The following is a 144,179-nucleotide window of genomic DNA, read 5'->3' on the forward strand; positions in this document are numbered from 1 at the left end:
CCCTTGTGTGCGACGCCCTTTCCCCGCCCTGTGCCGGGCGTTGCATTAGCGGGCGGGGTTCAGGACGAGCTGGTCTCGTCATGGGCACAGCGCAACCGCGGCCCATGACGAGTCCAGCTCGTCATGGGCACAGAAGGGGTTAAATATCATACACCCTACCTTATGGGCCGCAAGACATATGCAGGAGTGAAAATCTACTCGAGTGGCAGCAAATCTACTCGAATAGTCGCAAAGCCCAGAGACCACCCTAGTTAGACAATCACATTAGGGGATGCCAAATCACAATCACCAGCTTGCATAATATGGTGCTTCCCAGGAGAAACATTCCATCACAGAGCGATTGGTGGAATTTGGCCAGAACTCTGCAATAAAGAGTAACGTGGAGTGGCCAGAATTCTGCCAACTTCATGGGCAGAACGGAATATCCCACCTACCCCTACTTTAAAGATAAGTTACATTTTCTAATATGTAGCATAGACAACTTTGAGATGTTTTAAACCAGCAGCATCAGTCCCAAATAATGGGGGTGATCATGCAAAATCAAAAGGATATCTTTTTTTCTCTGCAAAAAACATGAAGGTCAAAGTAACGTTATAGTTAGGTGAATATGTTAGTGAAACATTAACGTTTTGAATAACCCTGGGTGGTAAAATCGGCTCCGCTTGCAGAAGTTGTGGATTTTTGTCAATTTTGCGTTCCGCGGAGAACGTGGAATTACTGAAAATACCGTGATCCGCGGCGCAGCGGAATTATTTCCTTGATCGCGCTTTAAAAATGGGTTTTTGCACGCGCAATAGCGACTTACTAGGATCCCTGCATTCGCTGATGAGTTTTCCTATACGTTCGCATGCGCCACGAGATTTTGGTAGTCAGCCACGCGATCCCGCGAGAGTGTGCGATCGCGAACACGTCATTCCCCGCGCCAACAGACACCGTTAGAGTGTGCAATCGCGAACATGTCATTCGGACGCGCCATCGGACATCCGGCAGCAGTTTGGTGAAGCTCGCGATGCCGAACACACAAAATTTGCAATCTGGAGACGAATAATATCTCGAGCAGCATAAACCCTCTCTAAAATGAGGATTTGGATGAAAAAAACTCCTCAGATTGAGATTTGGCTGTACTTTTTTGTGCAAGGAGTCCTTTTTTTGGGGGGAGGAAGGGAATGCCACAGATTCTCCAACTTCCTGTTCCTGCCCAACAGGCTCCTCCCAGTGCTTTGTCCCTCTCTTGTTCATTTACATTTGATTTGGAGCTGGAAGGATCACTCTTTGTGTCTGCTGCATCATATATCATTGGATTTGAGGACTTTTGGATTTGAGATTTTATAAGTACGTTGGTGTTGTTGTTTGTTTGATTGAGGCATTGCAGTTGCTGCAACTACAGTTTTGGTACTTTTCAATCAACATTTAAAAATATATATATTGTGGGTAGCAAGGAGCCCCAGAGCTAGTCATGGTGGGTGCATGATGAAACAACTGTTCCTTTGGTGTGTGTTGAATCTATTTTAAACATCATTTAGGGCATAGATGGCATTGGATTGAATTACAAAATGTATTTTTTGGGGGTATTTCACTCTTTTGGTGTGTGTTCAATAAATGCCTTTGTTGTGTGTGGTGTGTTGTGTTGTGTACCTTGCAGTCCTTGTTTAGCTCCGTGGAATTTCGTTTTTGCTTTTTTGCATTAAAGCTGTGTTGTTTAGCATACCTCCTTTGCCTGGCTATTACGGGCCTGTTTCAGTTTATTGTTTTCCAGGCCTCCTGCTTGTTGCTTGTGACTGTGACTGTGTGGCTGGTGGCCATTTTGTGGTGGTAGTTATTATAAGTGTGCTGCTTTTGCCATATAGGGCCTAGGCCTGCATGTGTTTCCTTTGTTCCTTTTTGCCCTAGGCTTTCTTGTTGTTGTGGGCCTGGCCATGTGGCTGGTGGGCATTTTGAGGCCAGGCAGTGTGCTTTTGCCATAGGCCTGCTTTGTCTGTCTTCGCTTTCTTGTTGTTGTTGTGGGCCTGTCCATGTGGCTGGTGGCCATTTTGAAGCCAGCCAGTGTGCTTTTTCCATAGGCCTGCAAGCTTGTGGCCTACTCTGCCAACAGGCCTTTCATCCAGTTGGCTCAGAAGTAGTCATGGGTGCATGAAACAACAGTTTTTGTGTGTTCTGTTTAATTTTTTACATCATTTAGGGCATGGCTGGCATTGGATTGAATTGCAAAATGTGTTTTTTTGGGGTATTTCACTTTTTTGGTGTGTGTTAAATAAATGCCTTTGTTTTGTGTGTGGTGTGGTGCACACCTTGTTTAGCCCTGTGGATTTTTGCATTTTATAGCATTAAAGTTGTCTTGTTTAGCTTGCCTCCTTTGCCTGGCTATTATATAGGCCAGTTTCAGTTCATTGTTTTCCAGGCTCCCTGCTTGTGACTGTGAGAGGTCCATGTGGATGGTGGCCATTTTGTGGTGGTACTTTAGTGGTGTGCTGCTTTTACCATGTATGCCTGCATGTCTTTCCTATGTTCCTCTTGGCTTACTGCTTCCATCCATCCCCTTTGCCAGCTGCAGCTCCCTCAATGATGCGATGAGCAAATAATTTAATGCCAAACAAACAGGGTCCACTTCCATTACATTTGTATTTTTGTTTTTGTTCTTCTTTTTTCCTAGTCTTCCTTGGTGTACACAGTATACCATGAACGCCCTTGTTGCCAAAGTCTCACAAATGGCTACACTGTTAAGTTTTTTTTAAACTTAAACAGAGTTAATAAAATTTAATAACATAACACTAACAAGTGTGACCACCACACAAGTTATATATTATATTTGTTTGTTTGTACCAGTAGTAATTGAACCACAATAACAAATGCAACATTTCACTGATGTTCTTCTCCTGGCTTCTTTCCTTTTAGGTGCACAAAAAGACAGAGGAGGAGTGTCATCATAACCAGTTGTATTGCCAGACAGAAGTCCTGCTGTGTGCAACGTCACGTGACGTGTGGCCACAGACATCTCTGCAACTTGTGCAACAGCGTCCTGCTGACATCTGAAGAAGATGGCCCCAAAGAAAGTTACCAGGTCCTCCAGTACCAAGAAAGTAGCCAGTGAGAAGAAGGGTGGCACTTACCAAGTAAGACTTGTGTGCCACCCATGATGATTTTTGGGAAACAAAAAATGACACCTGCAGCAGCGGTGTCTGGGGACCAAGCGTGGGAGTAGCACCTCCACATCAGCGGGCCCACCCCACCAACCTAGGCCTAAGCCCATGAGTGTCGCAGAGGTAGCCAGTCTACTAACGAGCAGTGATGTTGAAATGTCATTATCACAAAGTAGTACCCAATCAACGCAGGTGGAAACTCAGCAGATAAGTGGGCCACAACAGCTGCCACAACAGCCGCAACAGCCACAACAACTGCCGCAACAACAGCTGCAACAACAGCCCACAATAGTAGTTGTTCCTCTTGATGTAGGGGTAGTTCAGGAAATCGAGCTTCCTGCAGACGAAGAGGAGCAAGCCAGTCTTTCAGAAGATCCATTGTCTTCCAGATCCCCAGCAAGGAAAAGGAGGGTTAGTCCATCAACTTCTTCTTCAAGCCCCGCTTCTGATGATCTAGATACCACTTGGAATCCACCAGCTCAGTCTGAGAGTGATGCACGCCACAAGACAAGGCTAGTGAAAAGGAAGGTGCCAGAAAGCCTTAGAATTATGGAGGTAGATGTAGAAGAGGGGGATGATGATGATGACGAGCCACTCATCTTGAACATCACTCCCGGCCCAGAGGAGATGGAGACCAACATTATTACCCCATCCAAAATTGCTGCAAGGGATGTAGCACGGATACCACCAAGACAGGTAACATCGGCTCCAGCTTCCATATTTGCATTTGCTAAGGCCCGGCAGGGACCTACATCAAGCTCAACCACCACTTCAGTAGGTAGTGGTACTGTAAGTGCAGAGAGTCAAATTCCACGCCCACCCTCCAGTTCATCTGGCATTGAAAGTGGCACCTCCAGCAGCACCAGAATGTACACCTCCCCAGTTTGGGACTTCTTTTCGGTAAGCAGTATGGAGGAGAACATTGCTATATGCTCAATTTATCGACACGCTGTTAGGCGGGGTAAGCTTGGTACAAACTATGGTACCGGAGGCCAAACAAGTCATCTCAAAAAACATCACAGCATCAAGTGGGAGGCTCACCTACTTCGCTTATAAAAAAGTAAAACTGCACCCATTGCTGTTGGTGGGGATGAAGAAGTAGAAGAAGATATGATTGCGGTGGAAGGTGAACAAGAGGGAGACATTTCTAGCCCTGTCCCCTGCAGTGTAGTGGTACCACCTACATCCTCAGCAATATCTCAGTAGCACCATAGTAAGAGGCAGGCTGAGACACCAAGGCAACAGAGCACTGCAATTAAAAAAAGTGCGACGTCAAGCCTAACTGGGTTCAAGAAGACAGCTGCACCACAAAGGAAAATATTCCAGCCTACCATTGACAGCATTCTTAGGTCGAGGGGAAGTACAAACGCAACCACCCAACGGCACGTTTGTACAATGCGAAGCTGGCTAAAATATTGGCGCTGGACCTTCTCCCTTTTTCTTTTGTGGAAGGGGGGGATTTCCTTGAATTTGTGTCAGCCATCTGCCTTAAATGGAAGGTTCCCAGCCGGTCCTATTTTGCCAGAGTTGCTTTTCCAGCACTACATCACAATGTTTTGGAATTGCTTGGACAAGTTTTGCAGCAGAGTGCTGTTCACAATATCTACCTGACAACAGACATGTCGACCAGTTGCCAAGCCACTGATTACATGTGCATCACTGCTCACTGGATCTCTTTAGTGGGGGTTTGAGGAAAGATATCTGAAGCAGGTCTTGTTGACACTGCTGAGATTTTTAATGCTACTCGGAAACATGCAACTGTAGCCATGTTCGCCATGGAGAAATCTCATACTGCTGTAAACATTTTGGAAGAGTGTAACAGCAAGGTATTTGAATGGCTGCGCCCAAGAGGGCTTAACATTGGTTTTGTTACCACGGATAATGGCAGTAATATACTTGAGGCCATGGAGGATGGTGCCTATTTCAGGGTCCCCTGTTTGGCGCACTGCATTAACATTATTGTTCAAGACTTTCTGAAAACAGAAGCCAAAGTCCACAACTTACTGACCACCTGCTGAATAATATACACACATTTCAGCTATTCTTTTAAAGCCCAGAAGCAGCTGAGGATCATTCAACGTGAATATAGAATGCCAGTCAAAGCACTCATCCAGGAGGTGGCAACACATTGGAATTCAGCTTATTACATGCTTGACAATCTGTTGAGCAGTACAGACCAATCAATGAATATGTCATGCAAAGAGGGGATGGTTTCGTGAAAGGCATGACCCTTCAGATGGACCAATGGTGCCTAGTTAAATGCCTGACAGAGATGCATCTTCCTTTCGAGATTTTCACACGTGAAGTCAGCAAGGAGGACTGTACTATGGGCTAAGCTATCCCATTGTCTCACATGCTACAGCAATAGCTGAAGGAGGTGTCTGAAGCATATATAGGTGTGGAGGAAAAAAATGAAGCATATCAGTTGGTGGAGAGCTTATCCCGTCGCTTAGCTGGAAATACAAAGGTGCAAACTAAGATTGTGTCAGGACAACATTACATTTGTGCCACAATTCTGGATCCACTGTACAAATCGGCACTGAACAGTAAGACATTAATTACTTTTTCAGAAGTGGACGTTGCCCGGTACAAAAGTTGGATAGCTGAGCTAGCCAGACACTTTGAAAATGAACGGCTGGCAATTAAAGGCCTGCTACTCAAACCCACAACAAGTACTGCAGCAGGGCATCCGACGTCAAGTTCCACTTCAGAGCCTGGGGGCAGTGCGTTTGGCTTAGAGCGGTCACCAACACTATCGACAACAACAGCAAGAACCGGATCATCAGCCCCAGTAAAATTGGCACAGGATTGGTATTTACAGCAAGGGCTTGTTAGGTCCAGTGCTGGTGCAAAGACAAAAGAGGCCAAACAAACTGTAGCACCCCTGAACATTGAGCAGATGGTCCAGGCCTATCTGGATGACCCAACAGAGGTCTACATTGATTAAAACCCATTGCGGTATTGGTATGGGAAAAGGAACCTATGGCCAGTGCTCAGCTGTCTGGCAATAAACTATCTGGGTTGCCTTGTCACAAGTGTCCCTTCTGAATGTGTTTTCAGTGCTGCTGGTGCCATTGTAACAGTGAAAAGGACCAGCCTCTCACCCAAAAATATGGAACGATTAACCACGATCAAAATGAATCAGCACTTTATACCACCGAATTACACAATACATGAATCAACGCAGGAAGATGAGGACAGCAACTTAGGTGATGGAAGTAGTGTGTTAGATAATGATTAACTACTTCTGGTTGAACCCCCAGAGTTTGAGGACGAGCTATACTTCCCTGACAACTAGGCTTGAACTTCTTACTTTCTTCCTCCCTTATTTACTTTTATTTGTGTGTGTCTGTCTTTCTGGTTAGAAACTTCGAATCACAACAAATCCATCACCACCGTCTTCTAGTCTTTTTATTGTCATATTTCAGTTGCAGCTGTCTGCATTTCACTGAAGTCCACTTCTTCGAGACCTGCTCCTCCATCCTCCATCCTCCTGACTCGCCCTAAATCCATTTCCCTCACGCCAGATGATGATTGGATGTAGAATAAAGAAAAAAGAAAATGTTGCCTCGTTGAGTCCCTCCAAAAGAAGTGGAACATGATGACTACTATAGCTATCCTCCTTTCCGAGCTGAGAGAGACTGCTCCTTAACTTAAGATGAGAAGGAACAGGTAATGAATGATGGCATGATTTGGACGCTGACTGAGTGATTTGTGTTGTTTTTGTTTGCTGTGCATGAAGTGAATTCATTGTGTTCTATTATTTAATCTACACACTAAAAGTAACTCAAGTCAATGTTTACCTTCTTGTTTTTAATAACAAAATTGTACTTCTACTGCAGGCCGATCCTTTGCATTTTGAATATGGAATGTGGACTCACTCTGTACACTGCACACTGAGTTGGACGACACCATGATGACGACCACAGTGACATAATATCTTTGTAGTCACTCAGTAGGATCGGAGATGATTGATGGAATAAGTCAGGGCGTTTCATGAGTGGCATAAAAGGTAAACAAGTCAACAACAACCACAGCAGACCTACATGGCTGTGTAGTGGTGGAGTCGAGTGTAATGGTATGACTGACAGCGGTGCATTGATTTAGTCACTTAATTTGTCAAATGCTATGTTGATGTATATGTGCTTTGTCTGCCTCTCTCAAAAAATGTACTCTAAATGGAGGATGGGTCACGGTTGTCGTGGGCCTTCTCTGTCCTGTTACTAGGTTACTGCTGGAATCAGAGTGGACATGATGTATCCATATCCATGCCGCCACTGAAAGTGTTCTTGTTGCACTCCACTGTAATTTATGCATTTTTTTTTCTCCTTGATTTTTCGATATCCCTTTTGTTTTTCCATCTACAATTACAGGCCGGCCCTTACCCCGTGCCATACTGGGAAAAACAACCCACACTTACCTTACCAATCCACATCCACCAGGCAGGCAGTGGCGTCACCCAAGATTGATGGATGGAGCATCCTTAGTCTATGGAACGGAGGACCAAGAGGAATGCCGAGATGCAACTCCCCAATTTGACCAGGAGGATAACATACAGTAACAGTATCAACAGTCATCATCTTTTAAATAATTTGATTCATTTTTTATCTTCAGTCATTACGACTGTGTGTTGTTGTTATTATGTTTGCTCTCAGCTTCTAATTCATCCCTACAGCTATTTTTGAATTTAGTTTGCTATCATTAAAAGTAAGCCCGGTACAACAGAACAGAAACTGTATGTAATTCGGGTCTCTCTGAGGGCAGACAGGCAAGAAAAAATTGCATAAAATACTGCTGCCCTGTACTGTCTAATTGTCTAGTAGTAGTTAGTAAATAATACTTATCATTAACCATCAAGTTATCATTATCATGCATGCATTTCCTTTTTCTCCCTTACAGATTTATGGATATGGTCGTCTGCCAAGATTGTGTTTGTTGTTTGTCCATGTGTACTGTTTTTCTTTGTCAAACCTTTCCCCAAACCCCCCTTCCCAACCATTCATCAAACCCTAACCCTCTTCCCCTGGGCTGTGTGATTTATTGAGGTGTGACTAAAATAAATGTACACCAATAATTGATCACACGCTTGCTGGGGCAGATGTGGTGAAAGCAACACTAATTCAATTTCAAGGCAGTGCTAGAATCTTCTTATACTTGCCCACCCATGATCAGTATATTTGCGAGGTAATTTTTTTCCAAAGGAACCTAATCCATCATTAATTAATTGCCGGCATCGATTGGATTTGTCATCCTACTACATAGCACTAAAGGTTACGCTTGTGTCGAGTATAGGCCTAGTCGAGTGACTCAACACAACTACAGCCTGTAACTTGTTGTACTAGGTTATCCCCGCCACCATTATGTTTTATTTACTTTGTTCTACTACTCCTCCCAGAGCTTAAGGCAACTGACTGCCTAATTTTCTTTTTTTTGCAAATGCTACTGCCAGTGTCTTCTACTACCACCACAACCATGGCATCTCCATTCTCTTGGGAAACAACCATCATCGCCATGCAGCCATCGCTGTGCCTAACTTAAACATCAATCACAGGTAAGATAAGAAGTTTGGGGGAGGTATAATAATGGACTAGGAGGAGAGACTGACAGTACCAGTAGGACAAGTCACTCAGTGATGGGTCCCGCATTTATCTGTTTGTGTGTTAGAAGAAATTCGGCAGATTATTTAAATCAAACACTGGCTGCAGCCCTGCAGCAGCAGGGAAACTATGTGACATAAAACAGTAACCCTCCCCAACAAAACATTAACAACGTATGCTATGTTTAAGTATAAATATAATTTAATACCTTAACAAAAATAAACTATGTAAAAAAAATCCCACAACACCCGACCCACCCCTCTCCCTAACTCCAACCAATGTACAAAACGAGAAAGTCCAACCAATGTACAAAATGTCCATAAACCCCAAAGCCCAATTCCCACCCACCAAATAAAGGATTAAAAAAGGGCCAATCCAACAGGGTCTTAAACATTCTGATTTTGTCCCTCTCCAAGACCTTGATCCTCCTCTGTAGGTAATCTACCTGCTCCAGACATACATTCCGGAGGAGCATGCAGCGCGCATATGCCCTGCAGTTGCATCCACAGTGGGGCAGCAGTGCTGGATGTTGAGCGTTGGCGGGCGGCTGCCTGACCGCGGTGCCATACCACTGTAGGGGCCTAGCTGGGGCCTGGGGCATTGGAGGAGACTGCAGCTGCTGCCGCCTCCTCCTCCTCCTCCACCAGAACCACCAGCCGCCGGTACTCATTACAGATGGCGTCCAGCTTCCGGCGCCGGGCCATGGCTGCCAACTCCTTCCTTGTTGGTTTTGCTTTGGAAGGAGGAGCTATATCAAGAAAGAAAAAAAGACTATTGAAACCAATCCTCTTAGCAAAACAGTAACACAAAATGTATTCAACACATAGTGGCACAGTAGCACTAGCAAGCACAGGACATTACTTTGTGGTATGTATCTATCCTCCCACTTCCTCGGCCTCTAACAGTTTCAGGTATTATACTAGCACTATGTACTCAAGTACACACAGTACACCAGTCTTCTTTTCTCTCTTGTTTAGCAAAATTACGTAACGTTGTTGTAGCCGGCATGCCAGCTCAGTCAGCTTGCGCCCAAGAAGACAAACACACTCGAGTCATGATGCAGACTGACGTTAGTTTTATTTACTACTGTCTGCAGGTGGGGAAGCTGGTATTTTTCTATTGCGGGTGGTACTGGCCATACTCTGTTACATCAAGGGCAACTGCTCAATTTCTCTTTCCCCCTGCCCTGACTACTACAAAAAGGCAGATGATATCTGTTCCAATGCTCATTACTCATATATGGGACGACATGAGGTTTTTTGTTTTGAATGATTGTGTAACCAGGCGACAGGCCACCCATGGTAGGCTGGCTGACATAGTCAAAAATAAATTAACATAGGTAGGGAGTGGTCCTCAGAGTCGGAGGAAGGCGCTTGATAACTACATACATACAAAATCTATATATGCTGTGCTTGCAAACTACTGTGAATCAAGGGAGTATTCTCAAAATACAACTTATATTCTCGTCGGCTTTGCTACTCTGGCACGGTTTCTTTTACATTCTCTTCAAACTAAGACTCTTCATCCAGTGACAGTTTCCACCTATGCTATCTATGACGAATACCATCCAGGCATCCATCCATTCAAAGTAAACGTCTATCATTCTTCTTAATATCTCAACAAACCTTAGTTTGTTTCACCAACAACAAACATTTATTCTTTTTTTTTAAACCACCACCCATGTGTCCTTCCTTGCTTGCCTTGGCTTTGAGTTTGACCCAAACACCACTGACAATTCTTGCTATCCACCCATACAGTTTCACCCACCCAGGCAGGCATTTTTTTCTTTCACCTTCCACCCATCCTTCAATCACCCATGCATCTGATTCTTATCAGCCACCTATGCATGCTTCCCACGTATCCTTCTCTGCCAGTCATATTACATCTCGCCCGTCCTTCCTCCTTCCACCCTTCTTTCCCTTTTTGTTCAACACATCCCTCGAGGTCATCTGATCTGACTTCTAGTCTTCTCTATAAAACTTTCACAGCTGAGATGAAGTCAGATAGAAGAGGTCATTGGTTACTCAACAACACTCCCACCACTAACGCTATTGCTAATGCTCAGTAAAGGGTGTCTTCTTCAACCGTTGTTCACTACAACTTCATACTTACTAAGTCTCAACAGAACTGTGAGTGTACACCCTTGCAGCAAGTGTAATATCAATAAGTAAGGAAAATAACTTACCACCGCCCACCACTGCTGCTGGCTCACCCCCTGTAGCTTCTGCAGGTGCCGCATCTCCTGCTCCCTCTGAAATGGCCACCTCGCCATCGCCGCCGGGCCCGGTACTGGTGGTCGGTAGTACACCTAGAAAAATCATTACACATTTTTTAGTTGCCATATACAACTCCCCCTATTTATTCTTTTTCACTAGCAAGATTGAAAAAAAAGTTAATACATACATATACAACATACATCACTAGTACAAATTGGGTACTAGAGTAGAGTAGACACTAGTAGTGTTATATGGTCCCTAGAGTCATTCTAGTCTACTCTTTGCTAATTTAGCCTGAGCCACACAACCATTTTAGCTTAGTGTCTTTTGCGCACGTTACCTCGCTGCTTGTTGTGTAAGAAGCCTTTGAGCCTAAATGAGCTCATACTATTACTATCTGAGCGCTGCGTACAAGAGGTCCGAAAACAAGCCACTTTGTTATGGAGTTCTGGTCAGTCCGTATTGCTTAGCCATAACATGCTACACATTTTGGCATGACTGAGAAATGCTTGCATTATACTGTCTAACGCGCACCATTTTTCTCATGACAGGCGGAAGATTCCCTTCTACGAACCAGAGCTTTGCAGAGCTTATGATGTAACCAGTACTTCTAGGTTCTAAGGTGAGGGGTCCCCAGAATTCGCTCAGAGATCTTTTGTCTTCTATGGACTTGTAGTTGTAACAATGTTTATTGTTTAAATCGTATGCATTTTGCTGTTGGTGCTGGCTCGTATACTGCATTATAGAACAACGTACAGAGCTTGTTAGTTGAAAATAAACCTTTTGAACTTACATAGACTCCGTGGTATTTGGTGTGGACTTACACGATTGAGTGAGCGAAAGGGTGTGCATTGGTTCCGCGACTCTGAGAGGTCGGGAGTGTTATGTTCTGGGTTGTCTAATCATTGGGTATCATTGGGGGGGGGTTTGGAGAGCTAATGAGACATTAGTCTATAGCTAATCGGTCAGGGGATTGTGGGTTCTAACTGAGGTGTGAGGAAGGTCCATCCTCCCATCACCAACATCCTATTTTCTTGTGCATTGTTCTGTATCTGCAGAATCCCTACAACAGTAGTAGTATGTACTAGCCTATCAAAAATAGTAAAATATCTGGTTGGGCATTTTGTTGGTGGGAATTGTCGAAAAGCCTCAAGATTAAAAAGACTAGAAGAGGACAACACAAAAGACTGGACTCAGGGGCTAGAGCTATTGGTGAATCTGAGTTTTATTTAAAACCTTTTAAATAAAGCGTGGCCAACTGGGCAAGCTTAGCTACAGATAGACTAATAGTAGTAGTACAGAGAGTCATAGCAGAGGCAGTTAGAGGCAGGGATAACAAGAATTTAGAAATAGATAGTCTAGATCAAAGAAGATTTTGTTAAAAATAGAATCAGGAAACCAAAATAATAGTTTGGAAAAAGTAAGGTGCAGTAAAAGTTAGGAAAAAATAATTATTCATATTAACCACTGGAGGACTTATTGGGGCCAGCAGCAGAGTCCTCGGTAGAGGAGCGGTCCTGGCCCTGGGAGGCATCTTGATCTTGTCCCACCGACTCTGACCCCGTCTTCTTGCCCCTGGGTGCTGATCATGTAAGATATAATAAAGAAAGAGACAAACATTAATGATTTGTGTGAAACAAATAAAATAATTTGAAAAACGCTCAAAAAACATTTTAGGAAACAACAATTGCAATAAAATTGACCTATCTAATTTGATCGACTAGTAGTATTGCAGGATTTACGGACCGTCTAATTATTATTTATAAACACTAATCCAGTGTTCCATTCTGATATCAGAATACTAACTAAGCCTAAGTACCACCTGACCTAGCCCACCTATTCCAGACGGGCCAATTGTTCACTAAGTCTGCATTTCCATTTATTTTAGCCCTCAAAAATGCATAGATGGAAAGCAAATGCATACATTTTTATACATACACCAAATTGTTGGTTGGTTGCTGCTGATGTTCTGCTAGTGATAAGCCTATTACCACTCACTAAACAAACTTCAACAGATTCTACTAAGGACTGGGGTAAGCAGCACTCTGCAGCATATGACGTGACAGAGGATGCGTTACGCAGACCACTAAAAAATTACCAACTAATACTAATAAGTAACTAAACCTATCAATCCACCACTATCTCTTCTTAGTGGCAGGAGGACAAAGGAAGGACTAGAGTCTCTCTAGCATTACCTAACTTAAGTTCTCTAAAGTAAACTCTTACATAATCAGGCCAAGTGAGCACAAAGTTGCAAACAAGGAAGATTAGTAGCGCAGAGCACCTGTGTCATAACAATCACAGAAGAGTTTTAAACGTAATTTACCTGCAATGTAAGCAGCAGCATTCTTACTGTTCGAAAAAATATATATTCGCAATATATAACATAGGGCAGAAGAACAAAAAGTAGTAATATTAAATAGCTACTCACCAAGCCCCGGGACCTCCACTCCTAGCAGGTCCAGCAGGTCCTGCTCCCGGTCAGGGATATCGGACCACTCGTGCGTCAGCTGGTATTGGTGAGCCGGACACCAGGGCAGCGAAACACTGCCCGGCACACCTTTCCCCACCACTGGCGACGCTCCCGGAGCCCGTACCCGGACTCAGGCCTGCCACATGCTGCTAGGATTAGGGGGAGTTGGCGCTGCACAAAAAAACAAGTGCGGCCACCTCCGCCTCACCAAATAAGGCCCGTGCCTGCACCCCTTGTGGGCACCGCCTTCCGCAGGGCTGGCGGTCGCAGCTGCGGGCAGACTTGCCCTTTCCCTTGTTGCCCTTGCTCTCTCCCTTGGGCATGGTTCTGGGACTCGGGGTGGAAAAGAAAATGGAGGAATTAGAAAAGTAAGTAAAAGAAATGAAAAAAGCAAGTTATAGAAAGAGAGTGAATAAGTAGTAGAAAAAGTAACCAAAAAGTAAAAAAAACTCAAAATATAGATTCAGGAAAATGGAGAGATAATAAATAAAAAAGATTTTAAAAAAGTGTACAGAAACAAAGGATTGCAAATATAGAGGGAGGATAGAAAAGCAGGCCCAGAACCATAGCAATAGAGTGAAAAACAAGATGGCCACACCCATTGGCAAGTTCGTGTGATATTCCCCCCGAGCACACAAAAAGCGTCGCAAACATGTAATATGCGTTCCCGAACAGGAAATACTCATCACAAACGGGCGGGAGCACATAATACGCTACTCGGAACAGGAAATAAGCATTGTGAGCGGGCGGGACAAGTGAAAAACAAGATGGCCGTGCCCATTAGCGACCGCATGGGCAAGTTAGCGACACATTTCCCCGCGAGCACGCAAAAACACACAGTGAACCGGCGGGACAAGCAATTCCGCGTGTTGGCAAAATTTTCACGTGCTCCCGGGGATTTTTTACAATTTCGCGAGATTTTGCGTAACGCGACTACGCAAATTCCGCCCACCCTTATTTTGAACTAACAAAAACACAGATATTCACCAGTTAACAGTTAGCAGAGCTTACTATAACTTACGCCCCCGCTATACACTGCTTATGACCGCACATATTACATCACTCATAACATGTCCCATGACATAATTTATGGCATCACTGATGACATCTCAAATGTTATCATTGATGACATCTCAAATGAAATCATTGATGACATCCCTGATGACAACATTCAATGAGTGTGTTAGTTTGTTTTATAGTTTACATAGTGGCGGTTAACTACCACATTACTTTTCTACCTAATTTTGTTCAGCCTCTGTCCAGCTAATCGATGCAAGTGTTTACAAAATGCATGTGCTCCTAATGCATCATTGGTGTGTAGAGGTGTTGAACATGTTATAAATCTTTGTATTGAAAAATATTTCTGTGTGCAGGTAATGGTTGATGATTTGTGTGCAGCATTTTCCACACAAGTACTTTGGCTCTGCAGAAAATTGTTCCTACAGGACAAAAATTCTACTTACTACAAACTAAGTATTGTAAGCAGCCTTGAGTTATTAGACAGAGTTGTCTCAGCGTGACAATTTCTACATAGCATAGAAGACTGTGTGCACCAGGTACTAACTTATGTACATGTGCTTCTTTTGCTTCAAAGATGGGCTATCTGAAAAGGCTTCACTACAGTATAAAGGATGCAGGCAGTATAATCTGTAGCACCTTCAGATCTCGGTTCCTTATTTTAAGCGAATAGTGTTTCTTTTTACAAGTGCTGCATAGATTGTACACTGTTTTAGTAGATACTATTTAATACTCTGTGGTGTGTTTCTCATGAAAGTTTGACTGTCTGAAAACAGTGTGGCACAGAGTAAACTCTCTCCATAGAGTAAACAGTATTAACAGTAACCATGTTTCAACTTTTATCTACTTAATTTCTCAATGTAGGTTCAGTGACTGTTAGGCGTTTGATACAGGTAAAAAGCGTTCATAATAAGAAATTAGTTATGTAAGAAGGATTCAGCATCTGGAGGAACTAGGTTTTCCCTTAACAGTTGTATACAGATTGAACACTGTGTGCAGGATAGGTTACTCTTTCATCTGTGTTTCATAGTCAACATGAACTCGGCTAGCCATGAAGTGTATGGGATCGGGTCAATGTTGTATATAACACAAGCTTGCTTTACCTATGGGGGTTGTATGTATGATAGCTGTAATGATGTTATTTTGAGCTATTTTGCACCTACTTTCATAGCAATGTACCCGGTTATAGAGCAATGTGTACAAAAGACGCTTGGAAAATGTCATCAGTGATGTCTACTCTGATGACATCAATGATGTCATTTCAGATGTCATCAGTGATGTCTTAAATGATGTTATGGAGCATGTCATGAGTGATGTAATGTGTGAGGTCATAAGCAGTGATTGGCCGGGGCACAAGTTATAGTTAGCTCTGCTAACTATACCTGGTGAATTTCTGTGTTTTTTTAGTTCAAAAGGTTAATGTTGTTCAGTGAATTTCAAAAGTTTTTTTAAACAAAAACAGATCTTTTTATCACACCTAACTATAAGGTTACTTCAACCTTTGTTTTTTCAGTGAAAAAAAATAAAATATCTATATATATATAAATTCACTTAAAAAACCATAGGTTTCACACATGTTATAGTTAGGAATTAGCATTTAAAAAACCTTGCAAATTCACTTAAAAAACCATAGGTTTCACACATGTTATAGTTAGCTGGACATTTCACTCGTAAAAAACCATTGAAATTCCCCTGTTATAGTTAGTTCAGATAACTATAACTCGCGCGACCGCAATTCACTGCTGATGACGTCACATATTACATCACTCATGACATGGTCAGTGACATCACTCATGACATCACTGATGACATCATCCTTGTGATAGAGTGGCGGTCGCGCGAGTTATAGTTATCTGAACTAACTATAACAGGGGAATTTCAATGGTTTTTTACGAGTGAAATGTCCAGCTAACTATAACATGTGTGAAACCTATGGTTTTTTAAGTGAATTTGCAAGGTTTTTTAAATGCTAATTCCTAACTATAACGTGTGTGAAACCTATGGTTTTTAAGTGAATTTGTAAGGTTTTTTAAATGCTAATTTATGTACGTATTATTATATTTTTTATATATTTATTTTACAATAAACTACCTATGTATATAGTTATAGATTGACTGTATCCTGTAATATGGAATGGCTCAGCTCTTTTTTTTTGTATTTGGATAAAGTTGAACAGCATAGTTAACGCGTATTACATGTTCGCGATGCTTTTTGCGTGCTCGGGGGAAAATATCTCGTGAACTAGCCCATGCAGTCGCAATGGGCGCGGCCATCTTGTTTTTCACTCTATGCTATGGTTCTGGGGCCTGCTTTTCAATCCTCCCTATATCTTTCCAATCCTTTGTTTCTGAAAACTTTTTTTTGGATCTTTTTTATTTAATATCTCTCTCTCTATTTTCCTGACTCTCTATTTTTTGTTTTTGTTTACTTTTTTTGTGTTTTTTAACTACTTTTTCACTCTTTTTCTATTACCTGCTTTTTTCATTTCTTTTACTTACTTTTTTAATTTTTACCTTTTCTTTTCCGCCCCCGCCTACCCCAGAACCATGGGATAGGGCCACAGGGTGCATCGCAGCCTGAGCCGCGACTGCCTTTCTTGCGGAAGGCAGAGCCCACAAGGGGTGCAGGCACGGGCCTTATTTGGGGAGGTGGAGTTGGCTGCACTGGTATTTTTTGTGCAGCGCCACCTCCCCTTAACCCTGGCAGCAGGCGGCAGGCCTGGGTCCAGGTACGGGTCCGGGAGCGTCGGCAGTGGTGGGGGAAGGTGCGCCGGGCAGTGTTTCGCTGCTCGGGTGTCCAGCGCAGCCAGAACCAACTGACGCACCGACCAGAACAAGACAAGGTCTTCAGGGTGCACACCAACACACCAGGCACACACAACAAAGGCATTTCTTTAACACATCACCAAAAACAGAAATCCCCCCCAAAAAACACATTTTCCAACTCAATCCAATGCCATCCATGCCCTAAATGATGTTTAAATTCAACAGGACACACAGATAAACACTTGTTTAATGAACTTGTGGCTACCTGCTCTGAGCCTACTGGATGAAGGCAGGCCCGTGGGCAGACAAGGCCACACAAGCTTGCAGGCCTAGGCTTCAAAATGGCCACCAGCCACGTGACCAGGCCCACCAAACTACAAGAAACAGAAGACAGACAATGCAGGCCTGTTGCAAAAAACACACTGGCTGCCTTCAAAATGGCTGCCAGCCTCATGGCCAGGCCCACAACAAGAAGCCTAGGCCACAAAGGAATACAATGCAGGCCTATATATGGCAAAAGCAGCACACTAATAATAACTCCCACCAGTAAAGGCCCACAGCCACATGGATACTCGCAAATCACAAGCAACAAGCTGGAGGCCTGGAAAACAATGAACTGCCAAAAGGCCTATAAAGAAGCCAGGCAAAAGATGCATGCTAAACCGCACTGCTGTGCCTTTTTAATGCAATAACATGCAAAAAACGAAAATCCACAGGGCAAAACAAGGTCTGCAGGGTGCACACCAACACACCAGACACACACAACAAAGACATTTCTTTACCACACCCCCAAAAACAGAAATCACCCCCAAAAAACACATTTTCCAACTCAATCCAATGCCATCCATGCCCTAAATAATGTTTACATTCAACAGGACACACAGATAAACACTTGTTTAATACACTTGTGGCTACCTGATCTGAGCCTACTGGATGAAGGCAGGCCCGTGGGCAGACAAGGCCACACAAGCTTGCAGGCCTAGGCTTCAAAATGGCCGCCAGCCACATGGCCAGACCCACCCAACTACAAGAAACAGAAGACAGACAATGCAGGCCTGTTGCAAAAAACACACTGCCTGCCTTCAAAATGGCCGCCAGCCTCATGGCCAGGCCCACAACAAGAAGCCTAGGCCACAAAGGAATACCATGCAGGCCTATATATGGCAAAAGTAGCACACTAATAACTCCCACCAGAAAAGGCCCACAGCCACATGGACACTCACAAATCACAAGCAACAAGCTGAAGCTGGAGGCCTGGCAATCAATGACCTGCCAAAAGGCCTATAAAGAAGCCAGGCAAAAGATGCATGCTAAACCACACTGCTGTGCCTTTTTAATGCAATAAAATGCAAAAACGAAAATCCACAGGGCAAAACAAGGTCTGCAGGGTGCACTGCACACCAACACACCAGGCACACACAACAAAGGCATTTCTTTAACACACCCCCAAAAACAAAAATCCCCCCCAAAAAACACATTTTCCAACTCAATCCAATGCCATCCATGCCCTAAATGATGTTTGAAAAACATTCAACACACACCAAAGGAACAGTTGCTTCATCATACACGCACCCATGACTAGCTCTGGGCCTACTGGTGTCCCCCAACAATTTTAAAAAAAGAATGATAAGTACCAAAATTGTAGTTGCAGCAACTGCAATGCCCCAGATCAAACAGACACAATACCAACTTACTTGTAAAATATCAAATTCAAAAGTCCTCAAATCCAATGATAATGATGCAGCAGCAGACACAAAGAGTGATCCTTCCAGCGGAAATCCAAAGGCAGAATGAACAGGAGATGGACAAAGCACTGGGAGGAGCCTGATGGACAGGAACAGGAAGTTGGAGACTCTCTGGCACTTCCTCCCTCTCCCCCCGCAAAGGTTGTTTTTTAAAAAGGACTCCTTGCACAAAAAAGGACAGCCAAATGTCAATCAGAGGAGTTTTTTCCATCCAAATAATCATTTAGAGAAGGTTTTATGCAGCTAGAGTTAATATTCTGCTTCAAATCGAAAATTTGGCGTGTTCGTGATCGCGACCTTTATCACACTTCCTCCGGATGTCGATGGCGCGTCCAAAATGACGTGTTTGCGATCTCATGGTCTTTGTCGCGGTAGAGATTGACGTGTTTGCGACCTCACGCTCTCTCTCATGCTGGAAAATGATGTGTTCGTGATCGCAGACTCTCGCGGTGTCTGTTGGCAAGGAGAATGACGTGATCACAAACTCTCACGGGATGGCGCGACTGGCTATCAACATCTCGTGGCGCACACAAACGGATTGGAAAACTCGTCGGCGAACGCAGGGATCCCGGTAAAATGATCGCGCGTGCGAGAACGCATTTTCAAAGCGCGAACATGAAAAAATTCTTCGCAACATGGCAAATAGCCGGAATTTTCGCGCTCTCCGCGGAACGCGAAAATGTCAAAATATCGCAATTCCGCGAGCGAAACGGAATTTGACGCCCACCCTTAATCACGAGCGGTCATGAGCATAAGCGACCACTCGCAATGAGAAACCTGACCTCCCCGCGTTGAGAATCTCGCCGGGAGGTTTATTTTCCACGCTCGCGATCGGCAACTTGATGTTGCTGATCGCGAACGAGGAAAAAGTCTCGCCGGGATGTCATTTTGCTCGCTCGTGGTCGCCAACTTGACGTTGAGGACCACGAGCGAGCAAAAAATGCCAACTACGCTACGTGATTTTGCACTGTGCTACGTACAATTTGCATAGCGCGAAGTAGCACAAACTACTCAAACTCAAAAGCGAGCGTAGCGTTGTTGTCCGCCCAGGGTTAAAGCTTTCAATATGACACCAAACGCGTTTCGAGCACACACTCTGCTCTTGATCACTGGCTAATGAACGGAGGAAGCGGATTGATTCGGAACAGTTGGTTTATTCAATTACAGGTTCCACCCGGCAAAATGGCTTTATGGTTTTGGTAGTCCTTTAATATACTGCCATGAACCTTGTGGTTCCATGATATCGTCCCAAGTGGGTACTGCTGCCGGTGGCTTATGTGTTACAACCCCTTCATGTGTGGCATCTTCAAGGGGCAATCTTTTGTGTGTGATATATATATATATATATGTATATATATATATATATATATATATATATATATATATATATATATATATTCACTGAAAAAACCATAGGTTTCACACACGTTATAGTTAGGAATTAGCATTTAAAAAACCTTGCAAATTCACTGAAAAAAACATAGGTTTTACACATGTTATAGTTAGCTGGACATTTTACTGATAAAAAACCAATGAAATTCCCCCGTTATAGTTAGTGCAGGCAACTATAACTCACGCGACCGCAATCCTCTGCTGATGCTAATACTGTATTTAGTCAATTATTTGCCCATGTCTTCTTCCATTAAATTTTAGCTATACATATATTACAAATATTTTTTTTTCATAAAGACACATATGTCATCAGCAGAGGATTGCGGTCGCGTGGGTTATAGTTGCCTGCACTAACTATAACGGGGGAATTTCATTGGTTTTTTATCAGTAAAATGTCCAGCTAACTATAACATGTGTGAAACCTATGGTTTTTTCAGTGAATTTGCAAGGTTTTTTAAATGCTAATTCCTAACTATAACGTGTGTGAAACCTATGGTTTTTTCAGTGAATTTGTACGGTTTTTTAAATGCTAAGTTACTTTATGCCATTCGTGGCGTGCGCGCCCACTTAACGCAGTTCGTTCCGTGCGCGCACGGTGCGCTTCGCGCACCGTGCGCGTACAGTGAGCACGCGGTGCGCTTCGCGCACCGCGCGCCCACTTTACGCAGTTAGTGCCGTGCACGCTGGGTGGGCACGCGGTGCGCTACGCGCACCGCATGCCCACCTTACGCTGGATGGGCCATGTACGCATGGAGGACATATTATGCGCTTCGTTGTGAAAGGTATTGTTTGATTTTTTGTTGTGCTATGGGACAGTCATATGCCATGTACAAATGGTGCCCTTCGGGCACCTGTTGCACACGCGGTGTGGAGAATATGGATATTTTTTTTTTTTGCAGTATTTTTACCGTACGCGTACGGTAAGCGTAATCGGCGATTTATCGAAAAAAATTAAAATTGCATTTTTGCCCTTGGGGGTTCTTTGAGGACACCTCCATCAAGGCTAGGTGGTTGGGAGCAGTCTAAACAGCCCCTTTATATGTTTTTTGCCTTTGTTTTTCTTCCACCCCCTCAGAGTGCGAGATAGAAAATGGCGTCCGCCGCTTCCTGGTTTTGACCGATTCGAATGTTTACTAAGATCTGACAGCCAATCAGAATCCTCGCTCGCGCACGTCACCGTACGCGTACGGTAAGCGCACGGTAAGCGCACCGTAAGCTGGCTCAGATATATATATTGATTTAAAGGCTATTTTCTCAGAATCTACTGAACAGATTTACACCAAACCTACAAAAGGCACTTCCTTGACCTGTAGACTACCTCTCTGCCAAATTTCAAGGAACTCTGTTCAGCCGTTCGGGCTGTAGCTGTGTCTAAAGGTCCTATGGAAAAATGCATGGGAAAAACGCGTTTTGGGACCCCCCTTTTATCTCAGCCCCCGCTTGACGAATCCCCCCGAGACTTTCAGGGTAGGAGCGTAGCGTAGCGCCCCATTAGTTTTGAAAATTTCGCGAGGATTCGTCGACCGGCGCCAAAGTTATTCAAAATAGAATGTTGCGGTTTTCCTATGGAAACAGGGTCCTAACTATAACTACCTACTGGCGACCGCCAGTAGGTAATATATATATATACACATATACACACAAATACACACTCTCTCTTGCACTGTCTCTCTCTCTCTCTCTCTCTCTCTCTCTCTGTCTCTCTCTCTCTCACTTTGATGTTAGGAAACACTACCTGATACATGTAGTTTGTGGAATCTCCTCTCCAGTCTTTTCTCAAAGATGAACTAGGTAATAATTAACATTTGCTAGTTGCACCGAAGCACCAATTTTTACGTATGCTTTCTTATTGCGTTTCCTTTTTGTTGTATGATACTGCTTTAAAACGTTATGATTCCTATAATGTCATCATTACTTCTCTTCATGTTGAGTGCTTTGCCACTCTGCTCCTGCAGTTTTTTTCATACTATAGTCCCCCAATTTTAAATCATGAATAAATAGGCAATGAGGAAGACGTCCTGGCACTTAAATATAAATCCATGAAATCCATAAAGTGCATCATGTTGGACTCAGCGGGACCTTGAATTACTTTATTGTCTTTCAGAATCTCAACTGTGGCCTGCTTCTCTTTCTTCCCATCGCTTATTATTGGAGTTAATGTCCAATGTCACCTTATCCAGAAATGTCTAGTTGTGCCAGTGACTTGATCCTATAAATCAGCGCTTCTTCTAAGTCATTGCCGATGGAATTCTGAAAGGATTTCGTTACATGGATATTTTATTAGCGCCCCATTCTCACTTCATATTGATCAGAAAGCTTTTGCCTAGAGCGGACATTGACTCAAAGGGAGGAAAAACAAAAAGCAAAGAAGGGCTAACAAAATAAGGGCCTCAATCTGAGTGCCCCAGACATTCTGATGAGCCTGCTAAATAAGCCAGTGTTTCCTGATTGATACATAGACCTGTTCTCAGATCCTAAAGGCCACTGCCCACATTACTTATGCATGAAACTGTAGTCATATGTTATTGCAAAGGAGTATTCAATATGTGTTCTCCATGCAGGCCTAAAAGACGGAATACCTAGAAGTAATGAATTCATCGGTGTGTCTGTCTGCAGAGTCTATGGTAAAAAGGATATGGCAATCTGTGTCCATTTGACTTGGATACACCATCAAAGAGAAGTTAGTAACAAACATGCAAGTGTGTATTATCAGGGAAATCAACTTTTTTTCAATTACTGATTTGAATGCAAACATATCACAACTTTTGACTCAAAGGTCAAGCATTTATTCTGATCCAGCCCAGATATACGCCACTTTACCGAAGGTAAGCAGCATTTTTAAAAGAGACGAAAAAAGCAGCGTTGGCTTCCAGACCTCACACAAAGTGATTACACAAGCGTGACACATACATCAATCCTGTCTGCCACAGTCAGCCAAGCACAATTGTTTTGCTTAGTCGTTTTAGTTCAACCACTATTTAGCTTAGACTCCCTAGTGGTCGGGGAGATTATTTTTACGATATTTGTGAATGTGCACTAGATCTATAATGTGGAATCGAATGTTATTTTTTCTTGAAAAAATGCAGTTATCACAATCTCACAAAATCTAATTTTATTTCACAGCATGACGATGTGGTATTCCATTACGTTTCAGACTACAACGAATAAGTTTACAATCTGAAGTACGCTGTTTTGTTTTTGCAATACTTCCAAATATTCTAGGAAACAAGAAAATGTGAACTTTATTAATTGTAACACAATTTAGGAATGAATGTAACTGTTTTGCCCTGTAACACAATTTAGGAATAAATGTAACTGTTTTGCCCTTAAAATCTAGATACCGAAGAAAGGCTGCATTAAATTATGTGCAATCCATTGATTGAGAGTAAACAATAAATCACAATATTTGGAAACATGAGCGATAGGACCTAAGGGCCATATGTATGAAGGCATTTTTCTTTTTGTAACTGTGTGATTCTCAATTTCGGGCTGTTGGGAAATGCCCTTTTGGAATGTGCGAAAGGCATTTGTGGTGATGCAAAATGCATTTTTTACTTAGTAGAAATCGCATTTTGGAAATCGTAAAATAGGAACTCGCAAATAGGGATTACCAAATTGTGAAGCGCAAACCACATGTACAACAGATTAACTAATTGTGTCTACTCGCAAAATGGCAATTTAGGAAATACAATAACCATCGATTTGGATCAGGTAGTAAAAAAAGTGTAAAATATAAAAAGACACCCAAAATGCACCAGGCCCTTTCGCAATGGCAGCTTTGTACGTTTTTGCGAGTAGGATGAGGATTTTGGCAAAGAAGGAGACGACAGGAGAAGATATTTAGGGTAAGGGTCACCCTTTCTGAACAGACTGAGGAAGAGATATATGAGTAGTACAGGCTCAGTAGTCAGCTAATTCTTGATTTAGCTGCTGACTTACAACCTCAGCTATGGACCCTTACACTCAGAAGCAAAGGTGACCCACCACATGTGCAGGTATTGTGTTACCTACGCCTCCTAGCTTCTGGCAGTTATCAGGGGGTCATAACAGTGGCAGTGGGAGTGTCACAAAGTGCATTTTCCAGGTTCTTTCACAGGTTCATGAACTTCATGCTTAGTAAAGCCAACCAATGTATATCTTTCCCAAATACTCCCCAATTATTGCAACTAACCAAATTAATGTTCTACAGGGTAGTGCAGTTCCACAATGTCATTGGCTGTGTTGATGTCTCACATATTGCCAAATATCATCCCCAGCAAATGACAACATATACAAGAACAGGAAAAGCTCACACTCACTCAATGTGCATGTAGTGTGTGATACCTCTTGTATCATACCAGACCTTGTGGCCACATTCCCAGGCAGCACCCACAACTCAATCATGATCCACCACCGTGGAATACAAAACTGACTGATACAGGGTGAATTTAGCAATGGATTCCTACTAGGTAAGAGAATTGCAGACTCAATGACTACAGTTGCCAGGACACTGTGCGTAATGTGACCTAATGGTTTTCCTTCTCATGCTCTTAAGGTGACAGTGCATATGCCTTGTGTCCCTGGATACTCAGTCCAGACCTGACTCCAAAGACAAGAAGTGAAAGGCAGTACAAAAGGGCACACATGACAACACGTTTAATAATAGGAAATACATTTTGTATCCTGGAGTCCAGGTTTTGCAGCCTCTACAAGACCGGCGGGGCACTACTGTACAGACCGGAGTCGTGCTGCAAGATCATCGCCACATGTGCCATACTACACAATATCACAATGAAGAAGGGTCTGCACGACATCCCAATAAAGCCTGATTCTGGCTGATGGTGAATTACCACCACTAAAGGTGCAGCAGGACGGTACATGCACAGCAGAGAGATGAGCATGAAGCACAGAGATCACCAACAACTATGTCTGAGGTAAGAGTAATTAAAACATCTAATAATAAGACTTCACACATGATGGTAATGCTTGGTGCATTTCTGAAAGAACACCTTTTATTCAGGTAACGACAACATTGTTTCACTCAAGCATTAACTGTTTCTTGTAGATGTAACATTGTTAAAAATTAAACAATGAAGTATGTAATGGCAAACAAAACAAAAGCGACTCATTCCTCTGAATGTTCAGTGGTTCACTACTTTTGGCCTCTGGAGTTGGGTGCCTTGTCAGCAACACTGGCTGCAGGACTGTTGACATGTCAGTCCCAGAAGTGTGTCGGCGTAAACGCCTGGACCTGCATGCATCCTAAATGAAAGTGTCACTGAATCTAGAGCCATCTTCACTCTCAGATGGGGGCAGGATGTTAGGGGTACAGAGGTTGTGCATCTGTATATTCTCAAGGGCTGAGATCACTTGCACTAGGCCATGTGCAACATCCTGACAGCAGCATCCCATGTCAGTCTGTATGTTCACAGTATGCCTTGCTAGTGTTGTTGTAGCTACTGTCAATTGGTTGACAAGACGAGCGACCGAATCAAAACCTGCCAGGTACTGCCTGTTCCTCTGTCTCTGCACACGGTGGTCCTTCTCTATTGCAGCTAGCCACTGGTCTTGCCCTTTCTCCAATTTCTACATCGATCTAGACATTCGGAGCAGATGCCTACTGACAGTCTGTATTTGTTTTGTTTGCAGGTGCTGCAAGGAGATGATAGTCACCATACACAGGAAAACTCTCCGACATGTCATCTAACGTTATCATTACGGACTGTTGATGTTTGGCCTCTGCGCTGCCTGTGTCTAGCCCTTCGATGCTGTGGGGTCCTGCTATGCAATTGTCCCTCATCACTGCCCACAAAGTCTGGCAGTGGTGAGTTAGTTTCGCTCCTGGCAGTTGGAACTGGGTGATGGACAAAGTGGATGGTGATTTTGTGTCCTCAATCTTCACATGAGTGTCAGTAGCCCCTTCAGCTCCAATGGTTCCTCACATGGCTGGGCTGTGATCTGTGGAAATACATGTAAATAGTTATTGTAAATAAATGGTTAATATTTGTCTACAATATTGTAACTGTGCTTCATGTGTTTGTGACATGTTTATGTTGTACAGATATGTTTGGTGTAGTTATCAGCACAGTACAGTACACTAAGAAACTGATGTGTACTACAACTCTCAGGATGCATAGCCAGGGTAGGACAAGCATCTCAGTGGAGTTATTCCTGCTGTTATGTTTGTTAAATGGATTTGCTACTATGTTATGTTAGGTAAGGAAAGGCAGTGGCAGTGGCAGTGGCAGCTGCCTCCAGATGGGGGTGGTGGGGAATGGATAACAAATAAATAAAGAAACTTACCTTCCCTGCCACATGCCTCTCCTCCCTCCTCTTCAGATCTGTGGGAAGCATGGGATGCATCGGAAGCACCCAGGCTTCTGGACTCTCCCAGCCAATCATGACGCTGAATAAGCAGCGCCATGATTGGTTTGAGCGGCTTGTTTGGCAACTCAGGCAGTGCCTGGGAGGCTGGGCATGTTCTCCATGTGGCTGTGCAACACAGCCCTGTGGAGAACATGCCAAGAGTGGATGACGGTTTGGCCGGCCAAATCGTCATGCGCACTTAGAGGAGTGCATATCACCCCACTCTGCTATCACAGAGCCCAGCCCCACCCCGAGTGCCACATAGAAAAAGTTAACGTTAATAATGTTTTGTTATTATCATTTTATTTTTCTTTTATACACTGCGGGAATAGCAGTGGGGCGACGCTCCTCTTCCTTAGTGGACGAGCCTCCACTGTGTAAAGGGTAGATAACTTACCCTGGCTGGTGCCTGCTGGGTTGGAGGTGTTTATTTATTTATTTTATTTATTTATAGAGTTTTAAATAGAGCTAATGTGACCCAAGGGTATCAGAGCGCTTCACATTTACAATAGGTACAGTTTAAATCACACCGGTATATATATATATATATATATATATAGATGACTAAGGTACATGTCTTTCTTATCAGTTTCAACAAAACAATTTACAAACTGTTTAGAATACAAAGGTGTACGCAGTGGTATCATACAACATAGTTCTGATGTGTACCTTTTGAATGTTTTACATCAGTACTACAACGATCCATTAATTGTGGTACTGAGCAGTTTAAAGAGGATTTCACAGCTAACTAGAATTTTATCTTTACAATCGTAAGAGTCTTTGTGGTCATTTTGTGCTGGATGTATCTATACAAGACAGGGCTATTCGACTTCTGGTTTTTAACCACTGTGCAGAAGATGAACAGTCTTGTCTAGGGAAGGAACTTGCTCATTAGGAAGATCTTCGCTTCCCTCTTGAATGTTGCCAAGTTTGGAATTTTTCTAATGTTTGGAGGGAGTGAATTCCAGATTCTGGGTGCTGCTCCGCAGAATGCTCTGTCATACGTTTTCTTCTTCCGAAAGATGGGCGTTTTTAACAACAGCTCTCTGGCACTCCTGGCCGGCCTGCTTCCCCCTGATAGCTCAATTTTCTGGGTAAGTACATTGGTGTTTTGTAGTGGAGCGCTTTGTGGGTAATACAAGCCAGTTTAAGTTGAATTCTGGCTTCGTATGGAAGCCAGTTTAGTGCTTTCAGATGTGGGGAGATATGGTTGTATTTTCTAGAACCTGTAATGAGTCTTGCGGACGCATTGAGACAAGCTTTTAGTGGTGCTGTGGAGATTTTTGATAGACCTGTTAGTGTTGTACATTCATATTCAATCCTTGAGATAACCAGGGACTGAACTGCCAATATGAGGTCCTCCGCAGTAATGAATGGTTTCACTTTTCTAATATAGTTCAGGTTAAACCGGGCACTATTAGTCATTGATTTCTAGGTTCTTATCAAAAAACAGAACAGAAGCCAATGCTGCATTTAACTCACCTACGCTTTAAACGGTGAACTGAATAGAACAGTAACACTTACAACCACTTTTTCCGTTGGATTTAATCAAAAAAATGTTTCACATTTTACATTCAATGAATTTTCAATTATCAAAACATATTCATTACAGAGACAGAAAGAGTGAATGACATTATAACAACAATATCGACATTTTAACTGAATTTTACACAATTCGACACCACTACATACATGCTAAACCATATGAACTTCTCAGGCATACTACTCAAACATCCTAAACAAACAACATACAAGATAAAACGATGATATACAATTAATGGACAAAAACGGCCATCAGCAGACAAAACTTAGCATAGTTGTGAATCACTACACTGTATTATTTAGAAAAGATTGGCCAAAGGCGGAAAGGTCTACGCGTTTCAAATCCCTTTGTGTGCAGGGATTCTCATCAGGACCAACACTTTGCTGAAATAAAACAGAAAAGATGTTTTACTAAAGTGACCCCACTCTATTGTATTGTAGCCGCACACATTGTGCTGAGTTCTTACCTTGCTAATGTTTTCTGACCACTCGCACCAGTATGGAGGTCGGTTACCAGAGCAAAGAGACTTGAGCATTTACGCCTCTTTGACGGCCCCGCAATACACCAATTAACATGAAGGGACATACTGATCAGTTTGCTTCATTCATCTTTTAGATCGAGCACACGCCGAGATTTGTTTTCAACGGCATTTTGAGTTCCCACTGGTTGCCTACTGAGCGGTTGATACTGTAAAAAGTACAGCGAGGAAAAGAGATTTCCTGACCCCTCACGCTTACGCGTACACCACAGCCTTACAAGTAAGATGGGTTAGTTCTTGAGGGTGACAAATTGTTGGTTCTTTACTTATTTAGGCTACGGGTTGAAGTAGCAACAACTTTGAAACTTCGCCGCTTGCTTAGCAAGGTAAGAACTTGCTGATCGCGAATGAGGAAAAAGTCTCGCCGGGATGTCATTTTGCTTGCTCGCGGTCGCCAACTTGACGTTGAGGACCGCGAGGAAGCAAAAAATGACCGTTGCACTACGCTAAGCTACGCGTGTTTGCACTGTGCTACGTGCGTAGTGCGAAGTAGCGCAAACTACGCGAGCGTAGCGTAGTGCTTTGCCCAGGCTTAGTTATGGCATGGTGATCCGACCAATCGCACGGAACAATTGAGTGGATAGTAATATTCTTGACTCTCGAGATTACCCAGTCTAAGGTTGCCACTTTTGAGTGTGTTGGCAGTGTGCAGGCTTGAGACAGGTTTAGGTTTGTTAGAAAGTCTTTAAGTGAGTTGACCTGTTTTTTTAATATTGTTGTCCCAGTGTAAATTAAAGTCGCCTAGGAATATGTCATTAGTGTGACTGTTAGAGTTAGCCGTGATGATTTCCATTAGCTGGTCTATTAAAGGGGCATTATTGCCTGGTGGGTGATAGAGCGTATGCAAATTGCACCTTTGATTTTCTGCAGTTCTTATACCAAGACCGAGGTATTCACAGGATTCCAGAGGTTCGGAATGTATTTGGCTGACCTCGATATCAGATCGCTGTATGCAGGCTATTCCGCCTCCTGTCTTTTTTTGTCTGTCTAATCTCACAATATTGTCCTGAGGAGGCACCAGCAAATCCATGACCGGGGAGAAGGATTCCGTGAGCCATGTTTCAGTTAAGATTGTCATGTCAACTTCCTGACTAATGATGAGGGCCGCAATGTCTGAGGCATGTTTTGTTGCTGAATGACAGTTGAGCAGTAGGCATATCAACTATTTCCCTGAGCTACTAGAGTTCATCTCTTGAGTATCGGTGATTAGCTTGATTTGTTTTAGGTTGTTAAAGTTGGGTTTTCTGTTTTTAGGCACGGATGTTCTATTTGCATTGATCGGGAGTGATCTAATTTCCTCACCTCGGCTGATGTCTGCAGACTCATATGAGCTGAGTAGGGTTTGGGTTTCATCCTTGTAGTGGAGGCAGCGTTTTAGATACATACATTGCTATGTTAGCATAAACACCTTAGATGTTAGAAACGCCATCTTGCCACTTTTGCTGCTTTTGCACACGACACTGCAGATACATGTTATTATTTGAAAACTGCTTGCTTGCCTTTTCTTCACATGAGAACTGTCTGTTGTTCACATCCCTAGACGTGCACTGCGACCTTGGTCTGAACATTGTGTGCAGAAACAGTCTGAGCCACCAAACAATGTAGGTTTTTGAGTTCAGGTTGATCGGCCCACGCTCTAGCCATAACACGCACACAGCTGCAAATATCTGAAAGTCGAGAGCCTTTAATATTGCAGTTTGCATGCATTAGACACACATTCTGGAGAAGAACTTTTCCAGGCGCAGAGCAAAGCTGATCCTGTGATGTGATTCACCTAAGCTGATCTTTACGGTATGGGGTTCCCCATTCTAACCTAGAGACCTTCTATTAGTATAATAATACTAGCTTACTAGCGAAGGGAGGGTGGTTGTATTCCACTATCATTTGTAATATGATTTCTCCCTTCATTTTCTATGGTATTGTAACAATGCTGATGGTTTTAATTTTAATCATTTGTCTGCTTATGTTAGACGAAGTACTGCATCTTAGGACCGTAGTTTATAAAATAAACATTTTAAACTTTACCGTGTCTCTGATTACTCTTGTTGTGGACTGATATGAGAATAATACCAAACAGGTATTTCTGATTCCCACCATTCCTGAGAGTACTCTAAAGTCGCATGTTCTGGGTTGTCTAATCATTGGTAGCTTCTATATGGTATGAAGTGCGAATGAGACACTGATGCTGGTCGGATAGGGGTTCTGGGTACAGAGGTGAGTTTTTGGTACACAGCAATTCACTGAGGTCCTGGTTTATTGCGCATAGTTCTGTGCATGAGCAGAATCCCTGCAACATCCTCTGATAAATATTTAATATTTTTGTGTGGTCGATTACGTCGATTTGAAAATGGCATGGCTGTCCCTTTACTCTTTTCTTGAAGATCAAGCATTGATTTTTGAATGAGTTCAATTTTGGAGTGAGTGCTTACCGTGATATCTAGTATTTTTTCCAAAGCATGCAATGCCCTTAGAATGTCCTGTGACATATTGCCTACTTGTATTTGAAGAATTTCGATTTCTCTCTGCGTATGAGGTGATATACTAGAGGTGCGCATCTGTCTAATGCGAGTTTTGTTTGTGCTCCGGTGTCTTAGACCTGTGACTTTTTCATTGTTCCTTTTTTTGTCATTAGTAGGGGGATGTGAGTTTCATAAGGACGCAGGTGCTATTTGTACTGTTGTAGAAGGGGGATTGAAGGGGTGTTGGCTTCCCTATCCTTTATTGCTGGATTGGGGTTCCCATTAGATGGCCTATGTGTAGGCGTGATCGTATCCTGGTGTAAAGGGGTTGATTTTTCCCCACGTACAGGCATCGGGGCGACATTGGCATATAGTACAGATATTTCTTCTCTCTTTGTACAATTCCCGTTCAGTGAGTCTCTTGTCAAAGTTGAGTCTCCTGACAGAATTGTAGGTTGTGGTTGTAGAGGGTCTCTAGGTATTATGACGTCTATGGTTGTTGTGTTGGTGGTAGATAGGGGGACTGCTTGTGTGGTCAGGTGTTGTTGAGACCTTGTGTTCTCTACAAACTCTTTTAAGGTTGAAAACAAGTTTTCAAACTTTTCTAACTCGTCGGCTGCTTGTATAAGCACAATACCGTTCTTGTAGATAGTTATGCATAGTTCCGCTCTTAATCTTGGTGACAGGGTGATCAATAGTTTAGTACCATGTGGGATATTGCTTATACTTTTTATGTTGAGCATCTTCGTTGTGACAGTGCGCCATTAAGCAGTTTTTCTGGTGAAAAATATCAAGTCATTTACAATAATGCCTTTGTTTAGATTAAAGGAGGGGTCAGAGATCAGCGTGTCTGGGTTTTTTCTAATTAGGTTATGTTTGAATTTTTTGGCTGCATTCTTAGATAGGTTAGTTGGGTATTTTATGGTGTGAGAGTTATTGCCTGCTGATTTCAAATTGGTTCCGGCCATAGTTACTGATGTCGAAAAAATAATTCTCTAGGGTGGTTCTGCAGAGGTGATCTCTCTTTGATGTATCTTCTAGTCCCTTACCTAACTCAGGACGTGTACATGGTGTTGATGTCAGACACTCTTGCCACACTCTCTGGTTCCAGGGTCGCCTCGATGAGTGTCCCCATGGGAGTGGGAGGGGGTGTTTTGACAGTCCACCACTTGTTCCATGACCCTCCTCCAGCCTGCTGGCCTCCTTGATGCGAGACCCCAGGTTGTACGAGCGTTTGAGTATCTCGGAGTTTCGGGGTGACTCCTAGGGAGTTCACCTTCTCCAGGATGCTGGTCCAGATCTTTGTTTTTTCCCTGGTATGTGAAGGAGACCTTCCCAAACAGATGGTCTATCTGGGAGACACTGTCTTCTGTCAGGAGCTTCACCTACTTTCTGAGAATGTTACCTTCCTCTTCCTGAGTCCTTGCTCCCATCTTCTGTAGTCATGGTGTTCTCCAGGAATTGTGTGCAGGAGTACTCCTTACTTACAGCACCTTCCTAGGCTTCTGGGTTGTGGCCAAACCCTATATTTATAAAATTCCTGGTCTGACATCATCATTCTTCACCCAGAAAGTTCTGTTTCCTATTTTGCGATTTCCTATTAGGAAATCAAAATTTTGCAATCTCCTTATTGTGAATGCAATTCTGGAGGATTTGCTATTTGTGGGATTGGTTGTTACATACATATCGTTGTGCGATCCCAAATAGTGATTTCTATAGATTTGCAGTTTAAATTGCAAATACGATATTTCATTCATATGGCCGAAGTCACTTCATGCACTGCAAATGACGAGGAATAGTAAGCCATTTTGCATGGAGCCAGATTGCAATGCAGGAATTATGAATGACATGAAAATTAGCCACTGGTAAAAGTCATTTCAAAATATAGGTATTTTTAATAGAACTGGTGAAAATGTAAATGGATGACAATAGTGATGGAAAGCACTTAAATTAGAGGCAGAAACTTGAAATGCAAAATCAAAGTACTACATAATTTTAATCTAGAAAATAAATATTAATGTAAACAAAACAGTGCAAAGAATAGGATTTATATAAATTCTTACACCCATATGAATGACCCGTTAACTGCAGTTAGTTCTCTTTTTCAGTCATACTTAGTCTGCTCGAGTCAATAAATGTGGTATTTTGTCTCTACAAAATAAGTGCTCACTTCTTTAGATGCATGTTTTTAAATTCTGAAATTGTTGGAAGTTTAACAACAATTTGTTTAAAAATGAAGGAAAATATGCATTAAAACTGGAATGGGAAACCTAGTGCATGACTGTAATAGAAGGTTAGTAATTCATTTTCAGCTATTAGAAGAATCCAAAGGTGAGCAAAGCCTTTCTTTAGGATATTTTCTAGTGTGGGAAGTTTATAATTCATAGTAGAAGTTACTCTCTCTATTGGGTGCAGTTGATTATTTTCTTATCAGAACAGGCCTGTAATAAGAGAATAACATACCTATTCTCTTGTAATTTATTGCAACAAGTAGGGGCGTAGCAGCACAGTTGAGTCTTGTGTTGTTCCTGCGATTGCCTGCCTCCTTCCCCCTCTATAACCTCATCAATGGGCGAGCCTGATCAGCCCACCTAAAAATGGAAGTAGCATGCCAGTGAGGTCGTACATGGTACAGCCACAGCCCCTGGCCTTGCAGAAGCCATGCTAGGACTTGAGAGAGACTGCACATGTGTTATCAAAATTGGATTATTGTAATGGACTGTACATCAGTCTGCAATCCAATTTACTCAGAAGGTTGCAGGCAGTACAGAACCGAAAACAATCATCCTGGGACCGGTTTCAGGCTAACAGCCCTCATCATCCATGCTAGCTTGAATCCAGTGGCAAAGTGAGCAAGGGGCCCACATCTGGGCATACCCTGCTAACCTAGAGCAAACAAAGCAAAGACAAGGAGCTGATGGCTGATGGACGGAGCGTTGAAACCTTTCAGACACTCAACCCCAGTCACAGATCTGGGTTGAATCCATCCTCATTCTTTAGCTCACTTTGCCACCCCAGATCAGACAGCACTATATGCAAATCAGTGTTTACCCTGTGCCTCATGGGAAAAGTCCAGCCCGAACTGCCAAGCCATGTCTTCCCTGGACCGGAAACCAGCATCCTGGGACCGGTGTTGTTGTACCATGCCCTTTTAAAGACATTCAGACTTCTTCCTATTGTCACTTTGTGGGCATAGAACCCATTAGTGACATGTCATATCATTATAAATTATGATCTAATTATAAAGTATAAATATAACTTATAATGTACTATTAGGGGTACATTATGTGCTTTACAGCCAGGGTAGATGACACATTCTAATTAACATTAATCAAACAACAGCCATTTCCAAGCTAGAAAATTAACTGACATGAAAATATAAACCAGAGAATATTGCACAACGGCCAACACTTAAAAACATGAAGCATTTGACTAATTGGAGGTAGGGCAATATCGGCTCATACAGAAACAAGAATTGAAAAAGAATTGATTTGCAGCATTGGGAGCAAAGCAAAGCACTATGGTAGGGCTAAGGAGGGATGCTACTTTTAGCATCTTGAATATTTAAGCACATAGTGCCAGATGTACAAAACATTTTTCCAGTCGCAAATGGCCCAATTTTCAGAATCGGGCCTTTTTTGACCGCAAAAAATGCTTTTTAAAATGTATAAAATGCAAATTGTTACTGAATCACATTTTGCATTTGTGATTCGCTATTTGGAAGGGGCTTGTTTAGGGCGTCCTTTCCAAATATTGAATCGGTATGGCATGTATTACAGTTTTGCAACCGAAATCCGGTCCCAAAACAATAATTCTTCACCACCAGTTTAAAACTGCTGGTAACTTACTCGCAAAGGGTCCCTTGGGGACCCTTTACCCATTGAGAATGTTATTAAAGATATTCCCATGGACCACTGCCTACTCTATTTAAATGTATCCAATTTTCCTTTAAGGAAAACAGGCTGCAATTAAACACAAAAGACTGCTTTATTAAAAAGCAATCACATACATGGTGGTGAGCTGATCTCAGCAGGCCACCATCCATATGATGCCTGAGATTGCTAATGGGCCGCAAATTGCGACTTACCTCATTAATATGGATGAAGTAGGTCTATTTGTGACCCACTAGGAATCACTAATGAAACTCAAAAGAGTTTCATACATTAGGAATACCAATTTCCTAATTGCGATTCGGAGAGAATTTTAATTAGGAAATCAGTATTCCCAATGTTAGTATATCTAGCCCATGGTTAGGCAAAACAAACAATGCCACACATATCCTGAATTGCAGAACAAATTCAGTATTTCTGATTACCTAATAGATCCATACAAATTTGGGGCAGCATCAAAAAACAATGGGTGTTGTGGTGGAACAGCAATACCCATTACATGCCCCTTTCACGCAGATATCTACATGAAAGAGGATGATATTTACAAAGCAGCGTTAAGCCAAGCAAAATAGCGTAACGCCGCTTTGTAAATATGGAGCAGGGCATTGCGCCACTTGAATGTAGGAAAAAGTGAAGTTTCGGTGGTGCAAGGCCCTTGTAAATATGCCCCATTGTGTCAAGATATTGAGATGTCAAAAATATTGTGGGATAGAATATAGAAGGTAGGAATATCATCTTTTTAGATAGTTGTTATCTTTTTAAATATAATTGTATATAATATATTATTTAATATAATTTTATGAAATATAATTCATGAATTAGCTTGTTTTAGTATTATACATTATTAGCATTATAGTACTATTTGTTAAAATGGTTAATTAGTTAAATTATCAAGTTGTGTTAATTGTTTTAATTTTAATTGTTTTATTCAACAGTGTAATGATATAGTTCCATGCACATAATAGTATTATTTGTTTTAATTGTTTAAAATGTTTGTCTGTGTTTGTTTTTTAGACTAACAGGGAGAATTTTAATTTCAAATATCTTTTTAAAACATTACTTTTTTGTTTGTGATATATTTGTTGTTTACATTTCATTTTATGTGTTTTATATTTAATTGTTTGGTCTATAGCTAAATGTTATATTTAAAAACGTTTAGGAGTGCGAATAGTAAATCTGACTCTTCCAAAGTCCAACATTTCCCTACTGTTATTTAGACTTGAGGAGGAACAGTAAAGCTGAACCCTCCAAAGCCCCACATATTCCCTTCTTTTGCTTATGTTGGAGTGGGAATTGTAAATTTTACTCAATCAAAGTCCAAATCTTTCCCCACTTGTATTTACTCTTAAGAGTGAAAAGTAAATCTAACTCTTTCTCTACTTTTCCTTACGTTGGAGTGAGAATAGTAAATCTGACCACTCCAAAAGGTAACCCTTTTCCTACTTATGTTTACATTGGAGTCAGAATAGTAAGTCTGAACACATTCCCTACTGTTGCGCAGATTGAAGTAGGAACAGTGAATGTTACTGCTAATTTTTTTATTTGATATTTTTTAAGTTGTTATAACCTATATTTATTTTTGTTATTCGTTTATACTTTTAAAATGTATTAACATATAGTGCTTGACATTATAATAATTTTTTTATATTTTTATTATTTATATGCAAATATTTTTTACTACACTATATTTCATAGTTTACCTTTTTAAAGTGTATATTTTTATTTTATGTTTGTAAGATATAATTTTGTTAATATATATTTGTATTTTGATTATACTTTTTAAAGGTAGTGCTATTTTTAAAGTTACTGTATGTTTAGTCAATATTGTACACAATAGTTAAAATGCAATATGCTCACCCATTTTTGCCAATATTGTGTTCTTCCATATATTGGCTGTCTATATTTTTGACTTTACACACAAGGTATATAAAAAATATCTTTGTGTTATGGTTATTTTTTTTACCAATATTTTTGTAGCCAAAAGTTGAATTTGCCATTCTTCGTCAGGCAACCATCTGAAATCCTGCATTTAAAATAGAGAGCCTTCAAATGCTAGTGGACAGTTTGTGAATGGTCCACTAACTAAAGGTTTTAAACAGCAGAGCCAGATCAGGTTTCTTCTTTTGGGCGCTAGGCAGTTCCCTGTCTTTAAATGAGGCATGGAACAGAGATATTGGAAGCTGCGGCGTCTGCCAATTTTTGGAAGACATCTTAAATGCAGCAATCTTTAAATGAACCATTTAGTCTACAATAGTTTTATATTTTAATACAATATTGATGCAGATTGAGCACAGCTACTGAGGTTGGCCACTGGTTTTCCAGGATCACATGTGCTACTGTGCTTAAATTAGGCAACTAAGTTACGAATGTACTCAACTTTGATAATCAAGTTACACCCATGTGCATGTGCATTTGACTCTCTGAAGGTATGAGGATGAGCTTTCAATCTTACTCAAGGTAGTGGTAGAGAGTTTAGTACTTTCCAACCCTGTGACACAATTTATTACGCAATAAATTTTCCGAAAAGTGGTGCATTTCCCATCCACCATCCTCTGGGTTCACCCAGTGCATTAAGAGGTTGGAGAACCATGGATTTCGTGATGAGGGAGCTGCTGTAGGCTCGTCTGTTGTGCAAAATCCGAAGCAGACTGAACACTAGTGGGAATGTTTTTGTAAGGCTGCCTTATTTATGTCAATCCCTCAAGCCCCCATTCTCCTTGTGGTCCTTTCTATCTGGGAGCCTTTTGTCAACCATGGTAGTCTTAACTATGCATTTCCACAAAATGTTTCTAGATGCTTAGAGAGCATTTCACAACATGTGAATGCCTTTGGGTTTCTTTCTTTCTGAAGAGAGACCTCCACTCTCTGGGTCTGTCTTTAAGAACAAAGGCCAAATTGTCCATCATGTTACCATTTTACCATGGGAAGCATCTTTTGACAAGGAGGGGCTACTTCTCCAGGGAGAAAAAATTTAGCCAGACTGGAGGGAAAAATTGGATGCAGCTGACTCACCTGTCTGTGGTGGCAGGAGCCACTCTGCTGCTTCAGCTACACATAGCGTCTCTACCCACGTGACTATGAATGATGCGTTGAGTCCTTTATTTACACATAGAAAATCATCACAGCTAAAATTAGACACAGCACAAAACCCAGGACATTCTAGGCTCACGTTATTACCCTAAATAGAATCATAACTTATAAGCATGAAGGAACTAGTCATTAAAGAAAATTTAGTGTGACAGTACCCTCGATGCTATAATCTTTCTCTACATTGTACTAATTGCTCTGTGGCCCAAGATGCAAGATGAACAACTCAGCAGATTTGAGCCTAAGTATTTGACAATCTTTAAAAAATTGTCCAAAAGTCTATAGATGTATCAAACTTCTAAACACCGACAACTCATAAGTGAACATAGATTCACAGACAAAGAAAATTATGGTTTTAAGATGCCCAAAGCACTAGCCTAAATTGAAAGTTTCAATTGTAGGTTAAAGGACACATCCTACTCTTCTAATCATTTACAGGGACATCGTTTGCAAATTATTAAGTCATAGCTGTGGCCATGGATATCAATTCACTAAAAAGTATGGAGTAGCTGACATCACACACCATTTCATCCTTCATGATACCAAAAGATTGACCCCTTTTGTTTAAGAGTTAACTTCCTATTTTTTGCGAAGGGGCTACCTGAAACATAAGGAGTGAAAGCTATACAAAGTAATTAGGGCTCTGTGAGCCCTGATTGCTTTCTGTTTCTGCCATTGCCACTGCCTTAATCAAGGCAAGTGTGCCTGTATTAGAAATAGTCAGGTGTGGTAACTGCTAGCCCTAGCTTTTACTGATTGATGGTCATGCTCCTATTGATCACCACAATCTATTTCTATTTTTGATTGTAGATCCATACAACTCATCAATTTCAGCGACAGAAAAACATAACACTATTTGCTCCTTTGAAACCAGTTTAGCTTTTTTCAACACAGACTTTTGTTTGTTAGCAGCTGATTTGGTCCCGGTCAAACACTTTTCTTGTAAGAGGGAACAAACAGTATTTTTGGCCCTATCTTTGGAGTTGTTGGGCAAATTTTAGGTAATTAGTTGGTTAGATGCTGGATTCTGTGTAACCCCTCATTTCTGTTTGTGTGTTTAGTTTGACCACTTAAGAAAGATATGTTTGTTTTCTTGTATGTCCCTGAGTATTTAATTATTTTCTTTAGCACTTTAATGTTCAGTACTGAGAGACATCTCTATGCATATATTGTTGAGCAAAGCTTTTTATATTTTATGTGTTAGGGTTTGAATGATCACCTTGTCAGTCTTTTGTTATTTAGTTTATATTTTCCAAAGTTCTCAAGGGGTTACTGATTTGCCCTGGTTTACTGCTAGTTTGACATATGGCCTTCCATTTCCCTCTTCTTTTAGTACCATCCAAAAATATGCACATCTTACATCCAATGTAGGTATTTTATGGTAGTCTGAATCTGATTCAAATTTTCTACAATGATGTATGCAATGGTAACCGCTATCTACTTTTCTAGATGAAGATATCTATTCTTTCCCTTCACATAAAGAGCTGCTCCTGAAGATATGGCTGTAATATGAACTATCATTGTCATTGTGGACACTTCCTAGTTGGTATTTGTTTTCCAGGATTTCCTGTAAACAAAACTATTGTGCTGCAACTTTTCAGATCTCTTAGTGCTGAACATATCAATATAGGCTGAATATTTCACTGGTACAACTTGTCAGTTTTGTACATAAATCATTATCAAGGTTGGAAAGCTTGTGTTCTTACTAACAGTGACACTGGATACTTGATCTGTGATGGAAAGGTGGTCTTCCATGAACCATTAACTCTTGGTCATGAATAAGCAGTCAAGGTGTAGCTTATACTAGAGTGATCTGGGGTGTAGTCTAAGCACAATACAACACTATGTTCACAGTCAAAACAAAGATGTGAATCTCCGGCCAGGATTGGCAGCTTTTGAAAAGGCACATTTAAATACTTTCTGAATATTTTAATATATGTTCAAATATTAAATCGGTCAAATAGGAAAACGTTAACAGTGTAATAATGAGCAACAGTAATTAAATGCAATTAGAGTGATTTACATGCACACACACTGAAACACACACACACACACACACACTCGCACATACACTGCTAGCAGTCATTAAATAATTAGGCACACTAGAACATTACTGAACTTGAAAAACACAAAAAAATGTCATGTGGTCACTTGCAAAATGGTTGGTTATTAGACATAAAGGGGCCAATTCACAAAGTAATTTATGAGCTGGTGTTGTAGCACTTCCTTAGAACAACTTCTTGTACTCATAAATGCATGTGTGAACTCGCCCCACAACGTTTGTACAAAAACAACTTTCATTACTTCCACTCAATCATGAACTATAACATGGAGGACCACAATCCTTCTGCAGACATCTTCTTCCTTTTTACAGGTTTGTGATCCTTGTGATTCTAAGCCTTGAAAGCAGCTAAGGAAGACAAAAGCGAGGCAGTAACAAATCCAACAATAACATTCCAGTAAGCAGGTACAAAAACAGCATATTTGGCCTACGCCGATTATTTGGTGATTTTGCCACAAACGCTAAAAGGCCTACAACATCAATTAACCCACCTGCTGAAATTCAACTTGGAGAATGGATTAATTTCCAATCTGTCAAAAACAAAGATCATGACTTTTGGAAAGAATGCCAATGACATTTTTTTAGACAGGCTTAAAAAACTTCATGATTTTAGCACTTATTTATATACCCTAACTTGATTCCATATGTATGTTAACAAGTTGTTTTTACACATTGATCTTAAACAACATTTTTTTGAACAATTTGCGCATTTGCACTAAATTTGAGTGTTCAAGAAAAGTTACCTCCCATAGATTTTTAGAAGGCCAAATAACATCCACTGTAGAGGCTGTTCAAGACAAAGATAGTGTCCGGGACAACAGCACAATAATAGGGCTAGTGATATTATTAGACTAGGCCTAGAAAGCATTTCATTCTGTAATTAATGTCTTATACTCTGTTTTGATTGTATTTGTTTCTAGGTTTATGCAAATTACTTGTATACATTGACTACAAACCCTATGTCTCTACACATCTGTGCACTGCCCCAAAACTTTGTAGTTAGGAAAAAGTATCATCCAGTGATTCTCATTAAGGCAAAACAAGATCTTCTGTTTAAGCTGCTTGAAACTGTGATGGTGTCAGGGACAACAGTGCATTAATATACTACATTTTTAGACCAGGTATACAAAGCATCAACTTTGTGATTTCAATATATTGTCTATACTCTGAATTGAACCCATCTGTGTCCAGATACAAGCATACTATTTCATGCATGATACTTGTATTGATTGTGATGTTTTATACGTTTTATTGTAATCTTTTGATTAATACAATAAACCTATATTACTACTACTACAGTAACAAGGTAATACATTTTCTGGTGGCTCTGGGTCAGCTGCTCTAAGCACCTTAATAAAGAAGGGGCAGTGTGCAGAGTAATTCACGGTAATAATGATGTGAGAGCCTGTCCAGATAAGAAGCACATATTTGAGCCACTCAGATCTTTCTCAAATCTTCAAGTACATGACTGTGTAACACACAGAGCATGTGCAGTACAAAACAAAAACATGATAAGAAGCAGGAATGGAGTGTACTTGACAGGCTAAGTCACCATGCATCCCCCTCCAGTTAGCAGCAAAATCTTGAGGCAGCAATCCTCTAATCTCTGGTAAGGGGTAGGGAGGGCTTCTAGATGCTATATGTACATGTGTAATTTACTTAGCCTGTCAAATGGCTTCCAGGTTGTCAGTTGCAGATGCAGAAAAGTCTAGCAGAAGTTCAGCAGGTCGTTCAAGGTTTGTTCTCAAATAAGAAGAAATAAGCAGCACAGAGCTCCACATTCTGCAAGCTGCAGCAGCGGCACCCATATATTTCAGCTTTTGAAGAAGGGGTTAATTGAATTGGAAGGGAGTTCCAGCTTATAGCTCTGAGCACATATGCCAGGACTTAAAACTATACTAACCTAAGCTCACTGACAATCATGTTCAGTGCATTTCCGTAGAGAGTAATTTCACCCAACCAGGTTCATGCAGAGCTTTCCATTAGAGGGGTATCTGTAAAGAGGATCCACTGCCCATTTGCCCAGAGAGTGACTGCTATGTACATACAAATGGCTGCATGCAAACTCTTGTGGCGGGGGAACCTTATAGATCAGTGTGGTGGACAGAGAAACAGGACGTGAAGATTATATGGGGAATGGGCTGTCCTTAATTTTCACTATGAGGAAAATTCATGCTTTATTTTATAAATGCCATTCTCACAAATATAAATATGTTTGTGATCACCTAGATGTAGCCCTAACAATAATTACATTGTTAGTGGTCACAAGTTAAATATCAAGCATTTACTTCCTGATGTTGGAGATCATTGTTTCAAAACCAATGCACATAATCTTGACAAGCATTTCAAATCATACAAAAAGTAAGTACTAAAGGGCGTATTACGATGGCAGACGGACTTCCGTCAGTCCGCCATTGTTTCGGATTTGGGACCGGCCGCCCATGAGGTGGCCTCCCCACAATCCGAATTACGATGCAACCGCCAACATGGCGGTTGCATCACCTATAATTTGCATTGTGGCGGGGATGTGTTCAACAGCCCCCACCACAATGCAAAAGTAAAGGCAATTGTATATCCTTGCACTACATGGCAGGCACCATACGGTGCCTGCCACATGGTGCAGGGATATGTAGGGGGGCACCATAGGTGCCCCCCAGTGCCTTTGACCCAGTCCCAGGGATTAAGGGGGGCCCGCTATGGGCCCCCAAATCCATCTCCGCCATTCATTTTGCTGAGGTTTGTCCACCGCAAAACGATTAGGTGAAAGGGATATCATAATAAAATGTTGAGCTATGTTTCTGTTCCGAAAGGCGGTCAGAAAAGAACCGCCTGTCAGAACCGTGGCGAACTATCTTTACGTCCGCCACACATACCCAGCAATTCCCCCGCCATCATAATATGGCGGGGGTAAAACAGCAGTACCGGCTGTCGGTGGCGGGCCTTCCGCCATCGTAATGAGCCCCTAAGTGAGCAATATTCTCTTTACCACAGGGCTTAATTAGGATGTATCCTACTGTACTCCAAAAACTATGGTTTATACCACCAACCGTGTTCTTGAAAGAACAATCAGCAATGCTTTGAAGAGAACCCTTTTCCAATGTAAGAATTAAGTATAGCTGAATGCTTTTCAGTCCATGTGTGAAGCAGAAAAGTATCTCACAGGCACACTATGGGCCAATAGGCTAGCATCATCCACTGACCCAGATTTTCATAATTGACTTTTGTTTGTTATGCGCCAGTGAGAAAGGATGATAGAATAATCTTACACTGCTGCAGCTTTTTCCTATATGTTTTTCATTGTATGTATAAATGTGGTATTTGTATTGTGTGAACTTATACAGCAGAGTGCTGTCAGGGTCAAAAGCAAAGATACACAGAGTGAAGGGTAGGTGTATTCTGAGAGTGGAAGGTGACTGTAACTGTGCATGATTTAGTGAACTTTATAGACAAGTGTCTTACCGAAATTGAGATAAGGTTTGGGCGGTCCTAATGGATGTAGGGATGACGTTCTAGATGTTGAGAGCATAGACAGAGAAAGCCTGTTGCCTACCTTACCTTTTTGCACTTCTTGATCTGCAGTCTGATGGTGTCCTGGCCATCAGTGTACTTTGTGAAACTGAGGTGGTCAGGAAGTCAGTCAGATGAGCAGGTAAGCTGGCCCTGATGGCTTTGAAGATTCTGCTGCTAGTTTGAAAGATCATGCAGGCAGCAAGAAGAGAAGATGGAATGCTGTCAGGTTGGGGATGATATATCTTCAGGCACTTGATGAGGTGTGCTGCACCATTGATGATTCCCTTTGGAGTGGAGGTTGTGGCGAGTTTAAGAAGCCACTGAGTAGCTCACTCCGGCAAACAGTTGCAAGAGTGCAAGGGTTTGAATAGAAATTCTGAAGTTGCTTTCTTCTATCAGGAGACCAGTGATTTCCCCCCTCCATACTGGCACAAATAATTTACCCTGATCCTACCATAGACTAGATAAAATCGCATGAAGCATTTTGAATCTATTGATAGCAGTCACAATATCAACAGGCTAGAAAGTAAATGTAAAATTTCTAGTGGAAAACAGTCTTGGGATGTACTGACATATCCAGTATAAAGGTGCACAGCTGAATAAAGAGGGATTAAAATCGTTCACTGCCAAAGATGTCCAATCAGGACAGAAAAGCATAGAGTGGTCTGCTCACAAGGACCCAAGAAGAATCAGGTTTTGGTCCTAGAGGTAGCATTATCAAATCGTATGTATTAAAAGCTGCATAAAACAGAAAAAAAATATTTTTGTTGTATTCTTTTTATTGGTCTTCCATATAATTACAACAAGAGTCAATGAAAACGGGAATGAACAGACCGCTTCCCACAACCCCGACCCTCTTCTCCACAGGTAACCCTAATCACTAACAGGAATCTCAATAAGCAGTGAAAAACCCCATACAATCTCTGTACATTCAATACCAAGTAAGTACATACCATACTCTGTCTTTATCAAACAGCTGTAGAGTTCTCAGGCTTGGTGTAGAAATATAAATTTGCAACCCTTGAGAAGTAACTTTTTAGGGGTGACCCTATCGTGCTAGCATTGCCTTTAGTATGTATTAAGTCCATCATTATTTTTTCAGATATAACTTCGATAATTTATGGAACTACTGTACCATCCCAAATGAGTCTTTTATTTCCAATAAAGGGCAATCAATATTTTGGCAAGCCAAAGGAGGTGGGCTGTCAATGTAAACTCTGCCTTATTTAGTCACTCTCATTTTGGAATTCCCAAACCCAAATTAAGAAAGCTGATGCAACAGGTGAAGGGTAACCCAGAATCTTCATAATGTGGCCATTCACTTCTTTCCATACTATTGTACCAACTGAGGAGTCCCACCATATGCATGTAAGAGTTCCAATATCTGTCCTAAATTTACAACATTAATTCATGACCCAATGTTATAGCTGATGCAAACCATCCATATGCAGAGTATCTGAACCGATGAGTATATCTTCCCATAGACCATCTAACTCTTCTCCTGTGGTAGATCTGTTTGTTTCTTCTTTTTGTCTTAATAGCTCCAGGCTGTACGATATGTGCCCACTGGCAAAATAATGCAAGTATTAGAGATTCATCTACGAATGTTAGCATAGGCTGATATGAAGTTCTCAAAAGTGGTCCAAGGTAATGTGGTAGATTTCATGTTTGGTGGTTAGAGGGCCCAGTGTCTTAATTGGAAATATTGGAGTCTATCCTACTCCTGAACCTTAAAATCTACTTTAGTTTCTTTAACAGTTTTTATCTTCTCTTGTTCAAATAAGTCTATCAATGTTCATCACATTCAATTCCTTCACTGTCTTATTGCAGCAGTTCTGGTGTAAATCGTCTAGGTACTCTGACTGAGGACAATGTACTATAATCCTTAACAATATCAAACCAATATACACATAACGAAAACTGACCAAGGCTCCTTCCAAACCAAATACACAAATGAGTAATCCCCGCCTCTAAATCGGATGTCCTACTCCCCATCCCCTCGGCTGGTGTAGTTAAACAAATAAAAATATTATGTATAATGAACCTCCATGGCTAAGTTCCAGGTCCACTGTAATTGTTGTGTTCCAAACTTTCATACTTTTCACTTATTATGACAACTCAGTACCCCTGCTTCTGAAGCCCTTTCAACATGAACCGGGTAGACATGCCTATGAACATCTCTCATATTGGTGGTCCCTGCTGGTTTAAACCTTGATATTCTTGAGAAGCCACTCCTACCTGTATTACTAAAATCATCTTTAGATTGTTGAGTTCCAGAATTAGATTTATCCAAAGCCATTGTTGATGTGTAGAGTATTCCTGTTGCCTTTTAGATTCAAGACCATCTCTTCCAGGCATGTTAATTGCAAACTCCCTAAAAATCCCTAGGCAGGTCCACTTCCATTTCACATTCTATTAGGCCAGCTCTTGCGGTACCTGAAGGAAGTCTCTCCTCCACTGTAATGCAGAAGTAGAGAGGTTTTGTCTTGTCGCAGTACGATTAGCTGGTCATTCTTTTTGTGCACTGCAGGATTCTATTATCATTATTAATGTTATTTGAAGGTTTTATAAAGCACGAACAAGACCTTTGCAGGTATCAGAGCACTTTACACATGTAAAAGAACAGAGACATATACAATTAATATTATAATATTTGCGAAAAACACTACAAGAAATGGCAGGTCCCCATGAAAACGGGATCACCACAATGATAAGACAGACAAGTCAAACAGTAAAATAACATGTGAGCCTTAATCAAGAGTGACGTTGATGCATCCTGATAAACTCTGAGAGAAGAGTTCCAAAGATCTAGGGCAGTAATTTGTCCATGAGTAGTAATTTATCTTCTTTCTTGAAGGATGCCGTTGAGGGATTCAGTCTGGTTTCAGGGGGAGGGAGTTCCAAATTCTCGTGACGATGTCTGAGAAAGCTCTCTTGTAGCTTTTCTTTAAAAAAAATCTCTGTGGTTTCAGCAGTAAAGTGCTGGAACTTCTAGAAGATCTGGAGCCCCCAGAAAATTCAAGCTTCTGAGTAAGATAACTTGGGGTATTGATGTGAAGGGCTTTGTGGGTCATGCATGTAATTTTCAGCTGAATTCTTACTTGATAATGGAGCCATTTGAGAGATTTTAAATCCGGGGTGATGTGGTTGTTTCTTTTCGATCCAGTGATGAGCCTTGCCATAAAGTTGAGAGAGGCCCTTAAGGGGAAACTTTTGGCTTTAGGCAGGCCGGCTAAGGTTAGGCTTCCATAGTCCAGCCTGAGAATCACTAGGACTTGGATGGCAGAGTTGAAGTCCTTAGGTGTAGGAAGGGTTTTAATTTCATTGAGATGTTCATTTGTACATTCGCTCCTTTGGTGGCAGCACTAATGTGCTTCTGTATATTAAGGTTCTTGTCAAGAGTTATTCCCAGTGATCTCATTTAGTCAATGACCTGAGGCAGGCAATTGAAGGCTGTTAGTTGACAGAATACCCCTAATGTCAGGGTTTGTATCTTTAGGGTGTCTTGCCACTCTGTGCTGTCTCAAAGCAAAAGTCTGTTTTTTCACACAGGATGAAAGTGCTTGGAGATATGCATAGACATCGCCCTCTGTATTTTCTTTCAAAATATGTCTCTTAATATTACCTCTTCATGACCTATTCTCCAAATCCTTACTCTTGTCATGGAAAGTGAGCATTGGTAACAGTGGGGGCTGGTGAACTTTGAAAGTGGAGGAAAGTAAACACCTGCCTCGAGTTGAACGGAGCGAGTGAAGCAAGCAAACTCAACTTCCTCTCACAGGATTAGGAAAGGGTTCTTCCTCTTCTACAAAAATCAACCCAATTTTGAAATATGACTGCAAATGGCACATTTTGCATCACAATTTCATCATAAATTGGTTTACAATCTAGAATTTCTGAAAAGACACTAAAGAAATATTACAATACATTCATGGGGTGACAGCAAAGCCCTACCCTCCTAAGGACTGTTTGCGGTTTACCATTTCTAAGAAAACTATCCAAAAATGGTGACAAGGCAATGTGTTTTCAGCGCAGTTCCCCATGAATTTGATTTGTTTTAAGATTATCCTGGTGTCACTACCATCTTTGATCATTACTTACCAAGTATTGCTGCAAATATGATATAATATGAGCACTGACTTATCTGTACTATAAAGTAAAGGTAGGCATATCAACAAACTAAATGGGGGGACTGAAGCAGAATGCTCTGGCTTAGCGCGAATAACCTGTGCACAGCCAAAACTGGCATGTAAAAATATGATAAAGTCTCTTGAAAGTTCAAGCAAGTGTATTTCTTTAGCATTGGGAAGTGTTTCACCTTAGTATTTTATGTTATATCCGTACATTAGGAGGCATTTATTATGAGTGATAGTTTTTTAAAGAAATATTCATGCCTCTTCCCCAACCACAATGATGCCAGTAAAGAACCAAGAGGCAAGTCATTTGTCATGCACTCCCTAAATGTGGCCTAAGTTGTTATTATACATAGTGCAACATTGTATATAAAGACAAAATAAGTTTTTGTACAGCACACATCCTGAACTCATGTATTTGAAGATGCTCTCATATGTGATAATGACGAAAAAGGAGGCATGGTGAAATAAAATAATTGTCTGAGATCACACAATTTGGTCAAGCGGGGGAGATGAGAATGAGAACAATGTTTCAGGTTTCACAATGTGCACTTCAACCAATTGATGGCTATCGCTTTCTCCCACCCATTTCACATTGAAGGTTAATGCTCTATCTTTAATTCTGGGGAATGGTTGAGTGCGTGTGTTGGAAGCAGAAGCCACAGACTCTGGAGGTTTCCTAATTTGCCTTTACACTTGCAGTTACATGACGGTCGCAGGGCAGAAAGTTTGTAATATCTATCATTATTTTTTCGATGAACGGTTCTGTTTCAAATAGCAAAAGCATTTTTGGTGACAGAAAGTGTGAGACTTGTAGATAAGAGATTGTGTAAATAAAAAAGTAGGAACAAACCTTTCTTTAGAACTGTGGGAGCGCAGATTCCTTCAGTCTTGAACTTTATATTTTTTATATGATTGAATTCAGAAGGTCCCTGCAGTAAGAACTGATTATTTTTTCCATGCAAGCACAAATTCCTTTGCTAAGTATGCGTGTCTGTCTGGACCCTAATATTGTACGTTCACAAATTGCCTCAGAGAGCAACCTTGAAACGTACCACATCTACAAATGCGAATTCTGGGAAACAACCTTTACAACTCAGTCATTACATCGCACTACATTTACAACGCAGTCATTACATCGCAACATCCTTTAAAACGCTTGTCCCTACAACGCAGCCATTACATTGCATGTCACTACAACGCATGACACAACAATGCATGCCACTACAATGCAGGCTTTACATCGCATGTCATTACAACGCATAGTACCCCTACACTAACCAACACTTACCCTACTGTTGCACCCCCTGGTGTTAGAATAGTAATGTTTACCCCTACTCTATCCAACACTTACCCTACTATTGCACCCCCTGGAGTTAGAATAGTAATTTTTACCCCTACACTATCCAACACTTACCCTACTGTTGCACCCCCTGGAGTTAGAATGGTAATTTATACCTCTACACTATCCAACACTTACCTTAAATGCACTGTAATGGTATGCGTTGTAATGGTATGCGTTGTAAAGGTATGATACGATGTAATGGAATGCGTTGTAAGTGTAGTTTTAAAACATTTGTTGTAGTGGCATGCGATGTAAATGTGTGCATTGTAAAGGATGTTGCGATGTAAAAACTGCGTTGTAAAGACATGCGTTGTAAATATATGCGTTGTAATGTCATACATTTTTTTGTGACCAGCTTCCATAACAGTATAAGGAAGAGAGGTTTTCTTGTATGCTGATGGATGGGAAACATCTGACGCAAGCAAGATAACGCTGAGCCGTTATTCCCTGCGCCTATGAGCTTCTGTTATGCTGTTTTGTTTCCCTTACCTATTTCCCTAAGGAGCTTAACACGCCTCCCTGGGTGATTTAGAAATGGTGAAGAGAGCGCCCTAGCATGCGTAGATAAAACAGTATGTTGGTTGGAGCTGCAACTTTAATCAAAGAGCGTAACTCCAGTGACGGCTGGGTTCCACAGAGGGATATGAGGCAGGGTGGGGTAGTGAGGTGGGTTGGTGGTTAAAAAAAAAAAATTGACTTAGCTTTTAAAACTGCCACAGATGTTTTCTCTCCTCCAGGAAGCTCCGGACCAGGAAGCTGCCCTACCCAATCCTGGTGCTGCTCTCACAGCATGAAAGCAGCGCCAGGATTAAATAGAGAAGGATCTCTCAGAGCTCCTAAGAGCACTGGAAGCCTGTGCTTTCTCTAACCCAGTTTCAGTAGCGGCTGCTACTGAAAAGGGGTGGTGGGTGGGGAAGGAAGGTAACTGAGGGAGAGGGTGGGAAATAAAAATAAATTAAGCACTTACCTATACCGCCAACTGCCAGCTGTCGCCTCTTCTTCCTCCGTCTTCTGTCCTTCTTCTGCAGGAAGCACACAGCCTCCAAGAATCCCCTGACCAAATACAATGCTGCCTTAGCAGTGTTGTGATTGGTCTGAGCACTGTGGTGCAGCACTCAGACAGGCGCTGGCAGGCTGTGCTTGTTCTCCACGAGGCTGTAATACAGCCTGTGTGGAGAAAATGCAGAGTACACATGATGATTTGGACAGCCCGAGCCGGCCGGCCAAACCATCATGTGCACTTTAGGTGCTGTCACCACTCCTGCCCGTGTGATGTGGAGAGCCCATCCCCGCCCCCTGGCTTCAGCTGCAAGCTGAATACAAAAAACAAAATGATAAGTAAATTATTATCATTTTATTTTTTGTATTCAGTATGCAGTTCAAACAGTGGGGCAACTGCCGCCACTGCCCAGTTGTCTAAGTTAGCTAGGTTAGAGAACTTTAAAATGCCAATTTCTGGCTGCCCGTCCCAAGATGGCTGGCCAAAGAGACATGCACATTTTAACGCACACAGCTCCCTGCTGCTGCCACTCAGCAGCACTGCCCCCATCCCGTCCTGACACTTAGTTTGGGACGGGGTGCTGAAAAATAAAATGGCAATAAATAAACTTTATTACCATTTTATTTTCAGCTCTGGGGCTTGTGAGGTGATGCTCCTCTGCTCAAATGGAGGAGCCGCCCCTGCGTAACACTCTTAAGAAAAGACAATAATGTTGCACATTCTGCTTAAGGAGCAGCAGGACGATTCTTTTTATTTGCTCCCTGCTGCTCTGTTCATTAATGGAGGGGGCAGCAGCCCTTGTGCCCATTATTAACGAGGCACCACTGACTGGTAGTCAACTAACATCTGAAGACTCCAATAGCTGGTCCAAAAGAAGCACTGTAGTGAATAAAATATAGTCCAATCTATGTAGTTTCTTCCAAGTATATTTATCAGGATAAGATGTTAAGCAGAGCCCCACCAGCAGCAGCCTTCCTGCTGCTCAGCCCATCCACCAACTGACTCACACACTCACCAACATTCCACTCATCAACATTCTATCACCACAGTCACACTGGCTGAGCAGCAGGTATAACACTGGCTGAGCAGCAGGTATAACACATCTCCTTTCTTTATATTAAATACAGAAGAACCATTGCGACACATAAGCAACATAGCAAGGATCTGAAACGTCAGCATGAAGATAAAAGGTGGAAAATATCATGCACAAGAAATGAAAAAGAGAGAGAGGAAAATGAATACAAGTGCAATAATAAGAATACATTCATGCACCATCTCCATTTCTACCGCAGCAAAAGTCATACACTACCACACCACAAACTACAAACAAACCCAGATACCTAAAACATGCTGCCTGGCCAGGCAAAGATGAGAAAACTACATAAGGTGGCACCTACAAAGTGCTGTAGGGAACGCTGCACACAAGAGCAAGAGAAAACCCCCCAGAGAATATGGAAAACACGTTCCACAGCAAACAGATGGCATAAACGTTGCCCTCCATCCTTACCCGTAGTAAAATTGGTACATGTGGAAAGGTGCTCCACACCGAACATGTGCAAGAGCACAACTCAACACACAATAAAATGTGAGGAAACCACAATCACAAGGAACACACTCACTTTCAAAATCTGGCTTCAAGTTAGCCCTTCACCCAAACCTGAAGTTGGAGTGGTACGTGTGAAAGGACACTCCACACAGAACAAATAAAGGTGTACAACTACACTCAATCATGTAAAAAAGAAAAAGCACTCACAAGAAGCATACTCACTCTTCAACAATATGGCTTAAACTTACCCCTTCACTCAAACCCGAAGTTGGAGTGGTACGTATGGAAAGGCGCTGCACAGGGACATGAAAAAATGCACAACTCAGAACCCATTAAAATAGTAAGGCAAACCAGCAATCATTAAGAAAACACTCACTCTTTGAAATCTGCACGACGATGGGTGGTATTTCAGCACCAACCCACAACCACGTAAACGTGGGAGACACCAACACAATCAAAAGAGTACGTGATAATACTGCACCATCCAAACAATCATCTCACTGTTATATGCAAAAAATTATACAAGTACTCATGAAGAAAACACCTCAAACCCATGACTGCATAAACGAGCACACAACAAAATCAGCGCACGCAAAGCACACTCAAAACCTCTGCGAAATTTAAGGCATACCAACAGTAAAGCAATTGCAACTAAGAGAAACTTGCATCAAATAAAATGTACACAACCACTAAAGGGCAAAATAAGGCATTTGAACACAAGAAAAATGCAACACTGAGCAAGGACACATGGGAAGCTGCGGTGAGCGACCTCTCACCCGAAGTACAGTACAGTCCTATCCGCAGCAGCTAAGAGAAAGTAGTGATGGGACCGCAGATTACTTTCAATTGGGATATTCAGGTTCCAATGAACAAATAAATAACGAGTTCTTCATGTATCACTGTTTAAACTGTGACACTCGCCAAGTGTGTCTAGCACACATGCACATTGCTGATGTTAGTACACTACTCGCATGAAGACTTGCTGATGTGAGTACACTACTCGCAGGAAGACTTGTTGAAGAGAGGGAAGCACCACCTTCGTAATGTCTCCATGGCAAAACGTATTGCTTGAAGAACATGTGACAAAAAGCCGAAAAGAAGATAAAACAGTATCTTCAGCTGGATGATTCCCCCTTTCAGAACTTGCCACTGTCCTGCGTCTCACCAAGAACTGGAGTATGACCGGAGAGACTCAAGGAAAAGGTATAAAAATGCCTATTCCTCCAAACAAGGATTGGAACATCTGACAGACTGGTCAGGGAACTGCGCTTCATGTGCGCAGTAAATACTCGAAACTTGCAGCTTCTGCCAACCACAGGATGGAGGAACACAGCATCCGCTGCACTGGGTGGCTCTCGGCACGTATGTGCTGCACAGCGTCATGTTCCAGGGCACCTCATCATACCACAAACTGTAGAAGACTGGGCTTGCGCTGACCACCAAGATGAACTGGAGCACGAGCAATAACCGTTGGGGTGAATGAGTCTTCAAAATACATTTTTAAAATGTTGATCACCGAACTTGCATAACTTCACCACCATAGTTCACAACATGCAACTCATCACCCGAGTCCATGTCCCATTTCACCAAACCATATTTATGCGGGGTACCACGGCTTGGGACAGCTTCACGGAAAGGACACCTCCCACTTAGAAAACATCACAACGTGACAGTTAACAACAGCGCAATTCCTCAGGGCTGCCAATCAGTTGATTTTGTGTCGCGAAAACGATCAGAACGCTGATCACAATTTCACCTATCCTCTGCGCTGCCACCAATTTTCTTTTGTACCCCGGACACGGTTAGCAGTTTGATCATAAACAAATGGTGTATATCCACAGATGGAACTAACAACACAGCATCACTGGTGATACGTAGGAACACACACACACAGCGCTGGCAACTCCTCACACGGCAGTTGTGGCAAATCGATGCAAAGATCACAGGTGGGAGAGCAGATTCACTCCAAAAGTTCTTGAAAACACAGCAGAATCTGGCAAGCCCAGGTTAGGGCCGACCGGTCTAGAGGTCACTGGTGGGGTTCAGGGCTGTCAGAAAGCTGTGAAATACATTACACCTCAATTCTAAAGAAAGTTCTGAATTCTTACTTTTTTCTTTCCTTTCTGTAGATTTCACTGCTTTGATTCATGTAGGTTCAGTTCATTGAAATTTCTTGTTTCAGTCCACTTGCACACGTATGTCTTTCAAAATCGTCACCAAATTGTAGTGAATAAAAGATGGTCACCACAGTCACACTGGCTGAGCAGCAGGTATAACAAGCACCTTAATTTTAAAGTCTGTAATTTCTTAGCTGAAGCCTTAGTGTAGTGTCATTCAATTTTCAAGATCTACTTTCAACTCAGCAAGACACATTTTCACTTCCTATTTGATGAAGATCTTCCAGGGGGTTTTGTTCTCCATTGCTTGAGGAGCATTACATTCATGTGCATGCAGAGGGGCTGCAAATAAGGATCTCTCTTTCAGCTTTGTTTTTAGGAAGTTTGGTCCATGGCTGAGTTCTGATTTCACATTTAAAAGCCATTATTCTCACCCCCTCCTCACTCTAGTCATTCTTTTCATGATGAAGTTGGTTCTGCCAACCCTGATGTGCTGATCCTTTTAGATATTTTTCCCTCAAGATATTGTCGCACTTCGCATCGAACCCAGGTCACAACACACATTAATTCCTGGCTGCCCTTCTCGCAGCTGCTATTCACTGTCTACTCCTGAAACAGGGCTCACAACACAGCAGTGTGCCAGTTTCCTCCATGCCATTGCAGTGACATGTGGTGAAGTGGCTGTTGTCTATATTTAGACTCTGTCCATCCCTCCAACCTGAGCAGGAATCATCTTAGACCTCAGCTGATTCCCATAAGGGAAAGACCCCAGCTAATATTCTTCGCTGAACTGCACAAGCAATGTCAAGCCTGGAACAGTCACCACAAGTTTCAGATTAGACACAAATGTTCCTAAACAGCTTCAAGTATAGAAGTCTTACATGTTTGCAGATGAAGTTGTGAGCTGTGCCATGTCTCTCTCTGCTCTAGCGCACCAGTCTATGGGTCATCAGAAGAGCCAAAGTAACATTACGTGGGTTGTCAGAGGTCAAAAACTCACCAGATCGAAAGTTCTGCAGCTCAGGTCCTTGGCCACTCTGTCATCCCCCCTCACTGTCAATCTCCACTCTCTAAACAGCAGCTCCCATTCAGGTATATGCCATGAAAGTGATTGGTTTCATGGCATCTTCTTAAAAATGGCCATGTTTGTGGGCCCACCATCTCTGGCATGGAGTTATCACCAATGTTCGAACACTGAAACTTCACCTCATCACTCCTTTGAGGAGACATGGCCCACCCAGATCCACGGGCGCATCAGCCATTTTCAGCATAGAGTAAAATGGAGAGGCCAGTACCATGCTGCTTTCTTGCCAGAAGTTAAGAGAAATATTTTTGACAAGCGGTGTAAACATACAAATTCAATCACACAGTCATTCAAGGAATCACATAGTGGAGAGCACAGCTCATGAGAACAGGCACATAATACACAATCTACATCATGTCCAGCAATGGGTCATTTAAAATGAAGAAAAAAAGAAAGTCAATTTCCCTACTACTGCATAACAATGTTCACTAAACAGTAGTTCCCATATAGAAAAGGTATAAACAGATTTGACATAAGCAGAAGGTGGTCCAGTGGGTGGCACAGAATGGAGAACATGAGCAGGGTATGGTGAATAGAGGAACATGTTAAAATATATACCCCCCTCCCCATCTCTCCAGTGTATCAAGACAAGTGAGCAGACAATATCCGTGCGAAAAGCCCTGTGCCCAAAGGAAGAAAATCGCTTCACTATGTCTAATGAAACAGATTTCAGTGTGACATCGAAACAGGCTCACCCCATAGAAAAGCACTTCAAATGACTTAGAGTACTGTATAGTGAACACTACTGGAGGTATAAGAAGACTTATGCACACGTATACAAGGACTACTGACAAACACATCACATAATGAAGCTCAGTGTGAAAGGAACTGCCTTTCGGTTGCATAGTTCAGTTGTTGGTGTCTGCTGTTTGAAAGAACATCCCATTTCCCTTCTTTCCTGAAACGGATACTACAAGTGCAAAGTGCAATGGAAAATACTGTTTAAAAGACATTCATGCATGAAATGGATATATTGGAGAACTCTGTATTTGATCCTGAGCTAAAAGCTGTGCTGCATTTGGCTCGACTTTGTTGGCCAACTCTGTATCCGGGGGGGGGGGCCGGGGGAAATAAAAAGTTAATAAAAATTATCATTGGTAAAGCAAATAGGTTTCGTTCATGTGTTAGAGGAGGTGGTTGCTATCAGTTTGGCAAGTGTGGAGCGTGGGGCCTCAGCTGTACTATGAAGCAACATCTTGGCCTACAAAATATTGAAGCTGCTGGGGTATGGCCCCTTTGCTGAAGACTGTGCTTTAGCAGAGTTAAGCTGCCCTTTCAAAGAAGAGTGTTTTGAAAACGAGGCTTAAGACGTCGTTTGCATTGCAAGTGGTGACATTTAAAAGGCATAATCAGAGAAATATTGTGCAGTAGATACTTTTGACAACGGATCATTATTTTGGCTGCTTCTTTCAGAAAGCCTATTTGCGAGCAAAAGTTTACTTTGTGAACAAATAAAGCTATACATCCAACAACATATTATAATAACAGCAAAGCAAAACTAATGAATGCTCAGGGGCGACTGGTGAGTAGCATGGTGTCTTTATGAAAGACTAACTGGGACTCAATTACAAGCTAAACATCATGTCACACCAACGGTCCAATAAAATTACAATTTGGTGCACAAGCACTTTAAATGGGTAACGTAAAAGGTAAAATGTATCACTCTACGAAATGGCATGGCTGCGATGGACAGTTTGGCCAAAGTATGTCAAACCATTAAAAAATTGAAAGCCAATTGTTGAAAGGGGATGCTCAAAGTCCACTTTCTCTGTGTACTTCTTCGTATCCTACGTTTTGAAAAATTGTTCACCTGAGGTCTTACTGACAGCTAAAAGTGCCTGAAGCCAGAACTAACTGAAATTCAACTCTGTTCTACAAATCACAACACACAGAAAATCACAAATATTGAATTAATTCACCTATTTTTACGTTTTTCACGAAAAAGACACATTCCAACTTCTTTACTTTTCTTTAAAAAGAAACTCCAGAGCTGTAATCCTAAACTGTATTTGTTCTTTAATGAATTTGCCTGGAGCTCTCTTTTTAGGGTGACTGCAAATATTAGCCTCGGATGTGTAGGTATTATTAATGAGTGTAATTAACTACACCAGAGTATCACTGCACATTAATTACGGCCAATTTCGATGTTGCTCCTTATGATTACCAGAGAATAGCAAAATGCCCCTTTGATAGTTCTATATGTGAATAAAAAATAGGGGTGGCAATCCAAATATTAGCAGAATTCAGCACCGATTTTGAAAGCAGTGAGAACATTATATAAAACACACAAAAATTAGTGACCTCTTTATTTCAATGGTAAACACCAGTCCTGTTTTTTTTGTTAAATAATTCACTGAAATAATATTAACTCTGTGTACAACAACTAAATATTACATGTTTTGCCCACATAAAAAACTCTTATGTCTCCACATATCTCAAAAAGCAAGATTTGTAATTATGACCCCAACAGATTGATAAAACCGCCCAAAGCACATAATACAGACGCCTAAAATATCGTCATACGTAATATGGCACCAAAAGAAAACACACTAAACACAATGGACAAAAAAGGAAATGAATCAGACACTACTGCAGTGCACCATAAATCAACAACCCAGACAGTAACCTTGCATTTTTTTTTTATATCGAGGCCTAAGCAAGACATTAACTTTGTCAAAATGAGTCAGTGGGGAACAATTTGGGACATAATGTAAAACAATAAAACAATGGCTGTCACGGTTTGTTTTAACAGCGCACAGAATCCCAAAAGGGATAGCTAACCAATATTTCACTTAGTGGGTGCAAACAGGAAAAACAGGAAAAAGGGCAGCTCAACTGCATAGTGAACGGATAATTGAATGATTTGCAAGTTTCCATGTTTGAAAAGGGCAGCTAAGGCCTCTTAGGCCATATTTTACTGAATAAATATTCAAAGAGTAATATAAGCCAATATGAGAACGTTGAAAAGTTTGAAGTATTGCAGAAAAAGAGAATTGAACGATATACAAATTACAAATAAGCTGATGACACCAGTAATTAGTAATATGTAATCATGTGCAAATTAGGCCCAGATATGAATCGACTGAAAAACGAAATTGGATTTACCGTACCCTGTACATTCCATTGCCCCTAGAATATAGTATTTATACGGAACAGTAAAAACCACCCATTTTCCACATAACTTACAAATTAAGGGGTATATTCACAAGAACGTGTGATAAACATCACCATAAAATGTCAACGCAACTTCACACATCGCAGCCTATCGCGGGAAAATAACCCTGTGTCAACGTGGAATTCACAACAAGGCGGTACCATGCAATAGTCTGCCGACACAGCGGACAATGCCCGCGATACAACCACCTTGACGGAGATAAAATCACAAACCAGAACGCGAAAAAGCATACGATGAGCCCATTCGCGATGATGAAAGCAGGGAAAAGCACCGCCAGGTCCGCGATACACACGGAAGGTGGGAATAAGCACAATAAAAACCTGAAAAAAAAGTCAAACCACACAGAAAACAACAGCCAAGCACAATGCAGTCAACCCGAGCCAGCAGACAACCCCACAAGCCCCATTGACAACAAAACATTCCACATGGCAGGCCATCTTGGACAAGGTGAATGCAGCCTGAGAGAGGAGGAGGATAATGGAAGAAAAGCAGAACATCCGGAATGATGTGAAAGGCACAAACAAGCAGAAACACGCCAACAACAAGAAGGCAGCAATGCACACTGGAGGTGGGAGTCCAGCGCCACACCAGGAGCTGGATGACATGGAGGAAATGGTGTCCACCACATCAGTTTGGAGATGGTGGCAAGACTCGGGGACCGCAAACTGCCCAAAACAACAGACACAACAGCAACAAGAAGAGGAACAAGCAGGGACTGGGGGATGGGGGGAGATGGGCACAATGGCACACAAGCACAATTAAGCACAGCACAACTGCAGACAAACCATGCCCAAGAGTAACAACACCAACCAGGAGCACAAGTCACACAACCCGGCAAAATGACACCTCTGAACAAGCACAGAAGTGAAAACCACACTGCCTGAAAGGGAGAAGGATGAGCCAAATTATAACTGAAGGGACATCTCACACACAATGAAGCACACACACATAGACAGCAGAGCACCCCAACATCGAACACAATGTGGTACAACACCAACATCTGCACGACCTAACACAGGACACAAGTACACCCGCCTGTGGCTGGTAAGCGGCCATACGGATCTGGCTAAGAACAAAACAGGGACATGATAATGCACAAGTCTAAACCCACAGTCCTCATGGGGTAGCAATGCACGTATGGCAGGGAGCCAGAGAGTCCGTGACACACACATTGGCATACAAATCAAGATACAACACCGTTGGAGACAAGTGAAAGTGAGGAAACTTTATCAACAAGTGCGTGTCAGTACGGCCAAGAGAAGTGCCCCGAAATGCAGACCAATGCAGCAGCATGTCTGAATAAGGAACGTAGGAAAGCGCCCATGTCCACATCGGGGGAGTCCATCACCAACACAAGTCAGTGCCAACCCGCATTGGTTGTCCGTGCCGGGAACATGAGTCCATGCCAATGCAGCCATGTCCACTGTCGTCTTGGGACATGTGACCAGATTCCCAACACACAACCAGGTGTCGGGACACGTGCAATGGGTCACATCCAATTGTGGCTGCAGGTACCTTGTCACTCGTCAATGAATGCGAGTGCAGCTGCATAGGCCAACATCTCCAGTGAGCGATCGTTGTCCACCACATCTGACATGTCGTCAACGTAATCGATCAGCTGACCTGGACAGATGTGCTGACTCCAACCACTGGACTCAATGTGCACCAAAGCACAATCGGGTAGTGGCTCAATGTGCTCACTGCACACGACAACTCGTGCAATCTCCCAGGTCCAGTTTCCAACCTGCATGCCAAACATCCATGCATGCTATAAACGGACATCACGGTGACACTCCTGGTCGTGGGCCAAGAGGGGCGCACACACACGTCATAATCCAGATCAGCTACTGTCACGTTGGAGAGGCAGACATCCACGGACCACTCGAAAGTGCACGTGCGACAATGCAACACAGGCTGAACGCAGGTGATGTCCGCAAGGTGGAAACTCAGCTGGTAACTAATCCGCAGCACTGCCAATGGCAGTGACCCCAGTACATGCAGCAGACGTGCACGGTACAGGTCCACGTGACTGGAGTCAAGCATGTGTCCGGGATGGTCTGCCATTGCGTCAGTTAGCTCTGCTTGAAGCGGCACAGGCTTGCCCAGCACCAGTCCTGTGGATGAAATGGCACAGGTCAGTGTAATGTGCAGTGTCTGTGTGCAACGGGTGCAGGCCTGGGGTGTGGTGGGAGTACCTGTGAAGGCCATTTCACACACTGTAACTACAACCAAGGACGACTGCGTGTGTGATGTGTACACATTGGTCTCATATCAGGCAGAGCGTAGTGTGGGAGTCGCAAGCAAATGCTATCGTATCTGTCAGGGGGTGCTGCCCACATGGAGCTGCAGATGTGCTACCGCCTGATAGTTCATACAAAGGACCTTTTATCCCTACCGTGACTTCACCATATGCATGCATACAGGAGATGGACTTGGGTGTGGTGGGATGTCTGCGACCTTGGGAATCATGGATGATATGCCCAGCATGGGGCACATGAGCGGCCTCACTGTGTGTTACATTGCCACACAGCTGCTACTCCCTCCCACGAGCTCTCACACTTGTGTATGCTGCCTCTGCGGTGTTCCGGGGGGGTGCAGGATGGGTCCTGGGGGTGGTGGCGGGCCTGGGGTGATTGCGGTGGGTGTTGTGGCCCTCATGGGTATCTGCATTGCATGATCATTGTCTCCATGGCATCTGTGGGTCTTCCTGTGTGGCTCTTGGCTGGGCTCCCTTTCGTGCTGCAGGTAGTCATCCTGCTTAACACCAGCAAAAGGCAGGTGTTAAATACCTGCGGCTACCGCGGCTTATCGTGTGGTTTTGACTCGCATAGCGGATCTGGCAGTTCGTTGTGAAAGTGGTGTTGTGGTTTTTTCATGTGTTTTTGTACGGGAACGCCTACTCTGCATCTCATTAGGGTTAGTTGGTGGTGTCCACCGTGGAGATAAATTTTGGGGCAGTTATCGCGGGTATACTGGAGATGTCTGCAGTTTGCACCGGCTTGTAAATGGGGTGTTAAATCTATCTCCACTTTTGATGCGTGAAGGTGGAGATAAATCGGAGATAAGTCCTTGTGAATATGCCCCTAAGTGTTTGCTTCACAGAATTTCGCATGTTTTACTTTTTTCTACTCGTCTGCTCTATCAGGGAAACATTTGAAGGGGTGCTGAAAATACATCATGTAATACAATTGTCTTTGTGTTTTTCGGAAATAAATGCATTGAACTAATAAAACCCAAAATCTAGCTACTTTAGAAATCATAGGCCACGTACTCCATCTTATTCATGACCTTTACTACATTCTGTAGTACGTGGACAAGTTTGTATTTTTATGTTCCGATAGAATAGTATTTGAATGCGTTTCCATAGGCAAGACAATCACCTTCCAAAATAATGTTAACATTTTGATCATTAGAATTGAACATGCTAGAGATTACACCTAGCCCTCTAGGTAGAATCACACCGAATGCAGGGATCTTAGGTGGAGCCCATGAGAAACTCCATGTTGTAGAATTATGAGAGATTTTCGAAATGTATTTACTTGCAACTGTTGCACTCTGTGTAATGCTGATTGTTCTATATTGTGGGAACCGTGTACAACTGTATTGAATGCATGAAATCCATTCAGAGCCCTATGAGCTTTTTTGCTTTCTGGGATACCCTTTTTACTGACCTTAGGAGGCAAATCCATGCCAAATTGTTCTCATATTCTACACTGTATTTTGCTGTGCTGAATTATACTGATTTCTTTGATTGACACTGTGTCTTAACCTAGCTTTGCACTCTTATTTATTGATTTATCGAATTTGACTATAGTAATCAATATCTGTATGATTTATGAACCCCAAATAAACCTTTTAGGTTTAACTCTTTCCTGTTTGTTCTACTTGTAGGACCAAATGCGGCCTAAGGGTTTAAATGCTATATATAGAAACAGATCCAGCAAGGAGTTCCAAAATCCACAAAGTGATTAACACTGCTTCTTGTCCATCAGTCGCAGAAGAGAACGAGGTAGAGAGCGACGTCAGTACCTACCTCATAACTTTTAATTCTGATGCCTTCTCAAAATCATTTTGGCTTCGGGAGTAGAATTTCCCTCCTGACATATAATCAGGGCCACAGCAAAAAATAATTTGCTTTGCATAATGTGCGCATGATGGTAGTCTTTGCCAGGCACAGAGAAAACATCACTTGCGGAAGTCTCCCATCTAATTGGTTTGTGCCTGTCAGTCTGCGCTCCTAACTAACTATTGCTCCCCAACAAAGGGAGGGCTCAACTCTCTATCTTCTTTGCAGCATTAAACATTGGGCACCCATATGATTAAATGCATTCCTCAACTGACTGCACACACACACTTTTGGGGCACTCACATCTGCCCTAAAATCAACTGGAAGACATGCCTATATGAATGTGCTAACATAGTACAGCATTTGCCAAAACTGGATCTAATTGTATTTGAGCCACTACAGTCAAGCTTAAGGTTGACTGGGTAGCATTTTGTAATACCAGATTCACTGTAAGAGCACAAACAGCCTGATATGGGGTTGGTTGGCAAAATAATATCCTCTGAATGATGCAGGTGTTAAATTCTCTATGAAAGGAATCTCCATAGATGGCAAAAACTCTAACAGAATTTATTTTGTCATCCTATTCCTATGCTGTAGGATTTTCTGACCAGAGGATTCCCCATCTGCTGAGGTTCCTCAGATTGCTCCACTATTTGCTCCAGGTAAGGCAACATTGGACTATACAGTATTCTACACAAGGCACAGTTTATACCTTCTGTCTTCTGAAGTAAAATGGAGCAGGAAGTTCTGGAGAGACAGATGACATTTTTTACATTTGTTCTTAAAGTTAGAGGATGGCAATGCACTGGATTTTGTCCTGGGAAGGGGAACAAAATGTCCTCTTCTTAGGGTTTGGTTATGTCCCTTCCTTCTTCATCAAGCCACCATGGGATATACCGAGTACAATTCAGTGCAATCAGGAAAAGAATAACCCAACCCATCTTTCTCTCTACCAGAAAATTACTGAAAGACCACTTTCCCACACACTGCAAGAGTGAAGTCTGGGCCTACTAAGTCCATGTTATACATAATTTCTGGTCCCTGTTTCTCTGCCTTTCTGGAAATTAATATTTTTGATCTGTTTATTTTTTTTTAAGTTTAGCCCTAAACGTGTGAGTTTTAGAGCACTCACAATCTCCTCTCTCTCAAAGTGATATGAGATACACTCTAAATAATAACCCACTCTTCATAAGGTCTGTATTCTAACACTGTAATCACGAGGGTCCCCCTATCCTAGCAATGTAAGGCAATATTAATGCTAGACCCCGCTAGAGAATACAAATCTTTGAAGTCCTACTTTGACTATGCAGAATCTAAGTGGTCTAGCACCTTCAGTGCTTCAGTGAGGGTGGATTCCCCACCAAGTTCTCTGCAACTCAATGTTCAGTCTTACCTCCCTCTGCTGGGGACAAGCTGAAAAGCCCAGGACTGTTCAGTAGTGCTTGGTCAAGGTCAACTATGTGGGCAAATAGCAGTACTCTCCCAGTTGCTGGCATGGCAAATGGACCTCCAAGGCACTCCGTTACTGCAGTAAGTAACTTTGGTCTCTGATTGCGGACCTGGGGTGCTATTTGAGTTCCGATGAAGAAGTAATGGCTCCTACTAGCACACTGGGCATGGGCATCCCCAGCTAGCACATGTGGGTAACGTCGTTCTGTGCACTGAAGGTGGTGTCTCTCTTCAGGTCATGACCCAGGCCGATGACCCTTAACTATAACCATGGCCCCCAGCTTCTATAATGAGTTGCATTCTGCACAATCAAGCAGCATCCCTTTTCTGATCACGACATTGCACAGAGTGACTGCCTTGTCTTCACCACAGCACTGCACTTTAGCTTCACTGTGACACCCAAATAGCATACAGGGGCTGTGTTCAATGAACACGGGCAGACGACCCAATCAGTGAAGTGGTTCAATCTTCTCTGCAGCCTTCGGTCTGCATGAAGGGGATCACCTCAACATCTACACAGTAGCCAAGCCAATCAGTGTGCTAATTTGGAAGGACAAGAATCTCACACTCAGCATCCTGGGATTCACTTGGCAGGATGCCCATGGGATTCCTCTCCTCTCCAGGGTGAGTGTTCTTGATTCTCCTGGGCCATGTCTCCTCACCCAGAATTGCTGTCTGGCAGACTCGGTCCCCAATCCTGATCACAACAGGCAGAAATCATGCTGAACTTCTCCACTGAGATTCAGCTTCAGTATGACAATTTGGGACTTTCAAGTTCCATGTTATATCATCCTCTACGAGATGCAAGCATGATTTAGTGCCTCTGTCCTTGAAGTTTGGGCTCTGGTGGTTACCCACTTTTAAGTGTCCATTAATCTACTTTGCTTTTCTTCCAGAGAGCAGTCTATCACAGTAGGAGTGTTACAAAAATTGGTATCCCCAAACACAGTTCATGGAAGTGACTAGAGGATCACACCTGAATGTCAGACTTAGTGATATGTGTATGAAAGAGTTACAAATTCATCTAGATCTTAATCATTGGGCTCTTTATGATTCCTTTATCAGCCCCAACTCCTTCACGAGATATGCCCAGGTCCTTTAACCATTGACTTCTTTTTAGAACCTTTTGAAGTGCACTGTAAAGCATGGCTCTTTTTTCATCCAGTAGTTTTTTCCCCAATGCATCAATCCACAAATCTGCCTGGGAGGCTCCTCTACCTCCAAAAGCTCCTCCTGCAAGCCCTAGGTCTTCCAAAAATGAATCCAGAGACTTCCATGTACTATTGCTGGACTCTGCTTGCTGAGCCCTTATGCCCAGCTCTTTGAGACGCCTCTAATGAGTAATTTTCCTCTCGCCTGCCTCCATGGTCAGTTTATTCTACTCCATGGCCAATTTATTATCCTCTGGAGCTGTCTTTTTCTTTATCCATCCCCATCTGGAGTTTGGCTATCTGCAGTTGAAGCTCCCTCTCTGCCTTCCTGTTTGCCAGCTCCTGTGGGGAGAGGCCATATGAAGACACGCTCTCCGCTCTGGCAGCGAGTTCCAATTCAGGGGTCAAGTCATCCCCTTCTCCTTATTGCTGCATTTCAGGGCTGGTGTCCGGGCCCTGATCCTGCACAATGCAGCACACATAGAAACTGCAAGAACAAGGAGAAATAAAGCATTTCTCCTCGTTTCACCATGTTAAGACTAGGTTTTCCCTGGTCTTATTGTTGGCGCTGCCTCCTATTTACAGCAATCTTGTAAATAGAGGCCAGCGTCAAAATCAATGGGTGTCTACCCCTTTCACTCTAAGTATAGCGTGGAAGTGTGCCTTATTTACAAGGTGGCGTTCAGCCACTTTAAGTGGCTTAACGCCACCTTGTAAATAAGGCAAAGCCTCTATCGCCTATCTAACATTCCTATGGCGACAGGGGCTTGTAAATATGCCCCCCAATGTTTTCCCTAGAGCAAGCAGGCCTTATAGTACTGAAAAACGAATTTAAGAGCTTTTCACTACCAGGAAATGTAATACTTAAAGACAGGTCCAGCTTTTTAAATGTAGTGCCCCTTGCCCTCTGGACTGCTTAGGGAATGCCCTAGATTCAGGCCTGGCAAAAGGCTTACTTTGCCAGGTCGATTTGGCAATTTAAAACTTCCCTCCTAGGCTGCAACGGGGGCCTGAGACATGTTTAAAAGGCTACTTAGGTGGTTGGCACAATCAGTTCTACAGGCCCAGTAGTAGCATGTGTACGTGTAATACCAGTTTACTAGGGACTTGCAAATAAATTATTTGTGCCAATTGGGTATAAGCAAATTTCACTATGTTTAAAGGATAGAGCACAAGCACTTTAGCATTGGTTAGCACTGATGAAGTGCGCAGAGACCTAAGGCCAACAAAAGCGTGATCAGCAAAAATGGAGGAGTAAGGCAAAAAAGTTTGGGAGAAGATCACCCTAAAGCTGTCCGCGCTTATTTTCATGTAGTGTACCATTTTACAGGCATACCTACATTCTAGAATTCACATACAAGCGCTGAATCTGAGTTTGCACACACAATCGCGCTCACTGATTCTCTTATACTGTACCACTTCACAGGCACACATATGTTCTAGTGCGCGCCCTCACTCAACCACACACGCTGTGGGAGGCACTACTCCAGTGACACAAGTACAAAGGCCAGTTCACTCTGCTGGAAGCTATTACTGAAAACATGGCATGCTGACACCATACCCTTGTGCTACTTAACTTAAGTAACCTTCCACATTCTAAGGGTAGCCCTTTGGGCACCTCTTCCGGTGCTTAGCAAGACAGCAATCCAAGGAACAGGCCTAGGTAATGGTTCACACGCATGATCCGTATTTGGCCATACAATGTTTTTTTACCAAGGATCCAGATATCACAGCAGCTGGGGTACGCAGGGCAGGGGTACACATCAATTATCCTGCAAGGGACTTTTATGTCCGAGTAGACACCCCTTTCAGAATGTAAACTAATTCTTATCCTGGAGAGGTTTTGATGTCAGATTGGTAAAACTGGTTGGAAAGTCCATCAGCATTCCTGTGGCTCAGTAGGGCTCTGTGCTCCACTATAAAAGCTAACCCTTGCAAAGAGATAAACCATCTAATAAACATTGGAATCTAAAACAACATTTTATACAAAATTACAGTTGGGAATGAAAAATACTATTTCTCCTTAGAGGAGATGTGCCCACGGTGTGGAAGAGGGGGAACAGCACCAACATGCTTGCCTACTACTGTACATCTGTGAGATTCCATATAACCAAATACATATCTGTAGGCTTTAATACAGAGTTATAGCAATCTACCCGCAAATGCCTATTGACTTTAACACTTACTTGTCACAATTAACTTGTCAGGCCTACTGTCTGTATGGTAATTTTTCATTAGAAACAATCAAGCCTATCACCTTTATCATTGGCTTGTCACCATAAGCGACTCAGTTCTATTGTGTTGGTTCATAAGTCTTCTCACAAGGCAACCATCAGGTATATCATAATAAAAGTGCAAATATGTGCAAAATATAGTTTCCAAAACAATACCAAACTCATAGTAACAGAACCTAATAGGGATCACCATTTTGAAAATCATCTATACCCATGCTTTGTTCAGGTGGGTCAGCAGCACCAAAAGTCTTGCCTACTACAGTTATCTGCTAGATTCCATGTAACAAAATGCCTACCTACTGGTATTAGCACAGTGGCATAGAAATCCACCCTTAAAATCTGTTTGCCTGTGACACACACTTTTCACAATAAATGGGTAAGGTTAGGTCTACATATCTTTGCCATAACTTTTCATTATATACAGACCGCATGTAAGGAATCTGATATAACATTTCCCAATGGATCGATAAGTTCTCTTTACCAATAGCTTGACACTATACACAGCCATGGTCCACAGAAGTGCAGAGAAGCTCCTTTCTTAGAGGCCTGCTGGTTTTACCATATGCTTTTCACAATATATAAGCCATGCTTTCTGCCTGCCTTTGTGACAAGGTTTCATAATAAACAGCCTAGACTATTGTCTCAGGCATAACATTTCCCTGCACACCAAAAAAGCATGTACCCATTATCACTGGCTTGCCACCATAATCAACAGGCCTACTGAACTGAGCAAAAGCTTTCCCACAGGGTAACCACCAGGCACACAGTCATAGAATTGCAAATGTATAAACAATTACAGTTTGCAAAGTAAGAAAAGTATCCCTCCTAAAAGGGTTTAGCAAGGATTTGCACTGTGCCAGAGCTTCTATACTCATGGTTTGTCAGAGATCGTAACCAATGCCAAAAGTCCTTGTCTGTTAAAGTAATCTATGAGATTCCATATAACAAAGCAACTGTAGGCTGTAATTCAGTCCACCCTTAAATGCCACTTGACTTTAACATATGTTTTTCACAGTCAATATGTCAGACCAACTGCCTTTATAATATCCTTTCTTAATGCATAATTAGGCATATATCTTTATCATTGGCTTGTCACTGTAACCAATTTAAGCCAATTGCACTGAGCGTAAGGTTTCCACAAGGCAACCATATGGCATACAGTCATAAAAGTACATATGTATACAAAATTACAGTTGAAAAAGAAAAATACTATCTCTCCTAAGAAAACTTAATAAGGATTACTATCCTTAATAAGGATTATGATTTCCTCTCATTTTTATCCGTCTTAAGTGTGTAGACTCCTCAGTCATAAAGATACTTCTAATTCTTTTGTGAATTGCAAAACATAATAAACTTACACAAAAGTGGAAGTTTACCATTGTGAGTCAGGCCTAAGGTGGCACATGCATATGTAATCTATCTTTTTATGAAACATGAAACACATACCGTTGTCTGCCTAGTCATATTGTATGTTGCAATAATATGTTATCACCATTCTATGTATGTGTCTTTTGGGGAGGCCATAATGCATATTCATATGAGGTGTGAACTTTAAGGCACTTCTTTAATCGCATACCACTAACTTCATGCCATTTACCAGATCATCCTCTTCATGACGAGGCTCTTGTATTTCACCAGGTTGTCACATTGACCCTATTGAAGTGACATGCAAATACCAAATTGGCAATTACTCCATTATTCCCTTTATCAATTTATTGCACTAACCCTTGCAGCTTCATTGGCATACCAAAGACCACATGTTGTGTATGAGCATGCTCAATATGTATTTACTTCATGTCTAAATTTTAAATTATCAGCTGTCTCAAGCTTCTTGAATCACTCTACACATTAAACATAGTATCTGAATGAGGACCCATTTATCCCATAGTTAAATTGTTAAATCTCATGCTTAAATCTACATTACAAATGGACTTGTGCATCAAAGTGGCATGTACATTATACATAATGCATCACACAAAGAAAAAGAGTGAGAGGCCAACACCCCTACTCCAGCCTCCCTGTTCCCAAACTCAAGCACACAAGGAGGAGTAGAGAATAGTGAAGAGAAGTGGTGGCATGTGCTGGGTGTGAAAAATACTGCCCTCACTAACAAAATTGTGACATGCTTCATCATCGGGTTGCTTCAGTACACCCTTGCACAAACCAACTCATGGGGTGGAGCAATAGGGTGAGGAAGAGGTGTGGCACCACGGCCAGGGCGACTGACTCCCGAATGTGGGGATCACGGTTCGATCGCCGGCGGCAGATTAGCCCAGCACCGTGTGACTCTGGGCAATAGCTTGCTTAATCTTCCCGACGGCCCCCAGTGCCTAGAGACCCTTACGGGTGATTGTTTGCGCTTTACAAATGTGGATTATTATAGGGTGGGGAAGACAAGACAAAACATAAAAATATATACAGAGATAATCAATCAAAATATATTGGGATCATCGAAAGAAAAACGTGCAGTGAGGATTAAAACTAGCTCGGAGGTATCTCTGCATAAGTTTATTCCTGGACCCACCGGCCAGGTTTAAAATAAGAAGGATGGTGGTGATAAGAAAAGACTAAACATTTCCTACACCCCTCCCTACTGCCCATATGTCAACATGTTTCTGCCTTCTTTGTGCCCGAAATTAGAGGTTACTTAGGCATTCGTCAGGACCTTTCTGATCCCAATAGTTATATCTCCCTCATTACCTGCAAAAAGGTTGGCCGAGAACAAATTGTTCCCTCACTGAGGCTCCCCTTTGTAACACTCTCCTGAAATACTGAAAGGGGACAAGAGATAACAAGCACGAGAAGGCATTATTTGTGCGTTTGTAGCACACTTTTCTCCTCTGTACATAATTTGACCAGCACATCCTGGGCAAATCACCCAGATCAAGCCACTCCATTATTGTCAACAGACCTCCACTCAGATATTTAAAAACTGGGAAAATTCAACTTGTCTATGTATATACGGAGATAAATGTACGTCATTCCATCATAGCATTCCTCATTCAAACAATAAAGAGTGGCACCTTAAAGCTCAATGAGTTTTACTTCGAATTTTGCTTAAACTGGTGAGGAATAAGGAGAGACCCCCTGTAGTCACACTCTGGGAGAGACAAATGAACATAGGAGATACGAATGGTTAATCTTGTTGAACCACATGACATTACTGTGAGTGTTATCCTCGGACATCCCGAAGTGCCCCCATTGAGGATCCAAAAGGTTTTCATCCGTTCCATGCCCACCACTTTATAGGAAACTCTATAACCACTAAAAACAAATCAGGATATAGGGCCAAACACGTAATCAAATGCTGTTCCCGTGGTGCCATCCATACCGATGCTGACTGTATTTATTGGTCCAGGTTACCACGTAAGCCTTAATAGGTCACTCCAATCTGCCCCTCATTTCCTCAATATAAGTACCGAAATACTCCTGATGGCTGTGAGTCGTAGTGTCAAGCCCAACCACCATACTGCATCAAGATGGGTGCTCCTTCTATTTGGCACTTATCTGTTTCTGCCGTGTAGGTTGCCGGCGCTCGGAGTACCCTGTCTATTTAACTGCAGCCCCATTCGCTGCTTGCTGTCACGTGGGTGACACGGTATCTGCGGCGTGCCGATGTCGCGTCCGTGAGCAAGTTTGTGTTGTACCCCTCTGATGACTCAGAAAACCTTGCCCGTTGTCCGGACTTTATGTCAGACGATGCCAATCACTATCCTGGCTAATAAAATTTGTGAGGAACCCTCAAAATAGTCCTTCCTCCTCCATAATATTGCGAACATTTTTTTTCGCAAACATTTTTTATTATTCGTCCATAGGACTGTTTTCTAGAGAGAACCATAGTTGTGGCTTTAATTCTACGTGAGGGGCCAGCGTGAGACTGCATGTGGGGCTGTCTTCATGGAAATGCTTGATAAGTTGTCATGGTGCGGAAGCAAGGGGGAAGAGGGAAAGAGGAAGTCTATTTCTCGGGTGGAGAAAAGGGAAGGGGGAAGGGGCAGGGGGTGGGGGCAAATATGAAAAAAGCCTCAGGATCCGTATGAGAGTTTGTACCATGATGTGGTGGTATATTACAGCCTCTGTTGATAATTGACACACAAAGGTTATATCCATAATAGTGAACTCCTGGGCTTAATTTAGGACAGTTGTGTACCATAAGGATTGTACCATCAGCTACAAACCCGCTTGTGTGTGTGTCTGCCTACTTGTTTAGTGATAGCCATAGAATATCATCATTCAGGCCAACAAGGTGGCTTTTGAGTCTGTAGACCCAATTCTGTTCCCTTAGGAATAGGGGTCTCATTCAATCTCCTCCACTTGGGTTCAATCTTGGTTTCTCCACTACTGTCCACGCGATGTCATCAATGGTATGTTGTTTCTCCAAGTAATGAGCAGCCATTTAGTGTTTGAAATATGGCATCTAATGGTACTTCTGTGTTTCATTATGCGTGTCTTAAGTTTTCTGCTCGTCATGCCAATATGTTGTTTCTTACAGGGGCATATGATGAGATAGATGAAATACTTGGAGTTATAATTTGTGTGTGTTCTCTGCTCCCATGGGTAGGTTAAACCCACATCAATGGTTTGGGTGTTTTTTGTGAGGTGGCAAACATTACATGATCCGCATCTTGAGTGTCCCTGGAGTGGTGGCAGGCCGCTGGTCACCTCCAGACCCCTAGGTTGATGTGTATTTGGTCTCATATGTACCAGAATGTCCCTCAGGTTGGCACTCCTCTTGAATGAGAAGAGGGGTTTTGCTACATGTAACCCGTTGGAATTGAGTATGCACCAGTGTCTTAATATCATTTATTTGATGTGATGTGATGTGACGCTATACTAAAGGTAGTAACACACACCGTTTATCCAAGGGAGGTTTCTCCACTTTCTCCAAGAGGTTCTCCCGGTTTGTGTTGGTTGCTCTCTTCCTTGCTTTCCTGATGGTGCGCCCTGGGTATCCTCTCTGGTTAAGTTTCCTTGCAAGGAGGTCAGCCTCTTCCTTGAATTAAGTTCTATCAGAACAGTTATGTCTCAGTATGAAGAATTGGCCTACAGGAAGGTTGTCCCTCAGGGATTTAGGATGGAAACTCCCATAAGACAGTAATGAGTTTTTATCTGTAGGCTTATGGTAGACCCTGGTTGTGAGTTTTCGTCCTTTAGGTTCAATGACCAAGTCCAGAAATTGTAGTTCTGTTTTAGTGAACGTGGATGTATAAGGGGGTTCCTGCTGTTGAGCTAATCGAGGAATTGGGTGACCAAACTTGCATCCCCCTCCAAATCTCTAGGACGTCATCTATAAACCTGCCCACAGTCTGATGTTGTTAGACCAGGGTTTGTCTACATTGTAATTCCGGCTCTTCTCAAATGCGTCCTGCAGGTAGGCTGGCATCTTCTAGACAAGAGGTTTCAGGTAGAAATTACAAAATTGTGAAAGGGGTTCCAAAATGGAACCAATGCCTGCCACAATTGGTCTCCCCGGAGGTGGCCTAGGAGGTAACAGACGGTGACATTCATGTGCATTATACAAACATTGTATACAATAGTTTTTTTAGGGAAGCCAAGCAATCTGGATAGCTCCACACTCCTCTGACCCAAAAAAAGCTCAAGTAGGGCGTTTCTCAGGGTTCAGTCATGAGCACGACTCTTTTTAACATTTACATGGGTCCTCTGGACTCATTAGTTGAATCTCTTGGGGTCTGTATTGCATCGTCTGCTGATGATACTCTGTTTGGACTTTCTATGGATAATGATACTCCAGAGGCATGTATTGCCTTTAGGAATTGCCTAGAGTGGAAAAGGACCAGCAACCTTCAGAGCAACACCGGGAAAACTGAACTTTCGCTGTTTAGATTTCATTCTCAGGGCTGGGGCCCAGATTATTAGGAGAAGTGGACCAACGCACTCCCTCTGACCACTTTACCTTGTAATTTAGGTGTTTGGATTGATCTTCATCTATGTTTTCTCAGATGTGTTCAGTAGCTGGATTATGCTTTGTTTTGCTAAAATATTTTTAAAAAACGTTTTGGGCCTGCTTCCTTTTCAGGTGCAGAGAACAGTGATCCATGCCCGGATCACCTCTCGCATTGATTACGCTAATACTCTGTACTTTGGCTTGTCCTCCTACCTGCTCAAGAGATTGCAGGTTGTATAAAAATGCAGCAGCCATGCTACTCTAAAAGATTCCCAGACAGTCATCAACTTTTTCCCACCTGAAGGAGCTCCATTGACTGCCGGTCAAGGAGAGCTTTTTATGGTACTGGCCCCCACTACCTTTTTGTCAGACTGCAGCCTCATCAGGGCCGGACTGATTTTGGGCGGGGGCATGTTTTGGCCAGTGTGGGCTGGTTATGTTAGTGCCCCCCCGCCCTCCCCCGCTGGTCCGAGTTAATTGCCAGGGCTGGTTTGCATTCCCAGTACGGCCTTGGGCATCATCAACAGAGCGTACACCCCCGTTCGTTGGATGTCATTCTTGTAAAGGTCCCGAGAATCAGACAAAAGAAGTAGGTAGGGGAGTAATTCTCTTATCTCACAGCCCCAGCTTGGAAACAGCTCCCGTTTCATTGCAGCTGATGTGCTTTGTAAATGGCTTGATTGATTAATTGCTTGACTGATTGAACACTTTGCAATCTATGTACAGAGCACTGCCTCCTTAGTGAGAGATGACACAGTATATATTTTATAATGAAATGTATTTTCGAAACCACCGTGCAAAATTTACTGTATCTCATTGGAAGTACATCTGCTCGAGTAACATTGATCGTTGGACTCTTTTTTGAATTAATAAAGCACTAAAGAAGTTTTCCGACAGAACCACCCTTTGTTCACATGTTGAGGCTCCCAGAGTTTCCCCTCGATTGAATTTCTAAAGCTTGAAATTAGCTTTTTCCCAGAGCATTCTTTCATTATATGAAATTCGCTTAAATGGACAACTGCCCTAAAAATGTTGGACTACTGAGAGTGCAATATATATACATATATATATTCACTGAAAAAACCATAGGTTTTACAGACGTAATAGTTAGGAATTAGCATTTAAAAAACCTTAGAAATTCACTAAAAAAACAAAGGTTTCAGGGACATTATAGTTAGTTGAACATTTGACTCATATAGAACCAGAGAAATTCACATGTTATAGTTAGTTGAGCTAACTATAACCTGCGTGCCCGCAATGCACTGCTGATGATTTCACATATTACATCACTCATGACATGGTCAGTGAAATCACTGATGACATCTCAAATGACATCACTCATGACATCACTCATGACACCATCCAGTGAATGTGTCTTTCTATAAAAATGTAAATATGTTTTATATATATATGCCAAGGTGTATTGAAGAATGAATGCATTTACAAGTGCCTAAAGGAATTATTTCGTATGTGTGTGACTGACTGTATAAGTGAGTGATTGAACGTGTCTTACTGAATACATGGGTTAGTGACTAAACTGTGTAAAAGTCTGTATTAGTCTCTCCATTGGTGGGTAAGCAACTGCATGGGTTGCTGAATACCTACATGAGTGTCTATATTGGTTATTGATTTGTTGTCTGAGTATCTGTATGGGTCCCTGAGTGTCTGTGTGGGTGGGTGGGTATATGAGTCTGTGCATATATGTCTGAGTGGGTGATTCAGTGGTTGTATGGATTAAAAAGTGCATCTGGAATGGGCTGTATGGGTGAGTTAGTGTGTCTATGGGGTGTTGGTGAGTGAATAAATGTCTCAGTGGTATATCTGTGACTAACTACATAGTTTTAAGCCACTATATGTGAGTGTTGGAGTATATAAATGAGTATACGTGAGACTAAGTTATTTCAAGAGTGGGTGTATAAATAAGTGTCTGCTTCTATCAGTAAATATGTGTTAGTATCTGTATAAATAAGTGATGTGGTATGTCTAAAAATAATGAAGTTGCTGTGTATAACTGTATACATGATTAAATGGGTATGTGATTCATTCTTTGCTTTACTGACTAGTCGTGTGAGTAACTCTATGGATGAGTGGCAGCATGTGACTGCATGTATAGATGTATGAGTGCATATTATAGTCCTCTATTGATGAGTAACTACATGTATAAGTGACTGGATGTGTGTGTAGACCTAGGAAATAGTGAGTGCTATGTAGTATATGGCATTCTTCTATGTATGGTTTCAAAAATAGTAGTCAGCATTTTAGAATGGGTGTATCAAAGTTTATATTAGAGCATCAGTATGTGCATCAGATTGTCAAGTGGATGATGTCATGAGTGATGTCATTTGAGATGTCATCAGTGATGTCACTGACCATGTCATGTGTGATGTAATATGTGACATCATCATCAGCAGTGCATTGCCGGCGCGCGTGTTATAGTTAGCTCAACTAACTATAACAGGCGAATTTCTCTGGTTTTATATGAGTCAAATGTTCAACTAACGATAACGTCCCTGAAACCTATGTTTTTTTTAGTGAATTTCTAAGATTTTTTAAATGATAATTCCTAACTATAACGTCTGTAAAACCTATGTTTTTTCCAGTGAATTTCGAAGGTTTTTTAAATGTTAATTTCATATTTTAATGTTTATAAAAACTATATTTTTCTATGATATTTTTTAATATTTTGAAACTCTATTATACTTCTTGTTTTTAACTTTAAAAATCATGGAATGTTTTATATCTTCCCCAAAACTGCACTCCTATACCGGTAGCATACCAAGCTCCATTACCACACGAATCCTATCCGCCATATTGCTAAACTCGTAAATGATGCACATTTCGTATCTGATGAGTTTGTGGCACCGCGTCCCGCGTAACATCCTATACGCATGAAGTCAGCCCAGGTACTACTTTGGTATCCGACGGGTACGCAGTACCAAGCCACGCGATACGTAATGTACATATGGGGTCGCGCCTGCTGCGCGTTGCTTATTCAATGAGTACACGCTGCCAGGCCCTGTGTTATGTCACAGACTTATAGTATCGCGCCGGGTATGCTATTCCCTTTTTTTTGTCTCAAAAGTATATCTAAATAACTATAAACAGTATATGAGAGCACACGAAAATCTAAATTATTTTAAACATTCATATATTTCTAACTGTAATAAACTCATATTATGATAAATATATTTTGTGAAAATCACGTTGGGTGCGGCCTCTTTGCGCGCTCGGTGCGCGATTGCCATGTGACCTTAAAAAAAGCATTTGTTTGGCTCATAACATTTCCCATTGTAACAGTTGTACGACCCCACCCATTTTACTCATTCTCTCTACAGCGTTTGATGAGAGACACCTCTTCTGCTTAGAAAGCTTTTTTGAAAAGTGTTTTCCTGTATACACATATCTTACCCTACACACAACATGCAACGATCATCTTGATCAATATTCATGCTCTGTACATCAGCCTTCCATGTGTGATTGCCATGCATTTCAAACGTTCCATCAAAAAACAAATATGTGTTACACAATGCCCCTGGTGTGTGTGTCTGCACATTATTGTGCTGCTTTTCGGACTGGGTATTGCTGGCTCTAAGGACCATCATCAGCCACGGGCAGACTGCACATCCTAGATCACATGCCATCTCATTAATTATAGTTTTCGCCCTCCCGACACATACTACACTAATCTAAATTGCACACTCTGCGAGGTCAAAACTACAAAAGAAACACACATAAGTACACTTCCTGGCCAGGCAGGAACTGAACAATGCCCAAGTCCCCAGAATAATTATTCACACCCCTACGCTGGCCTGGCGTACGCAAGCCCAGCCCACTTTGCGTACATATAAATAGGATAACCACAATGCCACACATCCCTCTTCTTCCACACTACCTCAAATGATTTGCCGCATCCACCTCGCATATCACAATGCGCAATAAAAAAAAGAAATGGATCCATGAGGTGTACTCCATCCTGGCAATCAACACGGGCTCTAAATTGTGAGCCCTACTGCCCGTCATCTACGAAAGGGATCCATGAGGTGTACACTCTCCTGCAATCAACACTCCATCTGAATTGTGAGCACTGCTGCCCGTAGTGTTTGCTCACAAAACAATGACAGCAGGTAATCAGAGCGGCCTGGGTGCACAGGGCCTCCAATTGAGTGCGCTGCAGTGAGAGGGGTGGGGTGCTTCAGCCTAGCTGCGCAGGTCCGAACAAACTATATTGCCATGTGTTATGATGTGATCTTTAACCTCATTCAGTCACATCTCTGTCTCATTTTAAAGACCTGCTGGACTGTACTGTAGGCCTGAGCCAGCGGGCAGCCCTGCCCTACAGACACCTCTTCAGCGCGGTGCTGCGGGAGGGATGGGATGCATCAGCCAGACTGCGCATGTGCGAATAAGCGATATTGCCATGTGTTATGATGTGATCTTTGACCTTATTCAGTCACATCTCTGTCTCATTTTAAAGACCTGCTATACCATAAGGTAGGCCTGAACCTACGGGCAGCGCTGCCCTACAGATACCTGTTGAGGGCGGTTCTGCGGGAGGTGTGTGGTGCATCACCCTGAGTGTGCATGTGCGAAAAAGCGATGTTGCCGTGCGTAATGATATGATCTCTGACCTCATTCAGTCACATCGGTCTAATTTTAAGGACCTGCTGGACCGTACTGTAGGCCTGAGCCAGCAGGCAGCGCTGCCCTATAGACACATGGCGTTGGCTTTTAGGACACTGTAAAGAGCTCCTTACTAAGTGTACGTGCATACAGGCTCCCGCCACTGCATTACACGCGCACATTATGCTTCTAGCATGCACTCTGTTCCTTTGTATGTGAACGTTGGCAAGACATATTATTTTTTAACCTTGTGTATTCTCGTGCACTCCAACTGCTCTTTGAACCACGATTACCACTAACAGTTGGTAGATCGTACTTCAAAAACGAAGGATGCACTCAACTCCTATTTTCTATCAAACCTTCATTTACCTCCAGACGTTCCCACCATTAAATTATTATTCCCTTTTCAGACATTCCATTTATTGCCACAAGAAGGGCGGAGCGGGAGCTGACCCCGCAATGATGCCCTGGCCTTCTGACACCTTCCATCGTGATATCAAGACACCGTCCCCGACCAGAGACCTGGTCTATCGTACAAACATACCCCGGACTAGGAGCTTGCACCAACACGTCGTGGGACACACCAGTGGTGGCAGGTGAGCAGTGAAGCCTTGGTGTGCAAGACCTACAGTTGAGCACAGTGCGGGAAAAGGGGTTGGGGTGCAGCACCCAGGGTGCACAGGTGCATGCAAGCGATTTTCCCGTAGCTAATAATGTAGGACTATATTATCAAACAATGGCGATAACATTATCCCCACTTTACCCACAGGAAACTGCCGCTAAAGCGACGATAAGGGGTTGATAATATGCCCTTGTAAATTCCCATAGAAGCCCAGGTTCACACCAGAACCTGGGCTTCTAAGGGAATTCCCAAGGGCATATTATCAACTCCTTATCGCCACTTTAGCTGCAGTTTCCTGCCGCTAAAGCGGCGATAATGTTATCGCCCTTCCTTCATAATATGGCCCATAATCTCTGGCCTCATGTATTTAACTTTAAGGACTGAACCATACTCTTTCTCGCAGACCCCAGCGTCCTAGACAAACGGGTGACGGAGGGTAAACACTACGGGCTCGGTGCAATAGGCCGACGCTCTGTCTCCTCCTCCCTCTCTTCTTTTGACTCTCCCTCCCCTTCTCCCTTCCACCCACTCCCTCCCCTTCCATTCTCACTATGGTCCTTTCATTTGGACTACCTTTCTTTACCTCTTCCACATAGCACACATACTTCTGTTTCATTTTTGTCTTGCAGATTTCCTGTGCTGCTTCCACTGGAGTCAAACCCACATTTTTTTTATTATACTGTTCTATTAAAGTTACATTTCTATTAATTTCTGTTTTAATAAAGGTTACTTATTTTTTCAAATAAATAACTGAGTGTATAGGTCTTCTTTTTCTGATGACACTTGTCTATTGTTTATTGTGAAAATCATCTGTTTATAGGAGATTTTAAGGACAACATTATTTACTATTAGAGTGCACCTACCAAACATAATCTAACTGACTATTAGACAAATGAAGCCTGGGTAATTGTACAACTGCAAGAGTTCTATGAGTGTATCACTTTATAACACCATAAGTACTGCCCGTGTGATTACAGAACAAATAAGACACTGCCTAGGACCACCGAGGCTTCAGGGACTGCCGAGGCCCACCCTGCATATTTAAATAAATACCCGGAGTGTGGCGATCCCCGGACATTAGTTGGCCTCGAACCCCCCCGAACAATTACTAAACAATACCCGGGAAGGTGGCGCTCCCCTAGGCTGCAAAACGTCTCTGTACCCGTACGCGCCTAATTTACATGTGACATTAAGATCCCCAGTCCTACAGAGACCCCGCAATATAATAATTGGATAGGCCACGGAACATTACCCACCCTCCAGGGGCCTCATTTAAAAGAACGGGTGAGACCCCGCTTTTTCTTTTTTGTTCTTTTCTCTCCATTTTTACCATCCGCATCCCCTCTCTTACAGCGATATGAAGTTTTCATCCTCTCACTTCAAGTAGTCGAACAAGTATTTGCTATCACAGGGTGGAAGCCATGCATCACCCTCTAATAGCAAACACAAATGTCCAGTGAATGCACACCCCGGGACATTGTATGAGCTGCGCCTGAGAGGTCGCCCTCCCTACTACCATGATGCATTTATTAGTATTAACGCATACTAACACTACTTACACACATGTAGTACAGCGACCAGAATGTAGTGAAGAACCAGAGGAAGCGCAAAATCTAAAAATATAAATCCTACCTGAAGTCAGATGACAGTTCAATGAGCCGACGACCCTGGCATGAGTAGAAACAGCTACACGAACAAAACGGGTCTTCAGCACAACGCAAGCAATTTTGAAATATTGCTGAGTGGTGCCTTCTTTTTGCCTTCTCCCACTCGTCGCCAAATTTATGTAGTGAAGAGGCAGACAGCAGTGAATCCAATAAGTAGAGTTATGACAAGAAAACAAGACACCTGCAACAACTACCAACAGGAGCAGACAGCAAAGCAACCGTCTAATCCAGCACCGTGTACAAACTCTGCAAGGTTCCCCTCATGACAGCCCTACATTCTAACATTACATACTGAGGGCCATATTATCAAGAAACGGCGTTAAAATTATCGCTGCTTTAGCGGCAGGAAACTGCCATTAAAACGGCGATAATGGGCTTGATAATATGCCGTAGAGAATTCCAATAGAAGCCCATGTTCTGGTGTTAACATGGACTTCTATTGGAATTCTCTATGGCATATTATCAAGCCCATTATCGCCGTTTTAGCGGCACTTTCCTGCCGCTAAAGCGGCGATCACTTTAACGCCGTTCCTTGATAATATGCCCCTTAGATACCAGTAGAATTACATACTAAGATTCTACTATGACTTACAATGGAATACTACACAGAGCACATGACTTTACAGCAAGGATCTCATAGTTTTAATCACAAGTCTTGACACCGGTAGGGGTAAGACTTTCACTTCCCACTCCCTATATTGTATAAACGTAAACTAACACTTCTTCCACAAGTATGCTACAGCGCCCAGAGCACATCACTTTACAGCAATGAGCTCACAATTTAGGCTCACGGTTTAATCCCCGAGTCTTCACACCAGTAGGGATGAGTAGTTCGCTTCCCACTCCCTATATACTATAAACGCATACTAACACTACTTATACACTTATACTACAGCGGCTAGCATCCGACACCGCCCAGAGCCCATCACTTTACAGCAATCATCTCGGTTTCATCCCCAAGTCTTCACACCGGTAGGCGTAACTACTTCGCTTCCTGCTTCCGGTATACTGTCAACACACAGTAGCGGTCAGTAGTTCGCTTCCCACTCCCTGTATGGTATAAACACCTACTAACACTACTTGCACACGTATGCTACAAACACCAGACCACATCACTTTACAGCAATGACCTCACGGTTTAGACTCTCGGTTTCATACCCGAGTATAGCACCATATCATATCACCACCATGCCACTCTGAGCAACACCGCACTTTCAGACCGTTAACAGTGATAACTACCTACTGGCGACCGCCAGTAGGTAATCCAGAACAAATTACAATAGTTTCTTGATTCTTCTAGCTTTAAAAAATTCTCTCTATTACTGTCTTTCTACTTTTCCATATAAATAGTTTTTTTAATATTCAAGTACAAATCGAAGTCAGAAATGCAACGTATTCTATCAACACACTTTCTAGAACATTCTACAACACGTGGAGGTTAAAAGTTCATCAATTTTTTTTAAACCTAACGATATTTTTTTGCAACATTTTCTCGAACATTTAATGGCACGTGCAGGTTAAAAGTTCACAACTGTTTTAAGTTCGAACAGTGCCTTCCAAATGCAAGTAGCAGGTGTGGTTGAGTTGAGCTCAGCTCATTTTATCCTATAATATGTACTATAATATGTTCGTGCAAACTGCTTTTTCTTAACCAATCACAAACATACTTTTCCACAAAACAAATGTGCACCCTACTTTTCATCTCCCAATCAGGTACCATTTTGTATGTGAAAATAAACTAGTTCCCCATTTTTAAACATATCTCTTATTCTACGAAGGAACTGCATGAGCTACAGGCATCTTTCTGTACCTTCCAGCCATACCTTAAAAATGCTAGTGTGGATCGTAGGGCATAGCTAGGTTTTCTGGTGCAAGAGGTATGCAGAACAGAGACGTATTGACTTGGACCTAGGTTTACAAAATGTGGACATTGAATGGTTTGAACAGAGAGGATTGAAGTGGCACCAATTATTGCCTTTTGTTAAAACCTGTTTGCATCTCCAACACCCTGACCTCATGATTGTGCACTGTGGTGAAAACGACCTAGGCACATTGACTGGGGTAGATTTGGAAATGCTTATGAAGGACACCTTTGGACAATTGATGTTACTTTTTCCTCAAACTGTCCTTGTATATTCCAATATATGCCAAAGACAGAAGTGGAAATGGTCCAAACAATTTTGTCCTCAGATTGAAAAATCTCAGAAAAAAAGTCAACAAAGCTGTCTCTGCATACCTCAGAGACCGTAAAATGGGGTCCATATACAACAACAACATACGTTTTGATATGGCGGATATATACAGAAGTGATGGAGTACACTTCACAGATCACGGAAACCAAGTTCTCCTGAATAACTGGAAGTTGTGTATTCGCACTTATATATAGCTTCAACTAATGAACACAAGGGCTCTTTTTAGAGCCACCCTATAACTTACAACTTAGGCCCCCTATTTTAGGGCCATAGAACGCCAACTCCCACACCCTCCCCAAAATGTATTCTCCACAGAGCTGTGGCGCAGCGGCCAGACCATCTCACTTTGCAGCACAGACCTCTCGCTTTGATCCCCAGCTCTACTCACCCATAGGGGTGAGTAGTTTGCGCTCTACAAATACCATAGTAATTTACCTTCGCACTCCCTATACAACACCACCCAAGCACCATACACAAGCTACAATATTCTAAACAAAAGTTCATGCAAGTACCCATAACTACATGCTGACACTACTTGCACAGTTGTGGCACAGCGGCCAGAGCACATGACTTCACAGCATATGACACACAGTTTGGGCTCACACTTTAATCCCCGACTCCGGCAGCAGCTGAGCTTAGCAACATGAGACTCTAGACAATACCTTACATATATTCCGTACCCCAGGACTTTCATACCAGTACGGGTCAGTAGTTTGTCCTAGTAGTTATAAACACATCCGGACACTACTTCCACAACTGTAGTGCAGCGGCCATGGCACATGACTTCACAGCATAAGACACACAATTTGGGTTCGCGCTTTAATCCCCGAGTCCCACACCAGCTCACCTAACCCACATCAGACTCTAACTCACTTAATTTCCATAGCCAACCACTTACACACCGGTAGGGGTAAATTCTTCGCTTCGCACTCCTTCTATAGCACACCCTAGACACGCCACAGAGGTTACAGTGCTCCTACCCTCCTATTTCCCACTTTTCCCCCCCTTTTTCCCCCCTTTTTTCACCTTACTCGCTTCAATGGAATCACAAAATGGCGGCCAACACTTCCTAGTTGCAACTGCTCGCCCCGCTCACAGCGAATCAGCAACAAGCTCGTGCTTGTAACGCCTCAGATGGCAGAATTACCAAATATCGATATCTGTAAATTTCAATATTTCTCAAAAACTACTGAGCGGATTTACACCAAATAAACAAAAGCGTGCTTTCTAGACCAAGACTCTCCTCCCTGCCAAATTTGGGATAATTCTGTTCACCCGTTCGACCTGTAGCCTTGTCTAAAGTTTCCTATGGAAATTAACATTGAAGAAACACGTTTTGGGACCCCCCTTTTTCTCGGACCCCCCTTGACGAATCACCCCCAAACTTTCAACATAGGATCTCAACAAAGAATTTTTAAAAAAATTTCAGGAAGACTCATCAATTGGCACCAAAGTTATTGGGAATAGAATGTTGCTTATTTCCTATAGTAACTAGGAGGCATATGTATCAAACGATTTTGTTTTCGCAAACGCTGCGAATCGCAAAAAAACAGCGTTTGCGAATACAAAATCGCAAAACGCGATGTATGTGACATTTTCGCATCGCATTATTAAGGAATCGCTAATTTTGCGATTCCTTAATTTTGCGTAAGCATTTAAGGAATCGCAAATTGTGATTCCTTAAATGCTATGTAACACGCACCCAAGTTGTGCAAATTCTCCTTAAGAAATCGCAAATTACCACCAACTTCAAGTTGGTGGTAATTTGCGATTTCTTTGAAAAATCCAATTTTTGGCATTTTTCAAAGTGCCATGTGGCGCACATGCCCTTGTCATCATGACACCCTTGCACCTTTGAAATCATTCTCAATTTGCGATTAGCAAATTGCAATTCGCAATTTGAGAATTACTTCCCATTCATTCCTATGGGCCTCCTTAAGGTATTCCTTAATTGCGATTTCGCAATTTGCTAAACGCAATTAAGGAATATTAAGAATTCGCAAAATATGTGCGAATTTTTAAATACATTTGCAATTCTCAAATAGCGATATCCAAAAAATCGCTATTTGAGAATCGCAAATACGGTGTTTGATACATATGCCCCCAGGTCCTAACTATAACTACCTACTGGTGACCGCCAGTAGGTAATATATATTTATATATATATATATCCGAAGCATTTTTTCCCAACTCTTCCCGCTTCCCGTCCGGCAAACAGTGAAGAGAGAGTATACGGACACCAAGTTTCTCCGTGGCAAGATCAGGTCTTTATTAGAATAAACAGCTTTCGACGCGTTTCGGATAACACAGTATCCTTGTTCATATATATATATTCACTGAAAAAAACCATAGGTTTCACACAAGTTATAGTTAGGAATTAGCATTTAAGAAACCTTGCAAATTCACTTAAAAAACCATAGGTTTCACACATGTTATAGTTAGGTGGATATTTCACTCGTAAAAAAACAATGAAATTCCACCGGAAGAGTTAGTTCAGATAACTATAACTCGCGCACCCGCAATCCTCTGCTCATGACGTCACATATTACATCACTCATGACATGGTCAGGGGCATCATTCTTGACATCACTGATGACATCATCCTTGTGATAGAGTGGCGGTCGCGCGAGTTATAGTTATCTGAACTAACTATAACGGTGGAATTTCATTGTTTTTTTACGAGTGAAATATCCACCTAACTATAACATGTGTGAAACCTATTGTTTTTTACGTGAATTTGCAAGGTTTTTTAAATGCTAATTCCTAACTATAACGTGTGTGAAACCTATGTTTTTTTCAGTGAATTTGTAAGTTTTTTTAAATGCTAAGTTATGTATGTATTATTATTTTTTTTATATATTTATTTTTCAATAAACTACGTATTAAAATTATATATTTTTTTTAATGTTTTTTCACCGTGCGCGCACAGTGCACGCACAGTGCGCGCACCCCCGCGATTTAAAAAAAAAAAATGTAAATGTTTTTTTCTGCCTTCGGGATCCTTCAGAGACCCCCTGACAAAGGCTAGGGGGTCAGGAACTGTCTACCCTGCCCCCTTTTCACGTTCGCCACCTTCCTTTTCCACTCTCGCACTGAAAACAAACAAAATGGCGGCCGACACTTCCTGATTTCGACCGATTTGAACGTTGACTGACATGTAACAACCAATCAGAATTACGCTCGCGCACGTTAGGGTGCGCGCACGGTGCGCGCACGGTGCGCGGCTATAGATATGTATGTGCTTTTAACTGCAATTTTCTCAGAAACTACTGAACAGATTGACTCCATATATGCAAAAGGCACATCCCTGACCCGAGGACTACCTCTCTGCCAAATTTCAAGTAATTCTGTTCAGCCGTTCGGGCTGTACATTCGACTAAAGGTCCTATGGGAAAATGCATGGGGAAAATGCGTTTTGGGACCCCCCTTTTTTCTCGGCCCCCGCTTGACGAATCCCCCCGAGACTCCCAGGGTAGGAGCTGAGCGGAGCACCCCATTAGTTTTGAAAATTTCGCGAAGATTCGTCAACCGCCGCCAAAGTTATTCAAAATAGAATTTTGAGATTTCCTATGGAAACACGGTCCTAACTATAACTATCTACTGGCGACCGCCAGTAGATTATATGTATATATATATATATTCACTGAAAAAACCATAGGTTTCACACATGTTATAGTTAGCTGGAAATTTTACTGATAAAAAACCAATGAAATTCCCCCGTTATAGTTACTGTAGGCAACTATAACTCACGCGACCGTAATCCTCTGCTGATGCTAATACTGTATTTAGACACTTATTTGCCCATGTCTTCTTCCATTAAATTTTAGCTATACATATATTACAAATTTTTTTTTTCATAAAGACACATATGTCATCAGCAGAGGATTACGGTCGCGTGAGTTATAGTTGCCTACAGTAACTATAACGGGGGAATTTCATTGGTTTTTTATCAGTAAAATTTCCAGCTAACTATAACATGTGTGAAACCTATGGTTTTTTCAGTGAATTAGCAAGGTTTTTTAAATGCTAATTCCTAACTATAACGTGTGTGAAACCTATGGTTTTTTCAGTGAATTTGTACAGTTTTTTAAATGCTAAGTTACTTTACGCCATTCGTGGCGTGCGCACCCACTTAACGCAGTTCGTTCCGTGCGCGCACGGTGCGCTTCGCGCACCGTGCGCGCACAGTGAGCTTCGCGCACCGTGCGCGCACAGTGAGCACGCGGTGCGCTTCGCGCACCGCGCGCCCACTTTACGCAGTTAGTGCCGTACACGCAAGGTGGGCACGTTACGCACCGTGCGCACATGGAGGACATATTATGCGCTTCCTTGTGATAGGTAATCTGTTAAATTTAATTTGTAAGTGATGACAATAATATGCCATGCACAGAGTGTGTTTTTTTTTTTTTTAATATTTTTTAGCGTAAGCGCACGGTACGCGTACGGTAAGCGTAATCGGCGAAATTTTCAAAAAATAAAAATTTACCGTTTTTGGCCTTGGGGGATCTTTGAGGACTCAACTAACATGGCTATGTGCATGGGCGCTGTCTAAACAGCCCCTTTATATGTTTTTTGCCTTTGTTTACAGCCCCTCCCTCACAGTGCGAGAGAGAAAATGGCGGCCGCCGCTTCCTGGTTTCGACCGATTCGAATGTTTACTTAGATGTAACAGCCAATCAGAATCGCGCTCGCGCACGCCACCGTACGCGTACGGTAAGCGTACCGTAAGCGCACCGTAAGCTGGCTCAGATATATATATTGATTTAAAGGCTATTTTCTCAGAATCTACTGAACAGATTTACACCAAACCAACAAAAGGCACTTCCTTGACCTGACGACTACCTCTCAGCCAAATTTCAAGTAATTCTGTTCAGCCGTTTGGGCTGTAGCTGTGTCTAAAGGTCCTATGGAAAAATGCATGGGAAAAACGCGTTTTGGGACCCCCCTTTTATCTCAGCCCCCGCTTGACGAATCCCCCCGAGACTTTCAGGGTAGGAGCGGAGCGTAGCGCCCCACCTATTTTGAAAAATTTGCGAGGATTCGTCAACCGGCGCCAAAGTTATTCAAAATAGAATGTTGAGGATTTCCTATGGAAACGTGGTCCTAACTATAACTACCTACTGGCGACCGCCAGTAGGTAATATATATATATATATATATATATATTACCTACTGGCGGTCGCCAGTAGGTAGTTATAGTTAGGACCCCTTTTCCATAGGAAATCCGCAACATTCTATTTTGAATAACTTTGGTGCCGGTCGATGAATCCTCGCGAATTTCTCAAAATAGGTGGGGCGCTACGCTCCGCTCCTACCCTGAAAGTCTCGGGGGGATTCGTCAAGCGGGGGCTGAGATAAAAGGGGGGGCCCAAAACGCGTTTTTCCCATGCATTTTTCCATAGGACCTTTAGACAGGGCTACAGCCCGAACGGCTGAACAGAATTACTAGAAATTTGGTAGAGAGGTAGTCCCTAGGTCAAGGAAGTGCCTTTTGTAGGTTTGGTGTAAATCTGTTCAGTAGATTCTGAGAAAATAGCCTTTAAATCAATATATATATCTGAGCCAGCTTACGGTACGTGTACCGTAAGCTTACCGTACGCGTACGGTGGCGTGCGCGAGCGCGATTCTGATTGGCTGTTAGATCTTAGTAAACATTCGAATCGGCCGAAACCAGGAAGCGGCGGCCGCCATTTCGTGTGTTTCACTCAGAAAAAAAAAGAGTGAAAACAAGAAAAGGGGGCAAGGAGGAGAGTTACAGACCCCCTTACATTTGTGAGGGGGTCAAAGAAGGACTGTAAAGTTCAAAGAAAACATTTATTGATTTTTTAAAAAATCACGGGGTACGCGTACGGTAAGCTTACGGTAAGCGTACGGAAGAAAAAATAAATTAAAAAAGAAATGAAATGCAGATTTAAGAGTTTAGATATTAGGGAGCTCTAAAAAGAGCCGTTGTGTTTATGAAGTCATTTTTTTAGTGGTACCTACAAGTAAGTACCGATGCAGAGTCTAAGGTTCAAGAGGAAGACTCTGTTCCCTTCATCATTGAAGTGCACACCATCTCCTCTATAAATGTCTTGCATGTCATAACGCAAGTTGTTGTGGTAAATGGCACCCATACCATAGTCACGGAGGAAAGCAGAAACAGATTTGTTGACGTGCTTTCTTGCTTTGTCAATCTGCGGACAGAAATGATTGGACCAGTTCCATTTTTGCCTTTGGCATATGTTGGAAAACACAAAGGCAGTTTTAGGGAAAAGTGAAAACAGTTGTGCAAAGGTGTCCTTCATAAGCATTTCCAGACCTACCCCAGTCAAAGTGCCTAGGTCATTGCCACCACAGTGCACTATTATGAGGTCAGGTTGTTGGATTTGCATGAAGGATTTCACCAATGGCATCAATTGGTGCCACTTCAACCCTCTCTGACCAATCCATTTAATGTCTACATTTGGCAAAGCAAGGTCTCTCACCATACCTGTTTTCTCTGCAAACTTTTCACTCCAGAAGACATAGCTGTGCCCTACAATCCACACTGTGAACATCTTCAAAAGAGAACTGGATGCACTCAGGAGGTGTCTTTCAGTAGAATGGCAATATGAAAAGAAAGACAGTTTGGAAATGGAGGCATACATATTTTTTTCAAAACAAAAAGAACTGATTGGCTGTTTCATACCATTCTAGAATAAAAACTAGGCTGTATGTGTAAATTAATAGAAGCATGTTTTGTATTGGTACAAAAAAATGTGTTACCAAAGAACAGTACTATGGATTTGCTGTTAGGTTTGAAAAGTCAAGCACTCTTGCTCTGTGGAATTGAAACATTGTGTGGCGAACTTCTGACCTAACTCCACACAGCAGTGTTCCATGAGCTGTTGCTATGGTAGCAGGCAGAAGTCAAGTTGGGGGAAGGGTACTAGGCAGAAGTCAAGTTGGGGGCAGGGTACTTTTGGAAAAGGGTTGGTTTTCAACCAATAGAAATGTGTGATTACATTTGAAAAAAAGGGGGAAGCACTGAGATTTGAAACTTACATGTATATGTGTGGAAAAATAGAGGGAAAGTTTGCCATTATCTGGTTCTGCTGAGAGGAGAGAGGTGTACAGCTCTGAGATCCTGGCTCTGCTAATCTGCTGTTTGAGTGCCACATTTCTTTCACAACTAACTAATTTTAAAGGTGAGGTTAGAGTTTGAGAGGAGATGTATATGGTAAATTAACAAATGAATAATATAAATGGAAATCCTTTTGTTGAAGTTGCGTTTATCATTTTCTGTTTTGGGAGAAATTTAAATGTGAGGAACATGTAAAATAATATGGACTATGTTTTCACGATAAATTAAGGTGTACTGGAAAAAAAAAGAATAGTTTAAGGGTTTAAGGTTGGACTCAGTAATGCAAATACATTCAGCATCACTAAGGCTGGTTGCCCTTGCTGGAATGTAGGCAGCCACCCAGGTTACACATGGTGGTGGTCTGAAAAAGCAGTTTGGACATGTGCATTTAAAAAAATCAAAAAAGTGGATTCATAATGTGTCAGTCTGTAAAAGTGATTTTCACTTGCCAAAAAAAAAGAGCAGTAAGTGTGCTTTCAAATTGGCAAAGAAATTTCGTTTTGGGACTAATGTGAAAACATGACTCTGTGTGGAAATAGGAATTACAGGCAGAGATTTATTGCGTTTTTCTCTGGTAATTTCACAGTTGCATTAGTAGGAAAAAGGGGGAGCGATTTTTTGGGGGAAGAAGCAGACTCTTAGCACACACCCAGCTGCTTGCCATGTATAATCATGCACAGTATTTACAAGCGAGTGGGGTTTTCAGGTTTCAGTCTGTAATGCAAATACATTCAGCATCACTAAGGCTGGTTGCCCTTGCTGGAATGTAGGCAGCCACCCAGGTTACACATGGTGGTGGTCTGAAAAAGCAGTTTGGACATGGGCTTTTTAAAAAAACTGAAAAGTGGTTTCATAATGTGTCAGTCTGTAAAAGTGATTTTAACTTGCCAAAAAAAAAGAGCAGTAAGTGTGCATTCAAATTGGCAAAGAAATTTCGTTTTGGGACTAATGTGAAAACATGACTCTGTGTGGAAATAGGAATTACAGGCAGAGATTTATTGCGTTTTGCTCTGGTGATTTCACAGTTGCATTAGTAGGAAAAAGGGGGAGCGATTTTTTGGTGCAGAAGCAGACTCTTAGCACACACCCAGCTGCTTGCCATGTATAATCATGCACAGTATTTACAAGCGAGTGGGGTTTTCAGGTTTCAGTCTGTAATGCAAATACATTCAGCATCACTAAGTCTGGTTGCCCTTGCTGGAATGTAGGCAGCCACCCAGGTTACACATGGTGGTGGTCTGAAAAAGCAGTTTGGACATGTGCATTTAAAAACATCAAAAAAGTGGATTCATAATGTGTCAGTCTGTAAAAGTGATTTTCACTTGCCAAACAAAAAAAAGCAGTAAGTGTGCTTTCAAATTGGCAAAGAAATTTCGTTTTGGGACTAATGTGAAAACATGACTCTGTGTGGAAATAGGAATTACTGGCAGAGATTTATTGCGTTTTTCTCTGGTGATTTCACAGTTGCATTAGTAGGAAAAAGGGGGAGCGATTTTTTTGGTGCAGAAGCAGACTCTTAGCACACACCCAGCTCCTTTCCATGTATAATCATGCACAGTATTTAGAAGCGAGTGGGGTTTTCAGGTTTCAGACTGTAATGCAAATACATTCAGCATCACTAAGGCTGGTTGCCCTTGCTGGAATGTAGGCAGCCACCCAGGTTACACATGGTGGTGGTCTGAAAAAGCAGTTTGGACATGGGCTTTTTAAAAAACTGAAAAGTGGTTTCATAATGTGTCAGTCTGTAAAAGTGATTTTAACTTGCCAAAAAAAAAGAGCAGTAAGTGTGCATTCAAATTGGCAAAGAAATTTCGTTTTGGGACTAATGTGAAAACATGACTCTGTGTGGAAATAGGAATTACAGGCAGAGATTTAATGCGTTTTGCTCTGGTGATTTCACAGTTGCATTAGTAGGAAAAAGGGGGAGCGATTTTTTGGGGGAAGAAGCAGACTCTTAGCACACACCCAGCTGCTTGCCATGTATAATCATGCACAGTATTTACAAGCGAGTGGGGTTTTCAGGTTTCAGTCTGTAATGCAAATACATTCAGCATCACTAAGGCTGGTTGCCCTTGCTGGAATGTAGGCAGCCACCCAGGTTACACATGGTGGTGGTCTGAAAAAGCAGTTTGGACATGTGCATTTAAAAAAATCAAAAAAGTGGATTCATAATGTGTCAGTCTGTAAAAGTGATTTTCACTTGCCAAAAAAAAAGAGCAGTAAGTGTGCTTTCAAATTGGCAAAGAAATTTCGTTTTGGGACTAATGTGAAAACATGACTCTGTGTGGAAATAGGAATTACAGGCAGAGATTTATTGCGTATTGCTCTGGTGATTTCACAGTTGCATTAGTAGGAAAAAGGGGGAGCGATTTTTTGGTGCAGAAGCAGACTCTTAGCACACACCCAGCTGCTTGCCATGTATAATCATACACAGTATTTACAAGCGAGTGGGGTTTTCAGGTTTCAGTCTGTAATGCAAATACATTCAGCATCACTAAGGCTGGTTGCCCTTGCTGGAATGTAGGCAGCCACCCAGGTTACACATGGTGGTGGTCTGAAAAAGCAGTCTGGACATGGGCTTTTTAAAAAAACTGAAAAGTGGTTTCATAATGTGTCAGTCTGTAAAAGTGATTTTCACTTGCCAAAAAAAAGAGTAGTAAGTGTGCATTCAAATTGGCAAAGAAATTTCGTTTTGGGACTAATGTGAAAACATGACTCTGTGTGCAAATAGGAATTACAGGCAGAGATTTATTGCGTTTTGCTCTGGTGATTTCACAGTTGCATTAGTAGAAAAAAGGGGGAGCGATTTTTTGGGGGAAGAAGCAGACTCTTAGCACACACCCAGCTGCTTGCCATGTATAATCATGCACAGTATTTACAAGCGAGTGGGGTTTTCAGGTTTCAGTCTGTAATGCAAATATATTCAGCATCACTAAGGCTGGTTGCCCTTGAAGGAGTGTAGGCAGTCACTGAGGATACACATGGTGGTGGTCTGAATAAGCAGTCTGGTCATGGGCTTTTTAAAAAAACTGAAAAGTGGTTTCATAATGTGTTAGTCTGTAAAAGTGATTTTAACTTGCGAAAAAAAAAGAGCAGTAAGTGTGCATTCAAATTGGCAAAGAAATTTCGTTTTGGGACTAATGTGAAAACATGACTCTGTGTGGAAATAGGAATTACAGGCAGAGATTTATTGCGTTTTGCTCTGGTGATTTCACAGTTGCATTAGTAGGAAAAAGGGGGAGCGATTTTTTGGGGGAAGAAGCAGACTCTTAGCACACACCCAGCTCCTTTCAATGTATAATCATGCACAGTATTTAGAAGCGAGTGGGGTTTTCAGGTTTCAGTCTGTAATGCAAATACATTCAGCATCACTAAGGCTGGGTGCCCTTGCTGGAGTGTAGGTAGTCACCGAGGATACACATGGTGGTGGTCTGAAAAAGCAGTCTGGACATGGGCTTTTTAAAAAAACTGAAAAGTGGTTTCATAATGTGTCAGTCTGTAAAAGTGATTTTCACTTGCCAAAAAAAAAGAGTAGTAAGTGTGCATTCAAATTGGCAAAGAAATTTCGTTTTGGGACTAATGTGAAAACATGACTCTGTGTGCAAATAGGAATTACAGGCAGAGATTTATTGTGTTTTGCTCTGGTGATTTCACAGTTGCATTAGTAGGAAAAAGGGGGAGCGATTTTTTTGGTGCAGAAGCAGACTCTTAGCACACACCCAGCTCCTTTCCATGTATAATCATGCACAGTATTAAGAAGCGAGTGGGGTTTTGAGGTTTCAGTCTGTAATGCAAATACATTCAGCATCACTAAGGCTGGTTGCCCTTGCTGGAGTGTAGCAGTCTGGACATGGGCTTTTTAAAAAATCTGAAAAGTGGTTTCATAATGTGTCAGTCTGTAAAAGTGATTTTCACTTGCCAAAAAAAAAGAGCAGTAAGTGTGCATTCAAATTGGCAAAGAAATTCCGTTTTGTGACTATTGTGAAAAGAAATGTAGTAATATATTTAAATAAAATAAAGGAATTTTTTTTTTAGTTTTTTTCAGGTATTGCTGAAGAGCACTGAACAAAATTTAAGATGCCTACAAAATCCAGAGTTCAAAAAACGCTAAAAAAAAACCTATATTTGAAGACAACTAGAGGACCAAAGTTAGTAGAAGATGCTGATGTTGGGAAAAAAAAAAAATCTTCTGGTAAGCACAAAAAACAATTTCTTAAAAATATATTCAAAAGAATGAAAAATGTACAAAATGTCTGTACTCGAAAGGATGTTTTTAAAAAAAAAGGAGAGGAAAAAATTGACAATTTAGTTAATGCAAATATACCTTCAGCAACTGAAAAGATTTATATAAATAGAAAAACAGCGTTTAAAGAGATACGTAGAAAAATGTTTCAGAGAAGAGTTATGTCTAATTTGATGAAGGATGTGAAGAAATATAAGAAAAAGACAAAGTTTTATAAAAGAAAAAAAGAAATAGAAGCCATTGCAGCAAAGGGATTAGAATTAAAAAGGAAACTATTCATATTAATTTTGAATAGGATGCGTACATTAGACAAAATGGTTAATGTAGTGAAATCACATAGCAAAAGGAAAAGAGTAGTGAACAGAACAAACTTTTGTAAAGTGTTTTTAGGCAAGTGGATGCATAGTTCAAGTAGTGAACCTTTTTTTAATGAAGAAAGCTATTTTCAAAGTAATAGTTTGCTGCATGCAGTTGACACCAGAGGTCGTTCATACGAAGTAAAAAATGGTTGCATAATGGAGAAGGAGATAATGGTTCCAAGAGATGAGGTACAAGTGATGGCAGATGAGGCAATGGGGAGACGTCCTAAAGCCCCAGTGTACACTTGGAATTGTAGTAGTATTTGCACTGTGCGTCAGGAATCTATTGACAAATTTCGAGAGTTTCTAAGAGAATATAGTAAAAAAAGTATAAAACAGAAGATTAAGGTGCTTCAAAGTCTGGATCCATGCAGAGTGAGAGAGAATACTGGTTTGCAGGGTCATTCTCTGGCTTGTCTATCTAGAAAAGTGTGCAATAGTGTTTTCCATCATTTTAGGATGCTGGCTGTTCATCATACTGAAATGAGAAAGTTTGTGAGACGGTTGTATTTTGCTAAAAGTCCAGCAATAAAGTTAAATGAATTGAATAGGGCTCTGTTCCGAGGAACGGTATCAGATGTAGAGAAGGTTGTTGATGAAATTCAGTTTTGTTACTTTGGTCCTGAACAAAACAGTGCAGAGAAGGACACACTAAATGAGGAAGAAGTGGAAGAGAATGTAGAACCATTTGTAAGTAAGACATTTAATGATCACATAACAAAATTTGAAAAAATCTCTAATGAAAGACCAAATATTACTTGTATTTGTTGCCGCAGAACTCATTATAGAAAACAAACCAGGTATGTTGATCTGTACAGAAAGAGTGAAAATGAAGATAATTATAAGTGGAAGGATTTTGCCACATATATATTTCTTGAAAATTGTTTTGAATTGGGTGAAGTTCAGCGTATTTGTAAATACTGTTACAACAAGTTAGAAGAAAATAGAATGCCGACCAGAGCTGTACATAATAATTTAGAATTGGATGCTATTCCTGCTGAACTTTCTGAATTAAATACTTATGAGTCTATACTTATTCAATGTGTTCATCCGTTCCAGACCATAGTACGTATGGAGCCCAAAACTGGTAAATTACCTCCTTCTGATTTACTGAGAGGTTTAAAAGGTAGAGTGGTGTATTTGCCCTTGGATTTGAAAAAAAATATGGAAACTATTGATGCGGATACTTTGGAAACTGAACCATTAGTTATTCCGGTTAATGGTGTACCTACAAAGAATAAGAAGATTTGGCAGGAGCTGGTAGATGTACGGAAAGTACAAAGAGCAAATTTGTATTTGAAAAGGAATAACAAATGGTATGAATCAATTTATATAGAAGAAGAAGAAGAAGAAGATTTACAAGAAGACACAGAAACACCAACTGGACAAATTGAAAAAGTGGACAAGTCAAAGGAAGAAGAAATTTATGAACATTTTAGCATACATCCTCTTCATTCAAAAGAAGTTATGGGAGACAATATTGATCTCTTTCAGATGAAGAAAGCAAAAGGGACTCCCGTGAGTGTATGGGAGGAGAGCTTGGAAGCTCGATGTTTTCCCCAGCTGTTTCCTAAAGGAAAAGGAGGACGATACGATGAACGTCCAGAACAGATTCCAGCTTCTGAGTATCGGACTACAAGACTATATGCTGAAGATCCCAGATTTCGACAAAGTATTCCTTATTTGTTCCATCTTTTATTTGAAAGCGACTTGTCTGCACTGTCTTATGCAGTAAATCACATTTTAAAAAGTGGAGTACATTTACAAAATGTGTCTGCTAAGGATTTTATGGAGAAAGTGCAGCACCGAGATGATCATTTGGAAACACAACTGATCAATCTGATGGCTTGTCAGCGTGGGACAAATGAATATTGGTACCGACGCCATGGTGAATTAAAATGCATGTTACGGAATTTAGGAACTCCAACATGGTTCCTTACCCTAAGCTGTGCCGAGTACGCTTGGGATGATTTACTGGATTTTCTACGAGAGGCAAATTCAAACATTAAAAACATCGAATACAAGACAGCAGGAGAACTGTGCTCATTGGATCCGGTTAATGTTTGCAGATATTTCAATCATAGATTTGAGGCTATGATGTCCTTCATCTGCAATAAAAAAAATCCACCTCTTGGAGAAGTAGTGGATTTCTTTTGGAGAAAAGAGTACCAGGCAAGAGGTGCTCCTCATATTCATATGCTGTTGTGGATCAAGGATGCCCCAAAGTTTGGAACAGATACTGATGAAGCAGTGTTATCTTACATTGAAGAATATGCAACATGTGCTATACCAAAAAGCACAGAAGAGAAAAAGTTAAAGGAGCAAGTTTTACGTTTCCAAAGTCATCGGTGTGGAAAATACTGTCGACGGAAATACAAGAGCAAAGAAAAATACTACACTAAATGTCGATTTGGATTTCCTAGACCTGTTCTTTCAAATGGAAGAGTTAACAGTTTTATGTCAGCTGTGAGACATACTATCACAAGAAAATCACCTAAGAATACCTACAACCTTAAAAGAAAAGAAGAATCAAAAAATATAAATGACTACAACCCAGTCATTTTATCCATGTGGAACGCTAACATGGATATACAGTTTGTAGCTGACAATTCCTTTGCTGTTGCTCGATATGTAACGTCTTACATTACGAAATCAGAAAAAACAGAATTGAAGGAAATGTGGGAAGAGATTTCTCACGAGAAGACTGTCAGTAAGAAGCTGTACAGTTTCAGTTTGAAGATGTTATCGCATCGAGAAATTGGATCCTACGAATGTTCAGATAGGTTATCTTCTGCAAGTCTCTACTCGAAGTCAAGAAGAAGAATTTGGGCAAGTTTAGGCCTTGCAGCAATGAGAAATCGGGTACTGAAATCTGTAGGAGAAATTGAATATTTGGCCGAGAATGACCCAGAAAGTACAGATATTTTGAAATCAAACATGTTGGACACTTATTATCCCAAGAGAAGTCAACATCTGGAGAACATGTGTCTCTATGAAGTGCTGCAGAACTACATTTATTCACGGAAAGCCGCAGAAGACATCAACAATGGAAAATATAAAGTCGTTGGTGAAGAAGGATGTTTGGTGAAGCAAACAAAAGGAAGTTTGATAAATCACAGGAAGCTGAGTTGCGACACTACTGACAAGAAGGAATTTTACTACTTGGCTCTTTTACAGTTGTTTAAACCATGGCGTACAGAGGATGAACTACTGGGAGAATTTCAAAGCTATGAAGATTCTTTTAATGCTTGCAAAGACAGCAGACAATGCAGTACATTCTCAACTTATCTGCAAATGTTAAATGAAGAAATTGAACAGGAAACTACAATTGCAGCAGAAATAGCTAGAGACAGTTCTCAGGACAGCCAAAGTTCAGGAACACTCAGTCAAGATCCCCTAGGACAACCAATCGTTGAAAATGAAGCATCAATAGCCATGAATGAAGTGGAAACGGCTATGAATCAAGCTCAATAAGAATTTATAGACTTAGAAAATTTGGAAAGACAACTGAATCAAGAGCAGCAACAAATTTATGAAGAGATCAAAAACAAAATTGATCACGGATTTCTACATGAAAAAACAGAGTGCTCATGCACATCATTTCATCCAATCAGGATGTATGTAAGCGGACAAGCTGGAACTGGAAAAAGTTTCCTTATAAAAGTCATCAGAAGCTACCTACAGCAAAAAACAGATTCTACTTTGTCTTGTGTGGTTACTGCTCCAACTGGGTTAGCAGCATATAACATAAAAGGAATTACTTTACATCGTTTGCTAATGTTACCAGTGGAGCATGAGAACAAAATACAATACAACAAGCTAACTGGAGAAGCATCCTTGGAAGTTTCAAGAATATTGAAGAAGATGCAAGTTCTCATTATTGATGAGGTGAGCATGGTATCAAACTTAATGCTTGCCTTTGTGCATTTAAGAATGCAGCAAATTTTGAAGACAGACTATGACATGTTATTTGGTGGAAAACACGTCATAGTTTTTGGAGATCTTTTGCAACTTACTCCAGTTAAAGGACAACCAGTGTTTAATACTGTCACACATGAAGACACGAAGAAGTCATTAGGAAGCATCGGAAATACAAATATTTGGTCCTTCTTTGAGTACAAGGAACTTACTACTAATATGAGGCAAGCAAGCGATGAAGAATATGGAAGTATTCTGAAAGATATCAGAATTGGACTACTCACAGAAGTTGGCAAAAAAGAATTACAGAGTCGGCTGCTACATAATTTATTTCCAAAGGAAGAAATAGTTGCAGAGAAAATATACAAGAATATTGCAGAAAACAAAAGTGTCATCTGCTTAATGCCAACTCTACGTGAATGCTCAATATTTAATGAGGATCTTTTGAAATTGGAAAAGGAAGAGATCAGGAAATTGGAAGCAGTGGACAAAATTGAGGATGGAAGAATTACTGTCACAGTAACAGGCAAACTGAAAAATAAATTGGACTCACTAGAGAAGAACATCTCCAAAACAGCTGGATTAGAAAAAAATCTATATGTTTGCATGAACTGTAGAGTATTTTTAAGAAGAAATTTGGATGTTGAAAAAGGTTTAGTTAATGGAGCTATGGGAAGAGTTGTGGGTTTTATTAATTATCAGAAAAAAGATGGAATTGAATGTTTAAAAATAAAATTTGATCAGATAGAAGAAGTTAAAGATATTTGTCGTTGTACAGTTCGTTTCATGCTTGTGAAAGACTTATATGTACGTAGGAAGCAGTTTCCGTTTTCTCTAGCATATGCTGTAACTATTCACAAGTCTCAAGGATTGACTGTAGATTGTGCATCTGTGAACATTGGTTCAACTGTGTTCAAAGAAGGTATGGCATATGTTGCTTTGTCACGAGTGAAAACATTATCAGGTTTATTCATGATAGACTTTGATGATTCAAAAGTTAGTGCTGATACAAACTGTGTAAAGGAGTATAATAGATTAAGAAGAAGCTATGCTCCTCATTTAGGTCAGTATCCTGTGTTGGAGAAACGTGTAGTTTCTCGTAAAAGAAAAAATGAGAATATCTGTAATGAAGATGTAGAGAAGAGGAAAAAAAAGAGGAGTGATGTAATTGCAAGCAAAAAGAAAAAGGAAAATGAAGAACAGGTTGTAGGATGTCATTTTGAAAATAGCTCTGGTGTCAACTGCTACGCAAATGTAGTGCTGAATGTTGCATTTTATCTGGAAAGTTTGCAAGAGCAGATAATAGTAAATCAGGGAAAAAGATTCTGTTCTGAGCTGAGTCTCCTTTTTCAAAAGCTGAGTAAAGATAAAACTCAAATAGAAAGTGCTACTGAAATTAGAAAACTTTTAGATATATGTTCAGGACGAACACAGTTTTCTCAAAATGAACAGCAAGATGCACACGAATTTTTGATGTATTTTCTTCAGGTACTGGAAGAAGAAGGGGTTCCCATTGAAAATATGTTTGGTCTCTCTTATAAATGGGAACATAGTTGTGAAAACTGTTATAATATATGTGGCTCTAATGTTGATAATGAAAGGTTTATTTATTTGACATTGCCAGAGAGTAAAACAGTCACTTTTGCAAAATTAGTTAAAGATGCTAATCATAGCATGAAATGCGGTGAGTGTAAATCTGACATGTTTTCAACATTAATTTTAAAGGAATACGGACAGTATGTAATTTTAATGATGCAACGATGTAGAGCTGATGGTTCAAAATTGGATACTTTAATAAAGAAGTTTACAGGACAGCAATTATCAATTTCAGGAAAAACTTTTGTAACTTTTGCAATAATTTTCCATGATGGACCTACTGTTACTTCTGGACATTACACAGTTTATCTTAAATGTGAAAAAGGCTGGACACTGTGTAATGATTCCCAATTGATTTTCAAACAACGTTTGCCTTTTGATTTAGCAAATTCCTATCTAATCTTCCTGAAACCTAAATTTTAGAGAGATTTGGCAAGATCTGGACAAAATAATTTTACCATTTTACTGGATTACCATTGGAATTTTGTAAAAAAAAGATTTTTTAAATTATCATTTGGCCTAATGGAAAGATAACCAATTGTAATGTGGACTTTTTAAATTTTTAATGAAACTTTCAAAAACCAATAATTTAGAGATAATCGGTAACATCTGTACAATTTAAATTTTGGAATGTTATTGGAGTGCCATTGGAAATTTTTTCAAAAATGATTTTAAAAATTACTATTTGGCCATGCGGAAAAGTAACCAATTCTATTGTGGACTTAATAAATTATTCAAAAAATTTTCGTGAACCAAAATGTTACAGAGAATCGGTGAGATCTGGACAAATTAAACTTTAGAATTTTATTGGATTACTGTTGGAAATTTATTCCCAAAAAAATTTTAAAATTACTATTTGGCCTAAAGGAAATGGAATCAGATGTATTGTGAAGTTATTTGAGATATAATATTGTGATTATACTTCTGAAACAAACATATCAGACGGTATTTTAAAGAAATAGGTATTGGTATTAGATGATATTTTTTTAGAATATTATGCATTTCTATAATGTTAAGTTTAAGTAAAAAGAGATTCTGGGCTTTTTTAATACAATCTTTGAGATTGTTATTTTTTTTTGCCCGCTGTAAAATGATGAATGCAATTGCTTTCACAATTTATAGTGAAATGCAATATATTCTGAAAACAGCAAAAATAAGGCAAAAATATTTTTTGAAAAATATATAAATATGTGTACTGTAATATAAAATGTTTTAAAAATATTAATACTTTTTTCTTTTTTTTCAGATTGATATAGAAAAATTTCGAAAACTAGAACCATTTTTCAAGCAATTTTTTTTTAAAACAAATGAATAAATATTTTTTTGAGTGGGTATGGTAAGTCAATAATAATAATTGTAGTCTCTCAAGGACCTTGTAATGTGATAATTGATTTTTAGTGTTTTTAAAAAAAAAAAAAAAAAATTACGCGTACCGTACGCGTACGGTAAAAAAATAAATAAAAAAAGTTTTTAAAAAACATATGTAAAAAAAAGATGAAAGATAAGGTTGGCTCTTAAAAGAGCCGTTGTGTTCATGCAGGGACAGAGGAAAGAAAGACTGGGAAAATTAGTCAAAGCGACAAGTGTGCTGATCTATTTTGAGGTTCACTAGGGAAACACTGGTCTCCCTATGACAAATTAGATCATGACAAGAGGCGCATCGAATATCAACCCTCGCAAACCGAGGGTTAATTTCCAGAGGGCCAGCAAAAGGAGATGCTCCCCCCACAGATGAAGGGCTCACCTGACCTGCAGAAGAAGGAGTCAGCCCTGCAGATGATGGTCCAGGCTGAGCTGCTGTGGATGTGCTTGGTTGACTTTCTGAAGAGTTACCTCCAAAAAGTCGAGCATGTGTCCTTCTGTGTATATCCTTGAGGTGTCTCTTCATGGTATGATTCCCAAAGGAATACTTCTTGTCAGGATTACCTCTTGAAAGTACACGCTTACACAGCTTACAAGTTACTAAAGGTGCATTTACCTTTTGCTGGCCTTCAGGAAAAGTAAAATAATCCCATACATAAGAGGGCTTTTGTTTCCTCGCTCTCTGCCTCAAGGTAGTGCTGCTAGTGCTAGCCTCACTCTCAGAAGAGCTCTGCTGTTCTGCCATCGTATCACAAAGACAACCCAGCTCCTTCTCCTAAGGGATCACAAGCAGAAATGAGAGGAATGGGTGTGGTGTAGGAGAGTTCTAGAACTGAAAGTAGTTTCAACCAATCAAAAGTTGTGTTTCATGATCACATGACCTACCGTACGCTTACGGTACGCTTACGGCAAAAGTGCGCATGTGCGTAAAAAAGACACGCGCTTGCGCGCATGCGCATAACAGTCACTACCCGACACTTCCGCGTAACGTGCGCGTGTAGCGTACGAGCGCACGCGTCCCACGCGGAGCACGCGCGGCTACGCAAGTTGCGTAACTATACGCAAGCAGCGTAGAAAAATTACGGGCGTTGCGTAAACCGTACGCTTACCGTAAGCTTACGGTACGCGTACTAAAAAAAATAATAAAAAAAATATAAAAAATGTACTGCAAATAAATTTTACATGTTTATTTTAAAAAATATATTAAAAAAAACATATTAAAGAATTTTAAAAATTTAACCATAGTCTATATAAAAGGTAAGAAAATTAAAAAAAAAATATGTTTAAAAAAAATAGAAGAAAAAAAAAAATTAGCATTTAAAAAACCTTGCAAATTCACTGAAAAAACCATGGGTTTCACACACGTTATAGTTAGGAATTAGCATTTAAAAAACCTTAGAAATTCAGTGAAAAAACCATAGGTTTCACACACGTTATAGTTAGGAATTAGCATTTAAAAAACCTTAGAAATTCAGTGAAAAAACCATAGGTTTCACACATGTTATAGTTAGCTGGACATTTTACTCGTAAAAAACCAATGAAATTCCCCCATTATAGTTAGTTCAGCTAACTATAACTCGCGTGCCCGCAATGCACTGCTGATGACGTCACATATTACATCACTCATGACATGGTCAGTGACATCACTCATGACATCACTGATGACATCTCAAATGACATCACTGATGACATCACTGATGACATCATCCTTGTGATAGAGTGGCAGACCTCCTCTTCCCCTAATATAACCTTTGATACACACATTCAAAAATAGAGACTAAAATTTTCAAAACAATGGACATACCAATAACAGTTACAACAACCTCTTCAGTAATTCTAAGATCCACATACACATCCACTCATTCACCAACAGCCCTCTACAGTCACTCATACATGTACTCACTTATCATATGTACTCATACACCTATACATCCTGTTACACAATGCCACTCATCCATAGAGCTACTCACACACATAGTCACTCATGCTAATAAAGAATCAAACATACATTTACTTGCATATACAGTTATACACACACCACCACACTTACTTCTACGGAAACTTACACATACTTAGTCTTTTAAACAATCACTTATAGAAATACATACTTATTCATACAGGAACTCTTTCAATCTCTCACTCTCACATATACTCACTTATATACACCAATAGTCACATATACTAGTTTAAAACATATGTAGTTACTCATAAAGACATTATTGAGACAGTCATTCACTCACTAACACACCCATACACACACTCATCCACCCATGCAGTCCTGCACACATGCTCTGTTCAACACATACAAACAGTGAGTCACTCATTCATGCACCTATGCACTACGTCATACCCCCCACCGAACCATGCAGACACTCAGACTAATACTCAAAAAACCAACTAATAACCTATATAGACACCCATGTAGCTACTCACCAACCCATGCAGCCACTTATACACAAAGTGAAAAAATGATACAGATATTTACATATTTAAACATTACTCACTAAGCCATGTATTCACTATGATACACTTAATCAGTCAGTTACACAATCAATTTTTCAAAAAGAAATCATCCATTTAGACAGTAATATACCCATTTATTCTTCCATCGACCTTGAGATATACATATATAAAACATATTTAATTTTCAGAAAAACACACATTCACTGGATGATGTCATCAGTGATGTCATCAGTGATGTCATTTGAGATGTCATCAGTGATGTCATGAGTGATGTCACTGACCATGTCATGAGTGATGTAATATGTGACGTCATCAGCAGTGCATTGCGGGCGCGCGAGTTATAGTTAGCTGAACTAACTATAACGGGGGAATTTCATTGGTTTTTTACGAGTAAAATGTCCAGCTAACTATAACATGTGTGAAACCTATGGTTTTTTCACTGAATTTCTAAGGTTTTTTAAATGCTAATTCCTAACTATAACGTGTGTGAAACCTATGGTTTTTTCACTGAATTTCTAAGGTTTTTTAAATGCTAATTCCTAACTATAACGTGTGTGAAACCCATGGTTTTTTCAGTGAATATATATATATATCATTCCTTCCAAAGATGCCCCAGATCTTGGAAACGCCACTCCACCAGGGATGTTTTCACAAATCTTTAATCGCAGAGCCACAAAACCAGCCGCAACTGGTGACTGTCCCTACGCGTTTCGGTGCACCTGCACCTTAATCATGGGAGAGGGAGACAGGTAAAATCCGGATTGGAACATCACGCCATTGTCCCACTTAGCATTCACTCTCCAGTGAGTGGTATGCTGGGAAATGAAGTCCATACTTAATCCTTCCGGTAGATTCCGTGATTTTTACCTCATTATTTTAACTCCCGATTTTTTTACAGTGTTCCAAGCCCTCCAGTGGGCTTCAGGGCTGCCTTTGTGGCTCAAATTGCAATCCCTCGTGCTGGCAGGCTGTGAGGATTCACAGTCTCGCAGGTCTGTTCCCATTTTAACAGCGGTGCGTTTCCCACGGCTTGGAGCTTGCCGCGTGTATTCATCCTTCCAAAGATGCCCCATATCTTAGAAACGCCACTCCACCAGGGATGATTTTCACAAATCTTTAATCGCAGAGCCACAAAACCAGCCCCAACTGGTGTCTGTCCCTACGCGTTTCGGTGCACCTGCACCTTAATCATGGGAGAGGGAGACAGGTAAAATCCGGATTGGAACATCACGCCATTGTCCCACTTAGCATTCACTCTCCAGTGAGTGGTATGCTGGGAAATGAAGTCCATACTTAATCCTTCTGGTAGGTTCCGTGATTTTTACCTCATTATTTTAACTCCCGATTTTTTTACAGTGTTCCAAGCCCTCCAGTGGGCTTCAGGGCTGCCTTTGTGGCTCAAATTGCAATCCCTCGTGCTGGCAGGCTGTGAGGATTCACAGTCTCGCAGGTCTGTTCCCATTTTAACAGCGGTGCGTTTCCTGCGGCTTGGAGCTTGCCGCGTGTATTCATCCTTCCAAAGATGCCCCAGATATTAGAAACGCCACTCCACCAGGGATGATTTTCACAAATCTTTAATCGCAGAGCCACAAAACCAGCCCCAACTGTTGTCTGTCCCTATGCTTTTCGGTGCACCTGCACCTTAATCATGGGAGAGGGAGACAGGTAAAATCCGGATTGGAACATCACGCCATTGTCCCACTTAGCATTCACTCTCCAGTGAGTGGTATGCTGGGAAATGAAGTCCATACTTAATCCTTCCGGTAGGTTCCGTGATTTTTACCTCATTATTTTAACTCCCGATTTTTTTACAGTGTTCCAAGCCCTCCAGTGGGCTTCAGGGTTGCCTTTGTGGCTCAAATTGCAATCCCTCGTGCTGGCAGGCTGTGAGGATTCACAGTCTCGCAGGTCTGTTCCCATTTTAACAGCGGTGCGTTTCCTGCGGCTTGGAGCCTGCCGCGTGTATTCATCCTTCCAAAGATGCCCCAGATCTTAGAAACGCCACTCCACCAGGATGATTTTCACAAATCTTTAATCGCAGAGCCACAAAACCAGCCCCAACTGGTGTCTGTCCCTATGCGTTTCGGTGCACCTGCACCTTAATCATGGGAGAGGGAGACAGGTAAAATCCGGATTGGAACATCACACCATTGTCCCACTTAGCATTCACTCTCCAGTGAGTGGTATGCTGGGAAATGAAGTCCATACTTAATCCTTCCGGTAGGTTCCATGATTTTTACCTCATTATTTTAACTCCCAATTTTTTCACAGTGTTCCAAGCCCTCCAGTGGGCTTCAGGGCTGCCTTTGTGGCTCAAATTGCAATCCCTTGTGCTGGCGGGCTGTGAGGATTCACAGTCTCGCAGGTCTGTTCCCATTTTAACAGCGGTGCGTTTACCGCGGCTTGGAGCTTGCCACGTGTATTCATCCTTCCAAAGATGTCCCAGATCTTAGAAACGCCACTCCACCAGGGATGATTTTCACAAATCTTTAATCGCAGAGCCACAAAACCAGCCCCAACTGGTGTCTGTCCCTACGCGTTTCGGTGCACCTGCACCTTAATCATGGGAGAGGGAGACAGGTAAAATCCGGATTGGAACATCACGCCATTGTCCCACTTAGCATTCACTCTCCAGTGAGTGGTATGCTGGGAAATGAAGTCCATACTTAATCCTTCCGGTAGGTTCCGTAATTTTTACCTCATTATTTTAACTCCCGATTTTTTTACAGTGTTCCAAGCCCTCCAGTGGGCCTCAGGGCTGCCTTTGTGGCTCAAATTGCAATCCCTCGTGCTGGCAGGCTGTGAGGATTCACAGTCTCGCAGGTCTGTTCCCATTTTAACAGCGGTGCGTTTCCCGCGGCTTGGAGCTTGCCGCGTGTATTCATCCTTCCAAAGATGCCCCAGATCTTAGAAACGCCACTCCACCAGGGATGATTTTCACAAATCTTTAATCGCAGAGCCACAAAACCAACCCCAACTGGTGTCTGTCCCTACGCGTTTCGGTGCACCTGCACCACAATCATGGGACAGGGAGACAGGTAAAATCCGGATTGGAACATCACGCCAATGTCCCACTTAGCATTCACTCTCCAGTGAGTGGTATGCTGGGAAATGAAGTCCATACTTAATCCTTCCGGTAGGTTCCGTGATGTTTACCTCATTATTTTAACTCCCAATTTTTTTACAGTGTTCCAAGCCCTCCAGTGGGCTTCAGGGCTGCTGTAGGAAAGCCACCAGTCTAGTGGTTAAGGAGGGCGGAGCAAAGGGGTCAGAGGAAGAGGAGGAGCCTCGGGGAGAAGGGGCAGTCAGGATAGGGACAGTGGTGGTGTAGGAGATAAGATAATAAAGCTCCGTGATTGTACCTCGCTGTGTCCGTGGTTTCTTTCGTAGCGCGACGCTACAGCTGGCGACGAGGGTGGGATCCCCAACCCCACTGACCACAGGACTGCGTGAAGGCGAGTGGAGCCGATCGAGCTGGAGCGCGCTGCACGCGGGACGCGTGTAATCAGGCAAGCGCTGTGAGCGCAAGAGTTGGGAGCCTACCCCAAACCCGTTGTACACCCAAGCTGTGGGAAGAGTGCCCCAGCATCTGAGACGCTGTCCCTGGGAGAGTATCTGCGAGCGCTGTCGAGCGCGTCACCGTGTGAGCTGAGAGAGCTTGATACCGGCAAATCTCACGCTTGATGCGTGAGCCTTGGCATGCCAGTGTAACGAAGATCGCGGGAAACGACAAGAAGAGGCGGGAGCCCACCCCGATCTCACCTAAGTGGCAGCAGTGAATGCTGAGCAGGACTGGAGGTGTGCCATCAGCCGAGGATGACCGCTGGTGAGTCCTGAATGAAGAGGACTGAGTGTGGGCAGTGAGAGGCAACCTCGTGCGTGCAGAGACGGCGGCCATCTTGGAGTCAGGCAGGCTCTCGAGACAGACCCCTAAGACGTGTGGGAGCGGCCATTTTAAAGTCAGGCACGCCATAGTAGAAGCAAGCACTGGCAAGACCAAATAAACAAGCATTGGCGAAGGAAAGGCAAACAAGCATTGGCAGGATCAAGTAAGAAGCATTGGTAAATGCAAACAAGCATTGACAAGATAAAGCAAGCCCTGGTACATGCGAACAAGCATTGACAAGAGCAAGTAAGCACTGGTAAATGCAAACAAGCATTGGCAGGATCAAGTAAGCACTGGCAAATGCAAATGAACGAACACTGACGAAAACAAAAGAAAAGAGAAAAGACATAACGAAATAAACAAGCAAGCATTGGCGAGAGCACAGCACGAACGGAGATTAATAAAAGAGATAGGAGCAAGACGTCGAGGAAATGGCAACGTCACCACGACGGAATGTGGGAGGATCGCACCTGCGAGCCCCGGAATACCTGACTGTGACCACAGGAGGGAGCATGGGCCCCAAGTGGCAGGAGTGGTTAGAGGATTTCGAGGATTACATTGAGGGATCCAAGGTGACGGAAGACGAAGAGAAGCTCATTGCCCTTCGCAATCTCGCAGGCCGAGAAATAAGCAGAATAATAAAGGACCTCCCGGCAGCTGAGACAGGGACATATGACGATGTGCGGAACGCACTGAACAAAAAATTCCTTCACAAAAGAAATGTCGATTACGATCGCCATGCATTCCATCAAGCACGCCAAGGAAAGGAGGAGGCGATGTGTGCGTTCATCATGAGACTGCGACGGCTGTCGAAGTACTGCGAGTTTGAACGGTTCTCGCCGGAGGCGGCCATCAAATCGCAAATTATCACAGGGTGCCACTCAGAGACACTTCGGCGGCGGCTATTGCGGAAGCCTCATGATCTAGAAGAGATTGAAGAGATGACTCGCATCTACGATCAGGCGGAGGAACATGCTGCCACCATTGAAACAGGTCACGTTGTCAGCCATGAGCAAGCGCATCGTGTTCAGGCACGCCCGAGTGACAGAAGGAAATACTCCCCCGAGAACAACTGGAGGTCCAGCAGATCATCTCACCAACGGCGTCCGGAGTATGGAAGGCGGGACGCCCGGCGAAGAGACAAGAAGACTGAAAGGATTAAGCGGTGCTACCGGTGTGGACGTGACTATCCTCATGTGGGCACCTGCCCGGCCATGGGTCAGCGGTGCAGGAAATGTGGGCGGTCAAATCACTTTGAGGCCATGTGTGGGGACTATCACCGAAACAAGCGAAGCGAGCAGACGAGGTCGTCCCGATCAGGCACCCGAAAACATCACATACGGGCCGTTCAAGGAGAAGCTGTGCGGTCCCCCGGCTCATCTCACTCCAGCCGGGAATCACGCCGGTCATGTTGGGATCGACGATCTCCGTCCCGGGATTCGAGCTCCTCATCATCCTCCCGAGACTCTGCATACACAGTGGAGTATCTGAACATGATCGCAGATCCCGATCAGCTGAAGAAATATCCGCGACTAGACATCAAGGTGGGGAATCACAACACCAAATTTGTCATGGATAGCGGTGCGTCACTGAACTACATTCCAGTTACAGAGCACGACAAAATGGTCCCGAAGCCTCCACTGACGTTTGCACCGGTCCGCGTGTTCACGTGGATGTCTGACAAACCACTTCCTTGCCTGGGCAAATTTCACACGACACTCACGCATGGCACCATTACCATACAGGCGGTCATACACGTCATCGAAGGGCCTGAGGCCGACTGCCTCCTCAGCCTCCCCACGGCCGAACGACTTCGTTTGGTGGAGATTCTCTTCAACGTCAACAACACACAGGACTATGTCACCAAGTTTCCTGAACTCTTTCAGGGTCTGGGCAAGCTGAAAGGTTGTCAGGTTCGGCTGCACATCAATGAACAAGTCCAGCCTGTTGCGCAGCACCCGCGACGGGTTCCCTATCATCTACAACAGGCAGTTGAAGAGGAACTTCAGGACCTGCTCGCAGCAGACATCATCGAGCGCACTGAGGGACCGACGCCATGGGTATCCCCAGTGGTCATCGTGCCGAAAAAAGGGACCCCCAACAAAGTGAGGCTGTGCGTCGACATGCGATTGCCAAATACCGCAATTGAACGTGAACGACACCCCGGACCTCACCTGAGCGATATGATCGCTGCTCTCAATGGCGCAAGGGTGTTTTCAAAGCTGGACCTGAATAAAGGTTATCACCAGTTGGAACTGAATGTCAAGTCTCGCTACATCACCACATTCGCCACGCATCTAGGGCTGTTCCGGTACAAACGGCTGAGCTTTGGTGTCTCGTCCGCTGCGGAGATTTTTCAGGAAGCTATCCGCCAAGTCATCCACCACATTCCGAACACGCTGAACTACAGCGATGACATCCTGGTCTATGGAACGGACGTGACCGAGCATGACATCGCTCTTGATCGCGTTTGCCATGCCCTGCTGGGCGCAAATTTGACGCTGAACAAAGAGAAGTGTGAATTTCACAAGGCCACCCTGAAGTTCTTCGGTCATATCTTCTCTGATGAGGGCATGAAGCCTGACCCGGACAAGATTGCGACATTGAATAACACCAACAGCCCGCAGGATGTCAATGATTTACGTTCCTTTCTAGGAATGGCCAGCTACTGTGCCCGCTACATCCGGGACTACGCGACCATCAGCCACCCACTTCGAATCCTGACCAAGCTCGGTCAGCCGTTTGACTGGACACCTGAGTGTGAGAGGGCGTTCAAGGAGATAAAACGGGCGGTGGAGTCGGCAGACAGCCTGTCCTATTTCAATCCACGACGGAAAACAGAAATAACTGTTGATGCCAGCCCTGTTGGCTTGGGTGCCATTCTGGCCCAATATGATGATGACGCTGATCAGAGAAGGATCGTTGCATATGCCAGCCGCAGCCTGTCGGATCCTGAGAAGAAGTACTCACAGCCGGAGAAGGAGAGTCTTGCGGTAGTGTGGGCGTGCGAACATTTCCACGTATTCATTTATGGCAAGCACTTCACCCTGATTACGGATCATCAGGCGCTTCTCACCATATACGGCAACCCCAAGTCCAAGATGCCGCCGAGAATTGAGAGATGGGGTCTCCGGCTTCAGGAGTACACGTTCACAATAATTCATAAACCAGGGAAAGCGGAGAACCCCGCTGACTATATGTCTCGTCACCCTCAACTATCTGTGGAATCGAGTCCATCGATTGCCGAGGAATACATTCACTTCGTGACTGATCGAGCACTGCCACCGGCCATCCCCATGGAAGCCATTCGGGAGGCCACTGCTCAGGACGACATTCTGCAATCAGTGGTACACCGGATCCGCATGAATAAATGGAGACACATGACACCAGAGGAAGACGCTGATGCGACCATCCGGAAGGAGATACAGGCGTTTCGGCATGTATGTGAGGAACTCTCAGTCACCACGGAAGGAATAATTCTAAGAAGTCACCGACTTGTCATCCCCAGGCAGCTGCGACAGGGAGTCATTGACTTGGCTCATGAAGGACATAGAGGGGTGGTGTCCACGAAGAGAGCCTTAAGGGAACGTGTCTGGTTCCCTTTCCTGGATCAGATGGTAGAATCCACGCTAAAAGACTGTCATCTCTGTCAGCTAACCAGCCAATGCAATCCACCGGCACCGCTGCAAATGACCACTTTACCCAGCGGAGTATGGCAAGAGATCGCCATGGACTTCTATGGGCCACTGCAGTCCGGCCAATATGTGATCGTCATAATTGATGAATACTCGCGCTTTCCCATAGCTCAAATGATTTCATCTACCAGCGCCTCCTGTACTCTAAAAGTACTAGACGATGTATTTGCAACATGGGGTGTCCCCAGAGAGGTCAAAACAGACAATGGGCCCCCGTTCAATGGACAGGAATTCAGCGCTTTTGCAAAGCACATGGACTTCAAACATCGGAAGGTCACGCCGCTCTGGCCCCAAGCAAATGGCACTGTTGAGAGGTTCATGGCCACGATTAAAAGGACATTTCAGCAGGCATCCGCCGAGAAGAAAGAACTACAGGTCGCTCTGACGGAAGTTCTCAGAGCATACAGGACAACCCCACACTCGACTACTGGACAATGCCCTGCCACCCTCATGCTAGGGCGCCCAATGAGGAACCGCATCCCAACATGGGAAGGCGCTCTGCAAGCTGTATCACCGGGCCTCCTCCATCAGGAAATAGTAGCGACGGACAAGCACCATAAAGACAAAATGAAATCGTATGCTGATGCAAAACGAAGAGCGAGGTCTCCGTCTTTGCATGAAGGGGATTTTGTTCTCGTCAAACAAGAACAGCGGAAGAAAACTGACTCCCGGTTCCGTGATGAGCCACTTGTGGTTACCCGCCAGAAGGGCACCATGTTAACAGCAGAATCTGAGCACCGCAGGATAACAAGAAATGTTTCCCATTTCAAGAAGTGTTCGCAGGACACAAACGGATCAGGGAGAGACATGACTCTCCCACCGGCAGGTGAAGAACATGACCTTCTCACTGCTGGGGACAACGGTCAGCAAAGTGAGCCAGTGGCGAGTGCGTCCGCCGGGACCCCGTCATTGCGGCCACGTCGGGAGATTCGGCCACCCCGGAGACTCATCGAAGAGATGGACTAGAGCACTGTTGCTCTGTTATTTTATGAAGAAAAGGGGAGATGTAGGAAAGCCACCAGTCTAGTGGTTAAGGAGGGCGGAGCAAAGGGGTCAGAGGAAGAGGAGGAGCCTCGGGGAGAAGGGGCAGTCAGGATAGGGACAGTGGTGGTGTAGGAGATAAGATAATAAAGCTCCGTGATTGTACCTCGCTGTGTCCGTGGTTTCTTTCGTAGCGCGACGCTACAGCTGCCTTTGTGGCTCAAATTGCAATCCCTTGTGCTGGCAGGCAGTGAGGATTCACAGTCTCGCAGGTCTGTTCCCATTTTAACAGCGGTGTGTTTCCCGCGGCTTGGAGCTTGCAGCGTGTATTCATCCTTCCAAAGATGCCCCAGATCTTAGAAAGGCCACTCCACCAGGGATGATTTTCACAAATCTTTAATCGCAGAGCCACAAAACCAGCCCCAACTGGTGTCTGTCCCTACGCGTTTCGGTGCACCTGCACCTTAATCATGGGAGAGGGAGACAGGTAAAATCCGGATTGGAACATCACGCCATTGTCCCACTTAGCATTCACATTTACATTTGTGAAAATCATCCCTGGTGGAGTGGCGTTTCTAAGATCTGGGGCATCTTTGGAAGGATATATATATATATATATATATATATATATATATTATGTATATTTCGTTTTTTACAGAGGAATGTAGCAGTAGGTTACATTTTCAAAAAACCAGAATGATTCTGTCCATGTTTTTCAAAGCCTGAAAAAGAGAATATAATCTACCTTCGCCAAAAGACTGCCGCCACTCGCTCTCATTACTTATATTTTTAAGTTCGCTGACATGTTGCGCATGGAGTTCAACTGTGTAAATTATGAGACAAAGGCCTGTGTCATATGCATGAAAATGCAGTAAAAGCTGGAAGAAGTGTAAGAAAATATACCTTCTGCTCTTTCCAGTGATCCTAGATCCCAGAGGAATCTCGCTGAGATCTCCGTGAAATCCACATGGGTCATGCAGCTGTTAATGAAAGACATTTTTTAGATGGATTGTTATGCCTGAAGTTCAAGTTCTTTCCAGGATAAAATCAGTAATGCAGACATTCTTAAAAGAAATTCACTTTATGGATTGCAGGCTTTATTTCCAGAAATGTAAGATATATGTTTGAAAACTCTTTGATGGTATCAGGCATCTTGTATCAGGAAATTAGTGCACAGATGTTATTTTGAGCAATCTGCTAAATCTGCTGTGAGTCGGCTTAGCTTTAACGATAGAAGAAATACCCTGGTCCTGATTACACTTTTGTGTAAATTTAGGGCCTTATTTATGAAGACCTGCGTCACTTTTGCACTGCCGTTGCATCACTTTTAGTGATGCAGCGGCGGCTTAAATAATGCACCATGTTGAGTGATATTTTGCGAAGTGACACATCTAGGCAGATGCGTCACTTTGTAAACGCCTGCGCTACATTATACCTGAGTCAGGTATAATGTATGCAGGGTGGGCGTTCCACCACAAGAAAGGGTCATAGGAAATCTATGAAATTTCGCTGCACCACTTTTAGGACGCCAATGTGTCAAAACCTTACGCCTGCCTCAAGGCGACTCCACAGCCATAAACTTACTATTAACTCCGAGTTTGTGATTAGAAAGAAAAATAGTCAAGCTTCACAAAAGTGTAAAAGTTTTTAATAATAATGACCAAACTGCTGCAAGGTGTTGCCTATAAATATTTAAAAGTGCGACACCACATATGATTGTCATCTATCAAGTAAGACAGCCATTCGTGTAAGAAAGGCTTCCTGATGGCAAATGGTAAACAATTGTAAGACGTCTGGAATTTGCCTCTTTTCAGTTAAAATTATAGGGCTTTCTAAAAAGAACTAGTGCTTACCTGCAATTGCAGCTTTAAGTTTTCTCAAAGTGTCTAGTTATCCGTAATTTTATATTGTTACATTCTCTACAGCATTCGTATTTAAAACAAAGTCTTTCAAAGTCAATAGCTTCGATGTTTATGTCAGGCATGTGCATAATATTTAAATGACAAACGTATTGCCTTTGTCAATGCCTGTTTGAGCACTAGTGAGCGACTGCAGTTCTCAGACAAAAGCATCTGAGTAATGGATGCTACAGACTTTTTTTCTTTTACGCAGCATCCATTTTTTAGATGTGCTTGTCGGCACTCTTGCTTAATTGCTACTGTATGTATTTATAATTGTACTTTGTATTTCTATATTGTGTACTGAACCACAAGGCAGCAGGGTGCTGTACAGGGTCAAAGACAAGCATAAAGTTAATGAATGACAGGAGAGGTAACTGGTTTGTGGCCCGTTAATACATTGTGATGTAGTCATCTTTAAAAAGGTAAGTCTTCAGCTCATTCCTAAATTGGAACTGCTTTCAGGCGGTCCTGAAGGATACAGAGATGTTGTTCCAGATTATGAGTGCCTAGATGGTAAAGCTCTTCTGCATTGTGTTATTTCTATTACACCCTTCCTAGTCTGCAGTCTGCTGCTGTCCTGGCAACTGATGTGTTGAGAACTACCAGAGATGATGAGCATGTCTGTAAGAAGAGGTGAGGTACTAATCCTGATGTCTTTGTAAATGATACAGCTGGTTTTGAATATAGTGTGCCCAGCAGGTAGAGCCAAAGGGTGATGTGATCATATTTATTCATACCCTTGGTAGGATGTGCTGCGTCGTGTAGGATAGCCTTAAAGGTCCCTAGTGTGGAGTCTGGGAGGCCATGGCCTTATCACCATCCAGATGCAAGAGTATGAGGGCTTGAACAGGTGTTCTGGAGTCAGTTTATGGAAGAAGTAATTTCACTTTATAAGAATTAGCTGATACCAGGTCATCTTTGTTGTTTGGTCATTTGTTCCTTGAGGTTCAGGATGAACCCAGGTTGAATACCAGTTGCTCGCCATTCAGTGAAAATTCGGGGATCAAAACCATTAAGGTTCAAGTTATTGAGTCAGGTTTATAGTGTTTTCTGTTTATTGTGCTTGGAAAACTACAGAAATTCTGTCTTGGCTAGTTGGATGCCTGAGGTAGAGAAGTCTTTTTTTTAGTAGTTCCTCCTTTGTACTACAAATTCTCTTTAACCGGATCATTTCTCCATATGGGATACTCTGTACCAAGTGCTTGGGATGTAAACTAGTTGCGTGAAGTACTGAGTTGACTGCCGTGGGTTTTCGGTGGATTTTGGTTTCAATACTCTCATTTTGTATGTAAACTTCAACATCTAAAAAAGTGACTGTTAAAGCACTAATTTCGTGTGTGAAATTCAAATTGATGTCGTTTGTATTGAGCTTGTCAACAAATGTTTTGGCCTCCAACTCAGTTCCATCCCATATTAAAAACAGATCGTCTATGTAACACCACCAACATTTTACATTGTTATCTAGAATGTCCATAAAATTTCTGTGTAGGACCAGTTCTTCCCACCACCCCATGTGGAGGCAGGCGTAGCTTGGTGAAAAGCTTGCGCTCATCACCACGCCTCGTAGTTGCTGATAGACAGTGTTCTGAAATAAAAATAAATTATTGTGAAGACAAAAGTCAATCATGTCAACGAGCATCTTGTTGTGGGCTTGGTGGATCACTGCCCTTTTGTATTTGTACTGCTCTAAGACCATCCATGTGGTTGATGCTCGTGTACAATGCTGTGATGTCCATAGTCATTAATAGGTATCCTTTTTTCCACTCAAAGTTGTGGATTTTGGTTAAAAAATCGCCAGTATCTCTAAGATATGAAGGGAGTGCCTGTACAAACTCCTGCAGGAAATAGTCAATGTATTGAGACGTGTTTTCAGTCAGACTATTTCTCGCCGAAATAATGGGGCGCCCTGGTGGTTTGGTACGGTTTTTATGCAATTTTGGTATAAAATAAATTTCTGGAGTTGTAGGAGTGTTGTTTCGAAGGAAACCATATTCATCTTTATTTAGAAGCCCCAAGCTTCTCCGTGCCATAAGTTTGCTGTAATAGCTCTCATATGTCGATTTTAGTCTTAGAGGATCACTTCTCCGATAACATTGTGTATCAGTGAGTTGGCTAAGGGCTTCTGCATTGTAATCTTCTTTGGACAAGATTACTAGATTTCCACCCTTATCGGCATTTCTTATAACAATATCTTGATTGCTAGTCAACTTTTGCATAAGCTGATTGTATTTGATGTTGTGTTTTTTCATCTTGGTTTTAATGGTCTCTTTGTTTGGTTTATTGATCTTTAGGTTCAGATTTTTTAATCCCATGATTATTTGTTCGTGGTAAACATCTATATATATATATATGGGATACTCACATAACTTTGGAGACCTCATTTAGGGTCTATATAGTAAGAGGACGTCCATAAAAAAGCCACTGAGATCTGCTCATCTCTGCATTCCTTTACCTGGCCGTGAGAGTGGGGCAATGCAGTCTTCCTCATGGTGAAGTTGGGTTGGCTCTGCCAAAGTGAACGCCATCAGAATGTTGTGATGCTTTCAGAAATGAGGTTAAACCTGACAGCCAATTAGGCACGTTGGCCTTCAACTTTGGCAGGGCCAGCCTCCATTCAATGACATCTGAGCCATGGTGCATGCAGACTGACCAAACATGCACTGACATGCAGGCTTAAGCTCACAGCTGGTCAGTGACACTTTTCATGTGGCCATGGTCCTGATGCTGGAAGTCAATTACCTAGAGCTCCACAAGCGCATTGTCTGATACATGGTTTGCCACCACCGCTAGCTACAATAGATGAAACATTTCCTAGGTCAACTGAACATAGAAAGTTCGAATGAACGGCTAAAGGAACTGCAATTGAATCTCATTGGCATCTGTGAGCTTCCCTCATACACTATGGGGCTAAAGCAATGACTGTGCAAAACACAGATTTGGCTCCATTGTCCAATGACATTTTGTGTCCAAAATATGTAAAGAGTACAACACGAGCCCAGAAGAGGACAGCAGAACATTGGTCTACATCTTCTGCGGCAATCTTACGCTCTGCATAAATCAAAGAGAGGAATGCACTTCAAATGCTTTTACCATACACCGGTATACAAATACCTTAGGAGAAACATTAACCAGGAGAGGAGAGAAATCCGAGTCTGTAGATCCAGTATTAAAGTAAATACATTTAAAAATGCTGGTGTTTCTGATGTTTCTTAGCTTGAAATGGTAGGTCCATATAACAGGTGGCCTATGTGGGTGGCAAAATGAACTTTGGGCTGAAAACATGTTGAAGCTTGAAAGATCATATTACCATTCCCTGAGATCTCTAACCGATGTTGCATTCTCTTTGCTGCTTATGTAGTAGTGAATACAGTATACTATTTTGTATCTCAAAAGGTTCTATATTGCACAATTAAAAATGAAGTGAAGCAAGGTTTCACTCACTATTATTTCCACAACAAGAAAAGCGCAGTACTCTTTCCCTGTGCCCTGCCGGCAAACTGTTCCAGGTTAAACCCATGTTTGAACAGACAGCATGATTAAGACTCCCGACAGCAGGGTTCCCTTATCCACTTGCTGCTGCTTCAGTACCAGGCGATGGGAAGGCAGGTAGAGGACGTTTTGCTGGCAGAATGTCCTCCAGTTCTGTCCAATGAGGCTGTCATGGAGCTGTCACCATACTACAATTAATGCTATCGGAGCTGTGACCCAATCTATGGTGACTAATCTGCCATCTTGTTTGCCACCCTGAAAGCCCGTCATGGTGATTGTGCTGTTTTTTCACTTACACGTCCACGGTGCCTCTAACACGCTGGTAAAAACATCTCAGAAGGAAACTACCTACCCTTTAGTGGTACATTTAAAGTTTTCCCACATTCTCCACTGCCGGGGTGGATTTCCTGCTGAGGACATCTCCCCCAATATGTCTCTTTCAATGGCGGAGAGAGCCATATTTAGGGAAAAATTACTGAATGCATGCACAAATACGTTATATTCAGCACATTTCCAATATGGCAGAGAGGGCACCTACTAGCAGAGGGTAAATTCACCCAGAGCCTAAAGTAGGCTATGTGTTTGGTGCAGAGAATGTTTGCCCCATTCCTTATTACTTACATATCAAAGATCAACCAAAATGGTCTTGCTTCATCTGCTTCATGGGTATAAAATGTTAATTAATATAGCCCTGAATCCATTAGCATTAGCAACAGTTGATTAAGACATTATGGTTAGGGATGTGCAAAATGTGTCCACTTTGTTCCCTTGCACCTGCTCTATAATTTATTAAGCCTGGGCAAAGCACTACGCTTCGCTTGCGTAGTATGCGAAGTTTGCACTACTTCGCACTACGCGAATTGCACGTAGCACAGTGCAAACACGCATAGCGTAACGTAGTGGAGCGGTCATTTTTTGCTTGCTCGCGGTCCTCAACGTCAAGTTGGCGACCGCGAGCAAGCAAAATGACATCCCGGCGAGACTTTTTCCTTGTTTGCGATCAGCAACATCAAGCTGCCGATTGCGAGCATGGAAAATAAACCTCCCGACGAGCTTCTCAACGCGGGGAGGTCAGGTTTCTCATTGCGAATGATCGTGTCTGCTCGCGACCGCTCGCGATGAAAAACTACCAGTCCGCGTCGAGAAAGCTGTCGCTGGAGTAGAAATCTACTCAAGCGGCAGAAAACGACTGCTTGCACTGTGCAAGATGCAGTTTGCACTGATTGCACAGTGTGGACAAGCATCCGGCACTGTGCAATCAGTGCGAACAGCATCTTGCACAGTGCACTATGCAGTTTGCGAAGCTACGCGCAGCTCGCGTAGTCCGAAGTGCACTTCGTGTAGCTACGCGTAGCGCTACTTCGCAAACTACGCCCAGGGTTATAATTTATCCCCTAAAGATGGCATAATTATGCTACCTGGTGTAATGGTTTAATTTGAGGAATTCTGCATAACAAGCATTGCGCAAATTTCCTGAAATTACGCGAATTACACAAACGTAAATTAAGTTTTGCCTGCACCTATTATGGTTTGTATGAATAGACTGTTGCACCATAGAATTAACTATTCAAACGTCTCTTTATTATTCTTTTAGTATTAATAATATTTTATGTGTCAAAATGAAAAGAAACTGAGTAAAAATAAGAGACATACATCTGGTCTGAATATAGCATTATCGCGAAGTGTTTTGAAAAGTAAAGTTTTGAGCCTAATATATCAAGCTCAGAATACAAACCTAATAAGTTACTTAATTTTTCTAGCAGTAAAAACAAAGTTACTTTCTCGCAATAGAGGCATGATGAACATGTTCCCACATTGTTTGTTAAAGTGCCCAATGTCGCTACTGCTCCATGGAATAATCAAGAATGTTTGTCCCAAAGCAATACCGATATTCACCTTCACACATTCTTCAAGTTTGACACAAGGGCATATTTTGAGGAAAATTGATTTTCCGCTGTTGATTTTAAATTAAACATATTTTGGCTTTGGTTTTAAATTAGATATATTCTTGTACTAAAGTAAACCACTATAAAAACACTCAATCCCTCTTCACTAATAACGCTAGTCTGCATAGATGGGAAAATTCATTAGTCTAGCTTCAACTTTCAGGAGCATTTGGAACTTACAGTTTCACTTCTGTAGGCCAGTATTTCATCTCTGCCATCATATATTTCTTTCCAGATGTCAATAAAAGTTTCCTTATTAAGAAGGGAATATGCTGAGGTGCCTGTAATTCAACCTTTTCACAAAAAGCACACAATGACAACACCAGTGCTGGGTCTGACTTCTTCATATTAAGCGTGAGAAAGATTTGTGACATGTATAGGTATGATATGTGCTCCAGTGCTCTGGACCAAACCTCTTACCATTTGTCCTCTGATGGAACTTTTCTTAGCTGCCTGAGAGGTGATGGCAGTTAACATTTAATCAATCAATTTCAATCAACATTGGAACCCTTCTGGATCCCTTGCCCTAGCTGCCACCTGTGCCTCAGCTGGACAAACAGTGGAGGCCACTCCTTGTCTCATCTGGCGCCAAGACCTGTAACAACCTCCCCCTGCGCCTCAGAGCCACCATCACTCTGGAAATTCAGGAAGGACCTCAAGACATGGATGTTCAACCGATAGGAGAACAGGCAGAACTATCTGACAACGCCTTGAAACCCTCACAGGTGAAGTAGCCACGCTCTACAAACCCATGTTGATTGACACAATAAGGACCAGGAATCAGTGACTATAGTTAAGAAGGTTTATTACAAATTATCAGTCAAGTTAAGATACACAAATCTTAGCACCATGCCGTAAAGGTCTAGAATAAGAACCGGGAAACCCAACCTCCTAAAGAAGTTTAGACGTGTCAGTATTAGGCAAGCAAGCAATTCAATCACAGCAATACAAAGATCAATATCAAGATTTGATTCTCAGAAAGGAGTTTCTGGTTCTCTCTTATAAACATGAGTAAAATCTCACATTTGTCTAAGTTAAAGTCCAAACTAAGAGGATGGTTTAATAGTCTAAAGAGATCTCAAACTCGGGGAATGCAGAAAATAGGAAAATGTGTGAAATTGTGCTGTGGGCAAACCCTCTTACCATTTGTCCTCCGATGGACCTTTTCTTCACCGTCTGAGAGTTGATGGGACTTAACATTTAATCAATCAATTTCAATCAACAGTGTAACTACACAACAAGGACCAGGAGTCATTGACTATATTTAAGAAGGTTTACTACAACTTTGCAAAGGTACAGAATAACAATTGTGAAACCCAACGTCCTAAAGAAGTTCAGGCATACCAGTATTAGGCAAACAAGAAATTTAGTCAGTGCAATACAAAAGATCATTAATAAGATTTGGTGCTCTGGTTCTCTCTTCTATACATGAGTAAAATCTTAAAAATGTTCCTAATTTAAAGTCCAAACTAAATGGATGGTTCGTTAGTCTAAAGAGACAGTAATGCAGAAAAATAGGAAAATGCAGGAAATTGTTGGAAATTTGGTAAGGTGTCACCATCTCAGAGCTCTGTCAAGAATCTTTTTGGGTCAGCAGAATTGAATGTTAGCCTATACCCCCAAAGAATTAAGGGGAAAGCATAGAGGTCTAAACTTCTCAATGTTCAAAGGAAAGAGTTCTCTGTAAAAGTTCTGAAAGAGCCCTGAAAGCGTTCTGAACTCAGACAGTGTGAACACTAGATTTAAACACAAGAGTCTCTTGAGCAAGAGCCCTCTGTTTGCATCATCAGTAGTTCCATTGTCCTTTTCCATTCTCACATTGTAAGCTGCAACATTTACAAAATGTCACACACTGAACTTGATAACTACATCGGCCTTGTTCAGCCAAGCCATATTGCAATAATGCTGAATAGGAGTCTTCAGTTAATGCTCTGGCTCTCCATGTGCGTTGTCAAGGTCTTGTCCTCAGGCTCTCTCTCAATCACTAGTACAGTGTTATATCTATTCTCAAACTAACAACCTATGTGAACGTACCTGCAAGGAGAAAGTCACGCAAGCAGAAATGGAAAAACAGTATTTTATGTAGAATGGAAAACTGGCCTAGTCAGGATAACTTTGAGGAATTAAATCAATGGTGCACAGTTAATATGCGTGTGCACTTTGAATCACAAATTAATAAAGCTGTCAGTACATTAGATTGATATTACAGGTGGCATATAGTAAAATCTTTAATACACCTGTTTAAATATGGCTAAGAACTACATTTTAAATGAAATATATGAAACATTAGTGCACACATTACATAAATCCATTTCCTTTTCTAAAGTAACCACCTTCTAAATAAGTGAGGAAGTTTTTTTCAACACGTCTCTAAAGAATATATCATTTAAAAAGGTTAAGGCACACAGTGTATGTGATTTCTCTAATTCTACAGTAAATACACTTCAATAATGATGTAAAGTGCAACACTTTACATTAGTGTTGTTAGGTCACACAAAACTCATGTGCTAAGAGCACGTTTATGTAAAATATTTGTGACGTGTAAGGATGGAGCTAAAATTACGCTGCTCCACATGTGAACTGAGGATTGTACTTCTCAATCTAAAGCATGTTGTCCATATAGAATTCGAGATAATTTCCCTTCAGGCAGGCCTGCTCCAATTAGGGGCCATTTTCAATCCCACTGAATTCTTGATGGGGCCAGTAACAGAGTTACTGGTTCCATTGGGAATTACAAGGTCTTCTGGAAAAAATGCAGAGTTGGAACATTTCACCTGTGACCTCTGGCAGATGAAAGCAGCTAAAGCCTGTGCGTGATATTATGGGGAAAATTAGAAATTTCTGGGACTGGGGGTTTGATAAAACAATTACATCATGCCTCTGATAATTCTTTATTTCTCAGTTGGACTTTAAATTATTTAACAATGCTAGTTAAATCTGTTCCAAAAGCTGCTGCTACTCCTGGGGCCGTATTACACAAAGTGCCCCAGGGGCATAACAGGCGTTTGTGCCCACTTTCTACACCCCAGGGCATTTTGATATTACAGAAGGGTCCGCAGGCACTTGTGCGGCGCCTTCTGTAATACCAATAGAATTGGCGCACATAAAGCACCAGCGCTATCTTCAGGGTGTGTTCCCTCATTTGCATGGGGACATGCCCCATGCAAATGAGGGAATATTTTTCCCTCTCCACCTTGGTTGCATTACAGATGCAGGCGCAGAGGCAAAGAGCCTCTCAGGAAGCGCACTGACAGTGCGCCATCGACGAGGTGGCGCCCTGTCAGTGAGCCCTCTGAGAGCAGCCATCTGGAGTGGGGAATGGGGGTCTATGGACCTCCCAGACATCCCCATACAGGTGGGTGCAGTCACTGACTGGCACGTGCCGCCTGCACTGTGAAAACATGGATCGGCTTCAAAGCAGCCGCTCACTCCATTTTTCACAGGAATGCGTTGCCCTCAGGACAGCACTAGTTTGCAGCTGACCAGAAGGCAGTGCATTCATCATAATACGGAACATTATCCTTCATTGCGCTGGGCGCACCTTTTAAAAGTTGCGTCCAGCGCAATGTAGGAAAATGCGCCGCATGTATAATGCGGCCGAGGTGTTTGCACCTGAGAGGGTGAAGACTTAAAGAGAATGGCACAGGGACCCTTGTTTTGAGGCTTTTAGTGGGTTTCTAGTTAGTGCAATGGAACATAGCTTCCGAGATCCATGTAATGAAGCTGGACTGGTTTAAGACTCTGAGTTTGCTGGTGACTTCGTGCTGCACCTTTTTTCCTTGTGAGACTGATGGACTGAGATTGGTGTTCTTTACTTAGCTGATGTTGATTCTTCTTGCTGAACCTATGCCTTTTAAAGCCCTCTAAATCAAAAATCTTCATTTAAACATGAGAACTCATTTAGTCCTACAAGAAGGATAGTTAGGGAAAGCTAGGACCTTAACGTTTTATCCTCAGAGTTTATGTGATTTAGAAATCAGTAATATAGTCACAATAAAATAATCAATAAATAAGTGTGCAAAGCTCATTTAAGGAACAGAATCAATCAAGGGACTCTTACATGTTCAGATCAGCATAATACAGAGTATAAAATGGGAGAACAATCTGACATGGATTCACCTACTGAGGTCAGTAGGAATAGGGGCTCTATAGCAACCAAAAAGAGCACACTTTTATAGTGTCAGAACAATGATTTTCATACATGCAATACAGTTGAACACTGTTCCCACAAAATAGACCAATAAAAACCAAACAGTGCAAAACAGTTGCAAGTCAATGCATTTCGAACGTTTCTCATAATTCTACAACATGGAGCTTTCCACGGACGCCACCTGTGCTAGATCAAATATTGCTACAATTTGTGTGATTCTACTAACACAGCCATGTAACTTTGGACATCTACAATTCTATTGAAAGAACATTATAATATTCTTGTGAAAGTCGTATTCTTGGCTGTGAGTACACATTTGAATATTCTACTGTAACATGAAGTTACAACTTTGTCCCTGTGATACAAAACATTGCTAAGTTAGTTAAAGTTCGAGTTTTATAAGTGCAATGCGTTTATTTTAGGAGAAAAAACAGATACTTATTGAGGGAGACATAAGGTTGAACCCTAAGTGCACATTGTGACACAGCTAGACATTTGCATCCATTGGTAATTAATTTCAATCAAAAGCCATTCAATTATTTGTTTAATACATACGATTTTAGATAATGGTTCCATTGTGTCATGTGGGATCTGGTTTGTTTTCATTGCTGTGGGTGAAGAAGCGATTGACAGCACAGCACCTGTCAACAGATGAAGGAATAAGAGCTCCTAAAACTGTTTGGTGCAGTGTTTGACAGCCCAGTAGTTTGCAAATGTTAGTTGCTTCATTTATGGTGATTTTGCAGAAGGTGGCTTCAGTTGAGGTTATGAGTTCCTGCTTACTAAGCAGAGGTCTTTGAGTGTTTTGATGATTCTGGGGACATATAACTATCCCCATTGGTTTCCTGTCTGTTACCTGAGTTCTTGAGTACCAAGGTACTGAGGGGTTGGGATTAGAGGACTGAATTTTCAGTGGGGTTTGACGTTCCTAAATCATTTATCAGAGTTGTGCTGTACATATCAAGATGGGCGTTGTCATAGTATATTAGTTGACTGTTTTTTGGTCAGGATGCTGAGACATTTTTTTGGAAGCTCTTGGTGTCTTTGAGTCAGCAGAATGTGCGTTGCTCTGAGATATTTTGAGTTTGTGTGTGTACTGAAGGGGAATTGCAAATACAACGACTGCCGAACAAATGCTGCCTTTGCAACGCGGGCAGAATAATGAATGCATCTGAACCAAGCATTACATTTACAATGCAAGTCGTTACAATAAAATGCATTAGGTCAAGCGGCATTGGACTTTAAAGTCCAACAGTTTCCCTACTGTTACGGTGACTGGAGTTGGAAAACTAATTATACTATTCCAAAGTTCAGCACCCCCTTAAGGCAAGTAGTTGTAACGACTTGGGTTGTACATGGAATGCGTGGTTCAGACGCATTCGTTGTTCCGCCACGTTGTTAAGGAACACGTGGAAAATGAATGCCTGGTTATGTCATACATCTGTGTGCTGGGGGTCTATCTTCCTGTATCTTCCTCTTGAGAAGTGTGTCTTTGTGATGCATGTGTGTACCACAGGGTATTTGTTCTGTGCTTACTTTTGGGCCATCCTAGTTGTGTGTTTCACAATAGGGCAACATTACTTATGGATTAACAATGCTAATAATGATTATAATGTTAACAGTACTTTTCATATTGGACTAAACTAAAATGACAATTCATGCTTTATATGTAAGGCTCCAGGTTTTCCTTTTGTACTGTTTTATACAGATAAATACAGACTTAAAGACAATCTGTTTCCTGCCTGTATTTATTTTTAAAAGGCAAGCAATACAGAATGTAGGCCTCTTCTGAGTGACTGTCCATGTTGTCTTTCAAAAATTCCAGACTACAGCTGAGGAGATAGATAGCATTGGGGGGGAGGGGGGTTATAAAAGAGGATGAGATATCCTTAAATAACACCATATGTCAACATATTTGTGAAGTATTATGCTAATATTTACCTGTTGGTGTATATTTTCTGTTATATTGGCTGCTTAATTCACTAAAGCATGACAAGCATCAATGTATGAGTGCACATTTATAGTTAAAACATTTGGAAATATAAAAGTTTACCTATCATTTATTCGCAAAACACAAAATAAATATGAATAAATACTGAAAAGATAGCTGGAAAATAAATATGAATAAATAAAAACTGAAAATTTAAAAAAATTATAATAATACAACTTGGAGCCCTATTTATATTCAGGAGAAAGATACAACTGGATTCTTGGTGAAGATTTACATCCAGTGACAATGCAAAATGATATTGTACCTTCCATATTGAAGCGATTTTGAAACTATATTAGCAGTAGCTTTCACATTTGCTGAAAATTGCATGATTGTGATGCATTCCCCGCTGAGATAAAATATAAACTGGTTTGCGGGGACAAATTTTCATTCTGCTGTACCATCTATCTTGAGAGATGATTTTGTGTCCAACACTGTTACATTAAATTGTACTGTGGTATTTTAACAGGAACTTCATCACACAGAGCAACCTCATGCCTAATGCAACACCTTACTGAAAATAAGCACAACATTCTGGTACATACCAGAATAACTGTTAGCTCTTTGAACAGTGAGCATTTGTTCTTGTGGTTCACACTGGCTCAGAAAGATCCTACTATGTTTGGTGATTTGTTTGTTTCTGCTGTGCGTACATTGTTACTTTTGGATACGCAATTCCATGATAAGCACATGCATGATAGATACTTTGCTGGTGAATAGAAATGCTGCTTTGGTAAGTATCAAAATATGTAATCTATTCACATGCACAATTGCCTGTGCAATGCAATAGTTACATGTATTTGGGAATGCAACGTATTATAAAATGGGACCTGTAGCATTAGTATAATTTTTGTGACATGTAAGTCTCAACACTTCAGCAGAGATTATTCCCGTTGTTAGATCTTTGTAGGAAAACACGAGATGATGTGCTTTATGAACACAGAACAGCAAAATATACAGGAAGAAGACTAGTTGTTGAAGACCACATTACTGAAAACAGAACGTGAGCATCTTACCTCCTCCTGCCAGCAGATGGTGTTAATCCTTTGATCCAAGAAATCCCTGCTGAGAATAGGAAAAGGACACATGACTTGATATATTACCTTACTGTGGATAAAGGGAATCAAGATAGTTAAATTATTGACATTAAGCAGAGTGAACAAGTTAAGGCAATATTTTATTTGTGTCTCTTTTAATTACTTCTATTTTGATGTTTGTGATTGTAAATCAGGAATACTTTATAAGGAAATATTATCTGGCATACAGTATCCTAAATATCATTGTTTGGGTGTCAAGTCTTATGGGGAGATAGTATTGTAAATTATATTTGGGGCACAATATTTGTGTTATTTGTGATTTATCAAAAAAAATCTTCTGGTAACAGTACCTTTTTCCCCCCTCATGCAGAAAATTGCTAGGAGTGGATATAAACATAGTAGTCTATGGAGTTGACATATGCTATGACACAAATGCATCTGGAGTGAGTACTAAACTTCTGCAGATGAGCTTTGAATTCCTGTGTAATATCTTCCACTACAATCATTCATCAATGTTTAGGTCCAACTGTTAATGTTGCTGAAATGGATCATTTGTTGGTAACAACAATACTGCTAGATGATGCCGTGGACTATCCTTAACTTTACTAGAGTACTATTATAGATTTTTTATCACTTTTAAATGTTCACCAGTGTTTTATCCCATCTTTGAAGTAGCAATCTCAAAGACCTTTAATAATCTCCCCAATGTACAGTATAGGTTTTAATAATTTGACTACCAATCCACACCAATTCATTTCAATCACAGTAATTACATGTATTTTTTCTCCTCTAACAAGCTTGTTGTCTCTGTGGTTGGATGACTCAGCCTATATTCAAGCAGTAGTGATGTCAGTGATCTATCCAAACAGATATATGCATATGTAACTAATACTTGCATGTAAGCTCATGCCCTAGATTGTATTCTTTTTGTAATGTGAATACCATCAATTTTAATAGTAATCTTCTTCAGTGGACCAATATCTGTTAAGTGAATGCCACTTGCATTTTTAAGAAGGACCCAAAAATAATTAAAATATAAATAATAGATAGTGGCTAATTCATATTCCTACTGATCCATGCTTAGAATGATATTATTCAGAATTTCAACAACTAATTAGCCCATTGTCTTTAGTGATTTCTATCAGAAAGCCCCATTAGAAATGAAATCACAGATCAGGGTGTCCCCAAAACACAAATGTTTTACTGTTACTTGGTAGGCAGCAACAGACCTGTGATGATTCCAATGCCTCTGGTAAAATACCTACTAAATTTTCCAAGGAAGAAGAGGAATCTATCTAATAACAATTTACATACATTTTACAAATGTAATATCCGCACCTAATTCCCACAAACAAATCTTTAAAATGTTGAAATTCATAGATACATTCAAACAACCAAACCAACAGTTCATATCTACTGTTTGGTGATACAACAGATAGCACACCTTTTTCCCAAGCGTAGTGAAAATGGAACAAATATTAAGGCCACTTAATCTTTTTCTGAAGTACGTGCTTCTTCAACAATTTGTGCAATCAGTCTGCGCTGAGAAAACTTAAGAATGAAGATTTATTTTACTTCAGGACTTTGTTCCTATAAGGGTGCTTAGAGTAAAGACCCCACCATCCTAGTTCTGATGTTTACCACTGATCTCTCTACGCTATGGACATATACATTCAATGTAAAGTATTAGTGATTATTACTTTTCTTTCTTAAGATTAACATATTTTCACCTTTCTCTCCTCAGTACCTAAAACCCTTTTTAAACATACTCTTCTGCCTACAAATCCTGTAGAAGGAGTACACAGTTAAACTCTAGACATTTATGCATTGTCATCACTAACTGGGTGAGTGGAAATCTAGATTACCTTTAAAGGTGAGGCACATTTGAGGCTGCTGGATTTGCAGGTTATTGTACTAGATTGCAGTATATACCTTCAATTTTATGTTTTGATCTGAACTGACTTCTGAATGTATCAGAAAGTAATGCATGCTTCCACTTCATAAATTATTGCAGGTTTAACCTTCCGAAATTCACCAAAGGAAACTAGTTGAGCTGTGTTTATAAAACAATATATCAGCTCACTGAACAAACCAGTCAGCACAAGGATTGGAAATATACAGCCCCTTCTTATTCATGGCCTAAATATTTTCCTAAACTAATCTTTAGACTAAGGAACCCTTAATTGCCATCATGGCATAATGCATTTCTCTGATACTCAGTTACGGTTTCTATTGGTTCCTAAAAGAAAATATATGTGCTTTTGAATTGAGATGCATTTTTTGGGTATGAACTATATTCCCAAACCTTTCCTCTTTTGATACGTGTGTATGCATTATATATTGTATAGATAGATAGATAGATAGATAGATAGATAGATAGATAGATAGATAGATAGATAGATAGATAGATAGATAGATAGATAGATAGATAGATAGATAGATAGATAGATAGATAGATAGATAGATAGATAGATAGATAGATAGATAGATAGATAGATAGATAGATAGATAGATAGATAGATAGATAGATAGATAGATAGATAGATAGATAGATAGATAGATAGATAGATAGATAGATAAAAACAATTTAATGGATGCACAGCAGTTTATTTCTTCATTGGAACACGACACACTTCGGCTATCCTGTAGCTTTTGTCAAGTTAAAATTACAAGCCCCATAGCCTTGAAGTTAAGTGCTTGAGTTCATAAACAGACAAGAAATAATTGTAGTACACTTTCCTACTATCAATTATTATGTATCATGATCATGTCAGAGTCAATCAAAAAACATTGTCACATGTAATTGTACATGCATATGCAAAGTAGTAGTAATAACTTAAAGCAGGACCGCGTACTAGGTTATAGACATAAAAGAAGTCTGTTACTATCAGAATTCATTAATTACTCTTGGAATTGGCTGTTGGAATCAGATTCAAAATAACAATAATATATCACAAAAAAATATCTTATTCTAATTGCAATTCTACAATAATACAAGGTGCGATCTGACTACCGCAGAATAAGTGATGCCGTGATCAACAGCTCAGTATCAATACCAGAGTGATTGCTACGCGATCTTGTTAAGACAGTGTTTTAAAGTGTCTCATAGCTGCACATACAAGTAGAAAATCTGTAAAATAAAATATAATAATGCTAAGATATACAATGTTCTTCAATGTCAGGGGCAACAATAAAGTCATGAGTTGTCCAAATGAAACACCCTTAAAGAAAACATCATATGTTAATAAATAAAAAAAGTATATAAAAATAAATGAAAGAATAGAATGAAAAAGCATACCCACTCCGGGATTTAAAATTGCTACCACACAGTATATAGATTTCACCAATCAATATTATAATAAGCAAGTGCTCCACATGGCTTCATGAATTCACCAAAGCCAAGAGACACTACAGTCATATACATACAATTTCTGATGTGTGTTGAATGGTGCAAAATATTAAACAGTACATATGAAATAAGGTGCTGTGTAATGGTCTGCACTGTAAGGCAAGTGTCTAATCACATAAAGCACAAGATGGGTGCCAGAAATCAAGTTTTCCCATTGAGCTGATAGCACTCTGTTATGTACTATCAGAATTGAAACCCAAAAGAAGTAGCTCCTTCGAGATGGATTGCCAACAAAAGAGGTTATGGAAAATCTCATAATGAGACTGGTGTGGTTGTGAGACCCCAGTGTATTGAAAAGGGAGATGTGTATAATTTAACGTGAAGAAGTGATACATCAAATATAAGTTATAACAAGCAACTGACTGAGGCAAAAAAGAGATGGAAAAGTGCCACAGATTGTATGATCAGAAAGATTTCACACGTTCATATGAAACTATAAAAAGTCTTAAAAAAGAGGAATTATGTCCGAGAATTAAAATATGTGATGGGAGTACAAGTATGAAGGGATCTCTTATGAGAACATGAATCAAACAGGTTGCATCAGTTAGGGGGACTAAATGATTATTACATACCAACATGAATGGCCAATTCCTCATCACTGTTTTGACCATGGAAATTTGGTGTTGAGCTGAATAATATAACGCAACTCGAAGAGTCTGAGTTGTCCTTCACGATCATCCCTTCTGATATTTTTGGCAACTCTATCAATGCCAAAGTATTTCAGCAAGTTATTATTGGCATTGTTTTTAAGATGGAAATGCCTAGCCACAGGGTAGTTAGGATCAATGTTTTTAATAGCACATAAGTGCTCCAGAATTCTCTTATTGACAGATAACTTAGTACTGCCTATGTAGAAGAGGTCACAATGGCATTCCAAAACATATATAACATAATCACAGGTGATAAATTTAGAGAACTTTTTAGTTTTTCCTCTTGGTAACTTGTATCAGTCTCTATTGGCACAAATTACAGCTTTGGATTAGTAAAATACTATCCAAGTCAACCTGGAATTAATAAAAGCAAACCCTGACACGTGCTTTGCTAACATTATAGCTCTTCTGAGAGGTTTAGCTGGTCTAGACACAAGGGAGCACCCAGTATAAATCAAAACAATCCACTTTCAGGCTTAATGTGCTGCATAGATTATGCAAAATGTAAGGAGAACTCTGTGTAGTTCCCAAGTTTAGGTAGAGAACAGGTACTGTACACAGCACCCTACAACACATGCCATACTCTGAATCTGATCACCTCAAATGTCTGTTTTTCTAGAAAAGTTTATAAGCATAGGATTGGCACAGTGCCATCCACACCGATCTAGAAAGGAGCAAAGTCTTTTGCGATTTCTACAGCAAAGTCTTTAAGGCTAGGATTAGCAGAGTGCCATCCATGCCAAGCTGTAAAATGACAAAAGCCGTTTACCACTCCAGGCACAGTAGTATAGCTTTGGATTGGTATAGTACCATCCAAGCCAACCGGGAATGAATAAAAGCAACCCCTGACACTTGTTTCCTTATCATTATAGCTCTTCAGAGAGTAAGCTTTGCCCAGACACAAGGGAGCACCCAGTATAAGTCAAAACAATATCCTTTTAGACTGAGAGTGCCCAAGTTCAGGTGGAGAGCAGCTCCTGTATTCCCATGTTCCCTTTCTAGCTGTAATATGTAATTACCATACATTAATCCAATCCGACGCAGTGCACAGCCTATGGACATCCCCCGGGTCTGCAACATTTTTTTAGGGGAGGGGTTCTGCAGCCCGGGCCAATTTTGTCCTGAGGACCCCCTCACCTGGGGACCAGCCATATTTTGAATGGGGAGGGGGTACTCAGCCCCTATCTCTAGGCTGATTTCAGGCCCTGAGGACCACTTCTCTAAGGGCCTGGCCGTATTAAGAATGGAGAGGGGGCTGTGCAGCCTCCCTCCTCGGGCCAATTTTGGCCCCAGTGAAATCCTCTCCCAGGGCCTGGCCACATTATTAATTGGGAGGGGGCACATAGCCCCCCTGCATGGGCCAATACTAGCCCCAGGGATCCCATCCCATGGGGCCTTGGCACATAAAGATGGTGGAGGGGGGCATGTAGCCCCCCCTTCAAGACCGATTTCAACCCAGGGACCCCCACCCCTATATGCCTGACCACCAAAATTGAAGGGGAGTGGAGTTCGGGAAGAGGACGGCCAATGCCAGCGGCCCGGACAATCAATGAAGGGAAGGGGGGCTCCACGGCTGATTTTAGACCTGGGAATCCCATCCCTTGAGGCATAGGCAATAAAGGGTTGGTGCAATGCTGCCCACCCAGGGTACCCTCTGCACCATTAGGAGCTGGCATTGCTCCCACCACAGGGAGAAGTTAAAAATGCTGCACCCTGCGGGTGGGATCAATTTTCTCATCCCTTTCCCTGCCCACTTCACAGCGGGTAGGAAAACATATGAAAAGTCTGCTCCCAGCGGGTGGGAACACTTTTCATTCTCCTGCCCACTGGGAGCCGACTTACTGTTTGCTCTCGATTGGAAGGAGCTTAAAAATGTCTCTCACCAAGCGAGAGCAAACAGAGGTTTCCCTGCCTGCACCAGTGCAGGCAGGGAAACCGCTATGTCCCAGGGTTGGGCACACTGGGACATAGTTGAGCCAACTGTGGGGAAGGGGTCCCCAGGGCCATTAACAGCTCTAGGAGGGGGGCTGTATAGTCCCCCCTCCCATTTCTTTCCATGGCCAGGTCCTGGCAGTTGGTGTCCCCAGGGCTGAAAACGGCCCAGGAAGGGGAACTGGTGGTTCAGTCCTGAGTCCAAAGATGATTGCAAACACTTCTTGGTTGAAGTGTTGGCCGCCAATCAGATCTCACCAAGACATCTGTCAGAGGATTTGTGCAACTAGATATTGATATTTCCTTTTCCTTTAATAACTACAAAGCTACTGAACAGATTTGCACCAAATTATAAAAAGCACTCTTTCTGGACCAAGATCTCTCTTTCTTCCAAATTTGGTGTAATTTTGTTCAGTGGTTTGGGCTGCAGATATCTTCAAACTCCCGACGGGAAATTGCATGGGTAAAACAGGGTTAGCCCCCCATTTTTCTTGGCCAGGCCTAACAAATCACGCTGAAACTTTCAATACAGCAGCTGAAGTAAGTGGCAAAGTGGTTTTGGAAACTTTGTGAAGATTCATCAAACGGCTCCAAAGTTATTAGCAAAACAAAAAACATTTTGTCTATGGAAAATAGGTCCTAATTATAACGACCTAGAGGCGACCACCAGTAGGTCAAACATATACCCTAAGCTAAGTTTTTAGATATAGATTTCTTTGTTGGTTTTTCAAAAGAGACACAAATCAAGACAAAGCAGGAGACAATCCTAGAACACATATCTCCTAATCAGAAACCTTAAACACTCCCCCTACCCCCGAACCCGTCTCCCTCCCCCTCCCCAAGGATCCATCCCCTCTACCCGTCCCCTCTGATCTCAGGTTGTGAGTGTGGGCACCAAGGTCACCTCTAAGATACGGCAGGAAGCCGTACATTTTTGGTGCATGAAAATTCACGGAATTCCATGGTAAGCACACATAAAAACGGGAACCAGAGGTCTGGGAATGAGACCCCTTTGTGTGATAAGGAAAGGTAGAAATGTTCCATGGCCAAGATGTAGCAACGGTGTGTAACCAGCCCACATGAGTGGGAAGTTTCTCGACCACCAGTGTGAGAGGGCATTCTGAAGGGCTGCTCCCAATGCTAAGCCTATCTGTTACCACCTATGAGACTTGAGGGGAAATGTGAGGGAGTTAGGCAAACATGAGATAGTGTAGGCAGGGAAGCGGGGTAGCTGTGTGTTGAGGTGGGTATTGATATCATCCAACACTTGCACCTAGTAAGCAGTGATTTTGGGGCAATCCCACAACAGATGTGTTAGGGTACCTAGAGGACCACAGTTGCACCAGCACAGGGGGCTGCGGGTGGGGTTCCCCCTGTGCAGGCAGGGAAGTGAGATACCAATAAGTAGTGATTTTGGTTGCCGTCTCTATGCTTGCCACATTGCGAGTGGTGCGGTGTGATAAATATCCTCTCATTCCGGCTGTATAAACGAGCAGCCCAGTTCAGCCTCCCATCTTCTCTGGCCTGGGGATTTAAGAACAGGCAGTGGGGTTGAAAAAGGCTGTATAGTTCGGATATGAGGCGCGCATCTAAAATTTTGGAAAGCAGCGACCTTTTGAAAGGGATTATATGGCGCTGGGGTTATATGGTACTGGACATGGGGACGGATCGTGGGATGCATCACCCAGCATAAGTCCTTGACTGACAGGGGTCCGACATTGTTGAAGAAGTGTCCGATGGATCATGTCTCCACTGAGCGAAGGTCCCTAAAGAGAAGCCCAGAGTAACATTAGGATTGTCCACTATGAGCATCAGTGGCAATGGAAACAAGGTGAGACCTTGTCCCATGCAGCTAGAGGGGCCTGCATGATGGGAGATAAGTACAGGCTTTTAGAGTGTGCCAGTTTGAGGAGGAAGGGAATCTTCCACAGAGATTGCCCCACCACTGCCCTATCCTTGAAAAGCCAGTACTTTTCAGATTTGCGGCGTGACAACTCCACGTAGGTCCTAAGCTGCATGGCTCGGTAATACCGTCGTAGATTAGTGAACCCCTACACCTTCCTCCTTCAGAGGCCTGTAACAAAGGTCTCTTTGCAAACGTGGCCTCTTAGGCGCCCAGAGAAATCGGTTGATCTACCGTTGTAAAATGCTAAGAGACCTGGAAAGCATTCCACCGGCAGGACTTTGAAGAGGAAGAGTATCTTCTGCAATATAGCAATCGGTACCGCCGCTACTCGGCCTAGCCAAGAAAGGATATATAGTCTCCAGTGGCACCGGTCCACTTGTATTTGGCGATGTAGGGCTGTGTAATTAAGGGACTCCATGCTTGGAGTGTCTGCCGTGAGCTGTAACACGAGGTGGGGGACAGTGGTTGGGCCCATTGAGTAAGAGCGTTGTAGCTCGGAAAGTGTAGAGGCCCGAAGTGATAGATTGAGAGCTTGGGATTTATGGATGTCGATCCTATATCCCGCCGCCCAGGCGAATAGCTCGAGTTCAGCCATGAATGCTGGGAGGGAGACCAGGGGGTCCTCCAAAGTAGCCACGAAGTCGGCCGCATATAGACTAATCATATGCATGTCTCCCCTGAAATGAATCCCAGATACAAGAGGGTTGTCGCATACCCTTTGAGCCAGAGGCTCCATATACAGAGCAAATAAGAGGGGAGACAGTGGACAGCCCTGTCTCCTACCTCTAAATATCAGGAAGGCGACGGGGTGTAACCGTTCACTCTCACTGATGCCGAGGGTCCTGTGTAGCTGCTCAGGACCCACTGGATGAACCAGCCTAGAAATCCAAAGGGCTGAAGGGTCTCTCCCAATTAAGGCCAGTGAACCCTATTGAATGACTTTTCTGCATTGATGGATAAAAGCATGCGTTAAGTATCAAAGTGCTGTGCCTTATCAATGATGAAGGACCCGCTTCATAATATCGCCGCACTGGCGATAAAGTACAAACCCTGTCTGGTCGGGGTCTATCAGTCTAGGCAAGAGAGGGCTTATTGGTAAAACAAGGATCCCAGTGAATAGTTTAAGGTCAACGTTTAGTTGGGAAGTCGGCCTATAAGAGGCACAGTGACACTTATCCTTACCAGGCTTAGGGAGGATGACTATGGAAGCCCCCGGCATAGTTGGTGGGAGTCCGGAAAAGATCCCAATAGCATTGTAGACTCTGATGAGTATGAGGGCCAGGATGGGGCAGAATGTTTTATAAAAAAGCACGGAAAACCCGTCAGGGCCAGGGGACTTAAGTAGCATCTCTCGGGAAATAGCAGACAAAATAATATTTGAGGGCGCACTCCTATCCTCTGTGTGTTTTCGTTGTTTATTCTTTCTATTTTCCTAAATATTTTACTGTTTTTTCAATTTATAGCGTACTTACATTGGTCTCAGGAACTGCTTTTTTTCCAGTTGAATGTACACGCGAACAAGAGTTCAGGAACTGTAAAGCCTGAAACTACCAATGTGCACTGCTTTTATTATGCATGACATTCACACTTCCTCCTTGATTCTAATTACCTATTTATGTTGTCAAGAACTTGATTCCTTCTCATGTGCTTTTAACAATGTTTATATCATGATTGTTGCATCATTATCTTAGTTTTTACAATCTTATAACAGTGCATTATTCACATTTTACAAACAATCTACATAAAAGTATTTGTGACAATGTACTTATAAACAGAACATCATTTGTTTACATTAAAAACATCTTTCACAAGTTCAAGTGTGGATTCTTTTGACGACTGTCATTGCCTGCCCTATGGATTTCGGAACTCACCGTCACTTTGTCAGGGGCCACTGAAACAACAAATAAATACACAAGTCTCACAAAATATATTAAATGCCTGGTGACAAATTCATTATGAAAGTCCAAAGGGAAAAACTATTCCACAAACCGCAATCTCCTCACCACCGCTCCTGCATGTGTTAAAACCCTTAGTCGAATGAATTTCACCAAGTGAGTATACCTAATATGCTGATAGACCAATGTGTCTCAAACTCATACACATCACCCTGCAGTGATGTCTTGGTTAAATGACATCCCAGTACAGACATACAGATCATAGTGACCAATTAGTCATGTCGTAACTTGTATCACAAGCGAAATTCTGTTAATTCTCACATGGTCCCTTAATCTCATTGCGTGTACCAGCCTGTTGCCCTTGCTCCGGAGCTTGACTGCATGGATAAAAATCCCATTAAACCCTGATACAATCAACGATTATCGCTGATCTTTAAGTCAAAATCGCACCTGTTTACCTTAGTTAATTCAGTGCTTCTTTTCTCAACACATCTCATTCTATTGTGTTCTGTGTAACAATCGGGTAGCCGTTAAAATCTGAATTATTATTATATCAACATTAGTAATGTGACGATTCTACAAATACCCCCTCGTACCTGAAAATTCCCCTTCACCAACGCCGTACACCCGATGCGTTCTCAACTCCTTTACGTATTGTGCCGTTATTTCTGCTATTTCCCTCAAATTCAATGACGGACTATCGGCGCATTCTTGCCCTCTATCTACAATCAATGGCGGCCATCTTAAAGTAGCTTTTAAAGTTTGCTCAAGTCATATACTACAATGTTGATGTCATTTTTACAAAAACAAACCTAACATTGCGTCCTTAGAATTCATCAATTTTCTACCCAATGACCTTATTAAAATCAGATCTTAGTTCTTGCCCTTTATCTTCATTGCCTATTTGTTGATTCAAAGGTCTTATGAACATCAAACGATCTTCTTCTTATAGTCAACAATTTAAAGCATCATTGCTTATTTATGTTCAATGTGCCCTAAGAACCAAAACTGATAACATACTTATATTGCCCTGAAATCCACAGACATATGTGTGTATATGTTTTCGTTCTTGCGCCTATTGGAGGATTATTGTTAACTGCTGGTCTAAGCCTACAACCTGGTTGAAACTACAGGAAACAACTCATATCAAGTTTGTCATTGAGATCCTGTGGGGTCATTGTTTTACATTTTTTAATCTAAAAAAGCTCTCTTCGTAACAGGGTTTTATTGGGATCCTCACTTACTTTAATTCTCGCTATTTCCAGAACTAAAACCCGCAATTGAGTGATGTTATGGCGCTGTTCATGCGAGTACTTTTCTGTTCAATTGATTCTTATTTTTCCTTTCCTTTCTGTTTTGCCTATGTATAAGAGGCCGCAAGGGCACTTAATGCAGTAAATCATTTTGGAGGTCTTATAATCTGCTGAATGATTAAGTGTCACTGTTTCACCTGATAATGGATGGGTAATTTTGTTGCTGACTATTACGTTGTTGCAATGTATGCAATTATTGTTAGACGTAATCTTGTTATTCATTGAGGAGTTATCAAGGTCTATCAGTGAATTGGAGGAAGAAATCGATACTGTTAAAACTGAATTATCAGGATGTACGGAATCAGAGTCATGGAAAAAAACACTGGATGAAATTAACGTACAATTGGATAAATAAGGAAAAGAAGTACAAATACGCAAACTCGGAAAATGTAAAAGGGATACCATTGATTATAAATTGAATGAGGTATATACATGGGCTGAATTATATGCCCAACAAAGACAAACCAGAAGGCCTAATGCATCATCCGAGGAAAGCATAGTATCAGACCGGGATATAGAGGCATCTAGAACACCTATAAACGTTGGTAGAGAACCTACAGACAAGACATCAATGACAGAGATGGACATTATAAGGTCGACAAGAGTCCTCCAGCATAGACAACATTCTCCTCTTCTTTTTTATCCAAAGGCCAAGATGGCAAACATCCTCCGGACATAGCAACTTAAAAAAATCAAAAACCCAGAGAGGATTGGGAAAAAGACAAAGACGCGGAAAAATCTAAGGAGTCAGAAAACTTAGCAATTAATATTTCATCACATGAGCTAACATTTAAACAACTAAATCATTTGAATAAGGGTACATTTTTCGTACCGACGTACAAATCTAATTTGTTTGAAACAGAGATTTCATTGTTCAGATTCATGAGATCATTAAGATTACGTAATTTCTTTGAAAATATCATACCAGAACAAAATATTACAGAGGAGAGTGAATACCTAGAATTTTGAAACAAAAGCATTTTCTTGCCGCTGTCCACACATAAAATGTTGGATACATTTGAGAGCGTAATAAGAAAAGACCTGGAAGGAATAGACTTCAAAGCTGGCAAAGCGTTCAACCTGACGAGGTCAGAGAGGAACACACTACAATCTTTGGTGAACAACCACAACTTAACATTACAGAAGGCTGATAAAGAGGGATCATTAATAGTGATGGACACTACCTACTATGTAAACAAAGTAAATGAACACATCAGGGATGAACTTACATATTTAAAACTGAATGGAGATCCAACGATGGAAATTAAAAACACTCTGGAACAGATTTTAAACATGACAAGAGATATGGAATGGATCAAAGATAAAACAAAACAATTTCTGTCAATTATATTCCCTAGATGGCTGACGTTGTACATGCTGCCGAAAATCCATAACAATTAGGAGAACCCACCGTTCAGACCCATTGTATCTGGCTGTTGGTCACTGTTATAACCATTGGGCATAAATCTGGGTCATTTTCTTCAACCGTTTGTTCAAACATTGAAATCTTACATAAAAAAACACGATTTTTTGACATAATTGGACAACTTGAAAACTTCCTATGATGACAGCTGGATCTTATGTAATATTGGTGTAACTTTATTGTACACCTAATTCCATTGGATGAAGGGACAGCAGCAGTTGAATGGGCATTACTTCGTCAAAAGAACATAAGAGCCAATAAAGTGTTCCTGATAGAAATTTTGCAATTTTGTTGAAGGCACAGTTATTTCAGATGGTAAAATGATTTATATCTACAAATTAGTGCCAATTCTATGGGCTTTGGGAGAGCCCCAGTTTATGACAACATTTTTATGGCAAAGTTCAAACAAGAAAACATTTTTGAGCAGGAATAGAGTGAACATTTAATCTTCTACTGTTGGTTTATAGATGATTTGTTTTTAATCTGGAAAGGTGCAGAAGATAAATTGAAGCAAAACATAATGGAACTCAACATAATAAACAAAAGGACTACATTCACTCATAAGATCAGCAGTATCAGCATAGTATTTTTGGATCTTAGAATTGAGAAACCTGAAAGTGAATTGGTCACCAGCATACACATTAAACCAATGAATCGAAACAATGTCCTACACTTTTTCAGCTTTCATCCACCACAACTACGTGAAAACTGACCGTACTCACAAATGTTGAGGGTGAAGAGAATTTCACCTCAACCAGAGGTATGTGAAATAGCCATCACTCAGATTAAATGTAAATACGCACAACAAGGTTATTCATAACCTTTAATAGAAAAAGCAGAAGAAAGGATTCACACAAAAAATTGAAGTGAGCTGTTGACAAGTAAAATTGAAACCAAATCAGGAACAAGCTGTGTTCGTTTTAAAATTCTCAACCAAATCAAGAATAATAAAGAAAATAATTTTACAAAGATGGGAACTTTTGCAAACAGAACCTGACTTTCGAAACATCTTCAGGAACCGCCCACTTTTTGCTTACACCAGATCACGAAATCTCAAGGAATTTTGGAAGTCAACCACAATATTAGATCCAAACAGACAAGAGGGAATGCGTAAATGCCATAATTGCATACATTGTAACAACGTAATAGTCAGCAACAAAATTACCCTTCCATTAACAGTGAGTCTTAATCATTCAGCAGATTGTAACACCTCCAACGTGTATTACTGCATTAAATGACCTTGCAGCCTCTTATACATTGGCAAAACAGAAAGGAAAGGAAAAATAAGAATCACTGAACACAAAAGCACCATACAAACTGAGAATAAAAATTCCAATCTAGCAACTCACTGGCATGAACAGCGCTATAACATCCCTCAATTGCGGTTTTTAGTTCTGGAAATAGTGAGAATTAATGTAAGTGAGGATCCTAATAAAACCCTGTTAAAAAGAGAGATTTTTGGGATTATAAAATGTAAAACAATGACTCCACAGGGTCTCATTGACAAACATGATATGAGTTGTTTCCTGTAGTTTCAACCAGGTTGTAAGCGTAGACCAGCAATCAACAATAATCCTCACATAGACCCAAGAACAGAAGCATATACACACATGTTTGTGGATTTCATTGCAGTATAAGTGTGTTTTCATTTTTGGTTCTTATGAAACATTGAACATAAATAATCGATTATGCTTTAAATTGTTGACTATAAGAAGAAGATCGTTTGATGTTCATAAGACCTTTGAATCAACAAAAAGACAATGAAGATAAATGGCCAGAACTAAGATCTGATTGTAATAAGGTCATTGGGTGGAAAATTGTTGAATTCTAAGGACACAATGTTAGGTTTGGCTTTGTAAAAATGACTTCAACATTGTAGTATATGACTTGAGCGAACATTAAAAGCTACTTTTAGATGGTCGCCGTTGAATGTAGATAGAGTGCGAGAATGCGCCGGAAGTCTGTTGGTTATTTTGAGGGAAATAGCAGAAATACTGCACGATACATAAAGAAGTTGAGAACACGTCAGGTGCACGACGTTGGTGAAGCAGGATTTTCAGGTATGAGGGGGTATTTGTAGAATCATCACATTACTAATGCTGATATAATAATATTTCCGATTCTAACAGCTACCCATTTGCTACACAGAACACAATAGAATGAGATGTGTCGAGAAAAGAAGCACCGAATTAACTACGGTAAACCTGTGCGATTTTGACTTAAACATCAGCGATAATGGTTGATTGTATCAGAGTTTAATTGGATTGTTTTCCATGCAGGCAGGCTCTGGGGCAATGGCAACAGGCTGGTACACTCGACGAGATTAAGGGACCGTGTGAGAATTAGAATATCGCTTGTGATACAAGTTACGGCATGAGTAATTGGTCACTATGATCTGCATGTCTGTACTGGGATGTCATAAACCAACAAAATAACTGCCAGGGTGATCTGTATGAGTTTGAGAAACATTGGTCTATCATCATATTAAGTATCCACACTTGGTGAATTTCATTCGAGTAATGGTTTTAACACACGCAGGAGCGGTGGTGAGGAAATAGCAGTTTGTGGAATAGTTTTTCTCTTTGCACTTTCATAATGAATTTGTCACCAAGCATTTAATATATTTTGGGAGACTTGTGTATTTATTTGCTGTTTCAGTGACCCCTGACAAAGGGACGGGTGGTCCCGAAATGCATAGGGCAGGCAACGACAGTCATCAGAAGAATCCACACTTGAACTTGTGAAAGATGTTTTTCATGTAAACAAATGATGTTATGTTTATAAGTACATTGTGTCAAATATGTTTATGTAGATTGTTTTAAAAACGTGAATAATGCAATGTTGTAAAATTATACAAACTAAGGTATCATGATATAAACAGTGTTAAAAGCACATGAGTATGAACCATGATTATGACAACAAAAATAGGTTATTAGAATCTAGGAGGACGTGTGTATGTCACACATAATAAAAGCAGTGCACATTGGTACTTTCAGGCTTTACAGTTCCTGAACTCTTGTTCGCAGGGAAATAGCAGACACCACTTCCTCAACCCGAATCAGGGAGTCCCGACTTGCAGCTTGGTCCAGCATAAACATGCCAGCCGTGGCCTCCCGGAGGTAACCGGCCAGGGTGTCCAGGGGAAGTGCCTGTGCCACATCGAGGTCCGTGTAGAATTGAAAAATGTCTCCATTATATGCTGGTCCTCAGTCTGTTCCACCCCAGATGCACCGACCACTGACAAGACCCCGGATGCCTGTCATTGGGCCAACAACCTATTGGCCAGCCGCTGCCCTTACCTGTCCCCCTGATGTAGAAAGAGTGGCATAACCAGAGCGCCATTGATTCTGCCCTGTCCAGGTCTATGCCGGATAACTGAGATCACGCCGCCTCAAGCTGTTGCCAGATCCGGGGAGCACCTGTCCGTTTATGGATATGCTCCAGCTCCTATCGTGAGAGTTGTTCCTGCTTGCCCCTAGATATCTTGTTGTCCGCTGAGCAATCGCAATGAATTCCCCGCTAATCACCAACTTTCAGAGTCTCCTAGAGAGTGGTGGCTGAATTCTCGAGGTTATCTTTCATATCAAAAAAGTCCTGTAGCGCTGTGGTTATCTGCTGAACCACCAGCTGGTACACGCCCCCTCCCTAAACCAATTTAAAGTGCAGCAGTCATTTTTTGCTTGCTCGCGGTCCTCAGCGTCAAGTTGGCGACCGTGAGCAAGCAAAATGACATCCCGGCGAGACTTTTTCCTCGTTCGCGATCAGCAACATCAAGTTGCCGATCGCAAGCGTGGAAAATAAACCTCCCGGCGAGATTCTCAACGCGGGGAGGTCAGGTTGCTCATTGCGAGTGGTCGCGTATGCTCACGACTGCTCGCGATGAGAAACTACCAGTCCGCGTTGAGAAAGCTGCCGCTCGAGTAAAAATCTACTCGAGTGGCAAAAAACTACAGCTCGCACTGTGCAAGATGCCGTTTTCAATGATTGCACAGTGCCGGATGCTTGTCCGCACTGTGCAATCATTGAAAACGGCATCCTGCACAGTGCGAACAGGGTACTATGCAGTTCGCGAAGTGCTACGCATAGCTCACGTAGTGCGAAGTGCACTTTGCGTAGCCACGCATAGCGCTACTTCGCGAACTACGCCCAGGGTTATTTGTATCCCACATCAGCAAAAGACATAATGACGTGATCAACGTGGACCAGATGCGGTATCAACTTGTCATCTGTCAAATAAATGTCATCAACGTATGAGAAAGCATCCGGGTCTATGTTATGTAAAAGAGAGACCACTCGCACTGCGAAAGCTCCTGGGCTGTTCCTATAGCCCATAGACAAACGTGTAAATCTTTTATGATTGCCGACCGTGGTAAATGCAGTTAAGTCACTGCTCTCTGGAGCAAGATTTTGACTGTAAAACCCATTGGAAACATCCAGTGTTGTTTTATACTTTTTACGTACTATGTTATTTACCAACGCAGAGCTGTGTGTGTTTTGTACGGCAAACCTGCAAACATGTCTTTAGAGACTTTTTCAAGGCAGTTCTATATTTCGTATGTAGATTTTCTTCCGAATATGTTTCAACTGCCCCGCCGTCATGAGTCATGCCTGGACCAGTATTACTAGACCAAAACTTTGTAGATAGTTGAAGGGTCAGTCCTACATTACAGTTAGAAGTTCATTGCAAATCCATATTATAGTATCCGTAATAATAAACTGATGTTGTATGAACGAAGTGCAATCCTAAAGCAATAATTTGGCTGTTGTCAAAACCACGATATTACAGGAGTGTGTTGCAAACATAGTGAGGAAGTCTCCGATAAGCTACCTTGCCGAAAATCACCGCAAGCGTGATCAAAAAACGCACCAGGCAATGAGGGGCATTGCTTATCAATCTTGCTCACAATGTTCAGACTAAACTCCAGGAACAGGCAGAGAACTAACACAGCAGACAGTTCACATATGAAAGGCATAAACCGAGTCTTGCAAAAATAAAGTTATATAGTAACGTGAGCAAAAGCAGCTTCATGTCTGCACTAGCCATGCTAACTTAGTGATGTCGACTATGTCCCTTTCGGCCATGTGATACTCCTGCTACCTCTAGTTAGTCCCACACAGCAGGATTGCTAAGAGGTCTTCTGAGACCATGCCCCCTTTCTCCACCACTCTGCAAATGCACCTCCTGGCGCACTGCTGGCTGGAGGATGAAGTCCAATTTACTCCCGAGGGACCTTGGGGCCCAAGAAGACCTACTGGTACCTTCTGTAATTACTACACAGTGGGATTCCTGGGAGTTGGTTGGAGGCCAGCAACCTTTCTCCACCACTCTGCAAACATGACTACTACTTAAAAAAACAGTGGCCTACTGCTATGCACTCACACTGTGGCCATATGGTGGCCATCCTTTTTTTATTTGAAAAAAAGTTTTGGGTGACTCTTTAAAGGATT

Source organism: Triturus cristatus, chromosome 10, assembly GCF_964204655.1.
Source record: "Triturus cristatus chromosome 10, aTriCri1.1, whole genome shotgun sequence".
In the NCBI taxonomy this organism is placed as follows: Eukaryota; Metazoa; Chordata; class Amphibia; order Caudata; family Salamandridae; genus Triturus; species Triturus cristatus.